The sequence below is a fragment of the Globicephala melas genome, chromosome 6 (assembly GCF_963455315.2).
Source record: "Globicephala melas chromosome 6, mGloMel1.2, whole genome shotgun sequence".
In the NCBI taxonomy this organism is placed as follows: Eukaryota; Metazoa; Chordata; class Mammalia; order Artiodactyla; family Delphinidae; genus Globicephala; species Globicephala melas.
The window spans coordinates 70,877,307-70,993,322 of record NC_083319.1 but is presented as its reverse complement, the minus strand read 5'-3'; the positions used below and the strand labels follow the sequence as shown (position 1 = coordinate 70,993,322).

Sequence of the window (116,016 nt, the reverse complement as noted above, 5' to 3'; positions counted from 1 at the left end):
AAAATTCCTATATAAACAATGTTATAATAGTGTTACAATGACCGCCTATTAATAGGAATGTCATAAAAACTCATTGTAAATAGATTTTCAAAGCATGTACATATTTCATAAACAAGGCAACACATTACCTAGTCATAAATATTATAAATTTAATTGATTAGGAGGGTTTAAGAATATCATTTAGCATCAATCATTCTTGTACAATTACGTAACGAAAGAGACTTCAGAGACTCTTGCTGAAGCATAAGGGCTTTTTGAGAAGTATGTTCAGTCATACCTGCTTTTCTTTCTTTAACGTGATGAGGCCAAGGTGAACATTATGGTAGAATATTTTAATCTTACTACTGGGTCTGAGTACTTGTGAGACAACATGCTGAAGACACTCAAAGACAATGTGGATTGAGACCCCTGAGAGTGGTGCTTCCAGCAGAGCTGCAGTGGTGGCCTTCTCCGAGACAAAGTTGGCGGGTATGGCAGGGAGGGTGGGGTTTACTCTGGACTCACAGTGAAACAGATGAACAAGTCTTCACACGTCCGTGAATTTTATATGTTCAAATCTATAGATACTCTTCCATGCCATACCTTTCCAAAGAGCATTTGTGCACTTTCTGTTTTTTAAGAGACTTGGATTATTGAGCTCTGCGAATGGTAATATTTTTCACTGTGTACTATAATTATTCATCATAGATCCTCAAAGGCAGGAAATGTCTGGTTCACTATTATATTTCTAAAGCCTAGGTCAGTGCCTGATACATTATAGGTATTAAGTAAATATTTGTTGCATGAATGAATGCATGAGTTTGGAAATGAATGCTTCAGTCCCTAGAGGGTTGGCAGAAGAAAGCATTTGGGAGAGGGAATAGGAAAGAGAGTTTCTGAAATCCAAAGTCAGGCCATTTATTTCAGTTCCTCTTCCACCCACCAGGCCTAGCAATGAGAGAGCCAAGCAGTGATCTCACCCGTAGAACCTGCTGGGCTAGTCCAGTCAGCAAGTGAGGTGAGTCCAACCACTCATCAAACATAGTAAACTTGGCTAATAGATTCCCAGTACAGTGTGACTGCTCTCTCCATCCAAATATGCCCTGCTAAGCTAGATCTAATTATCCACCATGGAATTTGGCCAGTTACACTGAGATTATGGTATGTTGAGAAATTTGAACTTTAACCACACATAAATAAAAGCATGGGGATCAGGGCCACTGCTTCTGTGTGATTTTTGAATTTTTTTCAAACAGAAAACAGTTGCTTTGGAGCCTGTGAGTTTTCAACTAGAAGGAAATATATTGTAAGTCAAATTGATCCAATTTTCTAATGTAAAGTGTCTTCAAATGTCTTTATTAAAATAGTTTAAATTTATTGAATAATATCCAGATAAATCTAAATATAAATATCTAAATAAAATACAGCACCTTTTACTAATCATCAAAAAAAAAAAACCGTTGTTAGGTGCAGAGAAAGAAACAAAGTAAGTAAGATACAGTCTCTGGTGCTGCCTTTTTCAGTCAGATTTCAACTGAACTAGTTCAAAACCCTAAGAAAATGCTCTCCTTCCTCCTTTGGCAATAGATGCAGAAAGGTTTAGTCTTTCCAACTTATAACAGAAGGTCATAATGAGAATGCCACATGTCCCTGCAGTAGAATTAAACAAATTTTAATGTTTCTCTTTAAGCAAATTTTCCTAGTAAACAAAATTTGTCTCAGGGTTATGCTGGTGTGATATTCTCAAGCTTTTGGGGTATAGCTGGGGAAAGTCCTCTCCAGAAGCGAACTAGAGGTTGATCAGAGTTTTCTTCACTTTGAAAAATCGTTCCCAGTAGGACCCCAAGGGCTAGACAATTTCCACAGTTACACTTTTGTTCGCCTTATATGCAACTCCTCCGGATGATACCTATTGAAGAGGTTCAGGTGCACGTGTAACATTTGTTCTCCTCACTACTTCAGAACTGACTCTGAAGTTTTCATTTTCTCTCTTTTCCTTTCCTCCCAATATATCCCTTTTCTCTTTTGCAGTAATGGACACCACTTTGCAACATGACTTCTCCTTATCTCTTTTCTCTCTTACACCATTAACTCTGGTACATTTGTTTTCTGTTTTCATGGGAATTTCTGCCTTGCCTGAGAGTTATTTAATGACAAGGAGGGAATGGTGTAAAACCACAGGAGTGACTAAGAAAAGTCAAAGAAAGCAACGCTAGTTCTACTGGCAGTGAGAAATGATAGAATGCTGGATTGACTTCAGAAAACCTAGGGATTGGTTCTGGCACCAAGGATTACCTGGTGGACTTTGAATTCAGGGAACCTCTTGTATTTCAGTTCCCTCACCCACATAATCAGCATGCTCACACTGGCCCTGTCTACCTGACAGAAATGACAATGAAATTGAATCAGACTGCAGAAGAGTTTTATGTTGCATTCATTTAGAAACTGTATATCTCTGTATTACATGAGATGTGGTTGCTAATGATATTAGATACCCAGCTGCAAAGGGGTCAGTCATGCACACCAGCTGTCCCAGCCTGCTGCTGTTTACTCTTACCTAGACTGGACTAACTCAGGGATAGTTAGGAGTTCATTCTTCAGGGTGCAAGTAATCCATATGTATGAGCAATCCTACCATCTTTAGTACACTCTATCTAGTTGGTTGACTTCATAAAGCTTCTCCCAGCTTGCTTTATTGGCAGTCTGATGCTGACCATGATCTCCTTTTCAGCCCATAAGCACTGCCCACACCCCCAGATGCAATCTGATTGTTTGTGAGCATCTGGATTGGACTAGAATTGAACAGGGTGATGTCGCTCTGGAGTCAGATTGGCTTGAGTTCAGACACTGGCACTATAATGAAATAGCTGTGACACCTTAAACTTGTTATTTAATTTCTCTGAGGCTACATTTCCTAATTTGTACAGAGAAGCCACTAATAGCTACACTGTAGATATTACAGTGGGATGAGTAAAAAACAATAAAGATTTATTATATCCCAAGAGCTAAAAGTAACATACATCACAAATATGGGTATCTGGAATTGTCTAGATATTTGAGTTATAGTCTTAAAAACAAAAGATTTTAAAGAGAAGCAGCTGTGCAATTAGAGTAAGATACACTTTGTGGTTTCTTTGAGCTCATAACTCTTGAGTAGATTATCAAATCTGTACTGGCACAGTAATTAAGCCTAGTAGGTACTTAATTTTTTTGATAATTAAATGAGTAAATAATTAAATGAATGAATGAATGAATGAATGAATGAATGAATTCTACTGAAGTAAATTTGGAGAAATGTTGCATTTCACATCTCTCCTCTAGGTGGCGAAATGATACCTCCTATAGTGTATTGCATTTCGTTGTCTCAACAAGTGACCTGAAAATTGTACTTTAAAAATCCCTAATTTTATGTCTGTCCTAGTGTAGAAGTACAGTCATAAATCTATTTTCTTCCAAAGTTATCTCTTTATTTGTACATCTTTAAGATTTTTGTCCAAAAATTGTTTATAGAAAATCATTCAGAAATATGATTGTGTAAGTACTATAAAGAAATTGAATTGTGCAAGAGACTTTTCAAAGCACTTGTGCAAGATTACTTTGGGTACTTTCAATTTTCACGAGTACTTACTCTTAGGAAAACATTGTTTTGTCCAAAGTTCATTATTATTTTTCTAGGGAATTTACTTTTCCCTAAATAAGAAAAAAAAAAAAAAGGAATTCTACTAAAAATGATTTTTTAAAACTAAGCCCCAAATATATTTTTTTTCTTCTAGATTCATTGTGACAGGAACAGATAAAACTAAGAGCTGAATGCATTATCCTGTAAACTGAATACAGAAGAACAATTAAATGAGATAAATTAACCCAAATACCTCACTTTAATTTTCCTTTGAGCCAGGATATGAGTTCCCTGAATGATTTAAATAATGTCCCCCAATTTCCACTTCCCTTTATAATGACATAGTCTATATTTTCTTTTTTCTTTCTTTTTTCTTTTTTTTTTTTGTGGTACACGGTCCTCTCACTGTTGTGGCCTCTCCCGTTGCGGAGCACAGGCTCCGGACGCGCAGGCTCAGCGGCCATGGCTCACGGGCCCAGCCGCTCCGCGGCATGTGGGATCTTTCTGGACCGGGGCATGAACCCGTGACCTCTGCATCAGCCCGCGGACTCTCAACCACTGCGCCACCAGGGAAGCCCTATATTTTCTTACACAAGATATACAACTGGAAGATATCTTGGAGTGCCATGAAAGCTAAAAGGCAAAGCTAAAAGCCACCTGAGAGCACACCAAACAGGAACAGCAGGAACTGAAGAGGGGAGGGGATGAGTGAAAAGAACAATGACATGTTATAGCCCAAAAGCTAAAATTAAATGCATGTAAACAGTTCTTGTTGAAACTAGAAGCCAATGTAGATTAGGCAAACCAGGCAAAGGGTTCTTTCCTGCCAAAACATGCCAGCATAAGAATCACCTAGTACTGAGACACGGCTAGTGATACAAGTGAGGTTAACATTGGAAAACTACAGAGGACTCTGAACTTGTGTGGCAGCTCTTAAATTCTACATAGTAAAGTAGGTACCTAAAACCCATGTTTCTTCTTTATCCCACTCAAAAAGTTGAAAGCCGGGCTTCCCTGGTGGCGCAGTGGTTGAGAGTACGCCTGCCGATGCAGGGGACACGGGTTCATGCCCCGGTCCGGGAAGATCCCACATGCCGCGGAGCGGCTAGGCCCGTGAGCCATGCCCTCTGGGCCTGCGCGTCCGGAGCCTGTGCTCCACAACGGGAGAGGCCACAACAGTGAGAGGCCCGCGTACAGCAAAAAAAAAAAAAAAAAGTTGAAAGCCAGTTGTTCAGATACAGAAATATGAATGAGAATTTCTAGCGGTGGTTGAAACTTTCAAAAATACAAAGATGAATAAGGTATGGTTCCTACACTTAGAGGAGTGAAGAAGCCAGACATGTACACAAATAATTATACGAGAGCAATCAAGAGAAAAGAAGAGAAAGGAAGGAGCTAAGGCCAAATTGGTATGTTGATATGAGAACGTGGAAGAGTCACGTTTGAACCCCATCCCACAGGTGCGTTAGCAGCAACTTGTCTGACCAGAGTCCAACCATAGTATTAGTTTTTGCTGGATTTCCAATTACACCTACACTGCTGGGTCTCTGATGCAGCTAAATCATGGAAATAGACCTGAAGTAGATATAAATATATATAAAGCACCTTTCCAGAATCACTTTGGGCTCGTTTCATGAGATCATTCTCAAAGGCATACAAGAAGCCAGGAGTTATGGAAGAAAACACCACCCATTAAATTAACGTACAATTCCTAACTTTGTCATGAGCACACAAGTGTAAAACCTTTCTAAGTAAAATAAGAAACAAGCTAAATATCCATTAATAGGGGAGTATAAATAAATTATAGAATATCTCATACAGTGATTTTAAAAGAATGAGGTAGCTTAGCATAGAGACATGTCCATATGTATAGAAGTGAAAGAAAACAATCAGGAGGAAACAATCTAGGCTAAAACTTGCTTGTTATTTGATGCAACTTAAACACTTTTTCAAAAGGTTAAGCAAAAGCAGAAAATGGCACGAATATGTAAATAAAGTATGAAATATTATGCATTCTTTACTTGTCACTATCATGTTTTATCTCCAGAATTATAATGATTTACAGTGAATTTTTAATAAAAAAATTTTTGAGTGTTTGGATTAGTTATTTTACCTACCAAAAAAAATATTTTGTCTTAAAGTATTGTCTTAAAGTGCAGTGTGTAAAGACTTTTAACATTATCCTTAAATATTACTAGGTTGTTTTAGACCCTTTCTCTCGAGCCACTTTTGCAATCTTTATCTTCATTAATGTTTAAAGCCTTCAATCTAATTAGCCAGTGCACACTATAATTTCAAGTCAAAAAGATAAAAGTGAACTTTGACCCAATTTCTGTTATTAAATGGATATCTTGCCTTCATACCAGCCCAAAGCACATTTGTTATCATTTGTCTTTAGTCTTCATTATAAGAAAGGCAAAAGAAAAGGAGAGGAGGGAAAAAAGCTCAAGAAAAAAGAAAAAGGAACTGACCATCTTTTCGATAGTGGGAAGTGAAAGTCATCTGTTAAATGTAGCCCCTACGTTTATGATAAGTCAACATCCCAGGCCCCATTCTGTGGCTTCTGCCTTACTGTACAATTCTCTCCTCTAACAAAACATTCTCTTTGAGTAAGTTCATGTCTACAATGACTCAAGACCTTCAGATGTGATCATAGCCTTCTTTCCTTCTAGGGAAGTTCATAAAGATACAGAACTAGAGTCTCACTTTCATGAACCAAATTCACCTCTAGAAATGAGGCTACATGCCACAAAGAGAAGGCCAGTACGGCATGCACAGTATGTGGGACTCAGCCTAGCAGCTCAAATCAGCCAGTGAGGTTTCACAAAGAAGAAAAAGGCAAATACACAGAGAAGCAGCCACTACATTGATGCCCATGTTACATAAGTGGAACAGGTACATCCACCCTCTCCTGGTGCCAGAGCCCAAGCCAGACACACCCAGACTCTCCCACTCACAGGGCCACCAGGGCTGGTCTGAATTCAGTCAATAGAAGCTTATAGCATGGGGAAAGGTGAGAGCTGTGTTTGATGCCAATCAACGTATGCATGGTTACCCAGCAAGGAAAATGAAGAAAAGCAACACCTGTACCCGTTTCTATTAAATTCTTTTCAAAGGACTTGAGGTAGAGAAATTAGAACTAAGAGAGAATGGTATTAGCTCAGTAAGTATGAAATAAGCACCAACCCTCTCTAAAGCAACTTTCCAATTCCAGTAGAAGAATTTTCAATGATGAGCCAGCAAAACACAGTTCCAACTGCCCTCAGTAGCACTTATTGGTTTGCTGTAAATACATTAGTTAGACTGCTGAAACAACTGAAAAAACTTAAAAATTAAAATAATAATACTGTGATGATGATAATAATAATTGTAGTTACTATTTTTTAAGCACTTATTAGGCACCAGTTTGCTGTATTTAGCTATGCAGCTTAATCTTCATAACAGTCTGTGAAGTAGGTTTTATTGTTCCCATTTTACAGATAAGGCAGCTACATCAAATGTAAATTAAATATCTTTCCCAAGAATACTAGCTAGAGTTAAAGAGCCATACTCAAACTCCACCTGAACTGTTTCCACTTATACCAGGGGTCAGCAAACTATGACTCTGTGTCCAATCTGTCCTGCTGCCTGTTTTTGTAAATAAAGTTGTACTGGAATGCAGACATTCTCATTCATTTATGTATTATCTATGGTTGCTTTGGTGCTATAACAGCAGAATTGAGTGACAGAAACCATATGGCCCACAAAGGGTAAAGAGTTTACTATCTGGCCCTTTAGAGAAAAAGTTTGCCACCTTTTGCAATGCATTATGCCATTAAGATTTTTTAAAAGGTTGAGTACAATAAATACTTTCAGAGAATTATGAAATTCTAAGAAAGGGGAGTACACTGCAATCAATTTCATTGTTAGGGCATTCTGCCTGTGCATAGATCTTTCTTCCACTCCTTAAAAACTCCACTGGGGAAAGAATATTTGTTTCAAATGTTAGAATCTGAATTTTATCAGGTAATCCCAGTCCAGCTTCCAGCTCCTTCTCACTTTAAGTTCTCACAGGACATCTCATCAAACTAGGCACCTAAGAGAGAAAGAGAGGAAGTAACACAATGAAAAAATAGTGCTATAGTTTCAGGGAACTTCCATTCCATTCTGAGACCCTGACTGCCTGCCACAGGGGGACTCCGAAGGAACAGCATGCCAAATTGCAGGGTTTACTGAGCTTAGACTTGTCAGATTGGTGCACCTGGGTGGATGAATTTATAGACTAGGATAATAGAATTTTAATATGGAAGGCACATTAGCTAATAACCAACTGAGATGATAGAGTTTATCAACTTGAAAAACAAAAACCCAGCAAAGCTGGGTAACTTGTCCAAGATTAAAAACATATCAACAGAGAAAAGGCCTCTCTTATCCATTCTACCACACATTCGATAGGATCTATCGAATCCTATTCACCAGTGTCCATATATTCACTAATTTCATGTCCTTTATCAAGGCCACAACTTCGATGGAAAGAGCACCTTTGGGGAATCAGGCAGACTTGTGTCCAAGCCCTGACTTTGTCGCTTACTACTTGTGTAAATTTAGGAAAATCAGTAAACCACTTTAAGCCTTAGTTTTATATAAGTAAAACATAGTTAATTGTTCCCTAACTTTAGAGAAGATAAACTGAGATAGCACATTTAATGCCTAACAATGTATCTGGCACATAGTAGGAACTTTCTCAATATATGGAAAACACTAGTATCGTTCTTACAAGATGAGTAAAACTGCATCACCTCAGTCTCCTTTTGGACCAAGGTCAGTAGGTATTAGCATTTGGACCAGGTAGCATCTCACTGTTCAAGTATAGATGATAACCTGCTAGCTGGTAGAGGTAAAGAATTCACCTGAGAAAGCTAACTTTTACGTTTCTAATCAAGACTGTACCAGTTGCATATAATTGTTATTATATGTATAATTTATAGACAACCTTGTTTTTAATTACAAGGTTTTTATTGGAGAGACAGGTTTTGGGGTGAGTCTGCCATCTGACTTGCCGGCACTTGTTGGAAGTTTTTACGTTATTCATTTACTTGTGTGTGTATGTGTGTGTGTTTAGGAGTGCTATTATTAAATTTTGCTGGCATATAGTGAGGAATCTGTTATTCAAATTCATCCATATATACACCTCCCCTACAACCCACTCTATCCCTTCACATACTGCACCCCTCCCCCATTTATCAAGGGCTAGGTTCAGATTATTTTCAAGGTTGTATACAGATAGGCTCACTTGGAATGGTCCTTGCCTGATTCTCTTTAGCTACTTGTACATGTGAGATAGTAGCAAACACTGCTTAAAATTGAAAATCTTTTCAGTAAGATGATGTGAAGCATGCATGTTATTTCTTCCTGCTCAGTGTTGTGAATTTTGTAGAAAGAGTACCTGCAGAAAAAACCATCTTCCCATCGAAGTCAGCAAGTGGTACTGATAGATAAGTGCTATAAACTGCCTACAGAGGAAAAGAGAAAACATAATTATACAAAGCCCACAAGGAATAAAGACACCCTCACAAATAGAAAAATGAAAACAAAATAGAATGGACAGCAATGAAGCAACTCCATGATGACTAAATAATACCAACAGCCAAACCTTTGTTAAGTACCTCCTACATATGCACGTGAAGCTTATATATGAAGACCAGGGCAGGACATTGTGGAAAAGTATACATGATAATGTTTTGCAGATGGAGGAGTTCTCTTTTGTGTTGTTATTGTCTCTAAGTTTCTAACTGCTCTATTAATTAAAAGCATAGGAAAGAGTAGAAGAAATGAAGAGAAAGAGGGAAAGGAGGAAAGAATGGGAGAATGAGAAAGAAAAAGTGTCCAGTGTTAGATATCACAGTCCATTAGAACTGCAAGCACTTGGGGCCCATGCACAGCCATGATCACTTGATCCCACCTCACTGGATCACTTCTTAAAATGACCACTGTGGACTTATGTTATATGTTGCTGAATAACAAATTAAATCACCTCCCTCCTAAAAATGAATGGCTTACAATGCCTGTGGGTCAGGATTCTGAGGATGGTGTAACCGGGTCCTCTGATTCACAGTCTCTCACCAGGCTGCAGTGAAAGTGTCCATCAGGGTTGGGGTCTCATCTGAAGGCTCACCTAGGGAAGGAGCAGCTTCCAAGTTAACACACATGATTGTTGGCAGGATTCATTTCCTTGAGGGATGTTGAACTAAGGGCTTCAGTTCCCTGCCAGCTTTGGCTGGAGCCTGCGCCCAGCTCCTCTCTCCTATGGCAGCTTTGCTTCATCAGAATCAGCAAGAGAAAGAGTCTTCTAGCAAGATAGAAGTGATAATCTTTTGTAAACTAATCAGGGAAGTGATACCTCCTCTAAGTTGCCACATTCTATTGGCTAGAAGTACTAAGTTACTCAAGTGGAGGGGATTACATAGTCATGAATCCTAGGAGGTTGAGCTAATCAAGAGCTATCTGAGAAAATGCCGACCACAACTTGGCAATCTACTCTCAGTATTTTTGTTTGCTAATTTTTTTTTCTGTCTGATCGCTATTCAAATTACCACAAAAATTCCAAACTAGTCATGGCTAAATAAACAAAACTTTGCCTTTGGTTCTAAGTTTGTGTTCCTTAGAAGAGGTAGTAGTACATTAGAAGCATTAGGTTGATATAGAGAAAGCATGAGTACAGGCCTAGGCCCAGTTCTGGCTGTAAAATTTTATCCATGAACCTGATTTTCTCATCTTTGAAATGGGAATAATTATACCTTCTCTGTTTGCCGCATATAACTGTTATGAGGACCAAGGAAGATCACATGTGTCAATGTTTTCCAAAGTACAGTAACATAGCACTGGAGGTGCTTGAGATGATTATAGGTGGTACCTGGACTATAGGAGGAAATTTTTTCAAGTATTTGTTTTTAGAGTACATTAGAAAAAACATAACTTGCACAGCAAACCCATGATTTTACAGCTAATGTTGCTTAAATAAGACTTAAATGAAGTTGGGGAAAAGGTGAGTCAACTTGAAGAAAAATATTAAGAAAATAATGTAGTAGATAGTCTAAGAATAGGGCAAACATTGTGAAAGTGGTATACAAATGATTGCATAAATTTTAACATGCTCAATAAATGCATCAAATCTTATTCATTAACTTATGCCCCATGATTCTGGTTTAAGAAGGTAACTAGATATATTCTTTGTTACTAATGGAGCAAACCTAATTACACCTGGTAAAAGAGACAACTGCTTGAAAATTCAATTCCAAATTTTTTGACTACAAATAATCCATCACCTTTTTTATTAATAAAACATTTGTTCCCTGTGCATTTTCTTTTCCTAGCAATGTATTAATAATAACTTCCATTTATTAGGAGCTTACTGTATGCTAAAACGTGTGTAAAAAATTTCAGTTAATACATATCCTATGAGGAAGATTGTATTATCATGTCTTTTGAATGAGGAAACTGAAGCTTAAAGAGATTAAACAACTTGGCCAAAATAACTCAGGAAGAAAATAGCAAAGCTAGAATTTAAACTCAGGTCTACCTAGCTCCAAAGCCTGTTTTAATTCTACTCTGCCAGTAATGTCTTAAAGGATTGAACTTCTACTCACTATGTCCACACCTCATGTTTTTTTGACTTCTTACACTTTTACATTTCAGCATTCCAATTTTTTTTTCCTCTGGAATGTGGGAAAATATATCAACACCAAGGCATTCAAAACAAGGTCAAAGAACGAGTTTTGTTTTTTTGTTTTTGCCAAATACCCAGACAGGACATACACATTAAACAGAATAAAAGAAGCAGTTGCTTCCTGGCCCAAACTCTTTCACCCAACTCACTCCAAAGGGTAGAGGACCAAACAGAAAGATAAAGTTCAGGCACTTCCTAGGGCTCCTACCAGGCAGGGATGTTGGTACTCACCACTTCCTCTGTATGTCCTTTCAACCAAGGACAAGTCTACAAGCAAAGAAGAAGCACATTACCCATGGGCTCCAAACACCTAGTGAGCTATTTAACTGCAAAGAAGTCTTTCCTCAAGAAAAGACAGCATCTGCCTTTGCTTTTTCAGTATGACATGTAAGTTCTGACTAAAACCAGATTTTCCAGGTAATAAGGGTAACTAAAATGTGTTTAATTCTCTTTTCAAGAAGAGCTTTGAGCTTTATGTCTTTAGATCAAGAAAAGTAGACTTGAAAATCTACTTTGAGAAAACTGATTACTAAAGTTACAGCTCATGAACCAGTGGCAATTAGAATTCAGGAGACTACACAGAGTGGAAGGTCCTAGATAGGAAATATTACTTTCTATACTCAGATTATCCACTATCCATTTTGCAATAGGAAGCAAGCTTTTGCTTATTTGAATCATGGGGTATTAATACCACAATATTCAGACCTTAGTGATCACATTCAAGGTAAAATGTACTTGTAAAAAGACAAAGTCAGAAGTAAATACATGAAAACGGAAAATTCTAAGTAAATATTTGAAAACAGGCCATTGAAATATTCTCTAATAATATACAGATTAAATTTAGAAGAGATGTCTTCCCATTGCTCTTCTCTGCCCTCATAGCCCTGGAAGATGACCACCACTAGCAGTAGGTGTGTGCCTCAGTGGCACATACCATACTGACTACCACAGTCCTGTGGGTTGGGGTATACACCAGATGGGAGGTGCCATCACAGCATGGCCACCAACATTCTCTCTTCTCTGAATCCTTTAAAGAGTCCTGGCCAGTATTCCTGCAGAACATCCAACAATCTGGATTGGTTAGACTGTCTCCTCTGTGATTAGATTCACATCAAACGTTCCATCAAAAACACCACGTAGATGAACCTCAAACTGTACTAACAAAGTATACATCAAAATCAGTAACATTGTTTTATAAACATTATCTAATACTTCACTGTTAAATTTCAAGTGCTAATTTGAGATTAGGGTGCCAAATTTAAAATCCTAAAATTGCCTTTATATTGCTTATGTTTCTGCTATCTCTTTACGTGAATTTGTTTTGAAACTTTCATTTCAACACTGCCTTGATTATAACCACAACAAACACAATTTGAGACTAGAGTGTCAAAATTAAAATCCAAAAACTGCCATCATAGTGATACTGAATTTTGGCTTATGAGAATTTTTTTTAAAACTTTCATTTCAACTATGCCTTGGTTTATAACTGTATCTAGTTCTTCAACACTGAATTATGAGTACTCATTTAATATGGGAATAGCAAAATTAGAAACCCAAACCCAACATGCCTTATTCTGGTACCTAGGTCTGTTTCTTGAAGCTTTTATTTTAACTCTACCAAGGTTTCTCTAAGATGAATAATAATTTTGCCTTCTGTTTATGATTTTTGTGGAAATGGCTTTATTATTGATTCACTCATATAACAAAAATGATTTTTAAAGTCTTTATATGATGTGAGTATTGATTTCTCATAAGCCAGACCTTGTATGTTTGAGGGTGGAGTATAAAATATGAAGTATATTCAATTTTAAAATAACCTCTTTTAAGTGTTATTTCTATAATTTGATTAACTTTACAACAAAAATTGCTACTCCTGCTAGAATATAAGAGCCATGAAGATGGGGATCTTTTACTATTTTGTCAGTGATGTATCTTAAGAGCCTAGAAGAGTGCCTGGCACATAACACTCAATAAATATTTGTTGAGTGACTATTAGATGAACTGAACAATCAAAACAAACTTGCACACAGAAATGAGCAACCATGAAGAAAAGCATTCCTCATTCAGAAAGGGCATTATTTTTAGATAATTTTCTAATAATATTGCCTTGCTCACTATTTTTTTCACTTAGTAAGAGTGCATATATAAAGAGAAACTTTAGAAGAAACTCTTATCAGGTATATTATGTGGTAAATGCCTTCTCCTGACATTGTTTCTGAGTGTTTTTTATGTAGTTCTCTGAATTTTCTCAATAGATTATTCCAAGTTTGAATTCAATAGATTATTCTAATATGAATTACAGGCCTCATTTTATTGCACTTCACTTTATTGTGCTTCACAGATATTGTGTTTTTTATAGATTGAAGATTTTTGGCAACCGTGCATCAAGCAAATCTATTGGCACCATTTTTCCAACAGCATATGTTCACTTCGTGTCTGTGTGTCATATTGTGGTAATTCTCACAATATTTCAAGCTTTTTTATTATCATTATATTTGTTACAGTGATCTGTGATCAGTTTCTCTGATATTACTGTTGTAATTGTTTGAGGCCACCATGAACTGTACCCACAGAAAGAAGGCAAACTTAATGGATAAATGTGTGTGTTCTGTTCCACTAACCTGAACTTCCCTGTCTCTCTCCCTCTCCTCAAGCCTCCCTATTCACTGAGACATGACAATATTAAAATTAGGCCTATTAATCACCCTACAATAGTATTCAAGTGGAAGGAAGAGTTGCAGTTCTCTCACTTTAAATCAAAAGCTAGAAATGATTAAACTTAGTGAGGAATGCAGGTCAAAAGCCAAGACAGGCCAAAAGCTAGGCCTCTGCACCAAACAGTTCATTAATTTGTGAATGAAAAGGAAAAGTTCTTGAAGGAAATTAAAAGTGCTACTCCAGGGCTTCCCTGGTGGCGCGGTGGTTGAGAGTCCGCCTGCTGATGCAGGGGACTCGGGTTCGTGCCCCGGTCTGGGAGCATCCCACGTGCCGCGGAGCGGCTGGGCCCGTGAGCCATGGCCGCTGAGCCTGCGCGTCCGGAGCCTGTGCTCCGCAAACGGGAGAGGCCACAACAGTGAGAGGCCCGTGTACCGCAAAAAAAAAAAAAAAAAAAAAATCCTAGGACCATTAAGAATTATGCTAAATCTACTCTGCCTATGCTCTATAAATGGAACAACAAAATCTGTATGACAGCACATCTGTTTACACGTGGTTTACTAAATAAATATTTTAAGCCTGCTACCGAGACCTACTGCTCAGAAGATTCTTTTCAAAATATTACTGCTCATTGACAATGCACCTGGTCACCCAAGAGCTCTGATAGAGACATACAATGAGATTAAGGTTGTTTTCATGCCTTCTAACACAGCATTTATTCTGCAGCCCATGCATCAAGGAGTAATTTTGACTTTAAAGTCTTATTACTTAAGAAATGTATTTCATGAGGCTATAGCTACCATAGACAGTCATTCTTCTGATGGATCTGGGTAAAGTAAATTGAAAACCTTCTGGAAACGATTCACCATTCTAGATGCCATTAAGAACATTCATGGGGCTTCCCTGGTGGCGCAGTGGTTGGGAGTCCGCCTGCCGATGCGGGGGACACGGGTTCGTGCCCCGGTCCGGGGGGATCCCACATGCCGCAGAGCAGCTGGGCCTGTGAGCCATGGCCGCTGGGCCTGCGCGTCCGGAGCCTGTGCTCCGCAGCGGGAGAGGCCACAGAGGTGAGAGGCCCGCATACCAAAAAAAAAAAAAAAAAGAACATTCATGGTTTATGAGAAGAAGCCCAAATATCAACATTAACAAGAGTTTGGAAGAAATTGATTCCAACCTTCATAGATGACTTTGAGGGGTTCAAGACTTCAGTGGAGGAAGTAACTACAGATTTGGTGGAAATAGCAAGAGAACTAGAATTAGAAGTGGAGCCTGAAGATGTAACTGAATTGCAGCAATCTCATGATAGATATAACTTTAACAGAGGAGGAGTTGCTTTTTATGGATGAGCAAAGAAAGTGTTTTTTTTTTTTTTTAATTTATTTATTAGTTCATTTTTGGCTGCGTTGGGTCTTTGTTGCTGCGCACGGGCTTCCTCTACCTGTGGCGAGCGGGGGCTTCTCTTGTTGAGGAGCACGGGCTCCAGGCTTCAGCCATTGTGGCTAGCGGGCTCTAGAGCGCAGGCTCAGCAGTTCTGGCGCACGGGCTTGGCCGCTCCGCGGCATGTGGGATCTTCCCGGACCAGGGCTCGAACCCATATCCCCTGCACTGGCAGGCGGACTCCCAACCACTGCGCCACCAGAGAAGCCGAAAGTGGTTTCTTGAGATGGAATCTATTCCTGGTGAAGATGCTGTGAAGAGTGTTGAAATGACAGCAAAGAATTTAGAATATTACATAAACTTAGTTGATAAAGCAGCATCAAGGTTTGAGAAGACTGACTCCAGTCTTGAAAGGAATTCCACTGTGGGTAAAATGCTAGCAAACTTCATTGCATCTACAGAGAAATCTTTCGTGAAAGGAAGAGTCAATGGGCACAGCAAACTTCATTGTCGTCTTATTTTAAGGAATTGCCATATCCACTCCAACTTCAGGAACCACCACCCTGATCAGTGAGCAGCCATCAACATGGAGGTAAGACCCTCCACCATTAAAAAGATCATGACTTGCTGAAGACTCAGATGATGGTTAGCATTTTTTAGTAATAAAGTATTTTTTTAATAAATTTATTTATTTTTGGCTGCGTTGGGTCTTTGTTGCTGCACACGGGCTTTCTCTAGTTGCGGTGAGCGGAGGATACTCTTCGTTGTGGTACACGGGCTTCTCATTACGGTGGTTTCTCTTGTTGCAGAGCACGGGCTCTAGGCGCGCGGGCTTCAGTAGTTGTGGCTCGCGGGCTCTAGAGTGCAGGCTCAGTAGTTGTGGCACATGGGCTTAGCTGCTCCACGGCATGTGGGATTTTCCCGGACCAGGGCTCGAACCCGTGTCCCCTGCATTGGCAGGCAGATTCTTAACCACTGTGCCACCAGGGAAGTCCCTTTAGTAATAAAGTATTTTTAATTAAGGTATGCACTTTGGTTTTTTAGACATAATGCAATTTAGCACTTAATAGACTACAGTGTATTGTAAACATAATTTTTATACGCACTAGGAAACCAAAAAATTTGTGCAACTTGCTTTATTGCGATATTTGCTTTATTGCAGTGGTCTGGAATTGAACCTACAATATCTCCAAAGTCTGCCTGTATATTTATATCTTGGGAACATGTCCTTATATACAAATAATCAAAGAAAATGTTAAGACTACAATTTTTTAAATAAAAAAGAATTAACAGTGTAAAGAAGTGTAAAAAAATCTTCAGAGTGATTAAGCAAATTTAGGGATGGAAGAGGTGGTATCAACATATTTTATCAAATTTTTTTGCTGGACAAGTTTCAGAATTACTATAACATCTACTATTTTTTTCTGAAAAATAAATGAATCTTCCATGCTAAAATTGTGACATAAAATTTCATTTCTACACTTGTCAGTATAAATTAGTCTACATTTAAAATTTGCACTCCTCTCTGAGCTCTAGACTAATATTGAACATCTTTCAGCTGTTTCTAATATTGAACATCTCCACCCTGGATATATCACCATGTCTCAAGTTCAGGCTCTCTGAACTCAAACTTGTGATCTTTACCTCAAACTGCATCCTCATCCAGTGTTCCCTGTTTTGGTAACCATGATCACCAACCTCTTCAGCTATACAAACCTGCATAACATCTTCCTCTCCTTTATCTTCTATCTCAAGTTTATTGCTAAACACTGTTGAAGTTATTCCTTAGTTATTAAATATATCTTAAAGCATTCTACTTCTCTCCATCTTGCATACGACACTTTAGTTCAAACTACCAAAATCTCTCCTCTGAACTCCCAGCCTGCTAGTATCCGCTTTCGCTTCTTCTCCAAACCATTCTCCAATGTGCATCTAAAGTGATTTTTTTCTTTTTTTATGTGACTGAAAATCTGATCACATCACTTCAATGGCTTCTCCTTTTCTAAGATAAAGATAAAAATTCTTACCATGGCCTATACTGCCCTACAAGATCTTGCTGTGCTTCTTTTTCCAACCACAGTAGCCATACTCTCCTCCTCCATCCCTATGCTTAACCATAACTTCTTCAATACGTCCATGCTTTCTCCCACCTCACAGCTTGCCAGATGCAGTTCTTTCAGCCTGGAATGCAACTACTGCCCCATTCCCTTGATTAGTTAATACCAACATAGTCTTGCAGATCTCACCTCAAATATCCCTTAATTTCCTTGACCACCAGACTAAGTCAGTTCCCTCATTATGCATTCACAGAGCATCCAGGACATTTACCTAATGGCAGTTACCATGTTTTATAGCTAATACTCTCTGATTTCCTCATCATTTACACCTAGCACATAGTATCTGATATTTAGTATGGACTCAATATCAAATTTCTTAATGGATAAGTAAAATATTTTACAGATAGCTAATAGTTCAAGATTTTATTTTAGCATTGTTACTGAAAATATGGTTGAATTAAATGTGGATTAAGAATATATTTTTAGGGCTTCCCTGGTGGCGCAGTGGTTGAGAGTCCGCCTGCCGATGCAGAGGACGCGGGTTCGTGCCCCGGTCCGGGAAGATCCCACATGCCGCGGAGCGGCTGGGCCCGTGAGCCATGGCCGCTGAGCCTGCGCGTCCGGAGGCTGTGCTCCGCGACGGGAGAAGCCACAACAGTGAGAGGCCCAAGTACCGCAAAAAAAAAAAAAAAAAAAGAATATATTTTTAGGAAGATATGAACATGTTGGTATTATTTACATCACACACATGACATATTGGTAATATATGAGAGGACGGCTTCATGAGAGGCAAGAAAGTTAAAAGCAGCAAGAAAAAAAGAGTCCATTGGGATACAAAGCTGCAGAAAGAAACTACAGTCAGATGAAGACTGAGATTATTGTATCTAGCAACAAGAAAATCATTGGTAACCACTTGCCAAGTGGTTACCTAGATTCTGAATGAAAGCCAGATTACAAAAGATGGAGGAGTGAATGGAAATAGAGATAACATTCCTCTTCCAAGGAGCTTAAATTCTGAATATGTAGCTTCTTTAGCAATGCATAAGGTAATTATTTAATTGTGTCTGTGCTGTGTGATTAGATCTACAAGAGCAACAATTTCAGATGAGAAAAAAAATCCAATTTTCATTTCACAGTAACTCATGAAGATGGAGGCTTGAATGTAGGGCTGGCTCCACAGCATATCATATTAATCAAATCTTCAAGCCAATTCATCCTGCTGAGATATTTGTACATGTGCTTGTACAGGCACATGCATTTTTTTAAACAAAGAAGCCTGGTAAAATTTTTAAAAACGTTCTAAAAAATTACTACATTTTATAGAGAGGGTTTTATGCCAAGAGCCCTGGGGGGTAAATACTTTAACAGATATGTATGAATCATGGATTTCCCTGGTGGCGCAGTGGTTAAGAATCCGCCTGCCAATGCAGGGGACACAGGTTCGAGCCTTGGTCCGGGAAGATCCCACATGCCGTGGAGCAGCTAAGCCCATGTGCCACAACTACTGAGCCTGTACTCTAGAGCCCGTGAGCCACAACTACTGAAGCCTGCCCGCCTGGAGCCTGTGCTTTGGAAAAAGAGAAGCCACCGAAATGAGAAGCCCACACACTACAATGAAGAGGAGCCCCTGCTCGCCCGTGCGCAGCAATGAAGACCCAATGCAGCCAAAAATAAATTTATAAAAATGAAAAAGAAATGTATGCATTATACCTAATGAAAGATTAGTACTAAACATAGCTCAGAAATAACGTATCTCTGAGGGGAAAAAAACACAAATTAAATATGTAATTTATGCCAAATAACAATCTTCAAAAGAAAACTAAGATAAAGTAAAATTCTCAATTCACTGATCTTTTTTAGCATATTTCAAGAAATTAAGTAACTATCTCTACTTTGAGAAAATGTTTTTCAGGTAACTCAACCTCTCATTCCCCCTCCTGATATTCCATCTACAATAGTAAGAGTTGTGAAATTCACCAGATCCTAACATTAAAACTAGACATCCAATATAAGAGAAAGACAGAGAACTTCATGTCACAAGTAATTACTGACTCCTATATTGCTGTATTATTCAACATGTCTAAGTTGAGCAGTAAGTCCTCTTCATGTAGGTGAAAATGTATGTAAATATTCTGATCTAAGAAACTAATTATGTTTTATTTATAAACACAAAGGCTTAGAAATACTGTGACCAACTGGGTAGCAATAAGGTCCCCAGCACTCAGGTTGTGCTTTTTAAATACCATTTCCCACTGAAAAATAATCAGTGCTCCTTTGAGAAATGGTTGATACCATGCGTAGTGCAGGAAATGTACCGGATAAGCGTGGAATATGTTGTCATACCAGAAATCAAGAATTCTGTCAAAGACTACTGAAGTCATGTTAAAAAGACTCAAGAGCCAACTTGCAGGAGCTCCCTGTGGCCAAAGATAGGGCTTGAGCATCAATAGGAATGATAATTATAGTAAATTGAAACATACCAATTATGTTTAAATGCATATGTTTACAATAATTTAAAAATCAGTAATCACCTTTGGAAGAGGCTAGGGACTCAACTTACCATTTTGAAAACTTGAAAATAAAGTATTCATTCTGTCTCTTATATATACCTGAGGGCAACCAAGCAGATAATGAAGAAAATTTTCTCTTTATAGAAGTATTCCAGCTAGTGGATGATAGGATTAAAATATCACCATTTTGCAACCCCTAAGGAAATATTAGATCTAAGAAATAATTATCAGTGGCTGCTGAAGTCATAGAAAAAGAGATAATCGATTATGTGCCTCTTGGTGGAAGTTTACAATTCTACTTATGAAGTATTTTTGCCAAAATATCAAACCTGAGTCACATCCAAACTCTAGATCTAAATACCACATGATAAGAAATACAAGTGACAGAGAAAAATGTTAAATATCATCATGAAGAAGCATTCTGTAAAGTCCGGACTTCAGAAAACCACAGAATTAACAACTCAATTCCTGCAACAAATCAATTGAAAGGGAGAAGAAGAAGAAGGATGAGGAGGAGGAGGAGAAGGAGAAGGAGAAGGAGGAGGAGGAGGAGGAGGAGAAGGAGAAGGAGAAGAAAGAAAGAAAGAGGGGAACTGATAGATTAGAAAAGACAAGAGACTGGTAAAAATTTCAATCAATTTCAATGTGTTGATTTTATTTTCATCCTTATTCATATAAATAAATTATTAACAACAGTTTTTAAAAAGCAATGAAAAGTGATATGTGTAAAAATTGGAAGAGACTCCATATGGACTGAATTGTGTCCCCCAAGATTCATATGTTAAATCTCTAACACCCAGTACCTCAGAATGACTGTATTTGTAGATAAGGCATTAAGGTGATTACGTTAAAATGAGGCTGGGGGGCGGCCCTAATCCAATCTGACTAGTGTCTTTATAAGGAGAGGAAATTTGGACACACAAAAGAGATAGCAGCAGCTTGCATGCTCACAGGGCGACTATGTAAAGCGGCAGCAGGAGAGAGACCATCTGCAAGCCAAGGAGAGAAAACCAAAACTGAAAAAATAAAATTCTGTTGTTAAAGCCACCCAGTCTGTGGAATTTTGTTATGGCAGCCCTAGAAAACTAATACAGATGCTAAAATGATGTATATGTCCATCATTCAATTAGACTTAGAACCATTTATGGGGATCCTGGAGCAATAAATCTCAACTGATGAAATGGAGAGAATCAAGCCTCCTGGTGAGATGGGGGTCATATATAGCTTGAAAAAGCCACGAAAATGATTCTGAATTTCTTTCTCCCCCAACTTAGAATCACTGTCTTAGATCCAACCAAAACACACACACACACACACACACACACACACACACAAGTGAGGACATGATTATGGAACTACTTCTCTTGGTCACTCAGCTGATTTTATTCACACTTTTATAGTGAGTTCATATATAGTTTCACCAACTAGAATATAAACATTTTCACTAGGGATCTGAACTATTTATAATATTGAAACTGATTCTATCCCTTCCCTTCTATTAACCTCCTAAATTCTATGCCAATTTACTGTTTACTTTCTCTCCCTTCTCATTTGTAAATAATCCACCCTATTAAAAGGCAGAGCTGTGACTATTCCAAATTTCAATTACCCACTATGTTCTCATCCATTTCATCTCTTAAATGTGTTTAAAGCATTAACAACAGGTTGTGTTTCACCCTAGAGACAGCTGGGTTTCAGAAAGAGGTAAAACGTTTCATTATCTTACTCTATTGTCCAAGACAAATGTGCTATTGTATTATGTGTGAAAAGTCACCTTCGAAGTCTATTAAGGATATGTTGTGAGGGTGAGCCATCTGGAAAACACACTGTAGACTGAAAAATAATTATAAACTAGTTTATTGTGTTTTCTTTCCAGTTAAGCCTACAATGACAGCTGCTGAAAACCCTATGTAGTGCAAATGGTAGAGGATCTGAAGCCACACAGGTTAGACTACACCTCCAGCAATGATTAGCTAGTATGCCAGTGACTTAACTTCTCTTTTGTCTTGCCTGTAAAAGTGAGATACGAGTGCATGTTGCATAAGAGTTTTATGAGGATTAAATAAAATAATACTTTAAAACATTTGGAACAGAGTAGACAAGTGTAATTTCTCCTCTCATCTTTTAAGCATAGAGGATATTTCATATTCTTTACATAGAGAATATTAGAAAATCCAATAATATTTGGAAACCAGGTTGAGCAGGTTGGTTTTGTAAAGAAGTCCACTGAGCTTCCATGTGGTTTCCTTTAAATTTCAGGGGAGAAAAAGGCCTTGGAAAATCAAGTTTGAAGCTTCCTCAGGAATTCTCAGTTTGGAGTGGGTTAGGACCACCCAGATTTTGCTTAATAGAGAAGCGCTGTCCGTGGTGCTAGTAACCACGCATATCCCTGGCAAAGTTTTTCCCTGCCCAAAGTTCTTTTCCAGTCAATTTGTCTAGTGCAGCTCACATATCTGCCTCTGGGAAGCTTATCAATATTTCCGCTCTTTTGGTTTCTTCCTATCTTAACATTCTTTATCTATGTCTCCTTCAACAACAACAACCATTCTCTTCCATCTTACCAACTTCAAATAGTTTTTATTTCTTAGACACTTTGCCCATACCCACCACTTAAGAAGGTGGCTCAAATATTGGCTCAGGCTATATTTTACTAACCTTTTTGTTAAGTTTTAAGGAAATCCAAGGCTCAAAGCAAGAACATAGGAAACAGTTGATTTTCAATGCATTCTTTAAAGACTCTTCAGCTGCAACACCTCTAAGGAAATTCCCTGCACTTTTTAAGTTCCCCTCTTTCTTACTTCCAAGGTACCCTGTAGATGTATCTCTCAGTAAAGTTATCACATTAAATTGAAACTCTTGTTGTTAGTTTTGTTAGTTTTGAGTGTCACTAGAAAGAGTTTCTTAAAATCTAGGAGCCTTTTTTTTTTAAGCACTGGCCAGCTTGTACCCACTCCACTCTTCCTCTCTTCTCCACCATGTCATATCTACCTATGCTGATGAAGCATGCAGTTTCAGAAGACTAGGCCAGGAAAATTCATTTAAGTTTAAGGAAAATTTATGATCTTAGCTTTCATGCTCACCTGGATTTGTAATTCATGCAGGCATATTTTTATGCAGTCATACAAGTATTCATTTTAGAGTTGTATACTTATATAGTAGTAGTAATAGTCATAGTAGTAGTAGTATATTCAAGCACTATTTTCATCTATCCCTACGTCTACCTTTTCAAAAAGCAAATCTGCATGTAATCTGTTGTTTTACTTCTGAGTTCTTGAGTACCTTGATTATCCATCGCTAGTAGGCTTTCCTTCAGTTCCTCAATCCTAATGCTGTCTTGTCATAGGACAGAACTCTCATAAGAGTAAATTCTATCCTGAACTCATTTTGGTTGGGAAACCTGAAACTTTACCTAGGTTTTACTCTGTTGTTCTGATCATGAGCTAGGATTCTATTTCATCCTGGATGGCCCTCCTCTGGAACCCAGACATCGCTACCTCTCTGACCATTGCCAGGAGTGGCTCTATTTATCATATTTTGTAACCCACACGAGGAATTTATATTTTCCATCCTTACAATTCTAATATCTGTGGCCTGGAAATCTTGGTTCATATAGAGAGAACAATTTTACCATGAGATGTTGGAAGAGTCCCATTTAAGCTCTAGATGCTGCCCAATCACTTCAGGCTCTTCATGCTAAGAGACCAGTTAGGAAGTATAGGAGTCATCTCTCCTAAAGAGGATAATTGATCATGTTTATCAGGAAAAGATAGGGCTTCTGGATCTAGAAGCATTCAGTAAAAAAGCATTTGATATCCAGGTAATCCACTGGAATATCTCGATATTTATCTGTCCAGTTGTGATAGTAAATGGACAAGTATACCAGCCATGGTGTGAAAGGGCATGGTTACTAGCTCAAAACTCTCAGGAATGGGGGTCTACTTAACCTACTAAGTTAGACACCTAGATAACTAGATGTGCTAAGAGTGAGGGAATCTAGAAAGGGAGTTGAAGAGGGAGACAAGGATTATTAGTAGTGGCTTTGTAACCAGCTGCAGTAGCAAGGGCTGTAGTTGTCTTCCTAACCTTCACAAGTATTCTGACTTGCTGTAGGGGTGAACTAGACTTCAAATTAGAATATACCAAAGGAGAAATTATAGAGCTGAGAAAGAGGAGACTGTTATTACAATAAAAGTGGGAAATGCGTTTTTTATATTTATTTAAACTAAAAAAGAGAGAAAGTTCAAACATTTTTCACACACTCCCACCCCCTGCCTCTGGGACCACCAATCTGTTTTCTGTATTAATGAGCTTGATTATTTTTCTTTTGTTTCTTGGGGAGTGGGGGATTGTTTTTGTTTAGATTCCACATATAAAAGAGATCATATGGTATTTGTCTTTCTCTGTCTGACTTATTTCACTTAGCATAATGCCCTCAAGGTCCATTCACATTGTCATGAATGGGAAGATTTCAGTCTTTTGCAGCAGATATATATATATCAAGTTCTTTATCCATTCATCCATCAGTGGACACACAGGTTGTTTCCATATCTTGGCTATTGTAAATAATTTATATGTCTTTCTGAGTTAGTATTTTCATTTTCTTCAGAAATGGAATTGCTGGATCATACAGTAGTTCTATTTTTAATTTTTTGAGGAAACTCCAACTGTTTTCTACAGTGGCTACATCAATTTACATCCCACGAACAGTACACAGGGGTTGCCTTTTCTCCACATCCTCACCAACACTTGTTATTTCTTGTCTTTTTGATAATAGATATTTTAACAGGTGTGAGATATCTTACTGTGGTTTTGATTTGCATATCCATGGTGATTAGTGACGTTAAGCATCTTTTCATGTACCTGTTGGCCATCTGTATGTTCTTTGTAAAAATGTCTATTCAGACCTTCTGCCCATTTTCTAATTGGATTGCTTGGTTTTTTGCTACTGAGTTGTATGAGTTCTTTATATGTTTTGATATTAGTCCCTTATCAGATATATGGTTTGGAAATATTTTCTCCCATTCATAGGTTGCCTTTCATTTTGTTGATGGTTTCCTTTTCTGTGAAGAAGCTTTTTAGTATGATGTAGTCCCACTTACTTATTTTTGCTTTTGTTGTCAGAGTCAAAAAGTCATTGCCAAGTCCTATGTCGAGGAGCTTACCGCCTATGTTTTCTTCTAGGAGTTCTATGGTTTAAGGTCTTACATTCATGTATTTAATTCATCTTGAGTTAATTTTTGTATATGGTGTAAGATAGCTGTCAAGTTTCATTATTATGCATGTGGCTGTCCAGTTTTCCCAATACCATTTACTGAAGAGGCTCTCCTTTCCCCATTGTATATTCTTGGCTCCTTGGTCATAAATTAATTGACCACATAGTGTGGGTTTATTTCTGGGCTTCCAGTTCTGTTCCATTGATCTATGTATCTGTCTTTATGCCAATACCATACTGTTTTAATAACTGTAGTTTTGTAATGTAGTTTGAAATCAGAAAGTATGATGCCTCCAGCTTTGTTTTTCTTTCTCAAGATTGCTTTGGCTATTTGGGGATTTTTGTGGTTCCATAGAAATTTTAGTACCATTTGTTCTATTTCTTTGAAAAATGCCGTTGGAATTTTGATAGGGATTGCATTGATTCTGAAACTCTATTTGTTGGTTTAAATGCCACTAGGGAGAGTTTCTTAAAATCTAGGACCCATATCTTATCCAACTGTGAACTGTGTTATAGGATATGCTGAACTAAGTTTTGTTGAACTAAATTTAATTACTGAATCCATTAGAGGGCAGATCCAACAATACTCCTTTAAAAGGCAACCTGCCTTGTTGCATTTGGCTGTGCACTAAATTTCAGAGTAATCAGGCTGTTCTGATGAAGATATTCTTGACTGAGCCCATTTGCCACCACACCCACCAATATCAGTATAGTGACTCAGCCCCTCCAGGTAACTGGCAAAGAAGCAATGCCATTTATTTCAAAGACCCTGGCTTCCTACCGTCCATCTTTTCTCTTCCTTCTCCCATTCAACTGGCACACCTGTAATCCCCAATACACTGTGCATGGGAACTGGCCTCTAAGACTAGATGAAAACAGCTCATCCATGCTTTTCACCCAGCAGTAGATTTCTATTCTTCTGGCCAGACCATAATAGAATCAGCATCAACAAATAAAAAGACAGTTTTTTGCTAGATAAGAGTGGAGGTTCAAATAAGAGTGAAAGGTAGAGGGAAGAGATATGGGGACATATGTATATGTATAACTGATTCACTTTGTTATAAAGCAGAAACTAACACACCATTGTAAAGCAGTTATACTCCAATAAAGATGTTAAAAAAAAAAGAGTGAAAGGTAGAGGAATTAAGAACCTGAAAACTAAGAAATGTGGTGTGGTAAGAGAGAGAAAAATTGTTATTAATGCTGCCCCCTTCCCTTCCCCATCCAGGTTAATTTCAACTATATTGAGTCTCAGTCAGCAAATCTTTAGCCATAATCACCACTTCCATGCCACCCCCTACCCTGTCTGTAAAGAGCTCTTCTTTATTCTACAGTGGATTGGGAGGAGGGGAATCCAAGCTAAGATATGCTAGAAGAAACACGTGGAGTCTCTCATTTGTGAGTAACCAAGCAATTGCCCTCACTTTAAGATTGTGTTTCTCAGTACGCTAAACCAAAAATGATGTTATAGATAAGAGCTGTTAAATGTTAGCATGAGAACTGCTCACCAAAGTTTTCAGGCAACAGATACATAACTTGTGGTCCTCTTCCTATTTCAGTAGAGCATCACCTGTAATTTTTTTTAACCTTAAAAGCAACGCATGGGCTTCCCTGGTGGCGCAGTGGTTGAGAGTCCGCCTGCCGATGCAGGGGACACGGGTTCGTGCCCCGGTCCGGGAGGATCCCACATGCCGCGGAGCGGCTGGGCCCGTGAGCCATGGCTGCTGAGCCTGCGTGTCCGGAGACTGTGCTCCTCAAGGGAGAGGCCGCAACAGTGAGAGGCCCACACCCGCAAAAAAAAAAAAAAAAAAAAAAAAAAAAGCAACGCATATGTTAATACAAACTCACTTAAAAAGATTAGGAAGAAAAGCAAAGCACTTGGCCTTTAAATCTTCAGAAGTGGGTTTAATGACAGTTTAATGACAGCCTGTTTAATGACAGGTCCAGAACCACATCCCTGTTTTATTATGTTTCATTATTACGGCATAATTTCCTTTATTACCTATGATAAATGGAAATCAAATACTTGCTGAGGTGGGTTTAAATAGGTAAGAGTGCAAAGAAAAATAGGTTGTTCAAATATCATGAAACTGGGATCTCAGATTCTTAAAATATATATTTATATTTTTAAGTGAGGTACCAAGCTATAACTCTCAATCTCAAACTAGCTGTGTGTGAGAGTTGTTTTTTCGTTTTTCTTGTTTTGTTTTGTTTTAGGATTGTATCCATAATTCAAAGATGAAAAGAATAAAAAGTACATTCAAAGCAGCATTCTCAGGATTTTTCACTTAGACTGATTTTTGGCTCATTCAAGTAGAAAGATATACCCCCCCCCCAAATTGCTAAGGTTGATGCAAGACGTGAAGCTAGTGAAGTTCAAGTACCGCCTGGGGATGAATTTCACCAGCATGACAGGTGCAGAGCTGTCACTTTAAGACATCTTAAGAGAGACGAGGTTATTTTAAATGCCTTTCTCTCAGCCTTTTGATTACACAGGGAGCGACTAACTTCTAGTGAAACCAGCTGCCCCGGGACGGAAGGAATAGAAATCCTCTGCTCCGCCTGCTGGAGGGAGGTGATTAAGAGCTGAGTGCACTGATTCGACCTTTCCAAAAAACTTAGCCTAGGATTGCTGGACACCCCGCAGCGAGCTGCGCAGCGGGATCCGCTCTGCGGTGTCTGGCGCGTGCGGCCGGGCACCTTCTGGGCTGCTCTTCCTGGCCCCTACCCTCGCGGCTGTAACGTCAGCTGCCTGCCAGGCCTCTCAGCCAGCACAGTGGGACATGCCCGAACGGACAGGGGGCGGAGCCTAAGGAGGTGGGAAGCACCCAGCCCGACTGCTGCCCAGCTGGAAACGAACTCAGTCCCTGCCGGCTCTCCACTCCGGCAGAGTGTAGCTCGGCGGTGAGGACGCTGCAACGCGCCCGCACTCTGCGGCCAGAGTGGATCGCGCGACGTTGCGGCTGCGCGAGGGGCCTTTTCCTGGGAGCCATCCGGGAAAAGCCCGGCTTAACTACAGGCCTTTCGGCCATTGGACGGACCCCCCAAGCCGCAGAAGAACGGCGAAAGGGGACTGAAGCTGAACTGAGCTCTTTCCGAGTGGGGAGAGCCCGCTAGGGCGAGGTGGGAAGGAGGGGTGGGGCATGTTGCGAAGCTCACGGCCAGCGGTGGATTATCCGGGACACTTTGCGCCTGGGGGCTGCGAAGTGAGCGAGGAGGACAAGGGCATGCTCAGTGGTGGCGGCGGTGATGCGGCCCTTTCCAACGCCGCGGCGCGGGGGCAAGTGGAGGCCGTGCGGCAGCTCCTGGAAGCCGGTGCTGATCCCAACAGACTCAACCGCTTCGGGAGGCGCCCGATCCAGGTAGCTGGGGGCCCCGGGCCTCGCCGTCAGGGGGCGCACAAACACGGCACCGCGGCCTCCGTGGGAAGCGGCTGGGGACTGAGATCTCCACCGACTTAGACCTCTGTCTCTCTTGCTCTAGTATTCAGCTCAGGTGTAAAGCAGGTTTTCACCCACAAAAAATTTTAAAGAAAGGTATTGGAAACCCCACTACTTGTTTGGTTTTCTTTTTAATGGGGGGAAAAAGACCAATATCCCCTCTCCCATTTCATAAGAGATGCAAGGGATAGGTTCAACTGGAGAGGAAAGGGGAAGAGGAGAGGTTATTTGGGGAGGAGAACTGTTTTGTCTTATCTGTTTGTCTTTCAACAAACAGCGATCAACTTTCAACGATAGAGATAATTAAATTACAAGGTACACAATTTGGACTGAATTTAAGGAATCATACAAAATCACGGCACATGAAAAAAAAATCACCCTGAATCTTTAAGCTGTGATGTGAAATTTTGTATTCTTTCCTCATACAGACGAATTGAATACAAAGAAAAAAGACAGGATTTCTCAACCACAATACTTAATTCCTTTTATGTAAGCAGTGTCTCTTGAGTGTTACATAAGAAAAAAATGTGCTTCTATATATTTTTATTTAGTTATACTGAATGCTTGGATTACATAAGCATTGCTGCAGCTTTGTTAAATGGCAAAGGGCCTTCATAAATAGTCTCTTCATTGTTAAAATTCATTTATTCAATATGTTTAACTATTAATCCCACTTTAATTAGTGCTAAATATATTTTTTAATTTCTTTAAAATATAAGGTAATGTTTTGTGTTTTATTGTTGACTATTATTGTCATATTTAGTATTCACCTCACAATCACCTTCCAGAACCAAGCCGTTATTAAGGAATCTTGTTAATTGTGTAGATTTTAAAGAAAATATGTATTCATTCATTTTGAATTCATAGAAAATATTGGAAGAAATGACGGATTGTTTAAAGCAGCAACAATATGTAAAGTAGCTCTTAAAGACTTCAAATTATATTAATTGTAGAAAGAGGTTTGTCGTTTTTAATTCACCATATTCTGAGATATTAAGAACCACTTTTCCGCCTCTTCTCTATGTATGAAATGCCCTTTTACTTCACTAATAGAAATCATATCATGGTTTCTAAGGGAGGAAATAGATGTTTTTAATATCCATGAAACAAACAAAAAATTTTTGCTTACTATCTTTTGATTCCGTGGTACATTTTAAAACATAAACTCACAAGAACATATAACAACATTTTGTATATTTAATTATCAAAAATTATTATATATGGAATCTAAAAAAATGGTTCTGAAGAACGTAGGGGCAGGACAGGAATAAAGACGCAGATGCAGAGAATGAACTTGAGGACACGGGGAGGAGGAAGGGGAAGCTGGGACGAAGTGAAAGAGTGGCATGGACATATATACACTACCAAATGTAAAATAGATAGCTAGTGGGAAGCAGCCACATAGCACAGGGAGATCAGCTCGTTGCTTTGGTGCTTTGTGACCACCTAGTGGGGTGGGATAGGGAGGGTGAGAGGGAGACGAAAGAAGGAGGAGATATGGGGATATATGTATATATATAGCTGACTCACTTTGTTATAAAGCAGAAACTAACACACCATTGTAAAGCAATTATACTCCAATAAAGATGTTGAAAAAAATAAAATAATGGAAATCGGAAACTTGAATGGATAAACATTAAGAAATTTGTTTTATTGTTAAAATGAGAAGGTAAATACTTGCATAATGTACATGTACACAAATGGATACTATAGGATTACTGCTCCAAAACATCCTTTTTCTAAATTATGCATTGCTCTGATGTGACTGCTAAGATCCAAGCTCTTTTTTAGATAGCGAAATGTTTACTATTCAACATTATAAAATTCTGTACAATGTAAATATAGTGTTTATTTTACATTACCTCAAATATATTATCCTCTAAATGTTAGCCTTTATCTATAATGTTAAATATTAAAAGTGGTGAACCATTCATTAAAAACAATTTGTTTTCATCATCTTATAAAACTATGCATGACTTTACTTTTTCCCTTTCATCTCCAATTTTGACTCCAATTGTGGGACTGTATTCCCTTTATGAGCAGAGACATATATAACAGTGAAAAGCAAATGGCTTCCACAGGGGATTTACTGCAAAAACTAAACAAAGTAAACCTTGTTTTAGACTTAGTTGTTTCTTATTTTCTCTCCTAAAGCACTGCTCTAACTTCTAAAATAAATATATCAGCTGACTGCCTAGTAAATTTTTTAGACTGGGATTATGGCTGGGGTAGAGGAAAGAAAAAGGAAAATAATTAAGACTTTAAAAGTCTTAACTCCACCCATAAATCATTTAACAAAATAGACTCCCCTGTTTCAATGGAAATTTTAAAGAAATCTCCCACAACGGCGATAAGCAGTTTATCATCAGCTCTTTCTTGTCTTCCCACGTTTGGAGAATAAAATGGAACTAATTAGGGCTGAGTAGAGTATAATTGGGGCTGGGGCCGGGGGTGAGGGGGGATGGTATTGCGTCAGCAAATGAAGCTTAACTAGACTCCTGAGGCTTGTAAGAGTCTCTGGATCATGAATAGGTATTTCTTTGAGAAGACTCTACCTGCCCCCACCCCGGTCCTGACCGCTCTGCTCTCTCCGGCAGGTCATGATGATGGGCAGCGCCCGCGTGGCCGAGCTGCTGCTGCTCCACGGTGCGGACCCCAACTGCGCAGACCCCGCCACCCTCACCCGACCCGTGCACGACGCCGCCCGGGAGGGCTTCCTGGACACGTTGGTGACGCTGCACCGAGCCGGGGCGCGGCTGGACGTGCGCGACGCTTGGGGCCGCCTGCCCGTGGACCTGGCTGAGGAGCGGGGCCACCGCGACGTCGCCCGCTACCTGCGCGCGGCCGAGGGAGACTGATGGCGCTTGCACACAGCCGCCCCAAACGATTTTTCTTTTCTCTCCAGTTCCTCACCCCAACTTAGTTCAATGAGGTCTGCAAACGTGGAGCGGCGGAAGTCTTCCTGGGCGACCTGATTCCCCGCAGGGAAGGAGGGGCAGACCGGGAAGAAATTTTTTTTCTCTTTTTTTCTCTGGATGCAGCCCTCGACACTCACCGTGAAGTGAAACGCAGAGAGGTGGGGCAAATGGATTTCCAGCGAGATTTAGGAGCCGAATGTGGAATTCCCAGGTTTATTTTTCAGGGTTTTCTGGCGAAAAGTGGCACATGAAGAAATCCGCGAAGGAACCCAAGCGCTGCGAATCTTCACACAAAAGATGCTGGGGCGGAGTGGGAGGCGGCGGTGACTGGCGTTCGGGTGGGAGGCAGGTGATAACGTTCGCCCTATTGACCTTGAAAGACCCCCCCCCCTTTAAGCCCCTACGTCAGGCGTTAGGCCCTGGGGATATGAGGGCAAAGCTGAAGACGGAGGACCAAGCGATGATGACGGTCGTCGTGGGCTCTTTCTTTACAAGCTGCACGGAGCAGAGCAGGTCACGTGCAAAACGCTCCATACTGGAAGCCTTGGGGACTCGCGCCCAGCTACACCGGATAGTGACGGAGAAGAGAGGACCCGGAAGCCACCTCGAACTTGCCTGCTTATTCTAAAGTCCCCAGGGCAAGGTGGTTCTGAACAGCTCTCCGAAAGGGGCGCTCGTTTGCTGTTGTTAAATAAAGGCGAGATTCTTGCGGCGTTCCAGCAGTCCGCGCACAGACTGAAGTCGGGGATTGTAGCGAGAGCAACTGTAGGTAGGCAGTTAACTGTAACGATTTGTTTAATCTATGAACGGTAGGATACAGAGAGCCCCCTGTAAATTGCCACTTGAAAAGATTTCGTGATATTTTGTACTTCTGGGTGGTTCTTCAATAGCAGTCTTACTTACGGAGACTTTAAATAACAAAGTAACTCGTGGCCCTTGGGAAAGAGGTGAGGAAGAACTACAGCTTTTACACGAAGCTATGGCACAGTAGCAACGCCCAGATTGCTTTGATCCTTAACCTATTTATTTCTCTGTTAAATTTTCTGTTTCCTTTACTACAGTCTCAGGGGGTCAAACGATGAAATATTACAAATGTATTTTAGAAGATCCATGCACTTACCCAGTAAATTATCTCAGGATATTTCCCAAAGCGTTGCTAAGAGTAGATTGAATATAAAACTGTTGAAAATATATGATTTAAATTTCCAGTGTTGCTTGATACATTACAGCATTGGAATAACTGATATTTCACTGTTTTAATGTAAAAAAAATTGAGATTGGACTCCAAGATTTTGGCTTAAAACATGATTCCATTCCTAATTTAAAGAAATTGTGGAATCTGATGACGACCTGATATTAAGGGAAACTAAATCAAGAAAATGTGGTTGGGTACTACAGGGTTCTGTGAGATCCACAGCCATATATATATTATATATATATTATATATATATTTGGCAAATATATATATATATTCGGCAAATATATATATATTTGGCAAAACCAAAACATCATACATTATTGGAAAATCAAGTACCACCTGGTTGCACTGAAATAGTAATTTATGAATACATGTAAAAGTAAATTCAGATTTCAAATCCACCTGGTAGGCAGATTTGGTCAATGTGTTTTATCAGCAGCACAAGAAGTATATACTGTTAAATCTGTTTAAGATTTCACTTTGAAGGATACATGCAAGCAAATATAGCTCTATATACATGAGCCCTGCTTCTGGCTCTATTTTACAATTACAGAAAAATATACGTGTTAATTTCTGTATCTAAAATATTACCAAGGTTTGTACACATCTTACTACCTGGCCTTCATTGCAAGATCTGGAAGTGAAATAAATTCAGAATTCAATAATGTATTCATTTGGCCTCATTTTTATATTTCCTTTTTCAGCCGAGTGAATGGATGAGAAAACAAGGATGATTTACTATGAAAGCAAAATCTATTTAAAATTTCCTGTGTTCTAATGGCTAAAATTAGTAATTTCAGATATAAGGAATGAAAAATAGATTCAAACAGAGCTCAAGATCCATACAGTTCCAAATGGCTTTGGGAAAGTGTGTTCATAGGAATGCTTTATTGTATTTTATTTCTATATTATGACAAAAGCAATATGAATATGGTGTCCAGGACCAAATTAGTTCATTTTATGAAGCTAGGTAACTGACCTTCAGCAAATAAATAAAACTAATTTAACTTAGACCAACCACATTGAGATTCTATATTGTCCTTCCTTTTATGGGAAATGTTAAAAACAAACTACTTGTGTGTTAATATGTAGTAGTGAATAGGAATTTTTTTTACCACCTCTGCAAGTATCAATTATTTTTTAAAAAACAAAAGAAATGCTTATTTTCCTTTTATGCTTTATCAGAGGCTGATTATTTTTATGATAGGGTGTAATTTTTCCAACATTCAAGACGTTGCCACTCTACCAAAAGAAAAAAGAGCAAGTAGAAGTAGTCATCTTCAAAAATGATAGAAATAATCTTGGAAGCACTCTTGTGGACTGCCTTCTGAAACAAATGCAAAAGCTGGTGTCATCTACAGTCATCTTCTTAGCAGACTAAGAAGTCTGCTTTGGTATTTATGTCAGCAGCTAATCATAACCAAAATCTGACATGACTACTAAGTTTTCACTATCAACAAACTATTTCATTATCTTGTGAAAACTTGAAAAATAAATTTTAGGTTGGCATAATTTCACAGTGTTCAATTACCAAGCTTAAAAAGATGGAAACGGGGAGAAATAAGTAAGAAAATAAGAACATTTTAATTTTAAAAATTACTTGAAGGAGCAACAAGAGTTGAATCACAATACTTTCAATATCTTCTCCTGTTCTATTTATAATCCCAGGGAAGAAAGAGGGAATGAAGCAGAGATAAATTAGGACTTGATTGGAAGGTAGAAAACCTGGGTTCTCGTATTAGTTCTTCAACTAATTCAATATATGACCTACAAAATCATGTGACATGATTAGCCCCAATTTCCTCATCTATAAAAGATGGGAGTTGGACTAGATTACTTTTAAGTTCCCTACCATCACTAAAGTTTTATCGCTTTATAAGTTTGTTGCATACATGACTGTAATGGGGTCTTATATTTTATTAGTAATGATTTTGCCACTTTGCTTGTCTGAGCCAAGAAAAGCTATATAAAGGAATAGAGAGAAGAGATGCATTTTTAAATTCTGGAGCCTTGTGGGGTGGCGGATCTCCATAAGCACCACCTCCACCAGTTAGTTGAGAAGTTACCAACAAGTTTGTGGAAACCAGCACAGAAAAGATGCTTTGCAAAATAAATATGTAGTTTAATTTTAAGCTCTTTCTTACTTTGTCTTACCTCTGGGTTTTTTTTCTGTTGCATTTTGCATTTCTCTCATGTGACTCATAGCCACCAAAAGAATTCACTTCTTTAAGTGAGATAAGCAGGTAGACCCAATAAATTTATTAAAATAAATGCTGAAGTAGGTGTTTACAAACGAATGTAAATGCTCTGAAAGAAACAGTGTTTATTAAGTAAACATATAACAAGTGATACTGACCTAAATGGGGTTGGTATAGGAGTTGGAACCAAGAAAAAATGTTGGTGGCATTGGAAGGAATAGAAAGTGCAAAGGCACGAAATGCTAAAGTATGTAGAAAATTCATTAGAAGATGAATAACTCTCTGTAAATAGCTGCTGTGGAGTTTACAGACCCATTTCTAAAGGTCCATTCTTTCTGGTTTGTTTCCATTGGATTCCATGAAGTTTTAGGTCCCTAAATGTTGCCTGGATGATAGTAGGAACCAGCTGGTCAGGGAAGAGCTCTGTATCACCTCAATATCAATACATGTTGATTTATATTACTGTGATTGATATGTAATCCATGCCAGTTACATATTATTTCATTAGTAGCACTGGCTTCAAAGCAGAATTTCCAGTATTACATAATTAACAAAGGGGTGATATATACAAGTTACCATTTCTATAAAGTATTTGTTTCCTTTATGCAAGGAATGCTATTAAAGTCTGAGTAAGGAATTCAAGAGGCCAAAAAGGACTCCTACCATTTGTAAAAGCTGATCCTGAGAAAAGTTTTACAGAAAATCAAGACAGTAGGGAATGAGCAGTTTCCCATTATTTCAGGCCTGGGAATATTTCACAAGCCCCACCAGCGTGTAGACCATAAGCAGTTTGTTTTGGTTTTATTTGATTAATTCTGTTAAACTACTGATCCATCTTCCATAAAACACCACCATGCCTCTCCTCCTTCTATTCCTTTTGTTACTTTCTTTTCATCTCATTCTCTGCCCTCCTGAAATGGCTGACTTGTATTATAATTTGAAGTTTGAAATCAATATAAACCAAAGATTTTTCTGGGGAAAAAAAACTATGAAGATGATACACAGACTGTCTCACAGACATCTACGTTTTATTGGAAATTTACAAAGGAACCCCAAACACCTGTTAATGCCCTTCTCATTCAGAAGCCCCTGACATTAGACCTCCAGTAGATCTATAGAGTCAGTGCTGGCACATAAAATGTTTTACAACAGAGTTAAAGTGAAAACTTTAAGACCAATTACAGTAATTAAACCATGGCTCATTTCCCTTTCAAATTTGGCCTTCTCCCAAAATGCATAATCTATTTGTCTATCTTCTCTTTGGAATACTCTATATTATGAAAGGATTGGTGCTACTTCCTTTGAACCCTTTCTTGTGTGACCTCAGGGTCTCCATTGCATTTTAACCAAATGCCACTCTACCTTCTTCTCACTTTACAAATTTCTTCATCTCCTTGCCTTAGCTGAAAACTGGGTCTCCCTGAGAATTCCACTTTCTTCTGACCAGATAATAGTTACTGAGCTGTGGATAAGAGTGGGAGTCAGAACCAGTCATGAGTGTCTGCTGTTTGGGTGGCTTTCAGTATAGTCCTAAACCAGATAGGTAAAGGTTATTCATTGTTCTTCAGTTTTCACTCATCTCATAGTATAAATAATTGCATTTTGTTTTCCTTATCAAATTAAGTTGTAAATAATTTCAGTGTATGTCATTATGTATTTTATAATATGTTTATAAGAGATAACATATAAACATAAAACAGTAAACATTTTTTCTGTTCACAAAGCCACAGATAAGTCAACAGAATATGACAACACACAGAGTTTTCTTCTGAAGGGTGAATGTTGGAAATATTTATATCCAATGGCTTCTCATTCTGTGGGTTATGAGTACTAAGCTCTATCACCTTTCCTAGGGCACAGCAGTACCCTGTACAGTCTCCTATATCTGCTCCCAATATGCCACCTTAGAGTTACAAGCTATAAACTTGCCTAAAATATTTTGTCATCCTCTACTACTCTCTAATGTCTAGACTGCCTTGGACAGTTAGAGATATCATATATAGATCCATTCCAGAGCTGCAGGAGCCTTTTGATCTGTTTAAATCCCACCTTGAACAGAAGAATTTAATGTCATCCCCTTTCTAGGGAAAAATTACATGACATTTCATTTTACATTCACCCTCAGGTATTTATTATGTCTGTACAATGATGGTGCTGTCCCCATCAGTCATTTGAGACCAACATATAGGGAAGTTGTTCTCAACCCTGGCTCTCAATCATTCATGTTCTAAATTTTGAATTCACTGACCAACTTCAGGACTACAAAATTAGAATCTCTAGTTTTGGAGCCAAAAATTTCCATAGTTGTTACTCTAAAATTCTTGTTCATGGTAAACTTTCAAACAGTACAGAAAGTAAACAGAATTACTTTCAGAATTATCTCCTGAAACCTCCCTATCCAACATTCTCACTATCTAGGAGTAACCACTATTTTTGAAAACTTTTAATCAACTTCCCAGAAATATAGGTACACATAATTGTAAACAGCCCTGCCCCAACACACACATTTAGGAAACCATTCTGCAACTTGTTTTTTTTTTTGATAGTAGATCTTTGACAACTTGCATTAGGAAATAAAGATGCACTTCATTTTTTGTATAGCTGCATAGTTTTGTATTTTATGGATAAACTCAAATTTTTTAAAACCAGTCTCTTATTAACAAACATAAAAATTATTTCCTTTTTTTTTGCTACTACATATGCTGCTATAAAGAAACTTCTTTTCATCCTTGTATGAGCAATCTGTATCAATTTATAGAAGTGATATTGCTGAGGCTAAAGGTACATCTGTCTCTTTTTCTCTCACACAAACACACACATACCGTATATGTCTGCACATATGTGTGTGTAAAATCTTTCCATACTTATGTGTGTATATATATGTGTATATGTGTATATCTTCAATAATATATATACACGTATATGTGCATATATACTTTTCATGTATTTTTTTCCATACATATATACACACTACATAAAAGTATACATATTTCCATACATCTATTTATGTATGTGTATATTTGCATACATAAACTCAGTGGAATTGCTGAGTCAAAGGGTATGTATATGCACATACAGTTTTAATAAATACTGTAAAGTTGCCTTCCAAAATGAATGTACCAAGTTACAATAGTATGTAAGAAGATTGTTTTCTGACAACTTTGCCAATGTTATCACTCTTTTTATTTTTGCCACACCTGTAGGTATATGTCAGTGTTTTTGTTACATTCCTTTACTAACCAGTAAAATTGAATATATTTTCATAATTTTTTAACCATTTGACTATTTGAATATCCTGTACTCTAAACTGCCCATTATATTATTTGCTAACTTTTCTACTGGGTTATTTTTTTACTCATTTATGTATTTATATATTCTAGAAGTTAATATTTTATATGTGTTCAAATAATAGTTTTAAAATCTTCTAGTGTTTTGTGTCTTATACCTTTGGGGTTTTTAGTTTGAGCATGTGCAATACTAGGGAAGTCTCTCACAGAATTTTGATAATCAAGAGATACCTGAGGGAAAAAGCTAGTGTCCTAGGACATCACAGCTAGAGGGTAGTTGGGTGGCATGGCACAGACAAGGTATTAGTAAAATGCCCTCTCCTATCTCTGCCTGTGGGATGAATTTGCTGATCCAAAATAGAAAATCATTTTAAAAAATAGAAAATAATTTTCCTCCATTCAAAAACTCAGCTGCCAAGTCAGTTTTTAGGCCAAAGGAAGAGAGCAAATAAAAGCTCCGACATTCAATGATTCTCTTTCTGCAAAAATGACCCATTAATATTTCACTTCCTATTGACTCTGTTTAGCACAACAGAAAGGGCACAAGGCTTTCAGTCCAAAGACCTTCTTAATGATTCCAGCCCTGGCACTTGCTGGCTATAAAGTATCTAAGATTTGAGTGCCTCTAGGCCTCAGTCTTCTCACCTGTAAAGTAGGGTAGTAATCCCAAATTCAAAGAGCCGCTGTGAGGATAAGTAATACAAGCGAAAGTGTGCACAAATAACACTGATCAGCTCTTGATCATACTCTTCTTGAAGAACACAAAGCCAAAGTCATCTGGAATTCCAAACGTGTTTGGAATGCCACAAATTAGTTGTGTTGCTAAAGATTCATCTTCATAATTGTATTTTGCTTAGTCTAATATTAAAATTAGATAGAATTCCCCTGCATACCACAACTAACAAAACACAGGTGTTGGGTAGCAGGGGAAAACCAAGATGGAATTTAAGTTTGAGTTTTAAATTTTATATTCTTTGAACACAGAGCTTACTGTATAGTCATCTTACTCAGTGCTCTTACTCAAATGGCATTCCTCTGAAGTGGGTAACTACCCTTATCCCCAGAACAAGTTTGGGCGGACAGGAAATGGTTATAGGTTAAGCTATACAGGCCCAATCAATACAGAAAGATCACAGAATGTAAACTTGGTTGGGAAACTGAGGCTCAGCAGACCTTTCAGGCATAATAGGATAATGTGAGGTTTAATTTTATGTGTCAACTTGGCTAGGCTGTGGTACCCAATTGTTTGGTCAAATACCAGTCAAGTTATTGCTGTAAAGGTATTTTTTAGATATAATTAACATTTAAATCCATAGATTTTAAATAAAGCAGATTATCTTCATAATCTGTGTGGGCCTCATCCAATTAGTTGAAGGCCTTAAGTGAAAAGAGGTTGCCCAAGGAAGAAAGAATTCTGTCTCCAGGCTGCCTTCTGACTCAAAACTGCAACATCAACTCCTCCATGGGTCTCCAGCCTGCCTACTTGTCTTGCAGACTTCAGACTTGCCAGCCCCACAACTGAGTAAGCCAATTCCTTAAAATAAATCATACAAGCGCGTGCGCGCGTGCGCGCACACTCACACACACACACACACACACACAAATTGGTTTTGTCTCTAGAGAACCCTGACTAATAATTTCAAGAAATGTGTAATATAGGTTTTCTCACCCTCCCGCACCATGGTTTACTGCCACAGCTAGTAACTCTGCCTGGGTCCAGGAAACCCTTCTCTCTTCCACTTCTCCAGAGTCCTTAAATGATACTGTGCTGAAACTGGGCAGCATTTCCCCTCCAGGATGCTTTCTCTGATCCCCCACCTCCTAAAGTACCCCTCTTCTGTTTGCCATAAAATGAAATCCCCTCACTATAATTGTATGTTTTTACTAGTCCATCTCTCTCCTATGAGGTTTATTTTGGGGGTGGTGGTGGAGGAGGGGAATCATAGGTGTGGTGCAAGACAGAGCAAGACCGGCCTTCCACGGAGTTTACATACTAACTACTGACAGACAAACAAGTAAACAATTACTAATGATAACTTCTGTATGGTAAGTGCTTTAGGGGAAAAAAAATACGGTGCCTGGAGGAAGAGTCTCTGAGGGGGGCGGGGGGGCGGATATACCTGAGAAGCGCCCTGAAGGAGTAGGAGCTAGCCTTGTGAAGAGCCAGAAAGCGCATTCATTCTGTCACAGTGGAGCAGCAAGCAGCCTCAGCATGGAGCCTGGGTGTTCCGTAAATTCTGAGGGAGTCCTACAGGAGAGGGGAGAGGTGCATTTGTAAAAGTTATTTAGAGTGGCTATTTAAGCCTGGTCCCTAAGTCTCACTTCAGCCGGCGGGTCAGGAGGCTACATCCTGTGCGGAGGTGAGGGACGGGAAGTGGAAGCAGCCTGCGTGCCGCTGGACCAGGTCTCTCAGTTACAGTACGGTGGCTTGCACCATCCAAGCCTCACTTGCCTCCTCCAGATAGTGAGAGGCTTGGCGTCTGTCTCGCTACGGATCCACTCCTGCAGCTCGGCCAGTTGGCTCGGCCACAAGTAAAAGAAGCCACTTCGAGGCGGGCCACCTTTCAGGCTCCGAAGGCTGGGCCTAGTCCCACATCCTCTCTTACACGCCGGGCCGGCCAGGCCGCGCCTCCAGCCCGCGAGGCTCTCGGCCCATCGAGACTGACTTCAGGCCCGGGAAGTTGGGGCATCGGGTCAGCACTGCCCGCCTGAAAGAGGCGTCCTGGGCTCGACCACTCGCCTTCGGGGGAGCCGGCGAACCAGCGCCAAAGCTCCATCCAGCCCGACAGCCGGAACCCGTCAGTCTGCGCTCTGGAACCCGGCTCCTGCGTGTCCTCAGGCCGCCTCGGTGTCCTCGACTCACCCCTCCTTTATGCGGCTCTTCCCTTTCCTTCCCTCGCTTTTCCTGTGCCGAGTGGACCCCAGCAGCGCGGGGGGGGGGCGGGGGGTATCCAGAAAGAAAGGGTCAGTGATGTGGAAGAAAAGAGGGGTAAGAGGGAGGAGGGGAGGAGAGAGGAAAGGGACCACGCTGAAGAGTCAGGCAGCAAGAGGGAAGGGTGTCGGAGCGCCGGGCGGAAGGAGGAGGAGGAGGCTGCGGGAGGAACGACCAGTGGACGCGGGGACAACGGGAGAGCGGGGAGCAGCCGTGGGGGAGGGGAGCACCGCGGCAGGAGGAAAGAGGAAGAAGCGTTCAGATGCTTCTCTGAGCGGGATGTTAAAACCGAAAATAAAAATTGCCTGGTGAATGGACTGCCGGCCTAGCCCAGAGCCCTCCGCAACGCGGGAGCAGCAGGGGAAGGGGCGCGCCGATCCAGCAGGGGTTGGGGTTCGGCTCCGCCTACCTGGTCCGGCGCGGGGCCCGCCGCTCCAGCGGCGCCAGCGCCACGCAGTGTCCAGATGTCGCAGCAGTTGCCTTTAATTTCGCTCGTTTCCCAAATCGAGAAGTGGAGCATAGCGCCATTTCTTTAAAAACTGACATCCAGCCTCCTGAATGGCGGATAGACCCATGAGATAAATTTGCTTTTTTTTTTCTTTCTTTTTCTCTTTTAAATAATCCGGTTTGGAGAAAGGAAGAATCCCCAGCGTGGGGAGCGAGGAATAAAGGAAGGGGGACAGGGAAGCAGGGACGCGAGCTGGACCGCGGCGGTTCCTGATATGGCAGGGTCAGGTGACGGATGTTGCGAGGGGGCGGGCTGCCTGGAGATGCGTTGTGGCGTCAGGACCTTGAGCTGTCACCGCGTGGGGCGCCCGCGCGGAGGGTGGGAAGGTGGCGGCGCGGGCGGGGGGGGGCGCGGACAGGGCGGGAAAGAGGAGGTGGGCGGGAGGGAGAGGAACCTAGGACGCTAGCTGCCCGCGCGCGCGCCTCCAGGCGCCTCAGCCCGCCTTTCCCGCGCGCGCTGGGCGCAGAACGGTTCTGGGCTCTGAGGAGGTGGGGGGCGAGCGGGCGCGCGCAGGGAAGGCGGGTGCGCGCGTGCGGGGCGGGGATGGGCTGGGGGCGGCGCGTGGGTCTCAGTTTGCTATCGGGGGGCGGGCGCCGAGCTGCCTACCTCTGAAGTCAAAAGGCGGCGCAGCGGCCGCCGAGCTCGGCGGCGGCAAGAACATGGTGCGCCGACTCTTGATCACAGTGCGGATTCGGCGCGCGTACGGCCCGCCGCGAGTCAGGGCTTTCGTCGTGCAGATCGCGCGGCCAGCGCGTGAGTGGGCAGCGCCGGTCGTGCGGGCCGCTGCGGACCTCGTGCTGATGCTAGTGAGGAGCCAGCGCAGAGCGCAGCAACCGCATCCTAGACCAGGTAGGAAAGGCCTCGAAAATCCCGGGCGCAGTCGGCCCTTGGGTGATTTTGTTTGATGTAAGCTAATACACAGATAAATCATCTCCAGACGAGGTTGGAGGAGGTTGTTTCGGCGTGGGTGGAGGCTCCTTCCACTTTCTCTCCATACGGGTTACAGTTACTTAGAGGTGCTGTTCTCCCAGTATCTGAAGCCCGGAGCCGCCTTCACACACCTCCTTAATCCCTTGAAACTCTGGGGGAAACCGGGAGATTCTAAACCCACTTTAGAAGTCAGTCACTCCTGAATTTCCTGAGTGGGAATCAGTAAACACACACACACACACACACACACACACACACACACACACACACAAGGTGTATTTCTAAGCACTTTATTGCGCCCTGGAGGAAAGTATCACTAACGGTCTTAGTTTTCTGGAGGCCGCCTTTTTCCTCCCCAGTCTTCCTGCCTCGTCAACCCTCCCTCCTTCCAGTAGTGGAGGACGTTTGAGGGTGCGGGCTCGCACAGAGTTTAACTTCCCGAAATAGTAACATTGATCTTGATCGAAGGATCAGTAACTGCTAAGAGGAGCAATCACTTGCTTGTGCAGTCAGTGGAGAGTCAAACTTTCGCAGTGAGATGGAGGTTTCTTCTTTAGCGGCCTGGTATATCTAAGTACTTGGGACAATGCCCGTATGTTTAGCAGAAGGCAGAACTACAGTGGGGAGTCTAAGGATCGCACCGATCATATTTTAGTCATCTCAGGCCCCAATTAACAGGCCCCAAATGAGGCCTACTTCTTGAAAGACAGAATTCTAGGTAGTTTTGTCCTCACATAAGATAAATCTTTACATAGTCGATGTAATTTCCTATGACGAGGATAGTTGAAATATATATATATAGCTACAATATATAGAGTCCTAATTAGAACTTGGATAATGAATCCAAAAACAATTTAATGGGGCTTCATTTTTGTGACCTTCCTTGTGGCATTATTTCCCCATGAATATGTGTTTTGAAAAAGCAAAGGTCAGCAGAGGGGGAATTATTTTTTATTGTAACGTTAATAGACTTTTTGACATGTAAATGTAAAACTGTTAACACTATCAGTGTTTAATCAGGTGCCTCAATTTCTATTGGCAAAAATCTACAAACAATTTATAGGAAAAATACACATTTTCTTTTTCATATTATTATTAAAGTTCAGGGGGTTTTTTGGAATTAGTAGAAGGAGCTTGTAAAGAATTTCAAGGCATGTTGCTGGTCTTGATTTCAGTTCATTTTAAAACATTAACAGGATCCTATTTTTTAAAACGGTGCTTTATCCGTACCAGCAAGCATTTAGCCACTATGATGTGTTTTTGAATATCTTAGTTTTTTAATATTATTCTCTATATAAAGTTATTTTATTTAAATTATTAAGTTGCATCCAAAACTCTATAGTAACAAAGTAGAAATATTTAATCTATGTAAATACTGTAATTATGTGTTTTCTATTTTAGAAATACATAATATAATATTGTGATTATTTTAAGTTAGAGAAATATTCATTTTATAATATATTTATTGTATAAGTGTTAAAAATATAAAAATGATAGATTCATTGAGAATAGCCATTCATTTCTTGTTATTTAGGTATAAATCAATTTTCAGGAATGAAAGTTATTTTTAAATGCATTGACTATATGAAAAGCCCAATTTTCAGCAAATATCTGAAGACAGAACACATGACGTAGATAGAATAGAATATGTTTTGAAAATATGTGCAATTCTCCAACTTCATATATAAAATTTTACACATATACAAACATCTAGAAGTATTAATTATAAGTGACATGTAATTATATATTTCACATTAATATATATTATGTCTATGGTTATACTGATTTAAGAATATATATGGGTGGTAATTATGTTGGGACTCATACAATTCCTTGAGAGCAATAGCGCTAAAAACTAACTTGTATGAATTATTTAATACTAATGCAGACCTGTAAGGTGTTATTATTTTAACATATTTTTAGAGTTTTGCAAACATGTTCATTATGACTTTTCTTATATAACTGGAAACTGTATATAATAAAATTCCACGTTACTAGTTTCTTATCCACACGTGCCTGATGAATTACGCTAATTGGCTCGTTACTTCTACCTTGGTGTGTTTACAAACTAGTCATATTTTTCTGAAATTAAATATTTATTTGTTTACTGTTATGTGGGAACTCTTAGGGTTTTTCCCCTCCTTTAACAGCATAGTGTCCTCTCAAGGTAAGCACTATACAGTTAGCATAAACCATTATTCCCAATGTGTACATGATCCCTAGCTTGTATTATGTTCTAAATGAACAATAATTCTTTCAGACATCAAGATTTAATATTCACTTACTTCTTTGGGGACTCTTGAATTTTAAAAAGTCCATTCTCATCCTAAGGTAACAACAACACAGCCTATTGCTGTCTATATCCAACAGTATTTTACAGGTCTGCTAATTACATGTTAGTTCATCACAAGTAACTAACACGGTAGGGTTAAGCTAAACCATTTTCCCAACATGTGAATGACACCTGATAGTAAAGTGATCTACATCATCTCAAAAATACCTTCTTAAAGGAAGGCTGAACATTTGGCCCAGTGTATTTGCTCTTTTAAAACCTTTAGTACTTTTTGAGAAGCATGACAATCTCACTTGCCCCAGTCCATCCTAAAACACCCTAGGCCAGAGAATCCTTCTCTCTGCTACAAAATCCAACCTCATAAAGAGTTTTTATGGTGCTTTATTTCTACAGTTTAAATAATGTAAACAATGGGTATAGTTTCATTTTCTAAACATAAAATTATAATATTGAATAGCTTTAAAAAAAACTACAGTTTTCTAAATTCTGATTTTCACATACCTGATGACTAATATTGTGTCTGTTTATTGACTGAAGATTAATGCACTTTCCTAAACACCTCACTGGCAAGAACATTTTTACATTATGTATCAAGAACTTGTAAAATATCCATATACTTTTATTCAGTTTTTCTATATGTAGGCATTATTTTAAGGAAAGAAAGATTCTGACAAAGAGCAATACAAACAGATAAATAGTAGCAGGAAATTGAAAATTGCCTAAAATTCTAGCAATCACATTGTTAAATTATGTTCAATTATACCTATACTCTGGAATTATGGTCTGAAATATTTCAGCTGGAATGTAACAGACAATCATCATGTTTTTGGAGAATATTTAATAGAATGTAAAATTATTACATTATAAAGGTAGGTGATTTCCTTTTTTTAAAAAAAAAAGTAAGATTTAAAGCAATAAACAATTCTTATTCTTGCTTTTCCTCTCCGTCTCTCTCTGTTTCTCTCGTTCTTTCTCTACACATACACATACATACGCACACACACACAGCAATGTATCAGAATATCTATAGTGGCTTCCTCAGGATGGTTGGTGATCTTTATTTCTTCATTACACTTTTGTGTCTTCCAAAGTGCTATGACCATCACCAGTTTAAAAAAAAAAGTTATTTTCATACAGTACAGATGAACTAAGAGCTTACTTAGCGTTAGTTGGGGAAGGAGTGAGAAAGGGTGAGGAAAATAAGTTGTACGCGTATCCTATATAAGAAGGTGGCTTTAAGGACTGGAGAAAGCCTGAGAGGGTTCTGACTTCAGACTTTAGGGCACGCTGTGCCTATTCACAACGTAGTTCGTTTTTAAATAAATGATAAATGCGTGGCTATACCTGTTTCCAAGGCGCCTGGGTGTTAGGCCTCTCTGGTCCCAGCACTTGCCCCTCCTCGGGATCCCCTTCTCCCAAGTCCTCCCTGGACGACTTCAGGGTGGGGCTCTCCACTTCCCAGAGCTGGGCTGGGGTCGCAGCGGGTGTCCCCAGGACCCCAGAGTAGGAAGTGAGACTCGAAGTTGCTCGGACCTCGCCTCCTTCACCTCTCAACTCCAACCACCCTCCTTGACTCATCCCTCACCCTCTCAATTCTTAGAGATGCTTCGGATGCCGGAGATTTTATTGGCCGCTGGGGTAGGACACAGGCCCACTTATCACCTAACGACGCGAACGCACCCAGCCCTTCTATTTTTAGCCTCCTCTGGGCCTCGCCCCTCACCCCAACTATTTCCGCAGGTAATATTTCATTAGAGTAACAGAGCAGAGCAGGAGTTAAACGCAGAGCAGGATGGGGGCTGCCATGGGTGAGGAAGGGGTGGGGACAGGCGGAGTCTGAGTGGGCTTCGTGGCTTCCAGAGGGGTGCAAGGTATGACAGGGGACATCTCTGTGTCACCTCCCCCAGCGTGAAACTGACTAGGCCTTTTTTTCTGGAAGGGAGGGAGCGGGATGGGACAGGTTCACTCCGAGGCACGGAACGGAACGAGAGATGGTGAGGTGCACTTCCAAGACTAGGCGGCTATTCCATTACCTTCCAGGCTAGGTGGTGACCAGAGTATTGAAAGGCCTCGTTTTCTTTGTTTCTCTGTCTGGGGTGCAAGGTGGTATAAAGAATGGCCCGTCATATTTTTCTAGTGATGATGTCTCTCAATAGTTTTCTTCTTATATTGAAGCTTTCCTCATGTTTGTAAACTTTCTCCTTTAGTCAAGACATTCAAATAAAATCATTTATTAGAATGAAAAAACATGAGTCAGTATTAAAATAAGGTCAACTTCTATGTCAGAAAGCCAACCGATGGAGAAAACCTTAGGAATAAATAAAGGCTTTGTTCATAGGAGAAGGAAGGTCCTTTTAAAGACTGCTCCATCTTAGAAAATGCCCACCAATCTGGGGTCTCCGCAGAGTCACCATATCCTAATTCATGGTATTTCACTGTGTGTTCAGCAATCCCATGTGTATTGACAATTGTTGAATTTACTAAATGTCAATAACATTTGTTTTTCAAAGAAAGAAGGATTGAAGAAAATCTCTGCCTGTCAGTGCAGTTTTCTATTTCATAAACCCTGGAATGATTGTTGCAGTTGGGTAGAACTACATAATCAGAAAGAAGTAATAAAGGAGAAAAAACTAAAATGTCAACTACAAGATTTAAAATTACAGTGCCTCAGAGGTCCTTTGAAAAAGAATAAGTTGATTTTTAGTTTTTATCACAAATGACTTTTTAATTCTTCTTCAACTAGCTCTCAATTTTCCCTTTTACCTTCAAAAAGAAAATCTCAGAATTTATTTACATGGTTGCGAAGCCAGTAGGAGTTTTTCCTCAGGGAAAAAAAGTTTTGTAGATTGTAGAGGTTCAGAACTATATGAACAAAGACATATAATCTCTTAAACAAATTGCAACTAATAAAATTGTGCAATCAGAGTGGTGTTAATATATATGCCCTTACTTTCTTAATTTAAGCTTGAGAATAATGTGACGTCAAAGAAGTAAGGCAAAGGTTATCAGCAGCATCCTTACCTGGGCTGCTGTTTAAAATACATATTTCTGGAGCTCATCCTCAGAATATGTGATTCAGCAGATTTGCTATGTGTCCCAAGAATCTGCATTTTAAAGCATTTAAGGGGGATTCTGTTAGGAGGTGGCTCCTTGGGACAAATATGGCCAACATTGCTTTTTTAAACCTTATTTTTGCTCATTTATTTTTGAATCGAGGTTCAGCCTTTTAGATAAGATTTAAAATTTTAGAATCACACTTTGGGTGCCAGGAAGGACACTGAGAATCTGAATAAATCATTGGAGGAGCTATTTTACCAAATGAAGGATACCCTTTATTATTATTATGTGATCCTTCATCTGAATTGGAAAAAACTATCTCTTAGATGCCAGATCTCTACAATCAGAACACATTTTGGGGCGAAGAATGTAACAGAATACACTTGTGCATTAAAGCTTGTAGCACCAGCCAGAAAATTTCCACAAAAGACATCACCTTTTTGAAACACTACATATACTTACTGTTGTTTACATAGGATGGATGGTCCTCGATAGATAGATAGATAGAGTAATAAGTAATAAGGGATTTCTTTTATTTTACTTTATCTTCCAAACCAGAAACCAGGCAGTAAACATAACAACATAAAATTATGTAAGAGAAGAAAAAGAAAACATAAAAGTATTCCACAGATTTAAATTATATTTATTTATGAGCAAGGCAAAATTGCAGTAGAACGTAGCCATAACAGAATAAAGCACTTATAGATAAAATGAGCAGTCTTTGTGTCTATAAAAGCACATTGATGAGGGAGAAATATGTAGAATAATGTAAGCTAAAGAATAATTTGCCATTATAAGTAAAACTAAAATATTATGCCTTCCAACTTATAATCATAATTTTTCTGCTTTTCAACTACATTTTTTTAATGTTACACCTGTTACTTTGCTGATGTATGGGGGGGGGGAAAGCTTACGTTTTACTTTCTTTTTTTGAGTGCCACCATTTTCTTGCTCTGAATCTCTCAGGCTGCCAGACCATCTGACTCAGCAATTGTACAACTCTTTCACCCAATTTAAAGAAACAGCAGCTATCCAAACACAATGAATCCCCCCAGTTGCAAATCTTTCCCAACCTGTAGAACTAGCAGTATATTTTAATTCTGAAATAATTGTTAAATATACATACAACATGGGACACTTTGAATTTTACTCCATTCAATTTACATGCTGAATAATTGAAACTGAATATATTTTATGTAACACAATTTTTGAAAGAAGCTTATTGAAACTTTCTTCTAAAAGCATATGGTCAAGTTTGTTTTCTCTTTTCCCTCAAAATAATTATGAGGAGCTTAACAGTAATAGAGCACGTCAACTTACATTATCTTATTTAATTGTCACATTATCCTTATGTTTTAGGGATTTTATTGTCTCATTTCATGGACTGGAGACTGAGGCTCTGATAGGTTGCATGGTCTGTCAAAAGTCATTGACTAGTAACTCGTGCCAATTTGAACTAGGCGTGCTTCTTGCCCCAAATGCCCTAACTTAGCCCTTTATAACTGCCTCTTGAGTGAATACATGTTATATATATATATATATATATATACATGCACATATATATACCTATATGTGTGTATATATGTATATGGTTTCAGTTCCATCTCTTATAGTTAGTTGTTGTTTTGTAAATTGCTTAACTCCCTTGGATCTCTGTTTTACTCAGCATCAGCCACATATGTTCTAGCAAATATATATTTAATGAGGTGAATGAAAAGTTCTGAAAAATAGGGCAGTTTAATAACTGAAGTCCTAAAAGTCATTGAATCTCATAATAAAACAAGAAAATTAACTTCTTTCAGAAATTCATTTCTTGCCCAGAATAAAACTAATTCAAAACTCCCTTATAAATTAAGTATAAATTACTCACACTTCAATTTAAGAGCAGTAAATAGGAAACCTATGCACCAGCATAGGAATCACTTGAAGCACGAAGTAGAAATGTCACTTTCTTGGAATATATGATCTGTGATTAGATTCCATTTCCTTTACTTACTAGCTGTGTGGTATTAGGACTAAGTACTTAAAGCTCTCAATGCTTCCACTTTCTTATCTGTAAACCTAAGGTGGTACCCTATAGTACTCATCCATTAAGAACTAGATAAAATAGTATATGCAAAGAGATGTTTGCATATACTATCACATACATTTGATATGTATGATACATACATACAAATGTATGTATCACATACATTTGTCAATTATTGTTAAAGTGCCTAATTAAACTAATCCTTAAAAGTACATTAGTTTACTTTTACAGTAAATGCCTTCTTAACTATAATTTAATTATTTAGAGTAGCTAGAAATTCCTTAACTCCATTTTAAAGAACATGCATATCATAATAAAAATATATTTATTCAAATCCCTGGCATATTCCAAGGTGTCAGGTAAATTTGTACAAAAAATCATTGTAAACTTGTACAGAAGCCCAATATGATGGCCTTTACAGTGTGATTCTAAACTTTTCTAGTGTTCGTAATTACTAAATAGCTATTAAACGATAGTCATGAACTTGTTTTCTAAGATAAGAAATTAAATTAGTTTTAGAAAACTGAAAAAAGTTATTAACTTGCCTTCAATTTATCAAAAAATTCAATAACCCCAAATAATAATTTCTGGAGGGAACACTGAGATAATGGGCTCTCAATTCCTTCAGAACAGTTGCTGCAGTCTGAATATCTGAATCAATAGCTTCGGCACAGAATTTTCTAAAAACTCTTTAGTGTGAAGAGTGTGCGTGCGTGCGTGTGTGTGTGTGTGTGTGTGTGTGTGTGGTGGAAGGAAAGAGGGGAAGAAGCATTAAAGTCATCCTCAAAACCTCCAAAATGTCTGCTTTGGAAGGTGGCCTGCAGCTATTATTCACATTTAGTAGGATATCAAAGAGACAAAATATGTTAAATATACTTCCTTAGGCAAAATTGACTTAGGTATATAAAATTAGTGCAGAGAAACATAAAGTATGCTCTGTTATCATTGCCTTTAAAAAATGAAGTCTGGGAGTTATCATCTTAACCATAAGAAAGAGAAATATAAAACTATACCCTCAACCCTGAGACTCAAAGGAAAACATCAGTGGGAATGTTAAATCTGTAAGTGAAAGGTGCTAAAACATGAATAGGAAGCATTTTCTGATTTATTCAGGATTGATGTATATCATCATGAAGTTGATTCCTTCCAGAGGAGTTTAATCCCATATTGGGTGAAGAATGTGACTCCAGGAAGAGTGATCCGACACAGAAAATTTTCTTATGATCTTTTACAATATCAGAGGATAGTTTGGCTTCAGAATTTTCAGAAGTCCAGGAAAGGCAAAAAAAAAAAAAAAAAAAAAAGATAACAGTTAGACTCTAGAGCTCCAAGAAGGCAGGCTACTCTTAAGGGATAGTTGTGGGGAGGGTGGTAACTAGGTCTCCCTTTGAAGAGGAAAGCTTCAATATAGATGTTTCCCCGAAATCAGAGTATCCTAAATCATCGTTAAACCCAGTCAATCAACCATGAACACTCAACTTCCACCAAGAGTGAAAACTGAACACAATATTACTGCTCTGTGAGTTTCACTTTCTCAAGGCAATAATAGCACATACAAGCATCAGCAGGATAGGCAGAAATGAAATACTCTATGTGTTCAAGGTTAACAATGAAGAGAGCAACACGTGTTTGAAAGGAGAAAATCTGTGCAATCAGGGAGGAAAACGAGGGAGGTTGGGAATAGAGGTTTAGAGAAGGTAAACTTTATAATTTCTCCTATAATTTTGCCTATAGCTTCCCCATTGTACTTTCTACTTGAACTGCACTCCAAGGACTGGCTGTGGGTAGCAATGAACGCAGAGGAAACATTGAACACAGTGACACACTCCATCATCACTTCCCATGATTTCATGAAAGTTTTTGTGGAAGTACTTTTATTATAACACAGCCAACTTTATTACAAAGAAACTCTGTTTTCATGGGGTTAGAATCAAAGAAGACAGAGTTAATCACACTTTCTGGAAGGGAGTTTGCTTGTTCAAACCACAGATACCTGCCAGAATGTACAGTAATGAGAAAAAAATACCCAAGAGGAAATTGACTTTGATGGCCTAAATGAATAAGAAGATAGTAAATGTCATATCCTTAAAAAAAAAAATAAGTTCCATTTATTGAGAGCCCACTGTGTGCCTAGATTTTTCTATATCTGACATTCTTTATTCCTTATAATAACCCTATGAACTATGTTTTATTCCCCACTTTGAGAGGTGAGGAAATGGAGGATCAGAAAGTTTATGTAATTTATTCAAGTCGGCAGAACTGGTAAATGAGGGATGAGGGCTACCTGAGTATGCAGACTGAGATTGTCCCATTACCTATGCTGCATTTGTGTCTTCTCCAAGATTATTATTTAAGGCTGTGGTTGGCATCCTCACCAACCACATTTGTCGCAGTCAGTGTAAGTAGCTGTGGCCATAGAAAGAACATGAAGAGAGGACTGGGTTTAAGACCTGCAGGAAACACTTATTTGCTGGGTAACCATGGCAATGCACACCCCTCCATTTCCTTATCTATAAATCATAGGGGTAGCTTTATGAAAAACAATTTTTCAATATGTGTCACAAGACTTAGATTCTTTGAAAACCTGCAGTACTATTTGTTGTAGCAATTAGAAACACCTTAAATATATGACAACAGGAGCATCAGTAGGTAAACTGGAGCTTTTTTTCCCCAGTGGAGTATGTTGTAGCTATTAAAAGTAGTGTTTATAAAGCAATTTTGGAGAATTTGGGAAAATGCTCTAATGATGAGTGAAAGGAAAAACTCATTTCAAAATTGTATTATATCCACAAGCACTGAGCAAGGATAAAAGACAGGAAGGAAATATTTCAAAATGTTATTGTTTCCGTGTAGTATAATTTTTCATTTTCTTTATGAAGCTCATTTCTTACATTTTTTTACATATGTGAACTATAATCAGGAAAAAATCATTCAAAAATGAGAGGACTGGATTAAGTTACTTTGAGGGACTTCAAGATCCAAATTTCTATCACTATGTGTATGATTATCCAAGAATAATCACACAGAAGCACAGTAATTCCCGAAGGTGGAAATCCTGTCACCTTGGGTCCAGAATTTACAACCTGCCTGATGGCACAGTTCTCAAAGAAAAGAAAGCATTGCTGAGTTGTCCACCATGTCCTGTACAAATCAATCAGCAGGGAAACATAGTGGGGAGAGTGTGCACCTCTCAGACAGAACTGGGAACCTTGAGCTTGGACTCCATCTCCTTGTACCTTATGACTTAAGCACTCTGGGCTTCTTTTCTAATTAATGAAGAAAGGATGCTACTCTGTATTCCACAGGACAGTCATGGGAAATGACATATGTAAAGCTGCTTAATGCTTATCACATAGTTGGGGTTCAATAAATGGTAGCCATTATGATTTTGCTGGCAACTTTGAATGCATTTTCTATTGTTTCTGTTTCTGTCTGTCTGTCTCTCTCCTGTAATTATATGCTTTACTTATTTTTTCCCTCAGGATGAGGCTAATTCTAATTCTCCATATCTGTGCATGTAAACAAATTATGCACATATGCACACAAATACATACTGTATCTATTGATATATATATATATATATACATACCATATATACATAAAGAGAGAGAGAGAGAGAGAGACACACACACACACACACACACACAGTGCTAGTCTTTTAGTTTTTTTCAACTGGCCAAGTAGCCACAAATAGGCATAAGTAATTCAACAAAAGAAACTGCTCAACAAACAAAAACAGACATTTACAAAACAATTGAGTTAGGGAGTGATTGTTTTCATGAGCTTCAAAGGTTCCTCATTTCACAAGACTCCACTCTAGAGATATTTTTAAGAGTAAACTCCTTACATAGATTTAAAATTACATTTGTTTTGCACACAATTTAGAAAAGACATCTGCTATATAACAAGTTATCCTCAAAATGATCTTGGGAAGATGATGATAGATACTACAGATTCTATACCCAGTTAATACTTTGGAAAATAAGACTGAAAAATTAGGACTTACCTATAATTATGTATCAGATTTATAATAAGTTAAAGGGATTTTGAGTTTTGTGCTCTTTGCCCAAATCCTGTTTGAGCAGGAAGATAAATTTTACAATAACTGAGTGAAAGTGAAAAGAGCTATCATAGAGTCCCTAAAAGAGTGCCTTATTCGTAGCAGATACTCAATAATTGTGCTGTATTAAATTTAGTTAGAGAATAGTAAAAAGGTAAAGAAAATATCCTCCATCTTGAATTTTCCAAAGATCTAATCCCTGGGGGCACATTCCTGTGTCTTAACTAACCTGTGACAGAGGTCTGCTCTTTTTCTCAGAGGTCTCCCTTTTTGTTAAAGTTACGTTTTATCCTTGTGGGAAAATAAATAATTGAAGGAAAACCTTGCATTTGTTGCCATTTTTCACCCAAGAAAGTCCTTCCTTCCCATTTAAAATACCCAGATCGGACACTGAGCCCTTAGAATTCTTACCCAGGGGCACTTTGAGGGGCACTTTTCTTAGCTGAACAACTATCTCTTGAGGTACAGTTGTTATTATGCCCACTTTGTAGATGCAGATATCAAAGCCAGAATAAAGTATTACTTTCTCAAGGTAATAAAGTCGGTGGTGGAGCTAGGCCTGTGGTCTTTACTTTGGCAACTCTTTCTATATTAAAAGGGGTACATGAAATTATTCTTCCGTTGCTTTAGTCTTCAAATAATCCTCTACCGCACCCAGCATTCCACCCTAGAGCCCATCTATTCAGGCTTAACCCAGCTATGTCCAGAAGCTCCATTAACAGAGCATACCTGCTCTGATAAGCTATTTCCTAAGGAGGTCTTGTTAATTATTGGATCCTCTCCAGACCCTGAAATGCAACATCTTTTTCCTGGTAACACAGGTCTGAATTGTCAGTTGTCAGAGTGCATCCTCCTTCTCCTATACTGTTAATGTAGGCTCCCCTAAAGCGTGCATTCCAATTCCGGACCAACTTCCTCCTCCAGAGAATCAAACATGTCGATGGTTGCTACCAATTTACCCTCTTGACTAAGGACCCTTCTTTTTTTGTATACACAACTTAAAGCCAAGTGCCTGACATATAGTATGAACTCAGTTACTCTTTGTCAAATAAGGTTATGAATGATGGTTTTCAGAAAAGCAATGCTCAATGCTTATTTGTCTAATAAAATGTATTATGTTTACTTAATTAATTATATGGCTAATATATGCATATAGTACAAAATCCAAACAATACAAGTTGTAGAGTGTGACAAGAAAATCACATGCCCATCCCAGTTCCCCATTTCTTCTCCCCACAGTTAACAGACTTTTCTATATCTGTCCAGAGGTATTCTATATATATTTTATTTTTAACCTCAAACTATATTTTGAACAATTCTTTTATAACAATACTAATATTAAATATGGTAAACAGATGTATGCTTTTGTGTGTATTGCCTCACTTGATATAATAACCTCATGAGATATAAAGGTAGAGCAAGATAGAGTCCATTTTAAGGATATGGACGTTGAAGCTAAGAATAGCCTCAAAGGATTTCACAATCAAAAAGCATGTTGATAGTCAAATCAGGACTGTCACTTGGTCCCAGTTCAGAGCTGTTTATCCAATACCCTTTATTTTCCTCATAAAATGATGTTAGTTTACATATGATGTATTTGTATATTATGCATATCATACCTTGCCAATCCTGCAGTGCCTTGTAAGAACCAGAATACTACCTTCTCAAATGTCTTTCTTTCTCTTTCTGGTGATGTGTTGAATTAATGTTCACATCTAGAATACTATTCTTGGATTTGTAGGGTCACAGGAGCACCATCATTGCAAGGCTTCCTTTAATTTAAAGAGTCAGGTGCCCCTCTAGTGTCACCGACCCTCAGCTGGGTTCTCCAGGCTGATGAAAAGCCTTCTAAGTCCGACTTAGCCCATCCCTCTTTCCTCATAACATATCCTAAACCTTCAGCACTCTCACTTCCTAGCCCACCATCTTATCATCACTGAAAACAAGCCAGCCTCTTTGTTCATGGAAGGAAGTGTTTCAACTTCCTCCCTGCCCTGACCTTTTCTCCCTTCTCAAATCTAGCTGAATCTCCTGCATCCAAATTTGTGATGACTCCCTGTGCCTTATATTCCTTTGCTTCCTTACTTTTTAGATGGCTCAGGTCCTCAGAAATACCCTATCTTGCCTATGTCCTCAGTTTCTCTTTTTTTTCTCTCTCCTAACTGTTCTTCCTGTCACCTGGCACTTTTCCTTTAGGGTATGTGTGTGCTCAGGCCTCTTGCACCTTCCCTCTGCCTCCCCTCACCATTCACTGCCTTGAGCTATCACAGCTAACCTGTGAAAGAGTAGCCTGCACAGAGCGTCCCCACTTCCTCGGCATCCCATTCACTCCTGGTTTTCCTCCTGACACTCTGAGCAGCACTTAGCAGACGCCTTTGCAGGCTTTTCTTCCAGAAGTTTATTTTTCCGGTTTCTCACCATGCATTCCAGTAAATTACTTTCAGTTTTCCCAAACTTCTTTGCTCTCACTTCTGCCTGGAACATCTTGCTTCTTCTTTTCCATCTTTATACTCCTACACTTTTCAAGACTAAGGTGAGCTTCCAGCATCCATGAAGACTTTGCCTAAGCCACCAGAATGAGTTTGGTTCCATTTGCATTTTCTTGTGTCATCTTCTGTTTCCCTTTGCTCTTCTACACACATTACACATTTGTGTGTACACATTACACACATTATTTAATCCCTACAACAACTCTTTGAGGCGAGTACTATTATCCCAGTTATACAAATGAAAAAACTGAGGTCCAGGTACATTAAGTTACTTTGTTATAGAGCAATTAAGTGAAAAGTCTAGATCTGAACCCAGGCATTCCAACTCAAGCCCATATGTTTAACATCTTCTACCCACCCCCTGCACTCTACCTTTAACCTGTGAGCTTGTTGAATGAACATTCATTTTTTTAAATGAATAATCTTAAAAAACTGATCAGAATTGAGACAGGTTTTTATTTCATAGTATAGATTTTCAAAACTGCCAACACAGCACAAACCTAAATAAGGCCATGACGTCCTCAGGGAAGAAGAGAAGAAAGAAAGTTTGAGGAGGGTAATGGAAATAACCTACAAACTTTAGAATTTTGGAAGCTTTTTGACATACATCGTCTTATTTTATCATTCCATGAAATATATAATGACTCCATTTTACACATGGGGAATCTGAGACTGGGATAACCAGCACCAGGATCCTGGGCTTTATATTTTATTTCTTCTGAGGGTTTTCCCCTCAGGTCTGAGCTGATACACATGAGTAAATTGGGAGTTTGGTAGTTCTTTAAAAGAAAAACTAGGAAAGCTTTCATACTATTATTAACTACTTATTTACACAAGATTTCCAGTGGAGTATGGGATCAACTTCCAGAACAAAGGGGCCATACTCAAGGATACCATAATCTTTGGGGAACTCAACTGTAAGTGCTGGAGCTAATGCATACATGTCTAAAACCTGCTCTTGAAGAAAGTCAATCTCCATGTCTGTATATAATGCATCCAAGGGATGTTTTTATATGGTTTTATCACCCATTTCCTCCAGTAACCGTCCAATATATTGTATGAGAGTTTAAAGAGTTCCTGATGTAGGAATCTATAGTTGAGTTTTAGAAGAATTTCTGAATTCCCTAAAAGTTATATGTGCCAGTGAACACACTTTTTAAATAAAATTGCATACTTTATTTTTTGAGGAGAGGATATATAGCTTTCAACAGGTTCTCCAAAGGGCCTACTCTCCCTGCCCTAAGATTAGGAACCATCATTTTAGTGATGAGAACTAATTTTGATATTAGTCCAAAAAGCCGGACATATTACAAGGGAAATCCGTTCCCTCTATCCCATCACCACAACGGCTATTTTCCCCTCCCCCATGATACAATACCTTAAGCTACATTAAAAGAATTTTATGTTCTCTACCACAGTTTGAATTTTCCACACCATTGTTGCCCTAATGATTGAGAGGCGCCTGGAGGAAAATATAAATGGCACAGTGATGGATTTTTATAATGGATTTGATACCCCATAAGTGTTTTAATTGGCATCACTTAAAACTTCATGTGTTGCCTAATCTAACAGCAACTGAAAGTACAGTCAGGTATTCTGGGTCTTCAGGAGGAGTCAAGTCTGTCATACGGAGTGAAGTAAGTCAGAAAGAGAAAAACGAATACCGTATGCTAACGCATATATATGGGATCTTAAAAAAAGGTTCTGAAGAACCTAGGGGCAGGAAAGGAATAAAGACGCAGACGTAGAGAATGGACTTGAGGACACGGGGAGGGGGAAGGGTAAGCTGGGACGAAGTAAGAGAGTGGCATGGACATATATACACTACCAAATGTAAAATAGATAGCTAGTGGGAAGCAGCCGCATAGCACAGGGAGATCAGCTCGGTGCTTTGTAACCACCTAGAGGGGCGGGATAGGGAGGGTGGGAGGGAGAAGCAAGAGGGAGGAGGTATGGGGATATATGTATATGTATAGCTGATTCACTTTGTTATAAAGCAGAAACTAACACACCATTGTAAGGCAATTATATTCCAATAAAGATGTTAAAAAAAAAAAAAGAGGAGTCAAGCAGGTACTGAAACATAACTTTTAAAATAGAGCTGGGTTATGTAGTAGACAGATGAAGCATGTGATTAAGGCATCTGCAAAGCCTGAGCAACCCAGTCTTTTAAAAAAGTATATATATGTGTGTGTGTGGTGTGTGTGTATATATATATATGTATATATATATGTGTGTGTGTGTGTGTGTGTGTGTGTAATAACCACAGGATAAATTAGAAACTTGGATTTTCTTTTGCTTATTATCCTCTTCATTCTTTTAAACTTTTCATTAAATATGTCGGCTTTTGGAGGATGTCTATCATTGTTTCGGTGATTAAGGTCTTCTTGCCTTCCCTTTTATATAATATGGATAATTCTACCCAAAGCATTTTCTTCTTTGTGTCTCATAACAGGATTGCAAAAGAATCCTCAAAATGGATAATTTAAGAGCTAACAGGCATTAGCTTAGGATGTGTGACACTGTTCTAAATACTTATGGGTATATCAATTCATTTAAAACTCAGAACAGTCCTATGAAGTAGGGACGACTCTTATCCCCCCCACCCCGCATTTTATAACTAAGAAAATTTTAAGGTTTTTCCAGTAGGAAGGAGAGGTGTAGGGAGCGGGACAGAAGCGGCGCCAGGACAGTGTGTGAGCCTGGTCTCTGAATCAACTCTGAATGCAACTCTGCCCCTAGAGCGCTGAGCACTTTTTCTGGTCTAGGAGGAATTATTTATTAAGAACGGAGCCTATCAGCCCAGTGACTCCCTTGCCACTTTCCTATCTGCGTATAGGCAGAAATCTCCACCATCCCTGTTAAATAGACCTCATTTTCTCGGAGCCAGCCCGTATACTAGGCACTAGAACCAGGCATTGTGTAAGCCTCGGAAACGCTCTCTCCCGACATCCGTTTTCATGTGTGTGGAGGGAGGGAGGCACAGGCTGGCGGGTGAGCCCACTCTCCAAAATGAACGTTTGAGCTAGAATTTCTGGCATAGCAGAGCCAGCGCGCGATATCCAAGTGCTGAGTGTTGGAGGGGGAGTGTGTCGTCTGAAAGAAGGGAAGGCTCATGGTGGCATGGGTGATATCGATCCTCGGCTCTTACCGCGAGGACAGGCTGGCCGTTTCTTCTGATTAAAAGAGGAAGCAATACTTTGCCTAGGACACCAAACACATTGGTTCGAACTTGGCAGTTAGGAATCCCGTGCAGCTCTCTAATGCCAGGCAGGGCGTACACGCAAGGAATTTCGCTTTGGTGGAACGAACTCGCTCAGAGCTGCGCGTGCGCCTCTGCTGGGGGTGGGGGCGCAGCGCTGGGAGGAGGGCGCGGGGGACGCGGGGAGGGGGGCAGGTGGGAGGGCCCTGGGTGCCCTCCAGCCGGGGCTCCGCCGCGCTCCAGGGGCGGACCGCTTCCGGCCGGTGCCCCCAGGCGGGCGGGCGGAGGACTCGTGACTGCGGAGGCATGAAGTGGGGCCCGTTCAGCGGTGTCTCATTTGCAGCGCGTTGGGAGCAAAAGGCGCCTCCTGGAAGAACGCGTGGAGGGCGCTCTCCGGGGTGGAAAGAGTCCGCGGGAGGAGTCGAGGAGCGGAGTCTGGGGGCCGCTTCCGCGGGCCCTGGAGGAGGGAAAAGGAGGGGCGGGCTGCTCCCGGGCGGCCGGGGCGGGCCGCCTGCACTCCAAGGAGGCGGGAGAGGGAGAGTGAGGGAGCGAGGGGCGAGCGTTGGGGAGCAGCATGGAGACCTCGGCTGACTGGCTGGCCACCGCCGCCGCCCGGGGCCGGGCTGACGAGGTGCGAGCGCTGCTCGAGGCGGGGGCGCCGGCCCACGCGCCGAACCGTTACGGTCGGAGCCCGATTCAGGTAGGTCGGCAGGCCTGCCGCGGGAAGGTGGAGGCGGAGCGGGGCGGGGGAATGGCGGGCGACTTAGAAGGACGAGGTTGGCCGGTGGATCGGAACCAGGTAAGCGTTTCTTGGTAAAGGGGAGACTTCCTGGGAAGTTTTCAGACGGAGGTCGGAGTCGGAGACCTCCTCTCGGCGACGCCCAGGGGGCTCAGGAAGCCACCGGAGGACTGAAAGGCACATGGGGTTCAGATCTCTAGACTGGTATGAAGATCTAGAGGGGAGAGCCTATTTGTGTTCATATAAACCGAGGTATGTTCTTCATCAGATGCGAAATTGACGAACATTTGGGGTAAGAGTTTAAAGAAATGGAAGATTTGCTGGACCACTTAACCCCGAACTCACTGAATGGGGAATGGAGCTGATCATCTTCTTTGTTGGGAGTGGGGGGAGGGATTTCAGTGGAAATCTCCTGCTGTGTATGTTGGAATAAAGGTCGATTGAAATTTTTCAGAAGTAACTACACATCGTGTTTGTTTTTTTTAACCGAGTAAGGAAAATATATGCTTGTTAGGAAATAGACATATCTGAAGAAAAACGTTAATGTAACCTTGCCTGAAATAATGCTGTCAATTTAGTTAACCACTTGGGGAGTATCTCCTATCATTTTGGGTATTTTAAACTTACCTGATATAGGTTAATTTATTTGAGAGTTTTCAATTCCTCAGAGTTTAAAAATGTCATTTCTCCCCTCCCCACTCTAGTTTTGTGTGTGTGAGGGTGTGTTGAGTTCGTTTTTCTGTTGTTTTTCGCCTTCACTAACTTCCTAAATCTGAGGCTAAAGACACATTCTTCTTGGCAGTCACTACCCTTGTTTTACGCCCAGTTTTGACAATGATTTCTGATTCTGAAAAACAAAATTTATACGAAGCAAATGCACATTGCAAAAACTCCAGCCTAACAAGACAAAGGAAAAGTAACTCCACTTGGAACTTAACAGATTTCACAAGTGAATCTTCCTTTCCTGAAACTATGCTACACAGGATAAATTTTACACACTTTTAGATACAGATATAAAAATAAAACTAAAATGCCTTCAAATTTGAGATTATTTGGGATTTGAAATATGGAGAGATTTGGGGAGAGAAAGGTTGAATGGTTGTAGAAGAGAAGCATTGAGTCCTTTTTAAAAAATGCATGCCTGAGTCATAATTAGATATCTCTAAAATTTTGCCAGCACCTTGCAGACTGGGCGTTCAGCCTTCGAGTTCTAGAAGGTGTTAGATGAGACCTTATTGTTTAAATACAAAAAGAAAGTTGGATAATTAATTTTAAATCATTTTTAAAATAGGATAAAAGCATAAACAAAAGGGGGTATGATTTTAGTTTTGAACCCTAACCAAATTTGTGTTTAATAGAAAAATACTTAGTTTATAGAAAAATTTTAATTACTAAATTAAATTTAGGTCATCAAGTTAACTTAGGCACCCTATAAATATTAGTTTGTTTGATTAAGTTTCTTTTTGCTTTGGATTGCTATTGTTTAAGTATTTAAATGTTATGTTACTGTGGCATATAATAAAACATTTAAAACCAATTTTATGACTAAGATGAAGGACTTTATTTATCCAACCCAACTAATATATTTTCACTTGCATTATATACAGGAATGGAAGTGTACAGACACGTACTAGCTCTGGCACTTGCAGTAGAGCTTCCAAAACATTATGACATCATCCTTGGGTGTGGCCCCTTTGTTTTGGAAATTAACCCATAATCTATTAGAAATCTAATAGTGTAAATAAGTAGTTAATAATATTGTGACAGTTTCACCAGTTTTTCTTTTAAAACAATTCTTTCTTCTAATGCACTGCATTAGTTTTTCTTTCTTTTTGTAGCTGTAAGTTGGTTCACTTATATTTTCTCTCTGTCTTTTTGAAAATTAAATCAGTTTCACTTTCTCCAGGACAGGAATCAACAAACATACTGTAACTTGGTATGATTCTGTTACGATTGGTTTGGACAGATTAATTTGTGTTTAATACAGAATGTAACTAAAAATAAGTAATTCCTCTTTATACAGTCACTATGGTCTAGCTAATATAACCAAATAATGGTTACCCTAAAAAAAGAATAGTCTACCACCACCACGCACCGTGTAACACTCAAACTGTAAGGTTGCCGTGATTGTGAACACCATTTCAAAATTCCTCTTTAGTAATGGCTTTGTATCAAAGATTATTTAGGAGCCAAATGAGGTGAGCACCCCCCTACTTAGTGAACTCTCAGAGTGTAATCTTGGAAGGTGTCTGAGTTTCCTATTTCTGCTATAACAAATTACCACAAATTTAGTATCAACATAAATTTACTATTTTATGTTCTGGAAGTCAGAAGTCTAAAATGGATCCACGGGGTTGCACTCCTGTTGGGAGTTCTAAGGAAGAATCCATTTCCTTGTCTTTTCTAACGTCTAGTGACAGTCAACTTTCCTTGGCTCTTGGCCCCTGCATCTTCTCTCTGACCTCTGCTTCCATTCTTATATCTTCTCTCTGACTGTGTCCTTTTTATAAGGAAACATGTAATTAAGTTGAGCCCACCCTGACAATACAAGTTAATCTCCCTCAAAATCCTTAATTTAACCACATCTGCAAAGTCCCCTTTGCCATATAAGGTAATATATTCACAGCTTTTGAGTGTTAGGAAGTGGACATCTTTGGGGGGCATTATTTAGTTTACCAGAAGAAGGAATTTTAGGGCTGGTTAGACAAACTTTCTCATTTTATTCTTAAAGAAATTGAAGTTTAACGTTCAGGGAAACCAAGGGTAGCTTAAAGTTTTGCAAGAATTAAGTTTTTGTCATTTTTCTTCATTTTTGCTTTTAAACAATTACCACGTTCTGGGCTTGGATATACAGCAGTGAGCCATAGAAAATCTCCGAGCCTTACATAATTTCATATCAAAATGAGGAAGAAAATAGAGGAGGTTAGGCTGTAGTAAAAGCCAGCTTGTTCCTCACCCTTTTGCTGTTGTCTGTGACTCTGGCAGTTTTCTGTGCGTGGCTGGAACCCTGCAGAACGTTGGAGAATATAACAGAATGTGTACAGGAAAATGGAATAGGTAGGAGAACTGGCTAAGCGAGCTGGTAACTGAAAGAAAGTAGTAACTAGACACCTGTGGCTTGTAAGGGCGTCTGCACGGGCTGGGGGCTCCGCAAATAGTTTCTTTAATCCTGCCCTTGTCCCCACCCCGGTCCTGACCGCTCTGCTCTCTCCGGCAGGTCATGATGATGGGCAGCGCCCGCGTGGCCGAGCTGCTGCTGCTCCACGGTGCGGACCCCAACTGCGCGGACCCCGCCACCCTCACCCGACCCGTGCACGACGCCGCCCGGGAGGGCTTCCTGGACACGTTGGTGGCGCTGCACCGAGCCGGGGCGCGGCTGGACGTGCGCGACGCCTGGGGCCGCCTGCCCGTGGACCTGGCTGAGGAGCGGGGCCACCGCGACGTCGCCCGCTACCTGCGCTCGGCTGCAGGGGGCACCGAAGGCGGGAGCCACGCCCGCGCAGACTCCGCGGAAGGTCCCGCAGGTGAGGTGGCTGATCCACGAGTTTGAACTCAGCTTCCGCAGCCCAGCGCACTCACTTTTCGGAAGAGAAAGTTGGGCCCAGGAGACTAGGGTATTTGGTCCTACCTCAGCTCACCCTGCCAACCCGTGGGACAACTCCAGTCTCCCGATCGCGCTGCCTCGTTAGGACTGCAGACGGGAAATAGCCCAAGATGGACTGTCGCACGTTAAAGCCCATCCCATAAACCGTGCCTCCCATCCCCTAAACACTTGAGAAGCAGACGGTGGAAAATTGAGCACTCCGGAGGCTAGAGGTCTAGTGGCCCCTCTTCCTGCAAATTAGCTGGCTAGCTGCATCCTTTCAACGGCCCCCAGTTTCCCCACTAGTTTAACAAGGTCGCTGAACCAACCCTGGAATTTCCAAAGCCAACTGCGCGTGGCATCATCTGGCAGAGATCTATCATTCCCGGCTCTATTGCAAAACTCTGCTAAATCCGACCTTCCGCTCTATGCGGTGGAGTTTTTCAGAGCTCCCCCAGTGGGTTCTGAGGGCGACTGGGATGGAGACCTCGCCAACTCTCGCAGTCTGCACACTGGGATTCGCTGCACTCTCTGAGAAACAGAGACTCTCTTAAGCTTTTCCCTCTCTTAAGCATTCTGTTATGATGGATATGTGGACCTCCTTCCCTTTTCCTACGACCACGAGGACTTCTTTTCCCTTGGCCCATTTCCCCCACCTCACTCCTACCTGCTTAAAGTACCAACTTTACTCTGACTTTTTTCTGAAGGGGGAATCATTTTATCTACCTATCTATCTATCTACCTACCTACCTACCTACCTATCTATCTATAGCAATATACGAAATTACGCGAAAATTTAAGGTAAACCCTGACTTCGAAGAGACTGAAATCTATCGTATTTTGGCTCAGAACTGGGGCACTAGGCTCCCTGTGTCTTAGGCGAGCCTAGGAGGACAGAGTAGAAAGGCTTGCTCTGGACCTTTGGGAGATGTCTTGAGTGCTAGGCCTTGGGTGTGAGAGGCACCCATATCTCCTTTAGCCTGCCACCCTCTCTCTCCTCCAGCTGAAGCTTCCGTATGGAATGCGGCATAGGACTAGGGGCCAATCACAGGGCTGTTGGGCGGAGCAAGAACTGGGAAGAGCTGAAGAGAAGGATTTAGATGATCGAGTTGGGCCACAGGCAAATGAATAATCAAACCTAAGATATTTAACCCAGGTACACACGATCCCTCCCTCCTTCCCTTCCTCCCTCCCTTCCTTCCTTCCTATTTTTTAAGTTCCTACTTGCGTGATCAGCCCCGTTCTAGATCAGACACAAAAGTGAATAGGACAAAATGGGAATCCTGCCCTCATAGAGCTTACATTCTGGGAAGTAGATTTTTAAGCAATATAACTGTATTTCGAAGAGTGAGTTTGTAAAACCGATGTGGTGGATAAGAGTGAAGTGTGAATAGGCGAGGAGACTATCTTAAGAGTGGTCAGAGAACCTGAGTCATGAGAAGAGATTAGCCACGGGAGGCAGAGAAACTCGAGTGCAAAAACTTACATGAAAAAGAGCGTGGCAGTTTAAGAGGACCCAAAGGCCAGCTGGAGCGAGTACACAACGAGATCAAAGAGGAGAGCAGAGGCCAGATAACGTAGTAGTGACCCTGTAAGTCAAAAAAAAAAGGATGTTAGGTAAAAACATGGATTTTGTGCTAGAAACGTTAGGAAGCCATTAGCAGGTTTGGGAGATAGGGTCTGGGAAAGAAGATACGACTGGAACGAAAGGTTCTCACACTGCGGAGCGCCCCTGAGACTGAGGTGCTCTCTGGTTATGCGAGTTCGCCGAATCGCTGTGCGTCAGGTGCAAGAGATACCTGGGGACGTTCGAAGGGCAAGGCGACCCCTTCACCTCCAGTCGCCTGGCATTTTGTGTGGCAAACAACTTGGCACTCGTTATAGACCTGCTTGGTTCTCGCAACCCCGCAGGTTGCGCGGCTGCTCTCTCCCTGCCCTCGTCGGGCGGGTCCCGAGAGCGGGAGCGTCCTGGCGAGCCCGGAGCAGCCCGGCGGGTCAAGCGGACGCGCTGCGAGATCGGGAAGGCTCGAGAGTGCGGCGGCGGCTGGGAGGGTCCAGACTCCCTAGACAGACGCTGGGCTGAGGGTTGGTGGATGTTAAGAAGCTGTGTCTGCATAGCCAGTGGGGGGCTGCGAGAGAGGAGGGAGGGGTCGCACGTCTTTGACTTCTGGTTTCTAATGTCTTTTTTCTTTCTGCGTCTACAGACAGTCCCGCCCTAAAGAATCCTTGAAATCTAGAGACACTTCGACTACGTATTTGATCTTCAGTCGTCGAAGTTTGAATACAAGAACTACCCCCAACATATCTGTCTTCCCTGCGTAGTTCCAATTCATCAAATAACGCTTTTTAAAAATTGGAACTGCCTCCCACTTCCTTCCCTTAAATTTTGCTATAAAATTAAAAAAAAACAAAACCCGACACTGTTCTTGTCTTTTCATCGTGTTGAGTTTTCGGGAGTCAGTACTCAGGCTCTGGGAACACATCTAAGCGGGCACTTCCTCTTTCGAGCCTCGCACCCGCCAGGCGCTGAGGTTATTACAGCCATTTTGTGAACTAGGAAAACGAAGCTTAAATGGATTACGTGACGCTTCTTGTGTCAAACTGCCCGCAAGGGGCGGAGCCAAGGCGCAAAAAATTTTAAAACAAATAGGGTTCTTTCCGTTCACTCAGTCAACATTTATTGAGCACCTATTATGGCACCTTACCAGGGGTATAGTTGGGGGGGCGGGGGGAACAGATGTCCCTGGACAGGGCTAGGGACATCAACTAAAAAGCACACAACACATAACTAGAAATTTTAAGGCCTATTTCATTGAATCGCCGATACAGCATTGTTTCTGAGACTCACCATCGTTTCACATACCTCTTAGAAAGAAAAACGCTGCAGGTAAGAGTGCATAGCATAGGTTGATAAGACACATTCGGATTTCAGATAATGAAATGTCAAAAGCTGGGACTTTAGATCGATGAAAAGGGGTAAAAAGTGATAAATGGAAACTCCAGGGAGACCTCAGATTGAGACTTCCCTTACTTACCTGGCTCCAGAATCCGAGCCCCGTAAGTAAGGTTTTGGGTATTTTGCACAAAGCGTCACAGCCAATAATAGGTGGCGGAGCCTGCAGAACGTGACCCACAACCACGCGCAGAGTTCTGCATCCCGCTGGGGCCTGCGTGAGCTGGTCCTCCAGGCCGGCCCAGCGCCCCGGAATTCGACAGCGGCGGGCTGTGAGGTTGTGGCTCTGACTGCCACCCAAGACAAAAGCAGCTCTGCGCTTCTTTGCCAGAGCAGGGATGTTGCAGGAACGTAGCTCCAACTTCAGCTGGGGCTGCCTCAGTCTCCGTTGCTTATTGAAGTGAAATTCACATAAGATTAACAATTTTAAAGGGTGTAATTCAATGGCATTAGTACACTCACAATGTTGTGCAACCATCGCCATTTATCTAGTTCCAAAACATTTTCATCATCCCCAAAGGCGACCCCATACCCATTAAGCATATTCATTAGATCCTCCCTGTCCCCAGACCCTGGCAACCACTAATCTATTGTCTCTATGGATTTACCTATTCTGGACACTTGATGGTAAGTGGAATCATACAATATGTTGCCTTTTGTGTCTGTCTTCTTTCACTTAGCATACTTTTTTTTGAGGTCTATCCATGTTGTAGCATGTAGCACTCCTTCTTATGGCCGAATAATATTCCATTGTTTATCTTGTCATCTGGTAATGAACGTTTGGGTTGTTTCTACCTTTTGGCTTTTGTGAATAGTGCTGTGAACGTTTGTATACCAGTATTTTTTTGAATACTTGTTTTCAATTTCGGGGGTATATACCTAGGAGTGGAATTGCTAGGTCATATAATAATATGTTAAACTTTTTGTGGAACTGCCAAACTGTTTTCCGCAGCAGCTGCACTATTAAACATTCCTACCAGCAATGTACAAGAATTGCAATATCTCCACATCCTTAATAGCACTTGTTATTTTCTGTTGTTGTTGTTGTTGTTTTTTAGAAGCCATCCTAGTGAGTATGAAGTGGTAACTCATTGTGGGTTTGATTTACATTTCCTCAATGACTACAGATGTTGAGTATCTTTTCATGTGTTTATTGGTAATTTGTATATTTTCTTAGGAGAAATGTCTCTCCAAGTCCTTTGTCCATTTAAAAACTGGGTTGCTTTTCTTTTTGCTGTTAAGTTGTATGAAATCTTTGTATATTATAGATACTAGATCCTTATCAAATATATGATTCATAAATATTTTCTTTCATTGTATCTGCTGTAATTTCACTTTACTGATAGTGTCCTTTTTATTTAAAAAATATTTATTTATTGGTCGTGCCAGGTCTTAATTGCTGCAGGGGGGCTCCTTAGTTGTAGCAGTCCCCTTAGTTGCAGCAAGGGGGCTCCTTACTTGCGGCACATGGGCTCCTTAGTTGCGTCATACAAACTCTTAGTTGAGGCATGCATGTGGGATCTAGTTCCCTGACCAGTGATCAAACCCCGGTCCCCCAGCATTGGGAGCGCAGAGTCTTATCCACTGCACCACCAGGGAAGTCCCGAGAGTGTCCTTTTATGCACAAAAGATTTTAGTTTTGATGAAGCCTAATTAATTTTGTTTTTTTTGTTTGTTGCTTATGCTTTTGGTGTCATATCCAAGACTCCATTACCAAATCCAAGGTCACAAAGATTTACCTCTATGTTTTATTTATTTTTAACTTTGTATTTTATATTGGAGTAGAGTTGATTAACAATTTTGTGTTAGTTTCAGGTGTACAGCAAAGTGATTCAGTTATACATATACATGTATCTGTTCTTTTTCAAATTCTTTTCCTGTTTAGGTTGTTACATAATATTGAGCAGAGTTCCCTTTGCTATATAGTAGGTCCTTGTTGAAGATTTACCTCTATGTTTTCTTCCATGACTTTTAGAGTTTTATAGCTCACACTTAAGTCTTTGATGCATTTCGATGTATTTTTTTGCATATGGTGTAAGGTAGGGTTCTACCTTCCCTTGCAAGTGGACCTCCAGTTGTCCTATCACCATTTGTTAATGAGACTGTTCTTTGTCAATTGAATGGGTTGGGATTCTTGTCAAAAATCGATTGAGTATAGATGTATTGGTTTATTTCTGGATTCTCAATCATATTCCACTGAGGTATATGTGTATTTTTAATGTCTGTTCCACACTGCTTTGATTACTGTAGCTTTGCAGTATGTTTTGAAATTGGGGGGTGTGAGTATTCCATTTCTGTTCTTCTTTTCAAAATAATGTTGACCTGTTTCAAGTTCGTATCTGGGTTCCCTTGCAATTCCATGTAAGTTTCAGGATCAGCTTTTTCATTTACCAAAAAAAAGGCCATTGGGATCTTCATAAGGATTGCACTGGATATGTAGATTACTTTAGGTACTTTTGCCATCTTGACACTATTAAGTCTTCTAATTCATGAACACAGGATGTCTTTCCATTCATTTAGGTCTTCTTTAATTCAACAATGTTTTGTAGTTTTCAGTGTACATGTATTGCACCTATTTGGTTAAATTTATTTCTAAGTATTTTATTCTTTTTGATGCTACTGAAAATTGAATTTTCTCAGATTCCTATCTGGATTGTTCATTGCTAGTGTTTAGAAATACAATTAATTTTCATGTGTTGATCTTTTATCCTGAAGTTTCACTGAATTTGTTTATTAGCCCTAATAGTTTTTTGTGGATTCCTTATGATTTTCTATATAAGATCATGTCAGCTGCAAAGAGGGGTAGTTTTACTTGTTTCTTTCTAATTTGGATGCCTCTTGTTTCTTTTTTTCTTAATATTTATTTATTTATGTATTTAGGCTGCACCAGGTCCCAGTTGTGGCACGTGGGCTCCTTAGTTGTGGCATGTGGGATCTAGTTCCCTGACCAGGGATCAAACCCAGGCCCCCTGCATTGGGAGTGCAGAGTCTTACCCACTGGACCACCAGGGTGCCTCATTTCTTTTTTCTTGCCTTATTGCTCAAGTTAGAACTTTCAGGACAATGCTTCTTATACAATTTTGAATAGAAGAAGCAAAAGCAGGCATTCTTTTTGTTGTTGTTGTTCCTGATCTTAGGGGGAAATCTTTCAGTCTTTCACTATTGATGTTAGTTGTAGTTTTTTTTTATTTTCATAAATGCCCTTAATCAGATTGAGGAAGTTCTCTTTATTTCTAGTTTGTTGAATGTTTTTATCCTGAAAAAGTGTTGGATTTTGTCAAATTATTCTTCTGCATCAGTTGAGATGGTTACGTTTTTCCTTCATTCTATTAATACTGTATATTACATTGATTGATTTTTGTATGTTGAATCCCTCCTGAGATAAATATCATTTAGTCATGGTGTGTAATTCTTTTAACATTTTGCTGGATTTGGTTTGCAAGGATTTTATTGAGGATTTTTTGCATCTATATTCATAGGGGATATTGGTCTGAAATTTTCTTTTCTTGTGATGTCTCTGGTTTTGGCATCAGGTAATGCTGGCCCCATCAAATGAGTTAAGAAGTGTTCACTGCTTTTCTATTCTTAGAAGAGTTTGAAAAGGATTAGTGTTAATTGTTCCTTAAAAGTTTGATGCAATTCACTAGTGAAGCCATCTTATCTGGTCCTGGACTTTTCTTTGTCAGAAGGGTTTTTTGTTTGTTTTGTTTTTTAAACTACTGATTCAGTCTCTTGTTTTAAGGCTGTTCAGATTTCCTATTTTTTTTTCTTGAATCAGTTTTGGTGGTCTGTATGTTTCTAGGAATTTGCCCATTTTATCTAGGTTACCTAACTTGTTAGTGTACACTGTTCAGAGTTTTCTCTCATAATCCTTTTTATTCCCTTAAATTCGCTAGTAATGTCCCCATTATGCTGTGTTTAAGTCATCTTTTTCTTGATTGAGGATTCACTTGGATGCTACAAACGCTCAGCTATTTCCCAGAGTTCCCACAAAGTCAATTCTGACACTTACCTTTTTGGAGTTTCTGTGTAGGGATGGGCCCGTGCAGCTTCCTATTCTGCCATTTCCATTGACGTCCCTTCTAATTTTTGTTTTGTTTTGCTTTCGAGCAGAATGGCAAAATGCCTCTGATGTGCCAAGTTCCTTCCTCCATACATCCTCTGTGACTGGGACGCAAGTCTTCCATGCCCCGCCTTCCCACTTTCTGGGTTACCTGTCCCCCACTACTTCTCTGAAGCCCCCTCTAACAGTCAGCTACTCCCCTCCAAATTTTCTCCACCTCCCCCCTTTCTCTTTTTTGCACTGTTAAGAGCTGGCTCTTCTTTCCTCAACTTTATTAGACGCACGCGCGCACGCACGCACGCACGCACGCACACCCTGCTCTTCTCCTTTGGAGATTCCTCACACGCAGTCAGCAGGCTGGAGCGCCTCAGGGGCAGCACGGACGCTCACTTGTAAGCCCCAAGGGCCTCCGGCCAACCAGAGCTCCGCTCGAACCTGCGCTCGCAGAGCAGAGCGTGCATGTGCGCCTCTCCAGAGCACGGAAAGCGCCGGCCCCGCCGGCCGCTTGCGCCGCCGGAGCGACGTGGAAGTGAAACGCGCGGGGCTGGGCCGGGGCCCCCGGAGAGCGGGCCGAGAAACTCGGCGGCTTTCTCTGGTTTAAAAAACAAAGAAAGAAAAGAGAGAGCGAGGAGGGTGAGAGAAAGGGAGCGAGGAAGAGGAAAGAGGGAGGGGTTCTATGCTAGACGGCTGGGGCCCTGAGGCCGGACGGGAGGCTGCGGGACCGCAGCTCGGCTCGGAGGTCGGAGGCCGGGGCTTTCCCGTAATAACGGACGAAACTTCGGAGCCAATCAGCCGTGGAGGAAAGAAAAAAAGGTACTGCCGGACTGAGGCATTTTTCTAGCTTCAGTGGGGAGCGCGCCGGGTGCAGCGACCTGGGAGCCCGAGGCCCCAGAGAGTAGACCTGGATTCGGCCGCGTCTCCCAGGTGCCCGCGTAGGCCGGGCGGCCGGCGGGAAAGGAAGCACTTCCTCCCAGAACTCACGTACCGGATTTAAGCAATAACGTTCGCGCAATAAGCAAACATACATATTTTAAAGTGAATATTATTATTCCATTTGTTTTCTATTTGAACTTTTCTTTGAGTGAACTGGCTTACAATAATTTAGTCTGTTTTCTGAAATCTCAATAGTCTTTTTCTTTAAATAGCTGACTAAATCATCGGGTGTTGCCCCAGTTCTGTCTGTAGACGGCTTGCTCTTAGAGAATTGTTTCTCTTGAGGGATCGCAGCCAAGGAGCAAGTCTGCATTTACGTTTTCTGCCTGTGGACTGCTACCTGAAATTATTTAAGTTATCTCCTCTGTTTATTAATATCTTTAAGGTATTTATGAGCAAACAGAATAATCATTCCCTAACCTCTGTCTCCATTCAGGTGGATAATGGAGCTCCTCCCAACGCTGTTTGCACTCCAGTTTACTAGAAAAAGATATGTGAGAGCTGAGGGGGAAGAATGTGAGGAGTTCTTTCTCTGTAAGTAATCTTATTCATTAATTGACTCAAGAGATAATTATTGAGCACCTCTTGTATGCCAGGCACTGTGCCAGGCAGTAGGACTACTCACCATCTCTAAGGAAAGATAAAAACAAAACAGAAAGTACTGGTACTGTTCATGAATCTACCAATGTTCTGTTCTAGTTACCTTCTGAGAAAATCTTTCCCCTCATACAAAGACAAATTTCTTAATGGACTGAAATCACATCTGTTTTCCAACCAAGCCAAATAGCTTTGATTTGGTAAAGATTGCCAGAAAGATTTTCGTAGTGAATAAGAGAACAAATCAACATGTTAGCTCTACCCAGAAAAAGCTAGTGATAGTATTTTTTCTTTATTGGAGGTGAGGAGAGAGAGAGAAATAGTGCTCCCTACTATAAATCATATAATGAAGTGATTTTTGTTGTTGTTGTTGTTAATAACTCAGGTGAGAAAACTGTTGTCACAGATGAAATTTGAAGTTAGCAAACCAGGAAGTACCTCTCAGGATCCTTCTACCTGCTAACCTCTAAGTTACTATTAGTTGCTATATAATTTTAAAGCTATTTTAATATGTAAAATTTTTTTTTATCAGTTGCCATATTTTCGAGCTTTGTATAGGAATAGTAAGAAAAAATAGATTTGGCCTTAGAAATCAAGGAGTCTATCTTTGTAGTTGGGGAACTGGGGAAACTAGTTTGCACAAAGCTAAATAATAATGAAATAAAGTGTTTTCCTAAGGAAAACACTTGAGATTGATGAAAGGGGGGGGGGAGAAAGAAATGGGGACAGTGTGTTTCTTTTTTGCCAGGAAAAGTACCTCAGGTAAATAGTTCTCAGGAGGAGGCAGTAGCTACACCACAGAACCAAACGTGGAAATTTCTGGAAAGTGCCCTCAGAAAGTGACCTGGGATTGTGAGGGGTCGATCAGTTTGAAAGGAGTGATATCTTTTAAATAGAAGAGCAGAATTAATAATTTCCATGCCGAGTCCTACATGAAGTAGATCAATCACGTATAAAGTAAAAGAGAGGGGAATAGTTTTCACAGTTTCAGTTGAAAAGTAGTACAGTTGCAGGAAATGGGGAGTTGATGGAACTGCAACTTGCCCCTGGGCAAGGTTGAAGAAACTACCTTTGGGTGTCAAATGCAAATGAAATAGATTTTTTCTTTTCTTTTTTTCTGTCTTTTCCCTCTTGTATAAGAAAATGTTACCAAGTGTTGGAGGTGGGGTACGAATAAACATTACTTGGGGAGAGTGAAATTATATAACATCTACAGAGGAAAATTATCAATATCCATGAAAAATTTTAAGGGACATCTATTTTATTCAGCAGTTGCTCCTCTAGAAATTATTCTGCAGATACATCTGCACATGTGCAAAATGGCCCATGTATAACAATAGCCACTGTAGCTTTGTAATAACAAGATATGAGACAATTTCAGTGGCCATAAATGAGGAGGGATTAATTAAATTATGAGGTTTCTCTAAAATTAATCATGTACAGCTATGGTCCAGAATGTAGCAGATCTAGCAAATATGTAATGATTTCCAAGATACACTGTTGAGTGAAATAAGAGAGGTACCGGATAATGTATGTAAAATGCTTCAAATTAAACTTTAGAAATATTTGTATGTGTGCTTGTATGTACATAGAATATTTCTGGAAAGACACACAAAAAGTTGTTGACTATTGTCTCAAGGGAGGGAAGTAGATGTACTGAATACAATTTACTGCCAGTTTTAAAAGCAAATGTATGAACTATCTAACACTAGTAAAACAAATAACTAATAAAGCAAGTCAAGTACTGGTAGAAGGAAGTTGTTTCTTGAACTGACCACATTCTGTTTTGTAAGAATTCTGCAACTGTCAAAATTGCATTTACAGGAAGAGAAAAAAGAAAACTCCAGGGTAAGTCATTCAGTTAGTCCCTTATCTAAGCCTTAATTTCCTCATTTGTAAAATGGGTATGAGGGTGACTACTTTGCAGGCTTGTTGTCTGGATTAAACATAAAGAATATAAATTATTATACATGCTAGCACGTGCACGCATGCACACACTTCTGGCTCAGGCTTCCAGTTTCCCCAAAGCAGTTCCCAAAGGAAGACCAAACGGGGCTTGAAGCAGGAAGAATTTAGGTATAACCAGGGCATTTTCTCACCAGCACGGGATTTAGCATTAGCAATAAGTCCCATCCCTTTGGATTTCATTCACTAAACAAACATTACATATCAAGTACTGTGCAGGCTGCTTGGATACAGTGATGAGCAAGACAAAACTGTGCTTTAAAAAATATTATGCAGTTTATACATGAATGTGTCTGCATTCAAATGTTATAGAACAGAATTAATGTTTCCCTTTGCTGCTACTCTTTTCCCCAGAGGTAATTGCTGATATCCTCATAAAGTTGGGGGAAATACTTTATGACTTTGTTTGGTGCATGTTGTTTCCCCCCTTAAAATAGCATCACACAGTACATGCTATTCTATAACTGTCTAAAATATCAATATGTCTTGGAGATTTTTGCAAAGAATCAGAAAGATTCTCCCTCATTCTTTTAAACTGCTGTAGGTAACCTATTGTATGGATAAATGTATGATTTAATCATTCCCCTAATGATGGGGAATGATTATTTAGAATAGATTAGAATAGAATGGAATGATTATTCTATTTTTTACTAGTATAAAATGGGCTATTAATGCTTGGTTATATATGTTACAAATGTTTTCTGCCAGCGTGTTGCTTGTATTATTACTTTATATATCGTATTATTTAGCTTACAGAATTTTAAAACTTTGATGGAAGCAAATGTATCATTTTTTAAAAAAGATGTCTTAACAACTTTGTTGTCTTAAGGCCTTTTACACACCCAAGATTATGAACACATTCTCCTACATTTTCTGTTAATGTTTGACATCGACATATTTTGTTCATCTGGACTTTCACTGTGTGTAAAGTTGTGGTAGGCAGTATAATGCCCTTACACCCAAGATGTCCATGTCCTAATTCCTGGAAACTGTGACTATATTAAATTCAAAATGGAATGGAAAAATGGAATGAAGGTTTCAGATGGAATTAAGGTTGGTAATCAACAGACCTTGAGATGATGGTATATTAGTTTCCTATTGTTGCTACAAGTTCTGTTGCTTAAAACAACACACATTTATTCTCTTACAGTTCTGGATGTCAGAAAGCCAACATCAGTTTTGACTGGGCTAAAGTCAAAATGTTTTCAGGGCTGATTTTTTTCTGGAGTCTCTGAATGGAAAGTCCCTTTTCTTGTTTTTTTCATCTTCTAGTGGCCACTTGTATTCCTTGGTTTGGGGCCCCTTTATCTTTGAAGCACATCTCTCTAATCTCTGCTTCTGTCATATCTCCTTCACCTCTCTTTCATGAAATCTCCCTCAATCTCCCTATTATAAGAACACTTGCAAGTATATTTAGAGTTCATCCAGATAATCTAGGATAATCTCCCCATTTCAAAATCCTTAATTTAATTACATATGCAAAAGTCCGTTTTTCCATATATGGTAGCAATCATAGGTTCCAGGAACTCAGGCTTGGATATCTTTGGAGGACATTATTCACTCTGCCATGTGTAGAGAGATTATCCTAGATTATCCAGATGGTCCCAATGTAATTATAATTTATATAAATTGAAGAGAGAGGCATAACAAAGAACCAGAGAGCTAGCAGTGTGAGAAAGACTTAGTCCGATGGTGATGGCTCTGAAGATGAAAAAAGAGGGCAATAAGCCAAGGAATGTGGAAGGCCTCTAGAGAGTGGAAAAGGCAAGAAACAAATTATCCTACAGAGCCTCAGAAAGGAACACAGTCCTGTCAACACATTGATTTTAACCCATTTCAGAGTTTAATTTTAATAACACTTAGCATGAGATTTATCCTCTTAGTAGTTTTTTAAGTGTACAATACAGTATTGTTGACTATAGGATAGATACAGTGTTGTAGCGCAGATCTCTAGAACTTATTCATCTTGCTTAACTGAAACTTTATGCCTGTTGATTAATAATTCACACATCCCCTCTCTCTGGCTCCTGGAAACCACCATTACACATTTTGATTCTATGAACTGGACTATTTTAGATACCTTGTATAAGTGAAATCATGCAATATTTGCCTTTCTGTGACTGGTTTATTTTACTTAGGATAATATCTTCAAGGTTCATCCATGTTGTCACATATTGCAGAGTTTCCTTCTTTTTAAAGGCTAAATAATAATCCATTGTATGTGTATACCACTATGACTTTATTCATCTGTTGATAGACATTCATGCTTTTTCATGTCTTGGCTATTGTGACTGGTGCTGTAATGGAGTGTAATGAACATGGGAGATTTCTTTGAGATCCTAGTTTCAATTCTTTTGGATAAATACCTAGAACTGGAATTGCTTGGTCATATGGTAGTTCTATTTTTATTTTTATTTTTTGGCTACACTGCACAGCATGCGGGATCTTAGTTGCTCGACCAGGGATCAAACCCATGCCCCCTGCATTGGAAGTGCAGATTCTTAACCACCAGACCACCGGGGAAGTCCCAGTAGTTCTGTTTTTAATCTTTTGAGGAACCTCTATACTGTTAACCATAGTGGCTACACTATTTTTCTTTCCCACCAACAGTGCACAAGGGTTCCAATTTCTCCACATCCTAACCAACACTTGTGGTCTTTTCCTTTTTTTTTTTTTTTTTAAATAATAACCATCTTTACAGGAGTGAGGTGATATTTCATTGTGGCTTTGATTTGATTTGTATTTCCCTGATGGTTATAGACTGTGGAGCATTTTTTTTTTTTTAAGAAGATGTTGGGGGTAGGAGTTTATTAATTAATTTATTTAGTTTTGCTGTGTTGGGTCTTCGTTTCTGTGCGAGGACTTTCTCTAGTTGTGGCAGGCGGGGGCCACTCTTCATCGTGGTGCGCGGGCCTTTCACTGTCGCGGCCTCTCTTGTTGCGGAGCACAGGCTCCAGACGCGCAGGCTCAGTAGTTGTGGCTCACGGGCCTAGTTGCTCCGTGGCATGTGGGATCCTCCCAGACCAGGGCTCGAACCCGTGTCCCCTGCATTAGCAGGCAGATTCTCAACCACTGCGCCACCAGTGAAGCCCTGAAGCATTTTTTCATATACCTGATAGCCATTTATATGTCTGCTTTGGAGAGATGCCTATTCAAGTCCTTAGTTCACTTTAAAATCAGGTTTTGGTTTTTGGCTGTTGAGTTGTAGGACTTCCTTACATATTTTGGATATTAACCCCTTATAAGTTATATAGTTTTCAACTATTTTCTCTGAGTCCATAAATTGCCTTTTCACTCTGTTGTTTCTGTTGCTATAAAGGAGCTTTTTAGTTTGATGTAGTCCCAGTTGACTGTTTTGCTTTTGTTGCCTGGGCTGTTGTTGTCATATACAAAAAAATCATATTCAAGACCAATAAAGCTTTTCCCCAACATTTTCTTCTAGGAGATTTACACTTTCAGAATTCTTCTTTAAATGTTAATCCATTTTGAGTTGATTTCTGTGTATGGTATAAGATAAGGGTATTATTTCATTCTTTAGCATATAGATATTCAGTTTTCCCAACACCATTTGTTGAAGAGATTATCCTTTCCCCATTGTGTATTCTTTGCACTTTTGTCAAAGATCAGTTGACCATGTATGCATATGTTTATTTCTGGGCTCTCTAGTCTGTTCCATTGGTCCAAATCTCTGTCTTTATGCCAGTACAGTACTGTTTTGACTATTGTAGCTCTGTAATATATTTTGAAATCAGGAAGTGGAGTGCCTCCAGTTTTGCAAGATTGCTTTATCTATTCAGGTTCTTTGGTGTTTCCATATGAGTTTTAGGATTGCTTTTTCTACTTCTGTGAAAAATGCTGTTGGAATTTTGATAGGGGTTACATAGAATCTGTAGATCACTTTGGGTAGTATGGACATTTTAACAATATTAATTCTTCAATCCATGAATATGGATATCTTTCCATTTGTTTGTGTCTTTATCAATGTCTTATAGTTTTCAGTGCATGGGTCTTTCCCATCCTTGTTTAAATTTATTCCTAAATATGCTGTTGTTTTTTATGCTATTATGAATGAGATTGTTTCTTTAATTTTCTTTTCAGATAGTTCAGTGTTAGTATATAGAAATACAACTGATCTTTGTATCCTGCAAATTTACTGAATTTATTAGTTCTAACAGTTTCTTGGTGTAGTCTTTTTTCTATATATAAGATATTGTCATTTGCAAACATGGAAAGTTTTACTTCTTTCTTTCCAATTTGGATGCCTTTTATTTCTTTTTCTTACCTAAATGTTCTAGCTATAATTTCTAGTACTGTGTTAAATAGAAGTAGCAAGAGCAGTTATCCTTGTCTGTTACTAATATTAAAGGAAAAGCTTTCAATTTTTTACCATTTAGTGTGAGGTTAGCTGTGGGCTTGTCATATATGGCTTTTATTATGTTGAGGTAATTTCCTTATATTCCTAGTTTTTTGAAAGTTTTTATCATAAAAGGATATTTGAATTTTGTCAAGTGCTTTTTGTTCATCTATTGAGATGATTGTGTAATTTTTATTCTATATTCTGGTATTGTGGTGTATCACATTTATTGATTTGTATATGTTGAACCAACATCTTTGCATCCCAGGGATAAATCCCATTTATCCCTGGTCATGATCTACAGTCCTTTTAAAAAAAGCTGTTGAATTTGGTTTGCTAGTATTTTGTTTTTTGGTTTTTTTTGCATTTGTATTCATCTGGGATATTGGCCTGTAGTTTTCTTTTCTTGTAGTGTCTTTTTCTGGCTTTGGTATCAGGATAATGCTGACTTCATAAATGAATTTGGAAGTGTATACTTCTCTTCAAGTTTTTGGAAGAGCTTGAGACAGATTGGCATTAATTCTTTTAAAGTGTTTGGTAGAATTCATTAGTGAAGCCATCTGGTCCTGCGCTTTTCTTCCTTGGGAGATTTTTGATTATTGATTCAACCTTCATACAAGTTATAGGTCTGTTGAGACTTTTTTTTTTTTTGGCTGTGCCATGCAGGTTGTGGGATCTCAGTTCCCTGACCAGGGACTGATCCCAGGCCACAGCAGTGAAAGCCCAGAATCCTAACCACTAGGCCACCAGGGAACTCCCTAGACTTTGTTTTTCTTTATGATTAGGTCTTGGTAGGTTGTATGTTTCTAGGAATTTATCCATTATTTCTAGATTATCCAGTTCGTTGGTGTATAATTGTTCATACTGGTCACTTATGATCTTTTTAATTTCTGTGGCATCGTTTTTAATGTCTTCTCTTTCATTTTATTTTGTCACCTCTTTTTTTCTTAGTCTTTCTAAGAGTTTGTCAATTTTATTTATCTTTTCAAAATATCAGCTCTTAGTTTCATTGGTTTTTTTCACTTGATTTTCTATTTCACTTACTTATGTTCTGATCTTTCTTATTCCCATCTTTTTTATAACTGTAGGCTTAATTTATTCTTTTTCTAGCTTCTTGGAGTGTAAAGTTAGGTTGTTTGAGATTTTTTTTCTTTTTTAATGAAGCATTTATGACAATAAACTTCCCTCTTAGTACTGCTTTTGTTGAATCTCATATGTTTTGATATGTTGTGTTTTTGTTTATATCAAGGTATTTTCAAATTTCCTTTTAAATCCAATTGTTGTTCAAGATTATTGTTGTTTAATTTCCACATTTGTTAATTTTTCCAGTTTTTTGTCTACTATTGACTGCTAGTTTCATTCCATTGTGGTCAGAAAAGATATTTGGTATAATTCCAATCTTCTTAAATTTGTTAAGACTTGTTTTGTAACCTAAATGTGAGCTATCCTGGAGAATGTTCCATGTGCACTTGAGAAGAATGTGTTCTGCTGCTGTTGGGTGGAATGTTCTATACAGTAAGTCCCCTACATACAAACGAGTTCTGTTCTGAGAGCACATTCGTAAGTCCAATTTGTTTGTAAGTCCAACAAAGTTAGCCTAGGCACCCAACTAATACAATCAGCTATATAGTACTGTACTGTAATAGGTTTATAATACTTTTCACACATATAATGCATAAACAAAAAGTAATGAAGACATTTTTAATCTTACAGTACAGTACCTTGAAAAGTACAGTGTACAGTACAACAGCTGGCATACAGGGGCTGGCGTTGAGTGAACAGGCAAGAAGAGTTACTGACTGGAGGAGGGAGAGGAGGTGGGAGATGGTAGAGCTGAAGGATCAACAACAATAGGAGACAGAGGGCAAGCTGCAGTTTTCACTCACACCTGACGATGGCACAGGTTCTGGTTCCTTGCTGGAATTAATTCTGTCTACCCTCTTGAAAAAATGAACCAGTGATGTCTGGGTGGTAGCTCTTTTTTTCTCATCATAGATGACATGGTAGCACTGGATTGCATTCTGAATGGCTGCTGCAACCTTCGTGTACTGTTCTATGTTCCGGTCCTATGCCTCAAAAACTAACAGTGCCTCCTCAAATAAAGAAAATCCCCTTGCCGTTTCCTGCATCGTGAATCTCTTCGGTTCTTCAGTTACTTCTTCTTTCTCTTGTCTCTCTTCGTCCTTTCTCTGGGCCTCTAGTTCCATCAGGTCTTCATTAGTAATCTCCTCATGTTGCACAGCAAGGAGTTCAATAAAGTCGTCCTCTTGCAGATCTAGCTGAAATAAAGATACTATACTACTGTACTCTGTACACTACTGTACCGTAAAGTACACAGAAGCACAACTACTTGTAGAGGATGCATGCACGTGACAATGTACGCCAGACAAGTGAACTAATTTACGTGATTGGACATGCGAACACACGTTCCCATCTTCGAAAGTTCACAACTCGAAGGTTTGTATGTAAGGGACTTACTCTGTATGTCTGTTAGGTCCATTTAGTCTATAGTTTTGTTCAAGTCCTCTGTTTCCTTTTTGATCTTCTGTCTGGATGTTCTATCCATTACTGAGAGTGGAGTCTCTTACCATTATTGTCTTGTCTTATATTGTTTATTTCTCCCTTCAAACTATCAATGTTTGCTTTATATATTTAGGTGCTCTGATGTGTGTAATATATATAATTCTTATATCTTGTTGGTAGATTGGCACTTTTATCAGTATAACGTCCTTCTGTTTCTTATGACAATTTTTGACTTATAATCTATTTTGTGTGATATAAGTATAGCCAACCCTGCTCTATTTTGGTTACTATTTCCGTGGAATATCTTTTTCCATCCCTTCACTTTCAACCTGTGTGTCCTTTTTATTTTTTATTTTATTTTATTTATTTATTTTTGGCTGTGTTGGATCTTCGTTTCTGTGCGAGGGCTTTCTTCAGTTGCGGCAAGAGGGGGCCACTCTTCATTGCAGTGCGCGAGCCTCTCACTATCGCGGCCTCTCTTGTTGCAGAGCACAGGCTCCAGACGCGCAGGCTCAGTAGTTGTGGCCCACGGGCCTAGTTGCTCTGCAGCATGTGGGATCTTCCCGGACCAGGGCTCGAACCCGTGTCCCCTGCATTGGCAGGCAGATTCTCAACCACTGCGCCACCAGGGAAGCCCATGTGTGTCCTTTTTAGACAGCATATAGTTGAGTCTTGTTTTTTTAATTCTTTCAGCCACTCTTTGTCTTTTGACTAAAGAGTTTAATATTTTTTCATTTAATGTTAATTACTGACAGAAAAAGATTTACTGTTACCATTGAGTTCATTGTCTTGTTAGGTTTTTTGTTTTTGTTTTGTTTTTTTTGTTTGTTTGCTTTTTCCTCTGAAAGATCCTTTTGTGAATCATGGTGGAATTACCTATACCAGATATTTTAAAGATGTAGAACTTTATAATTGTGAGGTGATTTCAGTGAACAAGAAAAGCTTTCCAAAGTGAACTTAGCCAAAATTGTATTTAATCTTCCTTAAATATAGACACATTTTAGTTATTGGGGAGAAAGTCTGTTGAAATATAACAGGAAGTATTCGGATCCCTCTCTACTCCTCCTCCACCCTGTCCCCTATAGCTTCACATAGCCCAGAATCCATTTACTTTTGTTCCAATAGCCATTATACTTTATATTCTTTTAAAGTGGAAGCTTTGAAGTTGTAGTAAATGTATTGTATCATACTACTCAGTTTGTTCAATTCACTAAGCATTCATAGAGTATTAGGCATCCCTCTAGGTTAGGTACCAGAGAGCAGTAGCTTTCAAACATTTTATACCATGAAAAAAACACCCATTTTATACTGTGACTCACAGTAACAAGTATCAGTATGGTTAACATTGTAACCCACCATGTCATTTGTGTGCACCTATACTCATAACTGAAACAAGTGTCATAAAATAACACTTATTGGTATTATGGGAGATATACTTTGATATTTTCTAGTCTCTTCTTTTTCTTTTTAAAAAACTTTTTATTGAAGTATAGTTGATTTACAATGTTGTGTTAATTTCTGCTATACAGCATTGTGACTCAATTATACATACATATATTTTTCATATTTTTTTCCATTTGGTTTAATCACAGGATATTGAATATAGTTCCCTGTGCTGTACAGTAGGACCTTGTTGTTTATCCATCCTTTATATAATAGTTTGCATCTGCTAATCCCAAACTCCCAATACTTCCCTCCCACATCCCCCCTCCCTCTTGGCAACCACAAGTTTGTTCTCTATGTCTGTGAGTCTCTTTCTGTTCCATAGATATGTTCATTTGTGTCCTGTTTTAGATTCCACATATAAGTGATATAATATGGTATTTGTCTTTTTCTGACTTACTTCACTTAGTATGATAATCTCTAGGTCTATTCATGTTGCTGCAGATGGCATTATTTCATTCTTTTTAATGGTTGAGTAATATTCCATTGTGTGTATATATACATATATACACACATATCACATCTTCTTTATCCATTCATCTGTCGATGGACATTTAGGTTGTTTCCATGTCTTGGCTATTGTAAATAGTGCTGCTATGAACATAGTTTCCAGAGGAGGCCCTCCACCGGTGGGTGTTTGAGGTGGTGGAGGCTCTGCAGGAGCATCCTTGGCACCCCAGCCAGATCCTTATTCGCTACATCTGGGAGCTCATCGTCATCTGGGACCTGCAGGGCAGCCGCGTGCTCTGTCATTTCCTCAGCAGCCAGCAACAGGAGAATATCTGCTGGCAGTGGGATGGTCATCTGATAGCTGCCATTCTGACAGCAGCTACTGCCAGTGGCCCATGTCCGGTGATACCCAGCAGCCAGAGCCCCTGCACAGCTGTGTGCCTTTTGGTCCTTTTCCTTGCAAAGCTATTACCAACATCTTCTGGCTGACCACCAAGCAGGGGTTGCCCTTCACCATCTTCAAGGGTGGCATGCTGTGGGCTGGCTATGGGGACTGCCACTGCATCTCGGTGGTCCACAACAGCCAGCAGACAGCCTCTGACTTCCTCTCCCGAGCGTCGACTTTACTCTTCTCGTTGAGATGGACTGTGCGGCTGCCTTTGATGACCCCTACACTCAGGTGGTGTTGGCTGAAGAGGATCTGGTGGTGACTGACCTGCAGATGGCCGGTTGGCTGCAGATTTAGCCTCCCTACCTGGTCTCCCTGAACTGCTCTGCCATCACCTGCTCCCACCAAGTCTCCAACATCCTCCTGAAGCTGTGGGAGCACATCATCACTGCTGGCAGCTGGCAGAACACACACCTCTCCACCGTGGAGTGGCCCATAACTCACGGGGCATGAGGACAGCATGGTGAGGTTCTGGGATGCCTGTGACATGTGCTTGCTGCTGCTCTACAAACTCAGCACTATACAGGTGTTCCTCACCAACACAGACCCCAGTGAGAACCGCACTGCCCAGGGCGAGGATGAGTGGTCCCTGCTCTGTAAGGTGGGCTCCGTCGACCCCCACAGTGACGATCCTCAGCTGGGCATCCAGAAGGTTTTCCTCTGCAAATACAGTGGCTACCTGGTTGTGGCCACCACGGCAAGGCAGGTGAGGGTGCTGGAGCTAAATGATGAGGAGGTGGAGCACTCCATGGAACAGGTGGAGGCTGACCTGCTGCAGGACCAGGAAGGCTACCGCTGGAAGGGGCAGGAACGCCTGTGTGCCTGCCCGGGGCCTGTGCGCTTTGAGCCTGGCTTTCAGCCCTTCGTATTGGTGCAGTGCCAGCCCCTGGTTGTGGTCACCTTCTTGGCCCTGCACTCCCAGTGGCACTTCGTGGCCTTCGGCACCAGCCACGGCTTCAGCCTCTTAGACCACCGGCAGTAGCAGCAGGTCTTTGTCAAGTGCACACACCTCAGTGATCAGCTAGCCTTGGAGGGCCCACTGTCCCATGTGAAGTCCCTAAAGACGTCTCTGTGCCAGTCCTTCCACTGGACACTTTGCAGCCGGGTGTCCAAAAGTAGCAGTGGCCCGCTGGCCCTCCAGGAGATGTGCAGGAGGGGAGCACCAGGCAGAGCAGACCCACATGCAGAACATGGAGCTGGCGCCTGTGCAGTGCAAGATGGAGGCCCACTCGGCAGCAGACACCTTCACGGGCTTAGTCCGGACCCTCTACTTCACTGACATCTACCTGAGGGACAACTCTCGCCTCTGCCTCTTGCTGTGGCTGGCACCAATGGTAGTACCGTCTTTGCCTTTGCCTTGTGCGTGACACCCGAGGAGCACAGAATGGATGAGCCGGTGTGAGCGGAGCAGGCCAAGGAGATCCAGCTGATGCCTGGTGGGCATCCTGGTGCTGGACGGACACAGTGTGCCCCTTCTCAAGTCCCTGGAAGTGGCCCATGACCTGTCAAAGAGCCTGGACGTTCAGGGAAGCCACCAGCTGTTCGCTGGGTCAGAAGAACAGTTCAAGGTGTTTCGCGCTGCCCAAGGTCAGTGCCAGGCTGAAGCTGAAGCTAACCACCCTAGAGGGCTTGCGGGTGCAGTGAGTCACTGTGGCCTGCTTCCGCAGCTGTCGAGCTGAGGACTATAGGGAACATCACCTGGCTGTCATCACCAACGTGGGTGATGTCCAGGTGGTCTCACTGCCCCTGCTCAAGCCCCAGGTTCATTATAGCTACTTCTGCTAAGTGGATGTCAGCAGCATTGCTTTCTGCATCTTGACCAAATATGGCCAAGGTTTCTACCTGATCTCACCCTCCAAATTTGAGCACTCCTCTCTCTCCACCAAGTGGCTGGTTGAGCCCCAGTGTCTGGTGGATTCAGCAGAAGCAAAGAACTACAGCTGCCCCTGCAATGGATTGGGCCCTGAGAAGGCCTTGGGTGGAGCCAGGAACTCAGCCAAGGTGATGGAGAGGAGAGGAGGTTGGCCTGAGATGGAGCATGCTCTGCTTAGTGATGAGAGGGTCCTGAAGGAGATCCAGAGCACGCTGGAGCGAGACCAAGGGCACTGTGGCAATTGGCCATTCTTAGCAAGTGGGTTACAGCCTCAGCAATGGGGAGGATGCTCCTGAGTTGCTGTCACTCTATCTCCTTCTGCAGTGGAGTGAGTGGTAGGGGCATCCAGGCTGCATGATAAGCACACACTACTGAGGCCTCTTCCTTGGGGTACCACCCCACCTAGAGAGGCCCATGGACTGGGCCATGCAGGGGGTAGGGGGACCCCCATTTTCCACCCTGCTGCTGCTCCTGGCCTCGGGAGAGGAGACACCCCAGGTCCTTGGGGCTATCCCTTCCTGGGCCTTGACTATCTTGGTCCTTTTGTCAATGTTGCACAGTTTTTAAACCCCCACTCCCCCCTTTTTGTTAGTCTTTTAATTATTTTGTCTGCCTTTTCCTCTCTTGATGTCTTCCTTTGTGTTTTGTTGTTTTTTTGTATAGCTGTGCTTTGATTCCTCTCTTTCTTCTGTGTAGTTTCTGTAGGTCCTTCCTTCCTTCCTTCCTTCCTTCCTTCATTGGGTCTTCTTTGCTGTGTGTGGGCTTTCTCTAGTTGTGGCGAGCAGTGGCTGCTCTTCATTGTGGTGCATGGGCTTCTCATTGAGGTGGCTTCTCCTGTTGCAGAACATGGGGTCTAGGCGTGTGGGCTTCAGTAGTTGTGGCTCGCAGGCTGTAGAGGACAGGCTCAGTAGTTGAGGCGCAGGGGCTTAGTTGCTCTGTGGCGTGTGGGATTTTCTCAGACCAAGGCTCGAACCCGTGTCCCCTATATTGGCATGAGGATTTTTAACCCCTGTGCCACCAGGGAAGTCTGTATTTTTCTTTTTTATTGTGGTAAAATATACATAATGTGATATCTACCATCCTAACCATTTTTAAGTACAGTTCAGTGGTGTTAAATACATTCACATAACTTTTTCATCTTGTAAAACTGAAACTCTATAACCATTAAACAATGACTCCCCATTCTCCTCTCCCCTCAACCCCTGGCAAGCACCTTTCTACTTTCTGTCTGTATAATATTGACTGCTCTAAGTACCTCATATAAATGGAATCATACAGTATTTATCTTTTTGTGACTGGCTTATTTCACTTGGCATAATGTCCTGAAGGTTCACCCATATTATAGTATATTGCAGAATTTCCTTCAAGACTGAATAATGTTCCATTGTATGTATATATGACATTTTGCTTATTCATCTATCCATGGACACGTGGGTTGCTTTCACATTTTAGCTATTGTGAATAATGGTGCTATGAACATGGGTGTACAGATACCTCTTTGAGACCCTACTTTCCATTCTTTTGGGTATATACTCAGAAGTGAAATTGTTGGATCATATGGTATTTCTATTTTTAATTTTTTTAGGAACTGCCATGCAATTTTCCACAGCCACTGTGCCAATTTACATTCTTTTTTTTTTTTTTTTTTTGCGGTACGCGGGCCTCTCACCGTTGTGGCCTCTCCCGTTGCGGAGCACAGGCCCCGGACTCGCAGCCTCAGCAGCCATGGCTCACGGGCCCAGCCGCTCCGTGGCATGTGGGATCCTCCCGGACCGGGGCACGAACCCGTGTCCCCTGCATCGGCAGGTGGACTCTCAACCACTGCACCACCAGGGAAGTCCCCCAATTTACATTCTTATCGGTAGTGCATAAGGGTTCCAATTTTTCCACATCCTCACTGACACTTGTTTTCTGTTTTTTGACAGTAGCAATCCTAATGGATGTAAGGCTGTAGGTATTTTTTTACATGGTTACGTTGAGGCTTACATACAATATCTTAGAACTGTAACAGTCTGTTTTCAGACTGATAACAACTTAAATTCAACCACCTACAAAACCTCTACATTTTAAGTCCCCCACACACTTTATATTATTGTTGTCACATTTTACATCTGTTCATATTTGTATGTTTTTTTTTTTTTTTTTTTACGGTACGCGGGCCTCTCACTGCTGTGGCCTCTCCCGTTGCGGAGCACAGGCTCCGGACGCGCAGGCTCAGCGGCCATGGCTCACGGGCTTAGCTGCTCCGCGGCATGTGGGATCTTCGCGGACTGGGGCATGAACTCGTGTCCCCTGCATCGGCAGGCAGATTCATAACCACTGCGCCACCAGGGAAGCCCCCCATATTTGTATCTTTTAACATATTTTAAAATTATAGTTTTTTTTTCTTTAACTTTTATACTAGAATTAAAAGTGACTTACTCATCATGATTAAAATATTACAGTATTCAGTATTTGTCTACATGTTTACCTTTTTTTTTTTAAACATCTTTATTGGGGTATAATTGCTTTACAATGGTGTGTTAGTTTCTGCTTTATAACAAAGTGAATCAGTTATACATATACATATGTTCCCATATGTCTTCCCTCTTGCGTCTCCCTCCCTCCCACCCTCCCTATCCCACCCCTCCAGGCTGTCACAAAGCACCGAACCAATATCCCTGTGCCATGCTGCTGCTTCCCACTAGCTATCTACCTTACGTTTGGTAGTGTATATATGTCCATGACTCTCTCTCGCCCTGTCACAGCTCACCCTTCCCCCTCCCCATATCCTCAAGTCCGTTCTCCAGTAGGTCTGCGTCTTTATTCCTGTCTTACCCCTAGGTTCTTCATGACATTTTTTTCCCTTAAATTCCATATATATGTATTAGCATACGGTATTTGTCTTTTTCTTTCTGACTTACTTCACTCTGTATGACAGACTCTAGGTCTATCCACCTCATTACAAATAGCTCAATTTCGTTTCTTTTTATGGCTGAGTAATATTCCATTGTATATATGTGCCACATCTTCTTTATCCATTCATCCGATGATGGGCACTTAGGTTGTTTCCATCTCCGGGCTATTGTAAATAGAGCTGCAATGAACATTTTGGTATATGACTCTTTTTGAATTTTGGTTTTCTCAGGGTATATGCCCAGTAGTGGGATTGCTGGGTCATATGGTAGTTCTATTTGTAGTTTTTTAAGGAACCTCCATACTGTTCTCCATAGTGGCTGAACCAATTCACATTCCCACCAGCAGTGCAAGAGTGTTCCCTTTTCTCCACACCCCCTCCAGTATTTATTGTTTCTAGATTTTTTGATGATGGCCATTCTGACTGGTGTGAGATGAAATCTCATTGTAGTTTTGATTTGCATTTCTCTAATAATTAATGATGTTGAGCATTCTTTCATGTGTTTGTTGGCAGTCTGTATATCTTCTTTGGAGAAATGTCTATTTAGGTCTTCTGCCCATTTTTGGATTGGGTTGTTTGTTTTTTTGTTATTGAGCTACATGAGCTGCTTGTAAATTTTGGAGATTAATCCTTTGTCAGTTGCTTCATTTGCAAATATTTTCTCCCATTCTGAGGGTTGTCTTTTGGTCTTGTTTATGGTTTCCTTTGCTGTGCAAAAGCTTTGAAGTTTCATTAGGTCCCATTTGTTTATTTTTGTTTTTATTTCCATTACTCTAGGAGGTGGGTCAGAAAGAATCTTGCTGTGATTTATGTCATAGAGTGTTCTGCCTATGGTTTCCTCTAAGAGTTTGATAGTTTCTGGCCTTACATTTAGGTCTTTAATCCATTTTGAGCTTATTTTTGTGTATGGTGTTAGGGAGTGATCTAATCTCATACTTTTACATGTACCTGTCCAGTTTTCCCAGCACCACTTATTGAAGAGGCTGTCCTTTCTCCACTGTACATTCCTGCCACCTTTATCAAAGATAAGGTGTCCATATGTGCGTGGGTTTATCTCTGGGCTTTCTATCCTGTTCCATTGATCTATCTTTGTGTTTTTGTGCCAGTACCATACTGTCTTGATTACTGTAGCTTTGTAGTATACATGTTTACCTTTAAACAACAAATTTCATATTACTAGCCAAAGGCACCATCTTGACTCTCCTCCAGGTGGCTAGATTCTGTTGGACCTGCCAGAGCTCCAACAAGAGCAAGAGAGAAGCCAGTCCTTTAACGAGCCCCATCAGAAAAGCTGGGGAGGGTGAAATAGGTAAAGGGGATTAACTGAATGGTGATGGAGGGAAACTAAATTTTTGGTAGTAAGCATGCTGTAGTGTATACAGAATTAGAAATATGTTGTACACATGAAACTTATATAATGTTATAAATCAACGTTACCTCAACGAAATAAATTTTAAAATATATCAGTCCATCAATTATAGAAAACGTAATAGAGCAATGCAAGTTGTTAATAATAGGGGGAACTGTGTGTGTGTGGCAGGAAATAGGAGGAAGCATATGAGAACTTGGTAATTTTAACTTTTTTTTCATGAACTTAAAACAGTTCTAAAAAATAGTCTATAATTTAAAAAATATTTTAAATTATGATCATCTACTACTTTTGTAATCAGCAAAGAATCAGCAAGAAAAGAATACATATTGTTTTTTTGAAGGAGTCAGTATTATGTGTGTTTGGAATTTAGGAATGTGTAAATAGGGAGCTCTGGGAGACCACCTTTAGTCATGTACATAGGGAACTAAGAAATGCCAGTTTCTGAAGAGAGAGACTACATCATTTATGTTTAGTAATCAAAGGTGAATGGCCATGTGGCTCAGAGAAAGAGAGAGAGCCTGAGAGAATGGCTGCTTTTGTTCTGATGGCTTTCTTTTTCCTAGTTTTTGTATCCTTTTAATTAACTTCACTTTTTGCCTAATCTCTAAAACATCACCCTGCCCCTGAAAATGTCTTTTTTTGAGAATCTTCCCAAAGGGACAAGAAAGCCAGCTTAGTCATCCCCAGCATCTGTAAAATGGAGGCATGAGTTTTATATACTCAGTCATTGTAATAAAACTCCACCATCACTTAAATATCTGCGGGATCTGCTCCCGCTGAAGTTGATCTATAGTAAAAATGAGGAAGAGTGCCCTGTCTTTAAGGCAACTACAATCTGGTAGGGGAGACAAGGCATGAATTCTTGAGAAGTCTATGCAGGCAACAAGTCACCATCTATAACCAACTGACAGCTCTGTACTACATGCTGAGTAACTGACATAGATGACAGTGCTACATACTTCGAGGAAGGAAATAGCACTGTTTTGAGTCATGGTGACAGTACTGAATATGAGGGAGAGCTGTAATCACTAAAACTAAATTTATGAGTAAATGATTCTACGCAGCAAACTACACAGAAACATCCACTGCATTTGTCGATTATTGTTTTAATTAATTCTTAGTGAGAAACTGAAACCAACATCAATCTGTCTACAAGTAACTTAGGTATTTTAACATATTCACTAAGTTCTTGTTCTTTTTTTTTTAATTGTGAAGCCTAACATACATACAGCAAAATGCATAAAATATAAACATTCAGTGTCACAAATAATTACAGAGTAAACACCTGTATTCCAACCAACTAGGTCAAGAAATAGGCTATTTTAAGTTCCACAAGTCTCCAGAATGTCTTTTCTTGATCACAAGCTCTCCCTTTTCCCTAAATGTAACCTCTGTATTGACCTTTGTAATAGTTACTTCCTTGTTTTTCTTTATAGTTTTCCACCTATATATTCATCCCTAAAAATGTTGTTTTATTTCTCCTATTTTTATCTTTATATATATATATATATATATAGAATCATGCTATATGTATTTTTTGTTTTTTCTTTTGCCCAACATTATGGTTTTTTTGAGATGCATCATGCTGTTTTCACTCTTCAATAGTGTTCCATTGTATGGATATACTAAAATTTATCCTTGCAGAGTCAAGATAGACTAATAGGAGGATGTGGAATTCGCGTCTCCGCACAACTAGGGCACCTGCCAGGCACCAGTGGGGGACCACGGACGCCAAGGGGACGGGAGGAACCCCCAGTTACCGGCTTGCGGGATCTTGGTTTGCAGGCTGGAGGTTGGGCCCGAGCTCCTGTGGTGGGAACTCCGAGTCCAAACTGCTGGACTAACAGAGAACCTCAGACACCAGGGAATATTAATAAGAGTGAGGCATCCCGGAGCTTCTCATCTCAGTACCAAGACCCGACTCTATCCAACTGCCTGCAAACTCCAGTGCTGGACGTCTCAGGCCAAACAACCAGTAAGACAGGAATACAGCACCACCAATCAAAAAAAAAAAAACAAAAGAAATGACAAAAAAATGTGTTACAGGTAAAAACCTACAAGATCAAATAAATGAAGACAAAATGGGCAACCTACCTGAAAAAGAATTCAGAGTAATGATAGTAAAGATGATACAAAATCTCGGAAACAGAATGGAGAAAATACAAGAAACATTTAACAAGGATCTAGAAGAACTACAGAGCAAATAAACAGTGATGACCAACACAGTTACTGAAGTTAAAAATACTCCAGAAGGAATCAATAGCAGAATAACTGAGGCAGAAGAACAGGTAAGTGACCTGGAAGATAAAATAGTGGAAATAACTACCACAGAGCAGAATAAAGAAAATGAATGAAAAGAATTGAGGACAGTCTCAGACACATCTGGGACAACGTTTAATGCACCAATGTTCGAATTATAGGGGTTCCAGAAGGAGAGAAAAAGAAAGGGTCTGGGAAAATATTTGAAGAGATTATAGTCGAAAACTTCCCTAATATAGGAAAGGAAATAATCAAGTCCAGGAAGCACAGAGAGTACCATACAGGGTAAACCCAAAGAGAAACACATCAAGACACATATTAATCAAATTAATAAAAATTAAATACAAAGAAAAATATTAAAAACAGCACGGGAAAAGCAACAAATAACATGCAAGGGAATCCCCATAAGGTTAACAGGTGATCTTTTAGCAGAAACTCTGCAAGCCAGAAGGGAGTGACAGGACATATATAAAGTGATGAAAGGGAAAAACTTACAACCAAGATTACCAAGCAAGGATCTCATTCAGATTCGATGGAGAAAATAAAACCTTTACAGATAAGCAAAAGTTAAGAGAATTCAGCACCACCAAAACAGCTTTTCAACAAATGCTAAAGGAACTTCTCTAGGCAGGAAACACAAGAGAAGGAAGAGACCTACAGAAACCCAAAACAATTAAGAAAATGGTAATAGGAACATACATATCAGTAATTACCTTAAATGTAAATGAATTAAATGCTCCAACCAAAAGACATAGATGGGCCAAATGGATACAAAAACAAGACCCGTATATATGCTGTCTACAAGAGACCCACTTCAGACCTAGGGACACATACAGACTGAAAGTGAGGGGATGGAAAAAGATATCCCATGCAAATGAAAATCAAAAGAAAGCTGGAGTAGCAATTCTCATATCAGACAAAATAGACTTTAAAATAAAGACTATTACAAGAGACAAAGAAGAACACTACCTAATGATCAAGGGATCTATCCAAGAAGAAGATATAACAGTTATAAATATTTATGCACCCAACATAGGAGCACCTCAATACATAAGGCAAATGCTAACAGCCATAAAAGGGGAAATTGACAGTAACACAATCATAGTAGGGGACTTTAACACACCACTTTCACCAATGGACAGATCATCCGAAATGAAAGTAAATAAGGAAACACAAGCTTTAAATGATACATTAAACAAGATGGACTTAATTGATATTTATAGGACATTCCATCCAAAAACAACAGAATACACTTTCTTCTCAAGTGCTCATGGAACATTCTCCAGGATAGACCATATCTTGGGTCACAAATCAAGCCTTGGTAAATTTAAGAAAATTGAATCATATCAAGTATGTTTTCCGACCACAGCGCTATGAGACTAGATATCAGTTACAGGAAAAAAACTGTAAAAAATACAAACACATGGAGGCTAAACAATACACTACTAAATAACCAAGAGATCACTGAAGAAATCAAAGAGGAAATTTAAAAATACCTAGAAACAAATGGCAATGAAAACACAATGACCCAAATCCTATGGGATGCAGCAAAAGCAGTTCTAAGAGGGAAGATTATAGCAATACAATCCTACCTCAAGAAACAAGAATAATCTCAAATAAACAACCTAACCTTACACCTAAAGCAGTTAGAGAAAGAAGAATTAAAAAAACTCCAAACTTAAAAGAAGGAAAGAAATCATAAAGATCAGATCAGAAATAAATGAAAAAGAAATGAAGAAAACAATAGCAAAGATCAATAAAACTAAAAGCTGGTTCTTTGAGAAGATAAACAAAATTGATAAAACATTAGCCAGACTCATCAAGAAAAAAAGGAGAAGACTGAAATCAACAGAATTAGAAATGAAAAAGGAGAAGTAACAACTGACACTGCAGAAATACAAAGGATCATGAGACATTACTACAAGCAACCATATGCCAATAAAATGGACAACCTGGAAGAAATGGACAAATTCTTAGAAATGCACAGCCTTCCAAGACTGAACAAGGAAGAAATAGAAAATATAAACAGACTGATCACAAGCACTGAAATTGAAACTGTGATTAAAAACCTTACAACAACAACAACAACAAAAAAAAACCTTCCAACAAACAAAAGCCCAGGACCAGATGGCTTCACAGGCAAATTCTATCAAACATTTAGAGAAGAGCTAACACCTATCCTTCTCAAACTCTTCCAAAATATAGCAGAGGGAGGAACACTCCCAAACTCATTCTACGAGGCCATCATCACCCTGATACCAAAACCAGACAAAAATGTCACAGAGAAAGAAAACTACTGATGAACATAAATGCAAAAATCCTCAACAAAATACTAGCAAACAGAATCCAACAGCACATTAAAAGGGTCATACACCCTGATCAAGTGGGGTTTATCCCACGAATGCAAGGATTCTTCAATGTACGCAAATCAATCAATGTGATAAACCATATTAACAAATTGAAGGAGAAAAAACATATGATAAGCTCAATAGATGCAGAAAAAGCTTTTGACAAAATTCAATGCCCATTTATGATAAAAACTCTCCAGAAGGTAGGCATAGAGGGAACCTACCTCAACATAATAAAGGCCATATATGACACACCCATAGCCAACATTGTTCTCAGTGGTGAAAAACAGAAACCATTTCCTCTAAGATCAGGAACAAGACAAGGTTTCCCACTTTCACCACTATTATTCAACATAGTTTTGGAAGTTTTAGCCACAGCAATCAGAGAATAAAAAGAAATAAAAGGAATCCAAAAAGGAAAAGAAGAAGTAAAGCTGTCACTGTTTGCAGATGACATGATACTATACATAGAGAAACCTAAAGATGCTACCAGAAAACTACTAGAGCTAGTTAATGAATGTGGTAAAGTAGCAGGATACAAAATTAATGCACAGAAATCTCTTGCATTCCTACACACTAATGATGAAACATCTGAAAGAGAAATTAAGGAAACACTCCCATTTACCATTGCAACAAAAAGAATGAAATATCTAGGAATAAACCTACCTAAGGAGACAGAAGACCTGTTTGCAGAAAACTATAAGACACTGGTGAAAGAAATTAAAGATGATACAAACAGATAGAGAGATATACCCTGTTCTTGAATTGGAAGAATCAACATTGTGAAAATGACGATACTACCCAAGGCAATCTACAGATTCAGTGCAATCCCTATCAAACTACCAATGGCATTTTTCACACAACTAGAAGAAAAAATTGTACAATTTGTATGGAGACACAAAAGACCCTGAATTGCCAAAGCAATCTTCAGAAAGAAGAACTGAGCTGGAGAAATCAGGCTCCCGGACTTCAGACTATACTACAAAAGCTACAAAACAGTATGGTACTGGCACAGAAACAGAAATATAGATCAATGGAACAGGATAGAAAGCCCAGAGGTAAACCCATATACCTATGGTCAACTAATCTATGACAAAGGAGGCAAGGATATACACTGGAGAAAAGAGACTCTCTTCAATAAATGGTGCTTGGAAAACTGGACAGCTACATGTAAAAGAATGAAATTAGAACACTCCCTATCACCGTACACAAAAATAAACTCAAAATGGATTAAAGACCTAAATGTAAGGCCAGCACTATAAAACTCTTAGAGGAAAACATAGATAGAACACTCTATGACATAAATCACAGCACAATCCTTTTTGACCCACTTTGTAGAGAAACGGAAATAAAAACAAAAATAAACAAATGGGACCTAATGAAACTTAAAAACTTTTGCACTGCAAATGAAACCATAAACAAGACAAAAAGACAACCTTCAGAATGAGAGAAGATATTTGCAAACAAAGCAACTGACAAGGGATTAATCTCCAAAATATACAAGCAGCTCATGCAGCTCAATATCAAACAACACAATGCAAAAATGGGCGGAAGAGCTAAATAGACATTTCTCCAAAGAAGATATACAGATTGCCAACAAACACGTGAAAAGATGAATGCAAATGAAAACTACAGTGAGGTGTCACCTCACACTGGTCAGAATGGCCATCATCAAAAAAATCTACAAACAGTAAATGCTGGAGAGGGTGTGGAGAAAAGGGAACACTCTTGCACTGTTGGTGGGAATGTAAATTGATACAGCTACTATGGAGAACAGTATGGAGGTTCCTTAAAAAATAAAAATAGAACTACCATATGATCCAGCAATCCCACTACTGGGTGTATACCCTGAGAAAACCACAATTCAGAAAGAGTCATGTACCACAATGTTCATTGCAGTACTCTTTACAATAGCCAGGACATGGAAGCAACCTAAGTGTCCTTCGACAGATGAATGGATAAAGAAGATGTGGAACATATATACAATGGAATATTACTCAGCCATAAGAAGAAATGAAATGGAGTTATTTGTAGTGAGTTGGATGGACCTAGAGTCTGTCATACAGAGTGAAGTAAGTCAGAAAGAGAAAAACAAATACCATATGGTAACACATATATATGGAATCTAAAAATCAAAAAAAGGTTCTGATGAACCTAGGAGCAGGACAGGAATAAAGACGCAGACATAGAAAATGGACTTGAGGACACGGGGAAGGGGAGGTGTAAGCTGGGACAAAGTGAGAGAGTACCATTGACATATATATAGTACCAAATGTAAAATAGCTAGTGGGAAGCAGCTGCATAGCACAGGGAGATCAGCTCGGTGCTTTGTGACCACCTAGAGGGGTGGGATAAGGAGGGTGGGAGGGAGATGCAATAGGGAGAGGATATGGGGATATACGTATGCATATAGCTGATTCACTTTGTTATACAGCAGAAACTAACACAACATTGTAAAGCAATTATATTCCAATAAAGATGTTAAAAAATAAATATTTAAACAAAAATTTATCCTTTTGTTGATGTGCATTTGAGGTTTTCTTCAGTTTTGGACTTTACACCCATTGTTGCTAGAAGACATTCTTGTAAACATATCCTGGAACACGAGTACCCAAGTTTATAATATCTGAAGTCTTTGTGATTCTCTTTCTGTGTCTCTAGTTTCTGACTATTACATAGAATCTTTCTTTATCTCTGTACTTACTTATCTTTGTAAACTGATTATACTCCTTGAAAATCATTTGTAAAAATAATTTGAGTTCTGGTATTAAGGTGCTTGCCTCCAAGGAAGGCTATATTTATTTTTCCAGGCAACATTGGACAGTTTAATACAGAACTAATTTAAACCAAATTTCTGGCTTCAGTTCCATGGCCATTTCAGGCAATGTGACCCTAGGTTGCAAATCTCTGGATAGGCCAGTTTACTTCTAGTTCCTCTGTACCTTGAAACCTTGTAACCTCTTGAGTACTCTAAACTGGAGAAACATGGAGAAAGTCTCGTGTTAGACACTGAAACTTGAGGAGGTCTTGCCTTTTATTTCTAGTCCCCTAATTTTGCAGGGGCATTAAGACAACCATGAATTTTCTCTGATCAGCAAGTGTCCTCAGGACAAAACAAGCTTTTGTGGTTGCTTATCTCTCTGGGTTCCTACTTTCCCATTAGTCTTTGTCCGGTAATTCCCTACTAGCTTTTTAGCTCTCCAATGCGTTTTAAATGGTTTTAAATCTTTTAATTCAGACTCCTTAGCTGCTTTCTTGTAGGAGCATTACTTCAAGTTACCCAGCTCACACTCTCTGGAAACAAAAGTTCCTGGCTAAGTCATTATGAGGTAATTCTAGAACCTGCTACAGAGAATAGGGTAAAACTGGATTTGGCTTTCTGCAATCTTGGCATGTAGTACACAACTTTACTAGCCAATGTTCTTGCCTTTTATTAGATTCCAGTCTTATTCTGCCCATATTGGTCTGCAGACATACCCCAAATCCTTCTAGCTGGAAAAGCATTGTCTTGACCTCTAACAGCATGTTCTGTATTTCTTTCTCTTAGAGTTGCCATTGCATCTTAATTCTCCTCATTCTTTTCTAAAAAGCCAGACTTTAGACGGGACCAGAGACCAAAACCTTGCTACACAAATGTCTGTGTCTTTAACCATCTTTTTCTTGGTTTTTAATCAGTTAAATATTAGTGTTTTCTGGCTCTCTAACATATCTATGATCATCCTTCACTTTAATAACAGAAAATTTTGACTATTTCTGTATGAAGACAGTGCCTGGTGAGGCAATTTCTCATTCTTTAGTTTACATACAGACATCTTTGCTTTCTCTCAGTTCTCTTAAAACTTAAAAACGTCTAGTTGTTCTTGAAAAATTCTAGAGATCAATATGGTCTGTTACCAGTTACTTTACAGTTTTTCATTGTGTAGTAGAAACATATAGGGCTGGGGAGGAAAACTACAGAGGTAAAGTGCCATGTTCACCATATCGTAAAAAGAGTACATACTATCAGCATGACTTATCACTGTTGATGATGACCCTGAACACCTTGCTGAGGTAGTGCTTGTCAGGTATTTTTCCACCACTCTTTTATTTCCCCTTTCCACACTGTGCTTTTCGGAAAAGAGTCACCATGCACGGCCCACACTTAAAGAGTGGGGAGTCATGCTTCATCCCCTTTAGGGTGGAAAAGCTGCATACATTATTTGGAATTCTTCTGTATGGAAAATTGTCTCTTCTCTCCCATTTATTTGTTTATTCAGATTAGTATAAACTCATGGGTATTTATTTTAGAGCCTGGATTATAATCCAATGTTACTTTATTTTATTGCTCAAATGGTTTCATATTTGACCATTGGGAGCTTTTTTCAGTTGGCTGTTTCAGTTTAAGTCCCTTTGACATAACTCCATCTTTTGGGTTTGTTGGTGTCAGCATATCTTTACATTTTGACACTACAAGATACTCCAGGCTCATCTTGCATATTTCCTGCTCTAGTTCCAGAACTAGCATTTTTTCCCAAAGAGCAATGGTTCCTTTTATTGGAGAATGGTATTATAAACCAAGAATTGGATACAGATGTGCTCATTGTTCCTGGGGTATTGTTGCTTCTAGACCTTCTCAGCTGACAGTGCAAGGAAATATATGTGTATATTAATCCATGTATATGTACATATCTATAAGTCTTTTTGTATGTAATCATTTGTATCTACATTAAGCTTAATGCAATTTCATATTAATGTCTCCAAATGTAACCTGTTATCACAAAGAGCATTCTAGCTTCCTTCCCTTACTTATCTGTAAACTCCCACTCCAACAGTGAGAAATCTGCCTTGCACCATCCCTAATATACTGTAATTTACTTAATTGTTCAAATGCAGTAATCTGTATAGAGTATTAGAGTTGTTAGCCTTAATGTCTGTGGAAAACAAGAGTCTGGCCCTTATGGACAGTTTCTTTTGCCTTTTGTCTTATAGACTCCACTCATTTCTGGAAGTTAATTAGGTCAGCAGTTCCCCCATTCCCTACGGTAAGGTAATTTCATATATTTGTAAATCAGTTATTTTGTCACATTCTGCACTTTTTCCTGGAATTTCCTGATCTCCTAAATGATCTTTTTAAACTGCATACATTAAGGTTCACTCTTTGTATCGTAAAATTCTGTTGTTTTAAAAAATGCAGTGTCATGCATACACAATTACAGTATCATACAGAATAATTTTACTGCTCGAAAAAAATCCCCTGTGCTTCACCTATTCCACCCTTCTGTCCTTTTCCTGAATCCCTGGCAGACACTGATCTTCTTACCATCACTATAGTTTTTCTTTTTCCAGGATGTCATATGCTTGGAATCACACACTATGTAGGATTTTCAAAGTAACTTACTTCACTTAGCAACTTACATTTAAGATTCATGCATGTCTTTTTGAGGCTTGATAGCTCACTTCTTTTTTTTTTTAATCACTGAGTGATATTCTATTGCCTGGATGTACCACAGTTTCTTTTTCTTTCTTTTTTTTTTTTTTTTGCGGTATGCGGGCCTCTCACTGTTGTGGCCTCTCCCATTGTGGAGCACAGGCTCTGGACGCGCAGGCTCAGCAGCCATGGCTCACGGGCCTAGCCACTCCGCAGCATGTGGGATCTTCCCGGACTGGGGCACGAACCCGCATCCCCTGCATCGGCAGGCGGACTCTCAACCACTGCGCCACCAGGGAAGCCCCACAGTTTCTTTATTCACCTATTGTAGGACATCTTGGTTGCTTCCAGTTTTGCTGAATATGAATAAATCTGCTATAAATATTTGTATGTTTTCAGATCAGTTGAGTAAATACTTAGGAGAATGATTACTGGATTGTATGGTAATACTATGTTTAGCTTTATAAGAAGAATTGCCCAGCTGTCTTCCAAAGTGGTTGTACCATTTTGCAGTCCCACCAGCGTGAATAAGTCCTGTTCTCCACATCCTTGCTAGCAGTTGGTATTCTCAGATGTTTTGGGTTTTGTTTTGTTTTTTGGTATATTAGCCATTCTGATATGTAGTAACATCTCACTGTTGTTTTAATTTTCAATTCTTATTGATAAATTATGTTGAGAATCTTTTCATATGTTTATTTGCCATACGTATATATCCTTTAGAGAGGTGTCTCTTCAGAACTTTTGCACATTTTTTATTGGGCTGTTTTCTTATTGCTAAGTTTTAAGAGTCCTTTGTGTATTTTGGATACCAGTCTTTCATTGTTATGTGTTTTGCATATATTTTTGCCTGGTCTGTAGCTTGTGTTTTTATTCTCTTACCAGTGTCTTTTGCAGAGCAGAAGCTTTTAATTTCAGTGAAGTCCAACTTACCTTATTTTTCTTTTCATGGATCAAGCTTTTGAGGTTCTATGTAAAAAACCCAAGGTCAACTAGGTTTTCTCCTGTATTTTAGAAATTTTATAGTTTTGTATTTTACATTTGGGTCTATGGTAAACTTTGAATTAATTTTTGTGGAAGGTGTTAAGTCTTTGTCTAGGTTTATTTTTTTGCATGTGGATGTCCAACTGTCCCCGCGACATGTGTTGAAGAGACTGTCCTTTTTCCATTGAATTGCCTCTGGAGCTAATATTTTAAAAATAGGCACAGGTATCCATTCTGGTGAGGATGGATTTTGGGTCTATAAATATAGGAATATAGAAAGATTCTCAAAACTTATTAAGAGAGGAAAAAGGAAATTGCATAATAGTACATAATATTCCATTAATCTTTAAACATACATACAACAAAATTATACATTGTATATGTGTTTGTAAACTTATAGAGAAGGATCTAAAAGGCTATACATCAAACTTTCAACAGTGTTTCTTCCAGGGAGAAGTGATTTGAAATGGCAATAAAGAAGGACTTTAGGCAAAGAAGTATTTCTAAAAATCTTAAGGAATATTCTATAATGATAAAAATGCCATTTTAAAATATTAAAATATAGACTCAAAATATATAAAATAAAAAATGCCAGAACTTATAAAGTATATAGATAATTTATAATCATATTTGGAAATTTTAACATAGCTCTCTTAGTAACTAATAGAGAAAGCAGACAAAACTTAGTGAGAACATAAAAGATTTGAATATCATGAATAACAAACTTTATAGGCACAAGGTATTCTGTGATATACATTCTTTCAAGTCCATATGGAACACTTACCAAAATAGATCTTATATTGAATCATGTAAGTCTCAACAAATTTCAAATAATTTAAATCATATGGTATGTTTCCTGATCACAGTGGAATTAAGCTAAGGACATTTACAGTAAGATAACTAGAAAAATCATCATTTGGTATTTAAGTTGTCTATTTTGAAACAATCTTTGGGTCAAAAGAGAAATCATAACAAAAATTTTATTTTTTAAGATTTTTTGATGTGGACCGTTTTTAAAGTCTTTATTGAATTTGTTACAGTATTGCTTCTGTTTTATGTTTTTTTGGTTTTTGGCCATGAAGCACATAGCCAAAAAACTACCTGCTCCCCAACCAGGAATCGAACCCACATCCCCTGCATTGGAAGGCAAAGTCTTAACCACTGGACCACCAGGGAAGTCTGACAACAGAAATTTTAAAATATTTTTGTTTGAATGATAATGTACATATAACATATCAAAACCTGTGGTTTGCAATTAAAGCAGTGCTTCAAGGATAATTTTTCCCCAGTTTTATTGAGATACAGTTGACATACAGCACTATATAAGTTAAAGGTATACAGGATAGTGATTTGACTTACATATATCATTAAATGATTACCACAGTAAGTTTAGTTATCATCAGCATCTCATTAAATACAACAAAAAAAGAGAAAAAGAAAAAACTTAGAGGAAAAAGAAAAAACTCTTAGAGGATAATTTTTTTTAGCTTTAAATGTAAATATTAGAAAAGAAGAGCTTCCCTGGTGTTGCAGTGGTTGGGAATCCTCCTGCCAATGCAGGGGACACAGGTTTAAGCCCTGGTCCGGGAAGATCCCACATGCCGCGGAGCAACTGGGCCTGCATGCTGCAGCTGCCGAGCCCACGTGTCACAACTACTGAGACCCACACACCTAGAGCCTGTGCTCCACAACAACAGAAGCCACCACGGTGAGAGGCCCATGCACCACAACTGAAGACTAGCCCCCGCTCGCTGCAACTAGAGAAAGCCTGTGCGCAGCAACAAGGACCCAACGCAGCCAAAAATAAGTAAATAAATAAATAAATGTATTAAAAAAAAAAAGAAAAGAAGGCAGACTGAAAATCACTGATCTAAACATTGTCTCAAATGGCTAGAAAAAGAGCAGTAAACTAATTGTAAAGAAACTAGAAGGAAGGAAAAAATGAAGAGGAGATATCAGAAACAGAAATCAAATAGCCAAAAGAGAAAAAAATCAACATAAAAAGTTAAATCTTGAAAAAATTAATAAAATTGATACCCCACTCCCAGCTCCGCAGCAAGACTGATAAGTGTCTTGTACATTTGCACACAACTAGGAAATCAAAGAGTTAGGTGCAGGACAGCCTCAGGTGCTAAGAAGAATAAATTGCATGAAAGGGCTAGCACCATGTATGGCACAAAACAAGTGTTTAGAAAAATTTTCTTGAGTTTGAAACATGCCTGTATTAGTTTCCTGAGTCTTCCATAAAAATTACTACAAACTGAGTGGCTTGAAACAATAAAAATATATTCTCCCACAGTTCTGGAGGCCAGAAGTCCAAAATCAAGGTTTTGGCAGGATTGGTTCCTCCTGGAGTCTCTGAGGGAGAATCTCTTCCATGGCCTGTCTCCTGGTTCTAGTGGTCGTCAGAAATCCTTGGTATTCCTTGGCCTGTAGCTGAATCACTCCAGTCTCTGACTGAATATTCACATGGCCTTTTCCTCTGGGTCTCTCTGTGTTGTCAAATCTTCCTCTCCTTTCTCTTATAAGGACGTTGGTTATTGGATTTAGTGCCTCCCTAAAGCCAGCATAATCTCATGCTGAGATCCTTAATTTAATTACATCTGCAACACCCTATTTCCAAATAAATAGGGGGTAGGGCTTGGACATACCTTTGGGGAAGATGCTATTCAACTTACTATACTGTCTAATTCTTCTAGACTCTAGAGAAGAAAAGAGGCATACAGGACCAGAAAGAGATTTTTTCAGAGACTAAACCCAAAGACGAAAACTCTTACAAGATCAGTTTAAGACATCCAGGATCTCTGGGGAATAAAACTGGGGCTCTGACTGGGTATGCATTTTTAGAGTAAGCCCAAAGAGAAGGATTTCCCCTCCTCCATAAACTAGAGTGAAAACACTAGGAATGATCTCTTAATAGGACCAGATAGATTAAGGAAGATAAATTGGCACACAGGTTTAACTTATACTGGGGAAGAGGAGAAAAGTAGAACGGAGTGGAGCTGCTTTCCTTATGCAGAGTGGAGACTGCCTTCTTTATGCACCTTCCTGTGGTGCATTCAGATGCAGTCACAGGACACAATCTTGGCTCAGATTGTGGAAAACTAGGAAAATAGACATTTTTCTGTTTTCAAATCACTTTAATAAACAAGATTTCCACAAATTGTTGCAACCCCTTATAAGGCATTGCTATTCCAACTTTAAAATCAGGAAATAGAGAATCTGAGAGATCATACAATTCGCTGAGGGCATGAGAATCCTCCAGGCCTTCAATAGTGTTATTGAGATTTACTGCACAAGCTTCCTCAACTAAGAGTTATTACGATACCCATCTTGTAAATGAGGAAGGTGAGGCTTAGAGAGGTGCTGTACCTGGCCCAACCCCATACGTCTAGTGAATGGTAGAGCTAGTATTTGATCCCAGTTCTGTCCAGGAGACCATGGACTATGACCCTTGAGCCTGATATTGCTCTAGACTGGGAGGTCTTTTGGCCTTTCTCAAAAAGGCATTTGAGAGTAAAGCCATCTTGCTTCTTATTCCTGTTTTCATCAGTCAGAGACCTCAGTGTAAGTAAGTACTCCTGACCAATTTCCTCTACCTGCCCTTCATGCTCATAATTGTCTATAGTCCCTTGTCCTTAATCCAAACCTCTCCCACCTCCCAGACTTTCCACTGTGTTCCCTCATATTCCTACTCCATAATCCACTAATGCCCTGTAGCCTCAATTTCTTCTTAGGTTCTGCCTCCTTCTTAGTATAAATTCAGTCCAACTCTCCCTTGAGGACACGGAATTTCCTGAAAGTCTCTGAAATGAAAATTTTTATTCTCATTAGCAACCCATCTGAAGTCAGGAGGTGAATTTGAGACCCTTTTTGCTTCCCACTGTAACTTCCCCAGCTGTTAACGGATTGAATTTTATACCTGCAAAATACATATGTTGAAGTCCTAGCCTCAAAATGTGACCTTGTTTGGAAATAGGGTCATTGCAGATATAATCAATTAAGATGAGGATTAAGGTGAATCCCTAATTTAATAGGACTGGCGTCCTTAGAAAAAGGGGGAATTTAGGCACAGATATGTACACAGGGCGAATGCCATATGAAGATGAAGCAGAAAATCTACAAGCCAAGGAGCACCAAAGATTGCCAGCAAGCTGCCAGAATCTGGGAGAGAGGAATGGAACAGATTCTCCCTCACCACTCTCAGAAGGAACCAATTTTACTAACACCTTGACTTCTACCTTTTAGAACTGTGAGACAATAAATTTCTGTTGTTTAAGCCACCTAGTTTGTGATACTTTGTTATAGCAGCCCTAGCAAAGTAATACACCAGCTCTTCGGTAAAAATCCTGTTTCACTCTAAGGCTCAGACTGTTCAACCCAACTCATCCTTCAGATCTCAGTTTAATGGTTATTTCTTCCAGGATACTTCCTTGATTTAGATTCTTTGGTATACACTCTCACAAAATAATTTTCCTTCTTTTTGGCACACTTATTTACGTCAGTTTGCAATTGCACAGATGTTAGTGTTGTTTGATTGATATTTGGGTTTACCTCTAGCTCCTAAACTCCATGACCCCAGCAAAAGTTTCCGTTGTGCTCACCATCATATCCCCAGGAGGTGCTTAGCAAATATTTGTTGAATGAATTAAAGCATTCCATTGTTTCAGAAGTTAATTTCTTTTTGAAATACAAATAACCTTTGGCAAATATAATCCACCAAGCCTTATCAGTTAACTGATACTTAATATGTACATGAAGGTTAAGTCCAAGAGGGCTCTGAGTTTTGTGTTATCAGATAATTGCTTCCTAAATGGCACTTGGCTTCTTTTTGAGTCCTATTTCTTGCTCTTGTCTACTTTGACAACTATTTCACTGACTTTTTTTTTCTGGCTTCTTTGAATTTTTTATTGACAATCCCATGGTCTCCAGAACCTTCTTTATCATCTTTTAGCATCAGTTGCCTCAGATGCTTTTGGGGGATTTCTTGGCAGCTATTGTGACATTTTAATTTGTTGTAGCCATTACATGGCATCTTGGCCGTACTCCTAAATTTGACCATGTTTGTCTTCTCGTCAAGATTTTAGAACATGGAAGAGGTAGATGGTCTACTGTTATTTTTAGCCCCAGATGTAGGAAACTCGATCTTTTTCAAATGGTAGTAACAAATAGCTAGTGCTGTCTTGAAATTAGCCAAGGATGCACCAGTATACAACTTGGGGCAGACAATGCCTTGGTGATAAGTGTGAATACAAGAGAATGACAACCCATGAGGTGTTTCTTGAATTTTTTTAAATAGGTGTCTCTTCCCAATTGGAACTGGGATGGCAGATGTTGTTCAGGTGTTTCAGAAATGATGGTGGATTAAAATACTAGACAAAATCAGAGGGGAAAATATCAGAATTCAGCTGCATAACTGGTACATTCTAAAATTTTAGTACCTATTCTACTTTTGGGGTTCAAAAATCAAATATTACCACATGGTATTGTGGTATAATAAGAAATATATTTGGTCTTTGCTGGCCCCACCTCCTTCTTGGCAGGAGCTGCTAAAACCCTAGGAATCTCCTGAGAGATAAGAGCGTTTTTTATATGCTAATGAGATGACTCCTGACTGGGTCTCCTACATAGCTTCAGATTAGGGGCTAGAAAAGATCAAGCCAGAATAAGAGGGTTTGATTTTTCTGTCCCCCATCCCCACCTCAGAGGAGGAGAGGGGAGCTGTAGATTGAGTTCCGTCACCAATGGCCAATAATTTAATCAATCATGTCTGTGCAGTAAAATGTGCATACAAACTCCTAATCAGTGGGGTTTAGAGAACTCAGTTGGTGAACATGTTGAGGTCCTGTGAGGTGGTAGAGAGGGCATGGAAGCTTTATGCAGCACCTCAACAAATACTCCTCATTCACCACCACCACCTGCCAGTACTTTTCCCTATGCACCTCTTCCATTTGTCTATTCCTGAGTTGTATCCTTTATAATATACCAGCAAACATATTTGTCAGTTGTGTAGCCCAGTGCCAAATTGATATACAAAATGTGGTATCATTCAGCCCTAAAAAGTAACAAAGTACTGATACATGCTACAATGTGGCTGAACCTTGAAACTGTTATGCCAAGCAGAAGAAATCAGACACAGAAGGCCACATATTGTGTGATTCTTTTTATATGAAATGTTCAGAATAGGCAATTCCATAGAGACAGGAAGTAAATTAGTGGTTTCGGCTAGGGGAGGGGTGAAATGAGGAACAGCTTCTAAGTATGGGGATTATTTTGTGGGTGATGAAAATAATCTGGAGTTGGATTGTGATAATGGTATCACAGCTCTGAATATACTATAAACTACTGAATTGTACACTTTATTAGTGTGAACTTTATGGTATGTGAATTGTAATACAATAAAGCTGTTATTAAAAACAAAGAAAAAAACCACAAAGACACCACTGTCCCTCAAAAAAAATACCAAAACTTTTCAGTGACTTTCATGCCTATATATGTCTCTTTACCTCATCTACTGCTACTCTTCCACTGGATCGTTTTGCTTTAGCCACACCAGCCTCCTGGCCATTCTTCAAACATGCCAGGCCCTCCCCAACTTTGGGTCTTAGAACTGTCCTTTCTACCTGGACTCCTCTTCCCCCAAAACTCATTCTCTCATCATCACGTGTCATTTTCTTATGCTGACTATTCTATTTAATGTTGCTTACAACCTGCATACTCCTCTGCTGATCCTTCTTACCTGCACTAGTTTTTCTTTTTCCCTAATACCTCCACTTTGCCTAAAACCTTATGGATTTGATCCTGGTTATGCCACTGTTAACTGTGTGAGACTTGGGCAAGTAACCTAACATTCTTGAGCCTTAGTTTCCTCATCTACATAATGGGGAATTTAATAGTATCTGCCTCACAGATGTGTTGTGAGAATCAAAATATTTAATATTTGTTAAATGAATAGCATACTGTCTGGCACATGGAAAGTGTAGAATGAATGTTAGCTATTGTTATGCTTATCACATAGTATTTTTATGCTTGTCATAGATCCTTTTCCCCCTTCTAAGGGGGAAGGTGACTGATCAGTTACTCACAAATATAGAAGAAGCCATTTATATTGCCAATGTTGAGGAATAATGGGGATGTCCAAAGTTCAGAGAGAGTGCAAGAGAATGAAAATAATCCACAGTAGAATTAACTTTATGTTATAATGGAGTACTCTATGATGGTTTGCTATTAAGTATAAAACTTGGGAATTCTCAGGTTTGTTTTAAGAGGACAACGTGGAAAATTCTTGTGATGAAGGAAATGTTGTGTTTTGACTGTATTAATGTTAATATCCTGGCTATGATATTGTACTATAGTTTTACAAGATGTTACTTTTGGGGAAAACTGGATGGCGGCTTCCCAGTATCTGTCTGTATTATTTCCTAGAATTGAATGTGAATCTGTAAGTCTCTCAAAATAAAAATTTTAATTGAAAAATAATAAAATAGGGTATACTTGGAATATTCTAAAAAGCTGATAAATGTTTTCTTTGGGTGATGAGAGTAAAGGAAATACAAATATTTTTTCTTGTGACTTGTGTATATTTTAAAATTTTTCTGCAACACACAGGAATTACTTTTGTAGTAAAAAAAAAAAATTATCATTTATGAGAAAGAATAGCCCTGAAAATCTAATCAAACCATTTGAAATACATTGATAGCTTTATTTTATTACATACAAACTATTAAGCATTAAGAATATTATGTGACAGCCTTTACAGGTCAGTGCATTAGAACTTCATGTAAATTAAACACTGCTGACCACCATTGTGTCTCTCTTGTCTAAATAGCCAAAATCTAGGTTAGTTGACCCCAACATCTGGCATTGTACTTAGATATCACATGCTGTTTCTTCAATAAGCTTTTTCCACTTGACCATTAACCCAGGCACATTCCTTCATAGAATCACATAGCCTTAATTAGTGGAAAATACCTGTGATTTAACATTTGTTTCAATTGCTGGGTTCAGTTTTCAGTTGCCAGGCTATTCTTCTGATTTACAGAATTACTGCCAAGCAATCTTTGACAGGAAAAGAGATGACTCAACTTCTTTTTTCTTCTCAAAAAGAATTCACTTTTTAAATCATAGGGCATAGTTCAGTGTATATTCTGGTAATTCTTTCCACTGATTTATGACTTCTGTTGCTGATGATTACAAATCTGCTAGTATACTGATGAGTGTTCTTTTGTAGGTAATCTTATATCTTTAGTTGTTTTTTTTTTTTTTTTTTTTTTGCGGTACGCGGGCCTCTCACTGTTGTGGCCTCTCCCGTTATGGAGCACAGGCTCCGGACGCGCAGGCTCAGCGGCCATGGCTCATGGGCCTAGCCGCTCCGCGGCATGTGGGATCTTCCCGGACCGGGACACGAACCCGTGTCCCCTGCATAGGCAGGCGGACTCTCAACCACTGCGCCACCAGGGAAGTCCTTATCTTTAGTTGTTTTTAAGAATTTTCTGCATTTTCAACAGTATTTGTCTAGGTATGAATTTAATTTCTCCATCTTGGAACTTATTTTGTTTCCTGAATCTAAATATTTATATTTATCTGTAATTTTGGTAATAAACATTTCAGTCTTTGTATTTTTCTCAAACATTGCCTGTCAGTCCTCTAGTCTCTCATTTTGTCTGTTCTTTCCACCTGGCACTTCTGTTAGATTTTATGTTAGTCTTCCTTTACTCTATGTCTCTTTTTTTTTTTTTTTTTTTTTGGTGTTACGCGGGCCTCTCACTGTTGTGGCCTCTTCCATTGCGGAGCACAGGCTCCGGACACACAGGCTCAGTGGCCATAGCTCACGGGCCTACCTGCTCCGCAGCATGTGGGATCTTCCCGGACCGGGGCACAAACCCGTGTTCCCTGCATTGGCAGGCGGACTCTCAACCACTGCGCCACCAGGGAAGCCCTACTCTATGTCTCTTAACATCTCTTGCATATTCATTCTCTTGCTCTCTCTTGCTCTTTTGCTCTCTGTCTCTTTCTCTCTCTCATTTTGGGTAATTTCTTCAGGTCTATTATACAGTTGACCAATTCTCTCTCTTCAGTTGTGTTCATCTGCTGTTTAACTCTTCCAATGAGTTTTATTTTTAATGACTATATTTTTATATCTTTCATTTCTATAATTATACTTTGTTTTCTAAAGTATATTTAAAAACACTTCTTTATTTTTAAATTATCATACAGCAAAATTGATTTTTTGTGGGTGCACAGTGCCATGAATTCAAACACCTATACAGATTCATGTATCCACAACCACAATCAGGATACAGAACAGTTCCATCACTCCAAAAAACTCCCTTTGTAGTTACACCCTTGCCTTACCTCTAACCCATGGCAACCCACTGATCTGTTTTCCATCACCACAGTCTTTTATTTTCTGCCCAATCACTGTTGGTTATACAACTCCTTTTGGTATTCAAAGTCCCTTATGCTATTAGACCTACATAATTAGTTTCTTTACAATATAGCTCCAGAAAAAATTTCTCTCTATATATATGTTAGCATATTTTCCATTATGCTCAAAATTACTTGTGTAATAGGATTTATGTAATTAAGTACTCCATTATCTCACGTTCTTAGGAATATAATCTGGCTCTCTATCTTTGCTGACATTTCTTTATTGAAGATTGTTCCCTTTTGAGTTTTGTATTTTGGAAAATGAGTTCATTTTAAGTGGGGCTTTATCCATAAAAATCCTATGTAGCCTGGGTTTTAGGTGAATCCTTCCAAAGCATTTTGCTTCTGTTTCTTTTTATTTATTTATTTTATTTAAAAAATTTTTTTGGCCATGCTGCGTGGCCTGTGGGATCCTAGTTCCCCAAACAGGGATCAAACCCGTGCCCCCTGCAGTGGAAGTGTGGGAGTCCCAACTACTGGGTCGCCAGGGAATTCCCAACTTCTGTCTGTTTCTATCAGGCCTCACAAAAATATTACCTGTCTGTAATTTGTTAATTTCTTGACTTGGAGTACCCAGACCATGCAACTAAAATAAATACCAAACCAACCTGAAGGCAGACTTTCTCACAAGATGTTTCTCCTGACCCAAAGCCACTTATGGCAGCAAATGGCACAATCTTATGCATTCTCATGTCCCCCTGCAGTATTTTCTAGGACCTTCTGGCCATTGGTTTATAGCTCTTTAAGAGATCCAATTCTGTGTGGGAATTTTGATTCCGATGTCTTGCTTTCTTGGTCTCAAAGTCTTATCTCCGTCAGTGAGTGGCTATTACAACCCAAATCTTGATTCCTGATATCAGAAGCTCCACTTACCATCCCATTACTGCTTTTTTTTCTGTTCCCTCTTGTTTTGGGGCCCTTGGAAATTCACTTTATTGACATCTTGCCTATACACTTAACAGTGCTATATTTGTCAGCATTTCTAACTTTCTGTGGTAAAAGATTTTCACATCTTTTACTCTTCCATATTCTTGGAAGAGAGAGAGAGAGAAGGGGAGAGAGAGAGAGAGAGAGAGAGAGAGAGAGAGAGTGTGTGTGTGTTGTAATTAGGAATACTAACAGAAATTGGGGGGAAAATATCACCAGCCTAAACCAATACCTTTTTTTGAAGGTATGTTGACTTTAATTTATTGCCTTCTATTAACTAAGAAATAATAAGTAGATTAAAATCTCGTAATGTTAGCTCTAAGCAGTTTTCCATTTTTCACGGTAAAATGACAACCTCTGAATAGTTAACCCCAGTGTTGTTCTAAATGGGTTGAGAAAATTATATGTTGAAAATCTGGTATTAAAATAAATCCTTATTAATCAGCAGTATCAACCAAAACAATCTCATGCATTATCAGATAACTCTCTTTCTGCCCTGAATTTTTTTCTCTGCTTCAATCTGGCTATGATGTTTAATGTATATTTTTTTCTTTTTAGTGAGTCAGGATTGTTTGTTCATGATGTTCAACAGTTACCGAGGCCTGTCTGTATTGCTGGTAAAAATGACTCACATACAGCGCTTGGGTTTGTTAAGCAAGAGTAGTAGAGAAGCGGTTTTGATGAAGGTATGGAGAGAAGCCCAGACTGCCCCTGGGACAGACAGCATCTCTGTGAGCAGCTGAAAAGGGCTTTCTTCTCCCAGCAACTCGGATTCATATTTTCCATCTCTTCCCTTTCCAGGAGCATTTCCTTCTAATTCCACATATTATGTTATCAGTAGAGGACATTTTAGATACTGGTTAAGCATTGGACTTGGATATTTCTGAGGGGTAGTCTTAGGTTACATGTTTCAGGCTAATTTGTCCACATAATCCAAGGATCATCATCCCGCAGCAAGCCTAAGCATGCCTCATCCATCCTCACTGGCAGCCATACTCTAAATAATACACTGTCCCTGTATCCACCTTTTGAAATAGCCTGCAATTGAAGTCATCTAGCAAAGCAGGCTCCACTCAGTGCCACAGAGAGAAGCAGGCAATTATGGAATCTTCCTTCTCATTTGCAGTCACCACTCAGGAAGAAGACAACAGAGCTCACTTTGTCTTTTGAGATGGTTGTGCATGTAGTTGAATTAATCTTCTCCCCAGTAGCTTTTTTATTATTTCAGTTTTCAATTCTTCATATGCACCTCTGTCACTTTTGAAATTTATCTTTTGGTGGGAATTTCAGTTTCTATTCAGATAGTGGCTAATTTCATTTTAAAGTAAACAAATGTTTATTACATGTTGATATTTCTGCTCTTAACCTAATCATTTGCTTTTTTAACTGATGGATTCAGTTTTATTAAGACCCCTTTGAGATAATAAGAAGGATTTGCTAATCTGGCCACTCCTTCGGGCATTCCCGGTTCTACTCTTGGTTCAAGTTAAATTGATCCAATAAAACTACATACATGGATGTATTAAGAACCTCTACTGAAAACAGTAAATAAATGCAGGATTATAATACATCATTGGATTGAGAAGAGTTAGGTCAGTAAGTCAATATGGAACAAGGAACAAGTTGCTATCTTAGTTAAGCCCCTCCCAGGATGGACTTCATTTATTATAGAGCAAACTCAGAAGACAGTTATGGTTATTGTCAGGAAATTTATCATCTGTTTTGGCTGCCCAGCAGCAGAACCACTTTTTATGTTTGTGGAATTCCTAACCCCCAAATTATTTGGTTCATATGGTAGGGTATACTATAGGAGCTAAAAGTGTCAGATACTTACTTTCCCTTCCTCTTTTGCAGCTGGGGCACAGACATGTGACCTCGGCTCTACCAGTCAGATGCTGCCAGATGCACTGCACAGCTGCACTAGTAGCTGGAAGTGGCAGTATCCAGTGCACTGAAGGGAGCGATTTTATCTCCACATCAATTCTGAAACATGCTTCCACGTATTTTTTGTTTTGTGGTTTGGTTTTGAGCCTGTATATAAGTCCCTTATAGTAGATTCTGTGAGCTATCCCACTATCTGTTTAGTGACTTAGCTGGAGATGGCATCTGTTTCTTGCATGTAAGAATCCAGACTGACAGTGATTTCTTATTCACTTTACTTAGGGATTTATTGTGGACTTAACATGTTGCCTCATTTCTAGTAATGAGCACTGTAACACTTGTCATACTTTTGTTTTTATTATTCCTGGCAGCTAGAAATCTCAGAATCAAATTTGGAACTTGACTATAGTACAGAGATTAACTCAACTATTACAGTTAGTACAATTGACTCATTTTCCTTTGCTTCCAACCCACCCTCCACAGTTTTTCAAATTAATTCAGTTTGTATTGTGGTGTCATTGGTTGTAAACAGCCTACCAGAAAACTCCACAGGTCTTTTCAGGCCCATGTGGGTTCCCCCAATTCTCATTTCTTCCTGGTGGCAGGCCTCTATGTCCTGGTCTTCTTTCCTTCCCCTTGTAGCTGTAATAACGCTTCTTTTTCCCATTCACACAACTGGCAAAGGAGGATGATGTAGTCTCTCCAGCCCCTCACTCTCTTCTCCCTGACTCCTAATAAAAGCTCATTTAAGGATTTCATAGTTAATAACAATAGAAAAAATTATAGCAAAATATGAACATCCAAGATTCTAAAATCTGGCAATTTTTTGTGATATATGATTCTTTCTGAGATGGTTAGTAAAAGTGCTATTAGGACTCTGCCTCCCTTTTAATTTTCAAGCTTCACTAAATGCCCTCCTACTCTATTAAACTTAAAATTGTTTTGTTATGAAATCGTGCAAAAAATTTTTAAAGCTCAACTCTGTCCATTTTTTTTTTTTAAATTTTTTGCGGTATGCGGGCCTCCTACTGTTGTGACCTTTCCTGTTGCGGAGCACAGGCTCCGGATGCGCAGGCTCAGCGGCCATGGCTCACGGGCCCAGCCGCTCTGTGGCATGTGGGATCCTCCCCGACTGGGGCATGAACCCGTGTCCCCTGCATCGGCAGGTGGACTCTCAACCACTGTGCCACCAGGGAAGCCCTGAATTTATTTTTGTGTATGGTGTGAGGGAACATTCTAATCTCATTATTTTGCAATTGGCTGTCCAGTTTCCCCAACATCACTTGTTGAAGAGACTGTCTTTTCTCCATTATATATTCTTGCCTCCTTTGTTGAAGATTAATTGACTGTAGGTGTATGGGTTTATTTCTGGGCTCTCTCTTCTGTTCCATTGAACTATGTGTCTGTTTTTGTGCCAGTACCACACTGTTTTGATTACTCTAACTTTGTAGTATTGTCTGAAGTCTGGGAGGGTTATACCTCCAGCTTTGTTCTTTGTTCTCAGGATTGCTTTGGCAATTCTGGGTCTTTTGTGGTTCCATATAAATTTTAGGATTATTTATTCTAATTCTGTGAAAAATGGCATGGGTGTTTTGATAGAGATTGCATTAAATCTGTAGATTGCTTTGGGTAGTATCTCCATTTTAATAATATTAATTCTTCCAATCCAAGAGCATGGAGTATCTTTACATTTCTTTGTATCATTGTCAATTTCCTTCATCAGTGCTTTATAGTTTTCAGAGTATAGGTCTTTCACCTCCTTGGTTAAGTTTATTCTTAGGTATTTTTTTGGATGCAATTTTAAATGGGATTGTTTTTAAACTTTCTGATATTTCATTATTAGTGTGTAGAAACACAACAGATTTCTGTATATTAATCTTATATCCTGCAGCTTTGCCAAATTCTTTTATCAGTTCTAATAGTTTTTTGGTGGAGACTTTTAAGGTTCTCTATATAGAGTATCATGACATCTGCAAATAGTGACTTTTTTACCTCTTCCCTTCCAATTTGGATACCTTTTATTTCTCTTTCTTGTCTGATTGCTGTGGCTAGGACTTCCAATACTATATTAAATAAAAGCAGCAAGGGTTGGTATCCTCATCTTCCTAAATTTACCAGGAAGGCTTTCAGATTTTCACCACTGAGTATAATGTTGGCTGTGAGTTTGTCATAAATGGCCTTTATTATGTTGAGGTATGTTCCCTCTATAGCCACTTTGATGAGAGTTTTTTTTTTTTTATCATGAATGGATGTTGAATTTTGTCAAATGCTTTTTCAGTGTCTATTGAGATGATCATGTGGTTTTTGTTTTTCCTTCTGTTAATGTGTTGTATCACATTGATTCATGTGTGTGTGTTGAACCATCCTGTGACCCTGGGATAAATCCAACTTAATCATAGTGTATGATCCTTTTTATGTATTGTTGGATTCAGCTTGCTAATATTTTTTTGAGGATTTATGTTCATATAAATATATTCATTAAAAATGTTGGCCAAATGTAAAATAGATTGCTAGTGGGAAGCAGCCGCATAGCACAGGGAGATCAGCTCGGTGCTTTGTGACCACCTAGAGGGTTGGGATAGGGAGAGTGGGAGGGAGGGAGATGCAAGAGGGAAGAGATGTGGGGATATATGTTTATGTATAACTGATTCACTTGGTTATAAAGCAGAAACTAACACACCATTGTAAAGCAGTTATACTCCAATAAAGATGTTAAAAAAAAAAAAAAGGTTGGCCTGCAGTTTTCTCTTTTTTTGGTAGTATCTTGGTCTGCTTTTGGTATCAGGGTAATGGTGGCCTCATAGAATGAATTTGGAGTGTTCCTTCCTCTTTAGGTTTTTGGAATAATTTGAAAAGAACAGGTGTAAGTTCTTCATATGTTTGGTATTCCCCAGTGAGTTTGTCTGGTTCTGGACTTTTGTTTGCAGGATTTTTTTT

The 116,016-nt window shown here is 39.6% G+C and overlaps 2 protein-coding genes, 1 long non-coding RNA gene and 1 pseudogene across 5 annotated transcripts; 3 read left to right on the top strand and 1 right to left on the bottom strand.

Moving 5' to 3' along the window:
• The first annotated feature begins 27,996 nt into the window (after positions 1–27,996).
• Positions 27,997–33,339, top strand: CDKN2B (cyclin dependent kinase inhibitor 2B). The gene is made up of 2 exons (XM_030830320.2): positions 27,997–28,476; positions 31,152–33,339. Exons 1-2 carry the CDS (start codon positions 28,258–28,260, stop codon positions 31,410–31,412), a joined length of 480 nt encoding a protein of 159 aa, XP_030686180.1. The 5' UTR covers positions 27,997–28,257; the 3' UTR covers positions 31,413–33,339.
• Positions 30,190–41,810, bottom strand: LOC138842727 (uncharacterized). Its single transcript, XR_011377540.1, has 3 exons — positions 41,497–41,810; positions 40,276–40,403; positions 30,190–32,272 (listed from the first exon to the last, which is right to left on the bottom strand). It is a non-coding gene; the product is annotated as an uncharacterized lncRNA (long non-coding RNA).
• Positions 41,674–66,349, top strand: LOC115839011 (cyclin-dependent kinase inhibitor 2A-like). 3 transcript variants are annotated; one of them, XM_060300999.1, is made up of 3 exons: positions 41,674–41,822; positions 63,612–63,918; positions 66,182–66,349. In XM_060300999.1, the coding sequence occupies exons 2-3, from the start codon at positions 63,615–63,617 to the stop codon at positions 66,205–66,207; spliced, it is 330 nt and encodes a 109-aa protein (XP_060156982.1). In that variant the 5' UTR covers positions 41,674–41,822; positions 63,612–63,614; the 3' UTR covers positions 66,208–66,349. The 3 variants fall into 3 exon arrangements, with proteins under 3 accessions (XP_060156982.1, XP_030686182.1, XP_030686181.1); XM_030830322.2 differs by lacking the exon at positions 41,674–41,822 and adding an exon at positions 42,324–42,444; XM_030830321.3 differs by lacking the exon at positions 41,674–41,822 and adding an exon at positions 60,112–60,355.
• A 5,103-nt stretch (positions 66,350–71,452) lies between these two features.
• LOC115838986 (LLGL scribble cell polarity complex component 2 pseudogene) lies at positions 71,453–85,918 on the top strand (annotated as a pseudogene).
• The last annotated feature ends 30,098 nt before the right edge of the window (positions 85,919–116,016 follow it).

Bases quoted from the DNA above. Each gene is read 5' to 3' on its own strand.
- LOC115839011 (XM_030830321.3), top strand. From the start codon at position 60,230: ATGGAGACCTCGGCTGACTGGCTGGCCACCGCCGCCGCCCGGGGCCGG. The intron at 60,356-63,611 runs GTAGGTCGGCAG...TCTCTCCGGCAG, and splicing joins ACGGTCGGAGCCCGATTCAG to GTCATGATGATGGGCAGCGC. The intron at 63,919-66,181 runs GTGAGGTGGCTG...CTGCGTCTACAG, and splicing joins CTCCGCGGAAGGTCCCGCAG to ACAGTCCCGCCCTAAAGAAT.
- CDKN2B (XM_030830320.2), top strand. From the start codon at position 28,258: ATGTTGCGAAGCTCACGGCCAGCGGTGGATTATCCGGGACACTTTGCG. The intron at 28,477-31,151 runs GTAGCTGGGGGC...TCTCTCCGGCAG, and splicing joins TCGGGAGGCGCCCGATCCAG to GTCATGATGATGGGCAGCGC.